The sequence below is a fragment of the Nothoprocta perdicaria genome, unplaced genomic scaffold, assembly GCF_003342845.1.
Source record: "Nothoprocta perdicaria isolate Ctin4 unplaced genomic scaffold, notPer1 scaffold_5, whole genome shotgun sequence".
Taxonomy (NCBI): Eukaryota; Metazoa; Chordata; class Aves; order Tinamiformes; family Tinamidae; genus Nothoprocta; species Nothoprocta perdicaria.
Window position 1 is genome coordinate 10636403 of NW_020455754.1, and position 144179 is coordinate 10780581.

Consider the following 144179-nt stretch of genomic DNA (forward strand, 5'->3'; position numbering starts at 1 on the left):
ATGTGTGAGCCAGGAAAGTGACCAGGACCAAGGCACGTGGGCAGCGGGGCTGGTAGGAAAGTACGATGGGCCATGTCAACCCACCAGCTTTGGCCTCTCATCACCTGCATTAAATAAATGAATAAAAGCAAACCACGTCTTTAAAGCCAGAATTCTATAGGAATATTCATGAAGTTTCTATTTTTACAGGCTCAGGATGGCATCAGTGGCATTTCTGCTTGCAATATTGCCAGATCTGTCAATGTGACACATACACTATTAAAGGAGGTTTTGGAAAAAAAAAAAAAAAAAAAGCTACAGAAAAGCTGAAAAGGGCAAAAAAATGGATTGAATAGGGCATTCACCAAAAATTGCTGACATTTCTTTCTTTGATTTTAATAATCTAAATACAATTATTCACAAATGCCTATGAAAATTAGACTCTTATTTCCTAAATAAAAAAACCTTTGCTGTGCTGCTTCTGGGCCACTGCGGATGGGCTCCTACAAGCTGCAAGGCTGCTAATCCTTGCCATTTCTGTTATATCACTCTTACGAGATGAAGGATGTTCTAGTTACTGGTTCAAACACAGGGGCATCTTCAGGGAACAAATTTGCTCTGACTGGTTGCAGTGTGAGGTTTTCTAAGAATATGTCGTTGTAAAACACTCGTGTTGYTTGTGTTTGAATATCACCAACGTGGCAGCTGGAGTGGCTGTTTGCAGCTCAGGAGCAAACTTCACRCCTCAGCTGCCTCTCACATCAAGATCTCACTGAGCAGGTAATGCGAGGTAATGAGATCTCTGCAAACACTGAGGCAGGCAAAGAAAAGGGGTTGAACCTGCAGCGAGATGAAGTGTCAAACTACAAGAAAAAATAATAAAATACAATTATTATGAAGGCAGAGCAAATTCTGCCTTTGCGAGCTAGGAAGCAGCTTAGGATGGCATGGCAAGAACTGAGTTATGTTCTTGCGAGAGTGAAATTCTGATTGAAATGACCTACACGCATGAGGAGAACACAAAGCAGATGGCAGATTGGGGCATTTTCATTCCGAATTCAATCGTGCTGCAAAGAGGAAAGGAAAGACTCCTAAAGTCAACGCCRCCCTTATACCTCCTGGGTACGGCTGGGTCCTGCTGGAAGAGAAGGAAGAAGATCTCAGGGGGATGTCTCTGCTGTAATTCATCAGGTCCAACTCCCTGCAGCTCTCCTGCTTGGGCAGGTGCTCAGGAGACGCCAGAGGAAGAACTCTTGTTTGATGGGGAGAAATGGTCCCCATTACTCACAATAAAACATGTCCARGTGACAGGTCATGATGTCCTCTTGAAGGACATTTGCAGTGAAGAACATTTCCCACAGATCAATATTTCCAGACSAAAACGTAGAGATTTCCCAGGTAGAATGTGTTTAATGTTATTATTTCCATAATGATGTATGTATGCACGGATGACCAGCTCCAACAAACAGGCTTTAGGAAGGAAAGGTTAAAGAGGTTACAAGCTGAGTGAACAAGGACTGTGCCAGCAATAACAAATACAATTATATGAAATTAGAGGTTTCTTTTTCTTCTTTTTCTGTCTTTTTTTTTTTTTTTTTTTTTTTTTTTTTTTTTTTTTTTTCTGGGGACAAGATCTATCTCATCTGTGTAGTTTTTTAGTTCATAATATGTATTCTGTAGGTGGGATTTTCCAATCTCTGGGCTGTGTACAGCAATTAAGTTTGCCTCTGGAGTGCTTTCATGTCTATTTAAAAATGTTTATCACTCACTATTTTAACCAAATTTTAAAGCATATTTATGTTGCTCAGCAACAGAAAAAAAAAAAAAAAAAAGCCCTCTCCTGTTTCCTGAGCAGAAAATTAGCAGTGTAATCACCTAATGTCATGTTGCTCATTGATAATTGAGCAAATTAGGTACAAGAAAATGCCTCGTGCTAAGGTTACAGCAGGCACATTTGCTTCCAGCTGCAGGGTCAGATCCRGGCAGCCTGCAGTGCTCCACGTTTGACAACAGTCCTAATAGCTCCGGCCATCCTCAGAGCTGGAAGTCAAGGCAGGTCATGAGAGGGACAAATGGCACTCTGGCCTCTTGAGAGCCATCCCAGTGTCCTGATTGTACCGGGAGCCTCACAGAACGGTTTTTCCTAGGTCCTATTTGCACTCTCTGGTTCCAGCAGACAGGATGGACTCCAAAGTCCTTCCCAGCTCAGTGATAGACCACGCTTGGCCTTAATGAGCATGGATTGATTCCTACATGTCTCTGGACACAACATGGACTAGTAAAACATTTGCACTGTCTCAGTGYCTCTGATGATCCCAGTGCAACCTTCTGTTGTGTGAAGGATGATGAGAGCCAGGTCACCAGTACCCATCTCCAACCTGCAAAGAGGAAGCCATGGGCTTTCTACACTGCTCCATCTTCATAAAATAAGAGCAATTAATTTTAATCCCCACTAGATGGTGCAGGAAGTCAATAAATGTCAAGTGTTCTCCACCRCTAGGCTGGTCTTTCAAGCACTACTGTGTTCTACTGCTCGAGTGCCCCTTCAGATGGTTTCTCTGATGAAGCCCTAAACAGAGATCCAAGGTTTTGGGTTAGGTGATTTGGCTTCTCTTGGACTGGAATCTTGGCATAGTACTCTGTGTGTCCAGCACATTACTATCATGAATAATAACAAAACCAACAGCACTAATAACACCAAAATAGAAATAACAGAAGTACAGTTCTACAGAACTACATCCAGAACTTCTCTAGAGATCTAACAGGAAGGTGCATCCTTTTTCCTTAATGAGCTGGTTAAATGTATCAAAAGACAAGATCTGTTGTCTTATAATTAGATTGTAAACGATTTGGAAGTACAGACAGTACAGCTCCTAGTACAAACAATCTAGTTCATGGCTAAAGGTCTCCAAGATGCCGGAATAGTACATAAATATACATCCAGATAATGAAATCCTGATGGTTTTTATAATTATTTCTGTCTTGCAAGATTACAATAGCTTCATACCCCTATTTCAGTTTTCTGAATCTCAGGTCATAAACCAGAGGGGTCTTGCAGGACCAATATGCAAGTTATTTAGAAGAGTGTTTGATGCACATATGACTTTCTGTAACACTGACACATGGCAGCATGTAGATCTAAAACCAACAAGAAAACATGCACACGCTTGGGTAAGGATGAAAGAGAGAATGAACATGGCAGATGTTAGCTGGATCGCATCATGCTTAGCTGGAAGGCACTCTCATACTCTGGTGATGAAGGTGGAATAACATCCTGTATGAATGAGAAGGCAATTTACCCAAGGAACTGGCAAGCAAATGCAAAAACCTCAATGCAGTATCATTGCAAAACAAGCCCTCTATCTTCAACCCTAACTTCGCTGCAATGAGGTAGAGCTACCAAATATCTCCATCTCTATGGGTCAGAGGGGTTTCTCTGAACACAAATCAGATCTGAAGAGATAATGAGCCAAACAGGGACATTAATTATTTTTTATGTTGTCATTTATCCCAAGACATTTAATTAATGTCATAAAAATATATAATATACATTTTCAATAAAGAATTCAAAGTACCACAATCAAAGATCACATGACCTTAGTTTCATTACGAAAAGTACCTGGATTCAATAAAAAGAGGACATAGTTTTATCCTGGACATAAATTTGGTTCAGGCAGTAATATCGAGAGAGGTTAAATGGTAAAGAAAACTAATCTCTTAAAGCAATATGAATCATAGGAAAAGAGGTTGTGGTAAAACGGTAATAAAAATCACAGCTGTAATTTTCTTCTCACGGAACTGATGCCTACTAGCGAATGTACAGCACCGCCGGTGCCTCCATACCACAGCGATGGACTCATAAACATGATTGAACAGCAACCAAATCTGCAGCGTCTGTAGGTCACGCATGGAAAATGAAGGGAAGAGTCCACGCAATCTGCTTCATATTAAGCAATGAACATCTCCTTAAAACGACTGGCTTAAAATCTTCAAAGTGTCACTGGGTAAAAAAGAAACAACCCTACGAGCAAATTGCCTTCTGGTGTCAAATGGTGCAGGATCATCGTTTCAGTGGAGCTGGGCCAGTTTACTCCCAAGGACGTTACAGCTCCAATTAGTGTAGTTGCCTGCTTCTATTTTGGAAGCTAGTCTAGACTAGTCCAAAACAATTTAAAACCTGCCCTTTACTCTTCTCTGTTTATTCTCTTTGGTGTCAGCTTGGAAATGAGACCAGGCCACGGAAAGCAAGATGTCTTGATTTGAGCTAGGATGAATTCTGCAGAGATCCCCACCGTGGGCAACACATCTGGCCAAGCAGTCGCTTGGGCTCTGGAGCAATCATTCACAGATATGTACAGGAAACCTTCTTATTTGCTTTTCAGGTGTTTCCATTCCTTTTCTTAAGCCTAGGCATGTTCAGGGTTTAAGATTTCTAATAGCTTCTTAGAGGGGGCTAAATTTGACCTGAAAAAATGTATCATAAAGTAATTCTTCTAATGCTCAGACTCACAAAGAAGATGATTCTCTATTAGGAAAATGCAGTTTGCTTTCCCTGCTGGCATCCCAGCTACAGGCAGGATTTCTTCTCCCCTGAAAGTACTAAGTCCTAGATGCAATCACAGTCGGTGACCTCCTGGTAGGTAAATTGTCTTCACGTTCAGCGATATTCCCTGCAAGCTTCTATATTAACATTGAGTTTTTGTTTAATTACATTTGATCTGCTTTTACAGCTGTTAACTTATCTGGCAATCAAAATATGATCATGGGGAGTGCATGTTTAAATGTCTTATTAGTGTAACAAGTGTCCTATACGCCTTATAGAGGAGTATATGTTGCCTGCTAATGTTATCGGGATAATGGGAGTCCGGGAGCCAGGGATAATTGTGTAGCCGAGCATGTTTTACACAGTCCAGAGCACTGACAAAGAGCCATATAAAGCAAAACAATAAATACCTCCTGAAACACACTGCAACTGCCTAATGAGAAATTTCCTAYCTCCAAGATGTATATCTGACAAATCTTTATTAGATAAACGCTGCAATCTCTCTTCAGGTGAATCCCCTTGCAGTCTCAATAGCTTTTATCTCCTCAATCCAGCTGCAGAATCGTATTTATTTGCTTCTCACCCTATAATCTGCTCGCCAGCAGCAATCCTTACCCCCTGCTAACTGATCACGGCCTCCTCTTTCTAACACCAGTGGTTAATCCAGTCAGAGATCTCCTCTCCCTGGTCCTTTCTCTTCTCAGAAACAAGAGAATTGTCTCTTCTCAGAAACAAGGTAGGAAACAAGGAACTACTGCAGACAAAGAAACCTTGAAGACACCTCTTGTAACCTACAGAACAACCAAGGGAAGCCTTGTTCTTCTCTCGCTTCCATGCAATTTCTCATTGTTCTGGCACATATATAAAGTTCCATTAGTCCTAYAGAAGGATGTTTATAGAAATTTCAGGGTGCAAGGACACCCAGACTGACTGCGGTGTCCCAGCCCATGGCTGTCCAACCCTCATCACCCTCGGCAGATGTGACACCCCCCCGGTTCGTTCACCCTGCACTGCATTGCACTGTACCCATGTACAGCAGTACGGGAATATGGGAACTGTAAATTCCCCCTTCCCTTCCCACTGCCTGAGGCTGGGACCAGAGCTGGGATATTGGCAATAAAAGACAAGATCACACCGAATATACAGCAAAGCCAAGGAAAATTGGAGCTCATTGGAGAATTGATTGATTCAGGTTCAGATGCAACACAAAAGGTAAAATCATGTTACTTCATCGGCTCTTCTTTCATCTCCCACCACAACCTACCACCCCRGACTTTGAATTCCTTCTCTCTTCTCTCTTCTAATGCCTGCTCGTTTCTTTTGATGTCTGAAATAAAAATCTGTGTGCTGGAAATACTGCAGTTAATAGGTGGGAATCCAACCGTTGCATTCCTATCGGGATCCCATTTGATTTGAGATGCATCCCATTGACCTCACGGTCCACACATGGGCTGCTAGATTTTGTTTAGACTCTGAACAAAATAATAGGAGTTTACTAAAATAAAGAAGGGAAGAGTCTGATCTTGGCAGAACTTCCTACTTAGAGTTTGAGGAGGTTTGCAGCTTGCCAGCAGTTAAAGCCTTCAACCTTTGCACACTTCTCCTCCTTTACATCTGCAAGCCCTTTCTATGCTGGTGTCTTAAATGTAATAATATCTCAGGGCAAGCACTGAAGTACACAAGTATGCTGACATCAGGCATGAAGCATTCCAGGAGCCTGGAAAGGCATTTTACGGGGCATCGTTTCAAGGGTGGAACACCAGATATTTTCTTTGCCTTTTTGCAGCTTTCCTTAAGAAGTTCTCGGGGTGAGAGCTGCTGATTCAGCGGTGCCTCCCGCTCACAGGGATGCTGTGAAACCGAAACCTGAGACAGGCACTGGAAGAGCCCCCGGAGCAGCAACACCAGCCCCAGTGCTAAGAATATCACCCAGGCCTGCAGACTGCTGAGGTTTGTTAAGGTGGCAACCAAAATATTGTGAATTCTCGCCGCCAGCCAGACTGCACAAATAGACTGGGGCCAGAGACCACCCAGCCTGGGGTGGCCGGAGTCCTGAGCGGCTTTGCGCTTCATCCACGGCCACTTTCCTGCTCCAGCTGCTTCTGCCAACTCCGTTTCTTTGGCACCAAGTGTGCAGAAAAATGTGCTTCTTGCCAGGGTATTTGGTAGTAAATTCTTTCGAGGGCTTTATTTAATGTTACTCGGGTCTAGGCAGTTTGTCCATCTGCTCACTAGCAGCTCTGGCCATTGCAAGACCTGAAACTCCAGCAATATTTCAAGTATTTTTCTGCTCATTTTAGGGCCCCTGCTATTTCCTCCCCTCTTCTAAGGCATTCTGCTAAGCRCGTGCCTTGGTGATTTCAGTAAATGAGGGCTTTACAGGCAGGGGCCTGAAGGAGGTCTAAATTCTTCAAAATTCCTGGGCATTTTTCAGCAGTTTTTCTGCTGACACAGCCAGCCTGGGTCACCTGCTCCAAATCTGCTTGTTGTCCTGTTTTGCATCCCTCCTTCGAGCCCTCTGCTCCGGGTTTAGCAGCAGCAGCAGCAGCTCAGGAACATATTTGCCTCGGATTAAAGTCAACCAAAGTCTCCACAACTGAAATTTTGGCCCGTATTAAAAGACGTTTAGGATTCTTCCTGCAACTCACAGGGGCTCTGCAGCGAGGGCTGTGTCTCCGCACGCTCGCCGTGGCTGCCAGGCTCCTTTTGCTCTCYCCCAGCTCCCAGGAAGCCAGGGCAGCCTGGCAGGCCCCGATCTGCCCCTCTTGCTGCCTTTCAACCTTCCCCGTTTGCGTGCTCCTGCCTGCCTGCGTGTCAAGCATTACTTTATATTATATATATATATAAAAAAATTATTTATAATATATAATATACAATATATAAAACACATATATTTTTATATACGTGTACATATATATTACTTTTATAGACTGCATCTCTGTGAGGTCCTACATGCTATTCCTGTCACAGAGGTGACAACTTCACCCTTCAAATCACTAKAGCACAGAGCTACTTTATTTTTCTGCCGCCAACTGTGACATAAGGACACTTCAAGATGCCACATTTCTGTATTTCTGTTAGCCAAGGCATACCCTTGGTTACGACCTTCTCCAGCCCTACACACCCTTCACATTGATTTCTGAAAAAGAGCAGCAACCGCCTCYAGAAGGGAATAACTTAGCAGAGTGGCACTTAGAAATCAGCAGATAAGCTTTGCTTTTGCCCTTAGGCCAATGCTCGCGGAGCGAGATGAGGTAGTGCCAGACCACACAGTTCATCTCCAAGTTAGAGGAATAATCTCTGGAATCTGGCCTCGTTCCCAGGCAGATGCCAGCCATCGACATATCCTGCCTCGAAGGGTCGGCCAACTCCAGTTTCTCTTGCTTTGGCTGTTGTTCAGAACTCTATTCCTAATAAAGSTTAGTGACAGATGTAATAAACCCTTTTCAGATCTATCTCATTGCTACCAATGTAGCTATTTCTTGACCCTTGRGTCTTTTTTCTCTGCTCAATACAACTTTGAGTGGAGCATTAGGCTCCGCTCCTGTCTTTTCTTTATCCTGTTAGGAACCAGAGGAGATGGAAAAGCTGAAGCTAGGAATTCACTTCAACCRAGTGCTTCTTCTTCTCTCTTTTTGTCAATCTGTGCACAAGATTGGCAGCTTTTTTTTCCTTTTTTAATTTGCACATAGAGTCAATTATTTAGCACCCTTCCACATGACTCCCAAACCAATGTGAACAAGTTCATAAATTGCATGTGCTGCCTTTGAAGTCTAGATATAGACGGTCCGACAGCTGACAGACGCGTCAGTGACCCTTAAGCTTTTCCAGGGCTGTCACAGGGAGACTTCAAGCAGCGCAATTCCAGCTAGGTCTTAATCAGAGCCAAAAGCTCTGCTCTTTAAATGCAATTTAAACTCCACCTGCTGGCTGAGCTCTTTAATGGCATCTTGTCCTGCACACATACAGTGGAGGYGTTGAAAAATCCCTTTTCAGTAGTAAGGGGCTTAGGAAAGGTCTCATAACACATTCCATTAAAAAAATATTAAGCAAGGTTGTCTAAAGTGATTAATGATTTTTATAGCACTGTTTCCAGGTGTCTAATAGATACCTGCCTAAAGGAGCTGATTTGCAAAATCCCTAGTCCCTTTGCAATTTCTCGGCACCAAAACAAAGATTTATTTGGACYTGCACATGGGGCTGAGGGGAAGCAAGGTAAGAAGTCACCTCAGTTCCTTCCTGGCTCCCTCCCAAAAAAAAGGAATATATTTTATGAGGAAGGACCGAGATGCTGGTTTGAGTGACCAGATGTTACTTCTATGGCCAAATCCAGTTTCCATGGATGTACTGCAAATAATTGCCTAAGAGTAGACTTAATTAATCGCATATACACATGCGAAACACGAGACATGCAAATGATAAAGAGGGCTGTGGGACTGGGCAGCGTGTTGACATTCGTTTTTGTCATGACTCCGGCACACCTCTGTTCTTAACAAACAATGCACTGAGAGGAAATTAGGATTTTGGTTTCTCTAGTATCTAAAAAGCAAGTTCAGTGGAAAAAAAAATATTTATAGAACAGTTTAAGAATATGAGGTGTACGCAGGAGAAATTCTGTGCACTAATACATTTCCATGCCTGCCAAGAATAATTTAGCATGAAACTACACATCTTGTTTTCCAGAAACTGGCCATACCCTGGAAAATGTTATCGCATTAATGAGATAAAAACCGCTGAGAATTCAGTGCATAGCATGTAGGGAAATCAAAAATTAATTTCAGAGGCATATTCCCAAGCTATGGGAGCTATTCCCAATAATTAGTATACTCAGCAAGTCACCAAATGCTCACTGTTTTCTTTTCAAAAATAGTACATAAAAAGATTTAGGTTTTCATTAATGTGTTTCATATTCATACTTAATATTCTTTTATAATCTAATAAATGGTTTATGCAGCAGTATTTCTATTGCATGAACTGTTTGGAAAGTATTCAGCACAGCTATTCCATGGAGAATGCCTTGCTTTCCATAATTCAGGACGTGGGACAGAGCAACAGCCAAGACGAGCCCAGTTCTGCTCAACTGACCCCGCTTGGAGCCCTGCAGGCCCTTCCAAGCAAGTATCTTGGCACTTCTCTCATCGATATTCACCCCAACGCCTTCCCTAAGCCTTTTTTAATGAACAAATATGTGATCAGATGCATTAGCAAGAAGCAAATAGAAGGGAACAGTGTATATCGAAGTGAATAGGAGGGATTTATACAAATAAAGGAACAATAAGTATTTTTCTGTCTTTTTTTTCCTCTTCTAGTTATTTAATGCTGCAGGCACCTGCTTATTCTTACTATGTCTGGCCATAGAGTCAAAAGATGACTGCAAAAATCTGCCTGACATCCCTGTGTCTTTGCTTGTGTTGAGGATGGTGATATTTTCCTCCCTTTGCAATGGGTAAAACAACATAGTTCCTTCTTCTTCCAGGGCCGTGCAGCACAAGAAAAGGAGGGATCTGCTCCTTGGGGATACGCAGTTGACTGGAGCTGCATGTTGGTTACCCCATCAAAAGGGAAGCCCAACTACATTGCGAAGAGCAAAGCCCATGAGATCAAACCAAAGCCAACAATGACCATTTGGTTCCTCATCAACATCTGTAAGCTCTTAATAAACACAAGTTCTGAACAGTCATCATGACTTCAGTGACAAATATCTGGTTATAGTCCATACTCATAGCATGTTTTTTTGCCAACCCACGCAGTCTGTTTGGAATTGGCAGAGCAGCTGACAAGGCCTCCTGAACAGGTCCTCAGTGCAGCTGGAGGTTTGAGCTGACAAAAAAGTTCTGGGGTGCAACACAGGTGATTCCTGCAGAGGGAGATGTTGCTTTGGGTCCTCATTACTATAACATTCTGTTCTGTCCATGAAGTGGGAAGAAGTTTGTGTGTTTTGGTCTTTGGACAAACATACGTCAACATGGAGATTTCAGGTGAGCAAAACATGCGCTAGATCTGGTCATTCATGTATATTACTGAATTAAATTTCTTCCATTGCTTTCGTATAAAGCTTTTTGACTCCAGAAAGAGCTCAAAATAACTGCTCAAGAGTGATAATAGTGCACTGGCAAACGCTGTCGAGCCAGCAATACTAAATTTACAGTTCAGGACTGTTTGCTTAACCCACTCTCATTGCATTTCGCAAGCAAGGAAGGAGAAAGAACCTTTCCCTCACGAATAGACAGGACAACTACTACCCTTTCAGCGGTACCACGCTCTTTGCATGCCAAAATACTCATGCCACAATTCAGATTTCTGTCTCCATCACAACCAAGCACCCAGTCCCATCACCTCTTCATTCCACGGACCCTTCTCTGCACAGAGAATAGTATGGAAAAAAGCTGGGTCTCCCTGATATGAATGGATTCATGAAGCTCAGCTTAAGTCGGGGATGTTCGCTTCTGATAACTTTTTGTTTCCCTTGATGACTGGTGGGTTTTATATCTACATTTCAAAAAAAAAAAAAAAAAAAAAAAAAAAAAGGTTTAATTCAAAAACCAAGGTTTGATTCATGAGGTGAATATGAAAGCCCTCTGATCTCACTGCTCTCCAGTACCATGGAGGCCTCCAGTTCTCTTGCCTCCCTGATGAGCTCTATTCTCTTCAATGTCTGTTGTCCAGCACAGGACGTTTCTTAATTAAGATGCCCCAGAGAGATGAACTGATTTTCCTTTTGCAGACAAAGAAATGGGACTATTTTATAAATAACCTCTTATCCGAAATGATAGAGCTCTCATGCAGAACAGCAGTTAGGAGAGTATTCCATAGCAACGGCCACATCTGAATGGAAGATCATCTCCTGGACATCTCCCTCTGCATTTCTGCAGCTACCAAATACATCTCCCGCCAGCTGCAATTATATAAAATCCCTGTAGCAACTCTAGCTATTGCTTACACAGAAGAATAAGGTTGGGGAAGCAATGGGATTGAAGAACTGAAAATATAAAATATGAGTTATTACTGCATGAGTGTCCACCAAGCTTTCCAGCAGCTACCAGTAAGCGCTGAGCAGATCATCGTGGGATGCAATTTTGGATCCTGTGACTTAGTAGTATAAATCAGAGCTCTCAGCCTGAGGGCTTTATTTGCACAATAACACACAACTTTCCCCAGCCACTTAACATTAAAAATGCAGTCGGGCAAGGGGTTCTTTCTGAATGCCAGAGGGAAATGCTCTGCTTAATGCACAGCCCAAATGCAGCCCTGCGCAGAGCCGAGTGCTGGCTGTACGTGAGGCAGACAAGTCCCTCTGTGGCCTTCGGCCTCATTTTAGAGCAGGCTTCCTCCCTACTGCTCAGAGACAAGCACTGACGACCTATGTCACTGTGTCATACTGCAATATTGCTACCAATTTGATAACTTAATGACATTTCATTTTGTTTTGAAGAAGTAAGGTTTGAAGCACACTGTGTGGGACTTCAGAGTTATTCCTGCTCTGCAGAGCAGCTTTGATTTTAYAGATCTTAGTTTTTTTTTCAGTCAGAGCTCCATAGTAATTTCACAACCTGGGTCAAAAAGTGCAAGTGCTTCTGTTGTTTTCATTTTCCAGATTCCAAATAGGTGAAGTTTTCATTTCTTTGAAATAATCGCAATTTTTTTAAAAAGACTTTCAAAATAATTACAGACTTCTTTGAAAGAGGGTGTAACCATTCACAAAAAATGTCCAAAGTTCATATTTTCCCAGAAGTAAGGAATTACTAAAATGGTACAAGATATTCAGGAGAGCTGCTTGTTACGAACTCTACTTTTGGTGAAAAAAAATCCAAGGTAGTCTATTTGCCCCAAGTTTTGAACCAACGTCACTTAACTGTTCTAACTTTATCTAGAAATTTGGGGAACGAATCACAGATATCTGTTTCTTGTGCCCTGAAGAATTACTCTAACCATAACATATTAGCACCACTTGGCACTTGTGCTATAGAGTGACACATCTGGAAATAATATAGTCAGCAGGGCCTTGAGAATGTCAAAGCAGGAAAAAAGAATTGTTTTTTTGTGTCCAGAAAAGGGTAAGCAGGCGTATAATGGCCAGGACGTGGAGATCAAAGCAAAGAGTATCCGAAAATGGAATTAGTTCTGTTTGTGTATGGAAGAGAATGGCAGTGGTCATCTTTTAAGCTGAATGCAAGTTGGCAGCTCACTTCAGCAAAAGAGGCAGTTGTCTGTTTTTGAAGTAAGCCGTGAACTGAACTAGTTACTCCACCTAGGTTGTAGAGGTAAAAAGGGAACACTAAGATCAGTGGTTCTGACTCTGCACGACACAGGTATCAAGACTCATGCCAGGATTCCAGCATCAGTCCCAGGCRTCTGTGGCTGGGCTCCCTTGCACTCGAGCACTCAGGAGCTCGATGGGTTAAGTTTAAACACCGGGGATCTGCGGATCTTTATGGTGGCTGGAAACCGGCGTGGAGTGAAGACCTGTTCCACACACAGTCAACTCCTGCAGTGCAGAATTTTGCAAGACAGTGACTACCAGGGGGGATTAGAGCAGTGTATAAAGTGTCGCTCCTATGGAAATCATAGCTAATATCCTGTTAGTATGTCAATACGGGGCAGAAACAACCAGAAAAAAATTTAATAGCTTTAAAAATATTACAAGCCCATATATGTGATTGGTACCTGAATACAAGGAGTTAAAGCACAGATCAATGGTGCAGTCTGCAAAAAGCACTAGCTTCAGACAGCTCCTCCTAAGAAATAGGCTGTGCCTGAGGACTATGTCCTTTCTCCTGACCACGTGAAGATGAAAGGAATCAGCAGGAGCCTTGGGCTCCTTGTGGGCTTTGTGCACCGAATTCTGTACAGATATTTCAGCGAACTGAGGTAACCCAAGACTCGTGTTCTGAATATCCAATATCATAAACACACAAAAAGCCAATGACAAACGAGGTGACACATTCAGAATTTACACAGCTATCCTAAAGTGAAAATGCTTATCTAAATTTAGAGGATTACCACCAGCCCCAACCCTTCCCACACTGCTCTGTCCACTCCCGGTAATATTTCCTTCTCTGCCACCAATGCAGCATAAACAAGTCAGGTGTTTATATTCTCAGTCTCTCAGAACTGCTGTCTTCTGCAAATAGTCCCCTGAGGTTCCTTAAATTGATTATGGAGTCCCGGTGTCAAAATGAAGAAAGAATGCAAGAATGTAACATGAACTGTTTGCATGAATCATAAGGATGTGGAAATTTGGAAAGGTGCTTTTTATTCTATAGCTAAATAAATACAACACAAAACTGGACCTAAGCCAAGGTTTGTTTTGATGAGATAGCTCAGGTCCCTCAGCTTGTCACACAGGGCAAGCAGCGCTGCCTTTCAGGCAGTGGTTCGTGCCGCACTGTGCRCTCGCAAAGCTGATCCAAACCGAGCACTCTGCACAGACCCAGCAGATCCCCCGTGTGACAAATACAGGCTGTGGTGGGAGCTGAGCTACTCACGGGAACACAGAAATGATCAGCACCGATCTGCATGCAGCATCTGCTGGAATAGCTGGACCCAGCTATGCTACAGACAAATTGGTTCAGGCCCTCTGCAAATTCAAGCAGCTGTCACCCCAGAAATCACCCAACAGTTTTGTTTGTCCTCAAAAGCAGGTCCAAAAGCCCAGAGACTTGCTTTGAAAAACAGACAAAATGAAAAATGATAGTAAAACATAGGAAACTACCTGCCCTGGTTTCCCATGTGAGTCTTTCCATCTCACCTGCAGGTCAGCTCCCTTCACCTTGCATCAACTCCATTAGGCAAGCAATGCTATGGGCACTTTAAATTCGGCATGGGCCTTTGCGGCTCCTCCTGCCAGCAGAGATATTTGGTATTTCTTTGTGGGTTTTTTTTAATAAAATTTGTGTGGGTGACAGCAGAACGGGGTGGGAAGAGCCGAGCATTGGTGGCCGCGCTCCGTTCTGCGCACACGCCACTCAGGGAGCGCTGCTGTGTGGGCAGCGCTGCCCGTACGGAGAAACGCAGCGTGTGGCTGCGCAGGAGGAGGTGGGAGGGAGGTGCTGGCGTGTGTGGATGCAGCTCAGGGAAAACCGCAAACCCTCAGCTGTGCTGCGGCAGATGGCCGATGAAGTGTCATATCTATATCCTCAGGTTAAGGGCAAGCGCGGAATATATGGTATTTTACTTAGCGGGGAGTCTTTGTTAGGCGAAATGGAGTGTATGAACAGGATAGGCTTCACAATTAGAGCCCAGGGAGCGCGGGAGGACCAAGGCTGCGTGTGGCTGTGGGCTGCACGGCAGCGTAACGAGAGATATCTTGGGAGACCAAGAGCTCAGCAGCATTAAAAAAAAAGGCATTTATACGGTTGAGAACATCCAAGTCATAATGACTGAGATTCGTTAGTGTGGCAGTGCACGCAGCACTGCATGTTGCTTGGTATGTACAACCACTGCTCTCCCCTAATTTCAGAAACTTTTTTTTTTTTTTTTTGAGTGCTGTTTCCCAAGCCGGAGAAACGCGCAACCCTCCTTTGTCTTACAGAGCCCATCGCCAGCTCCTCGTTCTTCATTCTTCCTCCCTGCCACTCCTTCCCTTTCTGCTTTCAATTTCTGTGACAAAAGAACCATAAATATGTGCCGATACTGGGCAAAACGAGCAGATCTGGAGCACGGAGGAAGGCTGATGTGGAGGAGGATCTCAGGGCTCCACAACCTGCTCTCCTCAGCCCCTCTCACCCCTTGCCCCACAGCGACAGCCCCACTGAAACTGGTCAGTCCCACAGCCATGATCTGTGGTGGGTAGAGTCCTTTTTGGCTGGCAGAGGGACACTGGGAAGGCAGGAGGGTCCCAAGCTCCGTCCGTGCAGGTAGGGGCCGGCGGGCAGCAGGGCAGCGAGCTGGCGCTGCCGCCACAAGGTGCGCTCAGCGGCAGCCGCGTCTCTCGAGCAGAACCCCCTCCCGAAGCTCCATCTGGGCCTTTGGAAAATGGCAGGAAGCTATTTTTGTACAGCATGGAGAGAGCAGAAAGAGCGTGTGTGTTGCAGCAGCAGCAAAAATCCACCTCCCCCCTCACCACGTACCCTACAGCAGAAACTTCATTTAGAGAGAGAAAAAAAAGAGGCACCATTAGCCATCGGCTTTGTCCTCCCCACCCTATTTTTTTTCCTCCTTTCCCTCGAAGATTTAGGAGTGAGCACATTTTTACACAATAGCCTGGCTAGAGGCGGCAGGGGGGAGYGAGCAGCTGTGGGATGAGCGGTGCCAAGGCCCAGGCTCCACGCAGGGCGCCGCTTCCCCGGAGCGCTGGGCGGGCAGGCGGCCGCCGCGGGGCACGCGGTGGCCCTCGGTGAGCGGCGACCCTCTGTGAGGGGAACGTGCGACCGTTTGCCCCAACGGCCGCCGTGAGGGGAACCTGCGCGCGACCGTTACCCTCAACGGCCACCGTGATGGGGAGGGCGCGACCGTTACCCCCAACGGCCGCTGAGGGGAACGTGCGCGCGACCGTTACCCCCAACGGCCGCCCCGAGGGCGCAGGGGGGAGGGGTCTCCCCCGGCGCGCGCGCGGGGGCCGCTCCCCACGCGGGAGGGGGGGAGGCGCGCGCGGGGCGCGTGGGCGGGGTGGGAGGGATGTGACGCGCGGGCGCGCGGGGCATTGTGGGGGTTTCGCCGCCGCCGTTGGCCCCGCGGGCTGAGCTGAGGCAGCGCGAGCGGCAGCGCCAGCGAGCGGGGCTGCCGCCGCCGCACGGGCACGTTTGGCCGCCGGGAGCCGCGCTGTAAGTGAGCGGGGCTGCCCGGAGCCGCCCCCGGCTTGAGGAGGCGACGGGGGGAGGGTTTGGGGGCCCAGCGGGGCGCCCGCGTATTCCCCCCCCCGCCGTTGTGGGGGGGAAAGGGGGCGACCTCGCTGGCTGTGCGGGGGGGACAAGGAGGGAGAAACGGTTCCCTGCCCCCCTCTCCCTCCCCATCCCCACCCCTGCCCCTTTCCTGGAAGGAAATTTGGGGGTGCAAGCTGAGCTGCAAGGTTTGGTCTTTTTAATTTCTCTGGTTTGTTTTTGTTCTTGCTTTCCTGGTTCGTGGCTGCTGAAGGCAGGAAATCCACCCCGCTCCCGGCGTAATGGTGGTGGTGGATTTTTATTTTGTTGAATCTGCATCTGGGTTATGGCTTTGAGGTTGGACTGAGTCCAGTGAGCACCTCGCATAGCACTTGCATCGCGCAGTGATTTCAAAGAATGAGGAGGTGTCTTGAGCCCCAGGTTTTTCTCTTTTCTGAGAGGTTTTCTCTGTCCTTATATACACGTGCAGACTTTTTATTCATCCTTTTCCACCCCAAGTCATCGAACAGGAGAAGTCAGAGAGGCTGCAAAAAGCCCAGCTAAAAAGCAGCACACATTTACAGTGAATCCTACTTTGCCATGAAGAAACTGGCATAAGAGTTATCTGCTAAACGTTAATGACTTAATAGAAAAAGCAAAATGACGTTTTTAAAGCCGTAAGCAAAGCAATCAGAAGCATCTAAGCGTGGTGCATATAAACACTGCTCTAGGAACGAGGCCCCTGATTATTTTAGAGCTGTCACTTCTTGTGGCGCCTGCAATATGTCCGCGGCAGGACCTGAGCAGCCCGGCGGCCCCTGGGTGTGGGAGCTGCTTGGAGGGAACTGCAAGACGCAGGTGAATGCAGGTTCTTTAGGGTAAGCACAAGGTAAATCACATGAGGGCTTAGATTTAGACAGAAAACCAACATGTTTGTGCATGCGGGAGACCGTAAAGGGGAACAAACTGTTTCTGCAACTTTATTTTCCAATAGTCTCTTTGTTCCCTGTGTAATCTTTGGGAGCCAGTTGCAGAAGGCCTGTGGATTTGCATAGATGAGGCAGGCAGGGCTGAGTAACGTGCAAGACAGTGGTGTAAGACTGAGTTTGCTTCATCACCACTGCTGAAGTACRTTGGGATGGGGTTTATTATTATCTCATTGCCGTACAAATGAGCAACTGTTTTTTTTATTGGTTTTGTTTTYTTACCCCCCCAACTATGTGTGGCTGTCACTTAGCAACAGGTCTGTAGAGAACTCTTCAGATCTGCTGCCTCTACCATCCCTAAGAGTAGGTAGAAATAAACGAACAAAGGAGCAAGAGATAATTAAGTCAGCACCTGAGTTCTTCGGCTTATCGACTCAGTACTTCTTGCATGTGGAACTGGGAAGGAAAGATGCTAGATGCAGTGTTTATAGCAGGAATACTGTGTTTGCTCATTTATTAGGGACATGTCACTTTGTTCCTTACCCAGTCCCACCCTACAGATATTATRGCTGGAATTCAGCTCCTGGTCTCTTACATAAGAGAGTACAGACACTAGAATCACATAATTCACAGTCTCTTCAGAGAGCGGAGTCCTTGCACTCTCTTCCCTCAATCCCCCAGCCAAACACAGTACAATTTTGAGTTTCATGCTTCATGTGGACTTTGCCTTGAAAATGTCCACATTCTGTATTTAATTTTTAGCTTCTTGCAAAATTGCCAAGGAACAAAAGTTCTTGACTATTATTTGAGATATATTTTCCTCATAGATTATACTCCGCAATGGTCCGGTCATTTAGGTTCTTTTGCTGAATTTTATTCTTTTTAACATACGAAGTACTGTAATGCACAGAGGAACTTTYTTTTATGTCAGTGCTCCCACCAGTCATCAGTGAAGACAATTGTATTTATATTTTCCCGATTATTGGTGGCAGGAAGCCCAGCTAAAACTCTTCTCACACTCCTGGTACTGTTCATACAGAAGGTTTGCATGTTAAGTGGATATTTGTTTTGGTGTTTCAGAGCCATGGTGGGAAGGAGGGACTTTTGCCAGTTAAATAAAATTGTGTAATCGTATTCAGTTCTGCACACAGATTTGGCCAAGATTTTCTTCTCCCCTCCTCCACTTTATTATCGGAAGGTTTTAGCCTTCAAGTAAATGAAGATCTATGGGGCATTCCTAGATGAAAATTCTCTCCGTTTTCCAAGTGAAAATAAATACATGTGTACTGCCATGTTTTCAGATGAGAAATTAACAGCTAGTTTGTTCTACCAAATATGTTTTTATTTTTACCTTTTCAAACCACAAAGAATTACTGGTTTGACAGAACACTTCATCTAAAATTTGAAATCAGATCAAATAATTTCTTAGTGATCAACTGTTATTACTGTGGTGCCTAGGAACCAGTCACAATTTAAAACGTTGTGCTAGGCTGATGTTAATAGAGAGCAATTTATACAGACTTTATAAGCAATGCATTTTATAAATATGCCAGACTAGCTTCCAATTAGCCAAGAGTAGAGCAAGTTAGTTGTCAAAGCAAATTCAAATGCACCTTTTCAAAGAGTTCCCCAAGCAGTTGCTGTTATAGTACATAAATAGATCTAAGATGGAATGGTAGCCCTTAACATTGTTAATCTCTTGAATCAGAAAGAAAATAGTGTTGCAGTTGATCTCTTGTGATACAAAAATAAACTTTTCAGTTCTTACACTGGAAAGAGAAAAGTCCTTTTAATCTTCCAATTTATCCTCTTGGAGTAAAGGTCTCCTGCATTCCACTACATTTACTGATGGGATCTCAGAGATCTAAATTTAATCTTCTTGTTGAGTGCAATTAATATATCAATAAAAGCCTTGAACAGTCACTATCTGACAGCAATAACAGTCATAGTAATTTAAGTCATCTATGAACCAGTACCRGATAGCTTTTTGATTTTATTTTGTTTTTGATAAAAGGGTCAAATTAACTGAGGTAATGAAGTACTGATATTTGAGCCACTGGAGATCCATTATTTTACCAGGATGTTCAGACTGTACCCATAACTTATATAATGTTAAACCTTTCAGAAAAACAGATGCCTGTAGGAAGATTGTGTTAAAGTTTGCTTTTAGAGGAGTTTCTGTCTTCAGAGAAAAAAATGGCCAGAGTTGTAACAGTGTTGATMTCACTACCTGTGAATGATTTGTTTCTTACACAATTTGTATCTGACTCAAAGAGCAGACCAGAGGAGTCCTGTAGCTTAAATCTTTGATGTGAGACAAGGTAATTTGCTGACAAATTCTCATTTGGGTGAATTTTGAGGCCTCAGAAAGCAGTATGAATCTAAATGCAGTCATTATTTTTCAAAAGGCTATGGATCAGGAACAAAGTTCTGCAACTAAGTTAAATCTATGRCCAAATGCAGCAGGGGCACTGAGGGCCATAGCACCAAGTTTAAAACAAAGGTGAAATAAGTAAGTTTATTTCTCAGTGATCTCTTGATAATCACAGTGATAATTTTGTGAACTATTACATCAGAAAAACTAAACTGTTGTACTTTGGTTGGCACTGCCTCCTCATCTGGTGGCTAGCAATGACTCAGCAGACAGTTCTTGAGTTTTGGCAGCATTCTAGTTTTTGATGTTACAAAGATAACTTTTGAGAACATGTAAAGCAAAGTTTTCTTCACATGTTGTTATTCACATTTGACTTTAGTGAAATTYGTTGTGACTGTTGCAAATGAGCTCTGCTCTTTCCCATCTCCATGACCCTCAACTAGAACTAGAGAAGAGACCTTGAACTCCCTGGGTCCTGCTGCTCAAGGGCAGGACAAGCAGGTTTTATAAAGCAATAATCCTGAATCTGTAATTAAGCCTGAAAAAAACCTCTTCCGTTCTTCTTTGCTAGGCTTACTTCCCCTTYCAAATTAGGTGGCTGACAAAATTAAAACTGGTACTTTGATACTTAACGAGAAATTTATTCTCCGCCCTCAAGATCTAACAATCCAGAAGTTCATTACATGTTGTAAGAATGAGATCCTTGAAGCAGATGTGACCCACAATATGAAATAAGGACGTTAGTCTCTAGAATTTGCAGAAATGGAAAATAAAGTCATTATGAAATTAAAAAAAAAATAGACCCTTTTGTATATGGTTAAGAAGGTCTATGCAGGGTTTAGTAGCCACAGGTGACAGGCGRCTTGCAGGTATTAAGTAGAAAATAGTATTTTAGAAGGAAGAACATCAGAACACTGCATGAAGGGTATTGGAAAACTAACAGCAAAGCTTTTTGCTCAAGCTCGATAAGGGAGGTTTAATAGACTGATGGCAATTAGTAATACATTAACGTAGTAATACATTAACATAACTTTAGATGAAATATACCAAGAGACAGTGATGTAGAGTACCCTTTTTTCCACCTACATGAGAGAACTGCCTCTCTCACTCWTCTCTCTTAGGAGAATCATTTCTAAGGATCTAAAAATGAAAGGGTAATGGTCTTTGATCTTGTTCTAGAACCAGCTTCAGCATGGCCATCCATGTGTATCTTCTATTTAGATTTTTAAATTGGGCAAGTTGCATTTACTGACCTCCTTCAAAGCTGCTTTGGCAATAATGTTGTATTGCTATGTATTTTTTTCATATTTTGCTCTCGATGTTCTAGCAGCTCATAACTGGAATGACACTTCCATCTTCCCTCTCCCTAAAAAAGCACCATTATAATACAGGGACTTTTGTATTATTTTGCAGCTATTCTATCTCATAGATTCAAAATAAATTCCACAGATTAAAACAATAACTGTTTTGTTTTTTTCAGAAAAGTTTTGTGTGATCTCAAATGCACATCACTCCAAAAGGAGGCCAAATCTGATAGGGATTTATTCCATGGTCCTTCTGCCCTCTCTGCCCTTTGACTGGCATTACCAGCTCTGAGGGAATGCAGTGGAGCTTTTGGAAGTTTTCCAGAAAAAAAAGTCAGGGCTGTTATTGGCTTTTCTATACCATTCCCTTGTTGTTTGTACTTGGAACACAAGTTTTGTTTTCTCTTTTTGGGAAAATATACAGGCCAGGTTGAATTCGTTCATTTTAATGAGCAACTCTACTGGATTTAATTTGTTTTGTAGAAGTGCAAGTCTGTTTATTGTTACCCATCTTCATTCATACTTAAACACCGGTTAAAGTAGGACTAGTAGTTGATTTGGGGTGTTCAGTTTCAGCTTTTTCTTCCCCAGACTACCCTGTTCTGCATCAGAGTCCTTAGTTGTAGAAAGTGGATGGATTTTCCTGAGGGAATTATTACCATTTTTAAGGGTTACATAATATAAAATGCATTTTATTGTGCATTGTAGATGTGTAAAATCCAATTTCTTTCTTATGGAAACACTTCATTATTAAATACTCGGTTCACTTGAAAACATTGTTTAGCACAGCTTTATATGAATGAAGCTTTAGTAACATAGCTTAATTGTAACCACTGCTAATATTTCACTGCAGGAAGACTTASGCATGCAGAGCTTCATAAGGTTTCCCCTGTGTCAGTAAAGAACCTGCTGTTTGTTTCTACTAGCTAAGTTTGCAAACTATTTAAGACTCCCATATAGTTACTACCTATCATCTTACTATAAAGTCATTAGAAGTGTGCTATTTTGGTGAAAATGAACTAGGGACTACGTCAATATTTGCAGGCTGAAAGTTCATAGACAACTCAGCCACAGTACTTTTCCTGCTAGCAAAGACAGGGCTAACTGTGTGTGTGTATACATACACACACACATAAATATGTACACATATGTGTACACACATACGTACAATGTGTATATACACACATTTATAAAACACATATATATATTAGATAAGAATAAATTTGCAGTTTGTCATGTAATCTGTTGYGTGCTTCAGTTTAGGCAGTTTCTTGAGACAAGGAAATTCACTTCTGCCGGGAGCAGGAGTTATTAGAGTTATTAGGAGTTTACACTGGAAGAAAGAGGAAGCAGTTTCTGGTGACTTTCCCCTCGTTTCCTGTCTTTTTTTTTTTTACATCAGTTTTATAAATGTAACCTGACCTGTGTCTAAACTAATAAAATGGGACTATTTGTTTTACCCTTAGTAAGCAGTATGCCTGTTGCACTTACTTTATTCAATCTGYTATCCAGTGTGGAGTTGAATGTGGAAGTGAACAGGACAAGAAATAGTCAAAACTCAAATATTTCTCTCGTTATTCTGAGTAGGATTTATTTTGTATTTCTTAAGTGTGGATATTAGTCACTCACTGAGATTTTTAAAGACTGCAGGACATATCAGCACAGATCAGAAGTCAGAACAGAAGTTGCAAAACTCAGAGGTAGGGTTAGGTGAACCTGTTTTGCCTAATTCAGAGTTCTGTATCATTGTGGATTCAGGAGTTTGGCAAATACTGTTAGGTTCATATGGCAAACACAGTTTTCGAGAATTCAGAATAAATATAAGAGACAAGACAGAAAAGGAAAGCAGAGAACTGGTATGATAGAAAAGATGTCTGAAAAAAGTTGCATTGGAAAGATTATAAACACACTAACTTCTCATTTGCATTAAATAGGGTTGGACAGCAAGGAGAGATCTAGGATGTAGAAATATATGCATCACTAGTGCTCACCTCTGTCTCCCCTCTAGTTCTGACATGCTGGAAGGGAGACAATTTTCTTTCCTCAGAGTTAATTTCAAAAATCAGAGCATTGCCTATACCTTCAAAAACACCTTGGCAGCCTGCAGATCTCCAACTCTTCTAATTTGCCAGCTTCTACTTACAACCTGAGTAAAAATGAAAAAAATGCATTTGACAGTTGTATCAGCAGCATGTTTTTTCATTGAAATAAACTGAGATACAGTTATCAGATCTCTGCTGGGTGGTTAGGCCACTGTTATGCTAGGGAATGGTAGCAGGTTGAATTTCACACTCCTGGAAGGCATGTCCTAGTGGTGCAAGCATCAGTGTGCAGACAGCTGGCTTCCTGTAGGTTAACATCTCAAGAGATTCATCTCAGATATTGGTCAAAAATAGCACTTTTAATGGGCAGAGGCTGTAGTTTACCATGCCTAAGTTTTTCTTCCGTAATTTAACACATGCTTGAAAAACTAGTTCTTTAAAGGAGATAAATATGTTTTGTGAAARTCTTAGTGGATGCAGTTACCCACTTTAATAGGCACAGTCATTACTGAGTGACACAATTATACTGCTCCAAATGTCCAGTGAACAGTTTTTCCAGGAAAGCAAAGGTTTGTGTGAGGCCCCTTGGAGAAAGCATTCTGTGCTTTCGTGATGAAGGTCTATTTCAGATGCTAGGTAGTTATCATACTTCACTGCACTTATGCTGCTGCCATTAACCTGTTAGGAATACAGAAGAATGAAGCAGACATATAGAAAATTGTTTCTCTGGTTTGTTTTTTATGTATAAAACTATGGGAAGGTTAAAATGGCAAGTAAATGTTCAGCATAAAATAACATTTTAGATCCTTGTAYGTACTCTAAAGAAGCAGCATGTATATGGTCTTCCAGCAGCAACTCCCAAATTTTTATTCTATACTTACTTGCAGTTTTGTAGGATGAGTGAAATTGCTACTTGAAATCATTCTAGTGTTTTATGCCTTGTTGGTAACCTTTTTTTTGCCCTCTATTTTTAAATATACAGTGCTGTTCCAGACTCAACACAGGCAAGATGTCCAGCAGGGGTGGAAAGAAGAAGTCAACCAAGACTTCCCGCTCTGCAAAGGCTGGGGTCATATTCCCTGTTGGAAGAATGCTCCGTTATATTAAGAAAGGTCACCCAAAGTACAGAATTGGTGTTGGTGCTCCAGTGTACATGGCTGCTGTGCTTGAATATCTGACGGGTAGGTTTGGCAAAACGGTTTGAAATAGGAACATTTAAAGTACAAGCTGAATTTGCACAGTATACTAACAGAAAGAATGCGATCTTTTGGTGTCCAGAGGACTGGAAAAATTAGTTGAAGTAACTGCTGTGCTGGTTGTACACAAACAACGTACCCCCCACCCTGCTTTAGAGCTTCATGGCTTTTGTACATTCCAGTATTGGATGTGGCTTGACCTATTGTACAGGTAAACACTTTTTCTGCACAGGGAGAGGAATTCTTACTGAAAATCAGTAAGTATGGCAGGGCTGCCCACAGTGTGGTCCCTCCTGCTTCTGTTCTCTGCCTGATGGCTTTAAGTTATAGCTGTCTGTTAAAAGTATACATTCCTTTCAAATGGTCTATCCTCTGTGCTTACACAGGGCTGAGGTTGCTTACAGCATTGTTGGTTTTTTTTTTCCCTCAATTTACAGATTATTTGGGTGTGCATGTGCCTTTTACAACTTTATGATAGAGTTTATGTACGCATGTATATTCTGTTCTTCTGGTCCAGATAGGCATATCCTATTTGCTCCCATTTATAGTTTTTGCTATTATTTTTCTTCTACTTTGTGAGAATGAAAGCACCTTGAGTAATCATGTAATCCTCACAGTATTGTCTGGAGGGAGGAAGGACTTTTTGTCTATTCAAGAGAAAGAAGCTTGGAATGAAAACACATTGGTTGAGGGCATAAAGGGCAGCCTCTAGCTGATACACAGCCCAGACATGAAAGTAAAGGTCTTTACAGAGCAGTTCTCTTCTCATACAAGGCTTAAGACACTGCAAGTTTACCAGCTCCTGACCACTGAAAGTAGTCTTCAATGGAAAGCAAAGCCCAATTGTAACAACAGCAAAATAGGAACATTCATCCATATTGGTCTGCAAAAAAGAAACAGCCCAGTTGCATCCACATGGCCAGGTTTGGCTCATAGATATACATCTAGGCTAGAAATTCAGTGAGTATCTGTACTATGTGGACTGGTATTTGGAGACAACTTGAAATGGATCTGATTTCTCATAGCAATATTTGTCTTTTACAGTACATCTGTTTAATTCACTGTTCTTGTTCCAGCAGATACAAGTATTTCAAAGAACAATAACCTTTATGTTATAATGGAAAACTCCAGAGAGAGGAAGAAATGCTACTCAGTCTTTCTTTGATTTGAGTACAAAGTAGAAAAGCAGTGTTTAACTTCATTGGGAGAGAGGTTTTAAAGCTGAAGTGACCTGACTCACAACTATGATCCTGTATACTTAAAACAGTTTTGGTACACTTTATAATAGATACAGGCGATAAAGAACAGAAATACTCTGAAAAATATCCTGTAAAGTTTCTTCCTCCACTAAAATTAAATATCCATGGCATAAGAGAACAGTTAAAAACAAATAATTAAAATGTAAAATCAACATTGCCTTACTAATTTTCTCAGTTATCAGACTTCTTCATGGACTGGTGTTTTGTTTATTTGGGGCCTCTTTTTTGAGAGAATGTTTTTAAACTTTGGAGATTTCTTTAGGGTGAAAAAAGAGGGGAAGTGGGAAGGAAGAAAATACTTCCTCCAGTCTAGGTTCCTGCCATAGCTATAACAACTCAAATAAAATATTTCTTAGGATGAAAGCTGCTTTGAATSAAGTCATTTTAAAGAAACAGAGCAGCACAGGTGAGCTTAAGGTGCTGCTAATGCATGGAAAAAAGAAAGGTGATATGTTAAATAATTAAAATGCGTAACTGTGTAGAGAGGTAAAAACTTATTGCCTTGCTCGCCCTTTTGGAAACAGGGGCCAGGAAAAGAAGGTAGGGGGAGAGGAAGAGCACCAAAGGAAAGAGTGCTTTCCTTGTCCTTTTTTTTTTTTTTTTTTTTTTTTTTTTGGGTTTATGAAGGTGGGCTTTTGTTTACCTAAGTGCCTTTCTTTCTAAAGGTTAGGTAGTGCTGGAATCCTGAGGTTTTCGTTTATTCTTTAACAGGGGCATATCTCAGAAATAAAGCAACTTTTGTTTTCTGCTGGGAAGCACTCCCTTGAAATGGGATGCTGAAAGATTTTTGTGCTCTGTTTACCTATTGGTAATTATTACTTCATAAAACCACAGAAACATTGACTTCTGTCTTGGAGAGTTTTTAAAGATGCTCATGTCAGCCCAGGACCTGATACTAAAGCAGGAAGTTTAAATTGCTTCAAAGTGAAAATGGGAATATGATATGATGGAAATGGGACAAGTACAAAATGGCCTGCTAATAAACTGGCAAAGTCAAAGAAACAGTTCAGTGCATTGATAAAGGAATGGAGAAACCTCAAATACCAAAAGCAATTGTAGAATAGAAAATGTTCAAGAAAGACTGGGAGGGGAAATGAGATGTGAACTAATAGCAAGGAACTTACTAAGGTTTGAAAACTACCTCGTGTGTACAGAATGTGGCAGTGACTTTATTCCTTTAGAAGAGGAAGTGCTAAATTTTGCTGGCTTTTTCTAAAGTTTAAGTCTGAAATGAGCTCATAATGTGCTCAGATCTGGGATTTTGGTTTGGTTCATCTGGGGACTTGAGCTTCCATAATGCTTCCAGCTGTTCAGACTTGTAATTCTGTTATGGATCCATCTGCATTATGACTTTGTGCTTTGAAGGTAACGTACTGTTGCCATATTTGCGCYGCTTCTCATCAAGCAGTAAAAGTACACRCTCCATTTTTAGCACATCTACCTATTTGTGATTTTAGCATTTTTTTCAGTCTGTCCTACAAAGTGCTTTTCAAACTATATTTCTGGGTTTTGCTGTGATGATTATACTCACATGTTTATACACATACAGTGTCACTAACAGGAGCATGCATCGTTTTAGCACACAGGAGTTGCTGTGATTCATCCATTAAAGATTCCTTTGCTGCATAACAGTAATATTACAAAGGAATGCTGTCATGAGCATACCCCTGTATGTAGATATTGGTTTCTGTAAGCAAATCTCCAGCTCACTTTTCCTAGGATGTCTCATCTAAGGAAATAATGTGCAGTATCYGCTGTACGCAGGATGTAAATGACTGTTTATGGTTGGCAGGGAGAAGATAGCTTTGTGACTTAACAAAGCTGAAACAAGTAGCAATACTCCCTTTCTGGCCCCTGAAGGAACAGGGTGGGTGCTGAAGAACTATAATTCAGTATTTTTATTTCCATTCCCTATTTGCAGTGGTACATGTAGTCCTGCCTCTCTAGGAAGAATCCTGTTCTCAAAATGTTTGATCAAGTTCTGTCATGCTGCATATCTAATTTAAGAATCATTAACTAGCTTAATTTGGTGAGAAGATCAACGTTAGTAATTTTTTTTATTATCTTTCCTTATTATGACTTACCATGGTCCATTGCCTAACTATCTCCCCATGCCTGATGTTTCAGAAAACTAAATCCCCTGCTTATTTCCTGTGTAAAATGGTGTGTTGGTGCCAGTGTGTCCCAAATAAAATGCTAGGACAATCAAAAGGATGCCGTGGACTTCACTTGGAGCCCTGCAGACATTCAGATGAGTTTCATGATTGGTATTTTTTCAGAACTGATCCAGCCACATACGTAATCAGATGTCTTCCCTTCAGACTTACAGCTTCCTGAAGCTTTAATATATTACAAGCTTCTTGCTAACTGGGAAAGATGCTCTTTTGCCCTGGAAAAAAAATAGAATTCCCTTGAGCATATKTAAAGGCAGTAATAACCAAGCCTGCAAGTCATTTCTGCCCTCACCCTTCCAATGTTCTTCTCTACATTGTAAATAATTTTCAATTGCCAAAGTGTCATAGCAAATGAGAAGAAGGGGGAAGTTTATAAAACAGCAGGAGAACAGGAATACAGAAGAAATAGGACTTTGATTTATATTTGTTCTCTACTTGCTCAAGTCAAGTAGGAGAAAACATTGTCTGTTTTATCCATTAAATCCTTTTCTCTCTCAGCTGGGTTTTATTGCTCATTGTGTATAGTTGATCAGGTATTTTGTTAAAACATAAAATAAGCACCTTTTGAAWCCCAAACTTAAGAGTTCCCTCTAAGGCATTCTGGTGCTTCCCCGAGCTTTTGTTTTCAGCTTTTCTGACGGCACCAGAACCCCTTTTCCCCACCACCAGAACTGGAGCCCAGTTGTTTGCTTTTTCATCTTGACTAATTTTAGATGTGGAGAACTTTCTTATGTCAGCTGCTGATGGGCTGAAACCTGAAAGTCCTTCTTGAATGCAGAACTTTTCCCAGTTCCCTTTAGATGCTTGTGTTTGATGTGCAAGCTGATCAACTTGAACTGCTGTTCACCCCTTGAGTTCTGTTTGCTGCCGAAAAACCTTACAGCTTTACAGAGGAAGACAATGATTTGCCTTGTTTTTCAAAGCAGATGTACTGATGAACTTCCTCTTCGAGCAGAGGGGTAGCTCGAAAAAAGCATTTAGTTAAAAGCAGATTCAAGTTCCAGGCATTCCCAGACTCCTGAAACTAATAGTCCATAGGGAGTAAATGAATTTAAGAAGTGAATAAATTGACAGTATCTTTTCGGTACAGTTGAAATATGCATTCACTRTCAAAATAGAGTTCTAATTAAAAAGGCAGCTTTGGAAACACTAATCCACAAACAGCCTCCCAAAAGAGCTTTAAAGTAAATTAAGAGGATTCTAGGACCCAGATCTTACTTGACTAAGCGTGAAAATACCTCTTTGCAAAGAAAAATAAACAAACTGACAAGGCAAAAATGTCAAATACCTGATACATAGAATTGAGAAATATCAAAAATTTGAATTTCTAGTTTAGCTTCTGTAAGATTAAGTACTCCCTATGATTGAAAATGTTCAGGCTGAAACAGAATGTTTGAAACTGATAGTGTAGTTATAATTTGTGTTTATATGTYGTACACTTTAGTATAACCAAATTGGAAGATGAAAGAAAATGATCTGTGTTATCACACTACCTGTAGAGTAGCATGCAGTATCTAGCAAGGTAACCAAATTTAGACTTTGAGTTGACCAGCAGAGCCAAACTGTCCTGAATTTCAGCAAAACTTTTGTTGGGTCCTGAAAATATGTCTGTGTCTGTAGTGGGTGATAGCGGAACAATTCAGGATAGAGGGAGGACTATTATCTCCCTTCCAGACCAGCTTAAGAGCTTTCTGTGTTTACAGGACGGAAAATTGATAGCTCTGGGAACARATTTTCAGCAGTGAAAAAGCCGGGTCCCTGGGCAGTTTCTGTGTGCAAACACAGGCGAGCAGCCGTCCTCGTTAGGATTAAGTCATAGGTGTGCTCGTGGGGCTGCCTGCTCTGCTCCAGGATGCAGAGCTGGAAGTTTTGTAGCTAGTGACCTGCATGTGAGCTCCTAATCCTGCTCTTAAACCGAATGGGTTGGTGCAGTCCAAAAACCATAAAAACAGAGACATCCAAGGTGCAAGCAGAGAAGTTGCATTACTTCTGTATTGGTAACTGGTGGGAGCAAAACTGTAGCAGTGTAAGCTGGTCTGGTGTTTTTTCCTCAAGCAGGATGCTAACTCAAGCTTAGCTTCACAATAGGACTAAATCCAATGTCACCTGCTTGAAAGCCGTGCCTTTTTACTGATATTTCAAGAAGCAAAAGCTTGGCTTTAATTTAGTCTCTTCTTATTAGGACAAAGGTATTTGAGCATATTTCTGCTAGACTGAAGACTGCTCTAAGASAATTTTGTGTGAGAGCTGAAGTGCGCTAGATGTGAAATGAAACTAATAATTTGAAGGCTGTGCTTTATCACTGAGAATTTTTTCTGAATTGGACATTTTTAAAATACAGACTGGACTCTTTTCTAAGCAATATATATTATAGTTCGATGCAAATTATATCAGGTAAGTCCCATGATCTTGGCAGAAAAGAGCACAGCATAATCAGTCATCCTTTCAGGCCCATAATTCCTCGTAGAACTTGTTCTGAACCGAATGCTAGCTTTCCCTGAATTATATCAAGTTTTAGGTGTGTGAGCTCATGCTAGGCTGACAGAAAGAAGTCGAGTCTCAATAAAATGCTGGCATTTATGGTAATGGTCCCTCCTCTCACATAATATCGCTATTATCCCTACCTTGTAGAACATGTGAAATAATACAGGATATTGCTAGGATAAATCAGCACTTATACTCTGAAAATACCAAGAGCAGTAAATTATTTTTAACTTTTTAGGTGTCAGAGGCTGTGCATGTAACTGCTTTTCTTATTCCAAATTATCAGATGTTTTCTCCTGTCCCCTGAAACGATGCTGTGTTTTTTTTGTGTTCTTCTATGTCCCTGACCTATAATAACGAGACTCACAAGCCAGGCTGGCTTGCAGGGCTGGAATCAGCATGGGAGTCCCCAGCAGCTTGAAAGGATCCAGGTTCAGGGCTGTGAAAGAGATTTTTCAAAAGCAGATAGCACCAAACTTCTGTAAATTCTGATGTGAATTTGATGTTCTGATGTTGAACGTGCTATATAGTCACCCCTGTAATGCTTTTTTCAAAGCAATAGGGAAAAATATTTGTAAATAGTACTCTTCTAAATAATAACAGCTTTATTTGCCTATAGACATTTGTATTTATTATGATTTCCATTGCCGTCTCAACACAAAAAGATTTAGTATGGATGAAAGGCTTTGAGACAGCAGTTTTATGAGTGGTGATATTTTCAATAACAAATATTGAGCCCAACGTCCTTTAGTTCAGTGCCAGAGGCCGCGTCCAAGACAAGTCCCAGATTGTTTTGCAGTGAGCGCAGTCCAGAAGCAAGAGCCCAGCGTGTGCTGCTTGCTTCATTTTTGGTCGGTGTTTAGTAAAATCCTTGACAGGGACCTGGGCTTGGAGCACAACTCTTTTCTTCCAAGCTRTGCCCTGCATGGACCTGGCTACACACAACACTGAAACACGTAATTTCCTCTTTCTGCTGAAGCAAATTTTTTTGTAGCAAAATACAGACTTTCAGCATGAGGCTGACTCCTTTTTTACTCCAGTAGTGTTATTAGTGTTTATTAGTTTCAGCAGATGACTGGCATCTTCCACCTGACTTTTAATGCTGAAAAACGTAAGTTCAGTCCGTACACCTGCCCRAGTCAAAGACTAAACCAGCTTAAGTCTTCAGGCATTAGAAGTGTCCTGTGCTCTGAAGCAGCCAGACCAAAGCAAACGTGCTGCACCCTGTCAGCAAACTGTAAACTGCTAGGTAGGAGAAGCAGCACTGAAAAGGAAAAAGTTAATTTGAGTTAAATCATAGTTCTTTAAGTCAGTGGAGAAGAAATTGATTTTTTTTTTTTTTTTACTTAGTACTCAAGGTGTGACTGTTAGTTATAAACAGCTTTTGAGATTAATTTTCAGGTTTCCCTGAAAAATGAATTCATATACCTTTTACAGATCAATATTTAATCAAGAAATTTGTAAAACTGGGAAGTTAAATGGCCTTGGATTTACTGTAAAAAATAAAGCGTGGTGTAAAAGTGTGGAAAATAGAAAGGAGCTGAGCAGAAGTGTGAATCGGATCAGAAAGCTCCAAGTGGAAGTGGCTTTTGTGGCCTGACTTTGAGTTTTATGTAAATAACCGTCTGTCATCTGCCTCACAGAAATGCAAAACTTACAATAACTTGGCAAAGTTACCAGTTTCTCCTTTAAGGGGCCCAGTTTTGATAGAGCACAGAGACGAAAGACTGAAGGGTGTTTCATCACATCCTAAGAGGATGATTGCCCTGTTGAGGGTTGAGGTTTCATCAGGACTAGTTCAGAGTAATAAAATTTCTTGAATTAATTTTCACTGCATCAAATTTCCCTGACTTTAAATCAAGCCTGAGAATTGTTTTATTGGAATGTATGCAGGGGAAAGTGATACTAAATGATTCTACCTTTGCTGTTAGGACTGCAGATTCCRGGGGGATTGGGTGGAAGATGGAGAGAAAAGAATGCAGGAAACTCTTAGCAATCTGGACTGATTGGGGTTGATTGGGTTAAAACCTTCCGGCATCATGTAAAATGATTCTGAAGTCAATAAAATGCTGATGGAAAGATGACTAATTTAAAGTACAATAAACAGACGCCTTGTCATGTCGTTGGCATTGCAGCAAACACACGTTTTCTCAATGGGATTATATCAGTGTTCATTTTTCTTTGATTTCTGSTTATTGTTCTCAATTTTCTTTTGGAAGAGAACCTTCAAGTTTTTTCTTTTAGCAAACCCTGACTTGTGCCTCTTGGAAGTTTTGCATTCAGAAATTGGCTTTGTCTCAACACATCACCTGGTAGTTGTTAAAGAGTTTAATTTTCAAAGCTATGATTTCATCTCCCCGAAGAGAAGGTGGACGAAGGGATTCAATAGAACCGGAGTGTACAACAGCTTGAGGGGAAACCAAACAAAGAAAAAGATGTTTGAAGGAGCAATTCAGAGACCAGACTTGAATATTTACATTCAATACGTAGAAAGCAAGGCTGCAGTCCAGAATACATGCTAAGGTAAAGACTTTGGCACTTTGGCTTTAAAGAATTTTATTCAGTCATGACCAATAATACTTAGCTTGATAATTAGTATAAATGGACCAGCACCTTGCTAGTAGTGGGAGAAGAGTTTAGTGGGTCCCATTGGGGTCTGCAGTAACTACTGCCCCTGCTTTTGTGAGATTTATTAGGAATTTGTTGTGTTTTAACTCGCTGGTGAGTCCTGGTTCCAAAATTTCTGTGAGATACCAAAGCTACAGCGTTCAAGGCAAGTGCTACAACCCTAAAATAATGGCAGATGAAAATAAYGAAATCGGGAACTGCTTTGGATGTGTAAGAGGTGACTGGCGATCAGATTAGAGAAGCCCCCACAAGGATGAGGAACTTGCTGTGAAAACTTGCTCCAGGATGAGGTTTCTGTGGAGATTTCTAGCGCCTTTTGGTTGAGTTTGAGTAGGAAATGCCTTGAGAACAGTTTTTCCTGTGGTCTTATCACAGGCTTAAGCATASAGATATTCAGCCTGTTTTCTTTTCTCCCTTAAAAATATTTAACTGAACTTTCAGAAACCTCAGCAGTAAAAAARCAGTTTTGGTTCAACTTTTTAAGAACAAGAGGCTTAGGCAGTTTTTGTTACCCATATCCATTTGCCTAGCTCTAAATACTGCAAAAGATTTTTTTTCAGTTCATATACGTGAGAAATACATTTTAGACATTTTTTAAAGGAAAGCTGCATGACTTGTAAGACTTTTCCTTCCCACTTAGGCCATCTAGTTTAAATATTATTTGTATCTATGTCTTTTAAGGCATTATGATGTGTTCATATTACAGCCTGATTTGTAAGACATCCTGTGCTGTCCACAAATACTATATGACATGCTGACATGACATTACTATTTTATTTCTCTTTCCTAATTATATACCTCTAACAGCTTTTTTACTGGAAGGCTTTTTATTTGCTTGTTTGTTTTACGTCTGCATTAACAGCGGTGCATGTTCTGCCTTTTTTTAACCTGTAAAAAGGCTCAGGAAAAGTAATTTGTTCAAGCATAAAGAGTATATCTTCATCTTAATCTAAGACTTCAAAATGTAAGAATTGCAGAATTGTAACTTCAAAAGCTTATAATATCAAACAACTTACTGTGTTCCTCATTAAAATTTGGGTGTTTATTTTTTTACAAAATGTGCTTCATAGTTGCCCTTTCCTTGAGTGTTGTTATTGTTCCCGGCGGGAAGGCGAAATGCCTCAAGTAAATATCTGAAGAGAAAGGAACAGACGTTCTGCAGCTTGTTCAGCCTTGTTTCAGTCTTCTGCCTGGATAAATATGTGCTGAGTGAATCCCCGTGTCACTGATGGAGCTCCTAAGTGTCAAGGAAAAAGACATCCTTTTAAGAAGGAAACTTTCTGTCTTGACACTGTTCAGTTGCAATTGATTTGTCCRTTTCTTGAATTCTTGATTTTTTACCTTTTTTTAAGATCCATTTATTGTGAACTCTCATAGATGGTTGATATTTATCTTCTTACGTATCCAAGCAGGCCTGAATTAGCTTATGTTTACAAATGCTAAACTTGCATATGATTAAACCTGCCTCATTGTTTAAACATAAATATCTATATTCGTTATATATATATATATTAGGCTTTCCTTTGGCTACCTGTGACGCAGTCTGATGATGCTCCCCAGGTAGGGATGCTGCACATTTTTCTGCAAGGTTTGAAGATGACCTGCAATGAAACAGAGCTTTTGGTGACTCGAACCTTTACACCTGGCACAAGGGCATCTGATGGGATGGGTCTGACCAAAAAGCTGCCATTCAATTTTAATTTTAAATAAGGTTTCCTACCTAGTACTCTTTCCAATACTCAATGCAGAGAGTTTTCTGGAAGTTTTAGTCAGCTCCCTTACAGAGAGAGGTAGATTTTCATCTCATTTAAAAATAATTAAAAACCTGTATAAAGCACCATTTAAATGTTTAGTGTTAAAGGGGCGTAAAACAGATGTGAAAGGAGAGTTAGCAGCACGGCAACCCAGCCGRGCAGTTCAGAGCCCATGGGGATCCGGAACGCCTTTGCTGCCGGCGTTGAGGGGAGCTCGGCCCTGCTGGCTTTGCCGCAGGCTGGGCTTTGTGAGCGCGGACGCAGAGCACGGCGCTGCCTGCGCCGGCCTCAGCCGAGGCCTCCCCATGGCCGGCGCTCGGACTGGAGCCCCGCGGCCCCAGGGGTCTCCACGCGCCCGGCCAAGCTGGAATATTTCCAGAGGAGATGGCCGGAAGAAAAATTCCCCCCCTCCATGCCCTCCTCCTGCTCTCCCCAAGCTCCTCTTTTGTGGTCCTCAGCGCCCGTGCAAAGCTTTCTGTTCCCGAAAAGGAAGCGGGGTACCTCAACTTCCCTAAAGGACCATTAGAAAACTGTAATTTCAAAATGAGTTTCCTGTCCAAGGAAGAGGGCTTAGCACTTGCAAGAACAGTTCTCCACTGTACGAGGCAGACATTTTAGTTTTATGAGGAACAAATAAAACATTCCTCTGTGCTTTACAGGCATAACACTTTCTGAGGCTCCTTAGTTGCAGAGTGACCCGTCTGCATAGTTATGCTGATCAGATGCAGAGAATAACACGGCCCGACTGTTCAGCAGCGCCTGGTGCCGTAAAGGAGAGGTGGAGGTGGGGGAAGCAGAGGCAGAGCAAAAAGTAGGCTGCTGTTTTGGGGAAATTTCCAGGCAGCACTAACCTCGGAGGTGCAGACAGAGCAGTTCCAGGCTGCGGAGGGTGGYGTGGGTGCAGTGACACCGAGTCTGGCCGGCTCGGGGACACACAGAGCGCAGCCCAGAGCCCGGCCTGCCCTTGGCCAAGGGCTCTGCGTTCCCGTCGCCCTGTGTTCCGCACAGAGCCAAACTACACCTGAAGTGTCTGAACAGCGGCTTACGAGCAGCCTATGGAAAGGTTATCCCAGCTTAATTCTGTGCTTTGGTGGTGGGGAGAGCATGTTCAGGCTGACCTTGYCCTGCTAAGCCTGCTTTAAAAATAAAGTCATTGTGAGTGTGAAACTTCACAAGAATTATTTCTTTGAGCTTCCACTTCGTATACCATCTTGCCCTGTACTGAAGTAGATAATGCACTAGGTAGAATATCCAGAAGCAGATAAAAGATTTCCAGTGTCTTAAGTAGTTTATTATAGGATTTATGATGAAAAATAATCAAAGAGTCATGTTAAATTCAATTTAATGAAAAGCCATGGTATGATGGTATACAGGATTGCTTAAGATTTATAGTATGTTAGAGGGCAAACATGTTATCTTGTGAGCTTTGATTTTTGGTCTTTTTAGKTTATAGGTTACTGTTTTAATTCATTTTTCTTTGTCTGTAAAGCAAACTTAGGTGACAGCTTTCATGGTGTTTTCAGCTGTTAAATGTGAAAGAAATCTCATTCAGTAGTTCTAATGTTTGTTTAAAAAAAGATCCAAGTGTTACCAGGTTTACAAAAAGGCAGTATACCAAAAGCAACCAGGAAACAGTAGTACAGAGGGCTCTGTATAATGGAGACAGCAATAGCACTTCATTGCAAAGTCAGGTAAACATGTGCTGTCTTTTGTCRTCGTTATTCCCCAAACTTTCTTGTAATCAGTGAAATTTTTTGCCTAAGGTTTGTTGAGCTGAAGACAGATGTGTTAGTGGGTAACGCTCTGGCTTTCACTTCACAGGCTGTCTTGGGGAGCAGTTAATCTCCYCAAGGTCCAGCAAAAGCCATCTCAAGCACAACCAGTAAATACAGTGTGGAGTGTGGCAGGACTGGCRATTTTTTCTGAGGAGATAATCTGCTAGAGCAAACAAACGTCATACATTAATATCCTTTTCTGGAGAGAAACATCTTCTCAAAGAGATAAAAAAAAAAATCATAAAATCAATGTAGAAGCCTAGTCTTTGTTTACTGTCCTAACTGGGATGTGTGCTGACATCTTTCCATAATATCACCAATAGGAAGTTGAGTTTAATGTGTTTTTCAGGAATTGAAAACGAGAAACAAAGCAAACCAKGGCTCACATTTGTGGCAGGTTTGGGAAAAAAATAACAATTTTGTACAGCTAGTGCTCTGGCATATGATAGGAGGAGAATCCTAGGAGATGAACACAAAGTAAACTTGTGGAGTACCCTAAAAAGTCAGGAGTCCAGGGTAACTGCTTTAGGAGGACAAAAGAAAAAAGTAAACATAGATCATGGGACTTCACGTGTGATTTTGCATTCCTTGGTCACGTAAATGTAAAGAAAATGATAGTTTTAGGCTTAGGTATCTTTAGAGACCAGTCAGAAATAACATGATATAATACATACATAACATGATATCTTTTGCATGGATGCTAACTAAGACCTATTGATTTTTCTTAATGATCACAAAGTAACTAAGAAGATTTTATTTTCTTCCAGCGGAAATTCTTGAATTAGCTGGAAATGCTGCAAGGGACAACAAGAAGGGTCGCGTCACACCTAGGCACATCCTGTTGGCTGTAGCAAATGATGAAGAATTGAATCAGGTAAGAAAGAATTCAGTCGTGTGAGGRCCAGAATTTCCTTTAGGGCTTTTAAAATTGTCTTTCCATATAGCCAAATTGGAATTCAAGACCTGTGCTTTTAAAACAGCCCACCAGGAAACAGCTCATTCACTCACTAACACACTGGCTATGTAMCTAGCAAGAGCACTCACTGTAATTTTGTTTCTGAGTACACATTTTAAACATGTAAAAATGTAAGAGAGATGTGCAATGTGGCGTTTGCTTACACGGTTACAACTGTATGTGTTAAAGAAGGGGGCATTGTCATAAACTTCAGAGATATGGAGAAAATCTTGTAGATACTTTTTCTTCCCCCTTAACTGGGGACCTAGGGCGTCCTGGCCTGTTCCCACTCAAGTCTGTYGTTGTGACCGCAGAAGGAAGAAGTCTGGAACCCTTGAGAGTCTGCAACCGTTGCAGGTTTCAGGATGTCTTTAACTTAGCCAGAACAGCTTGGGTGTAATTTTTACAACGTTGTGGTGTCAACCAGAGGCACCAGCCAGGATTAGCATCCTTTGGTGTGAGGCGCAGTAAAAACACATCTGAAAAGATGTTTTCCACCCTGTGTATCATGATGGAGGAGAAAAAAATGCTCAAGCTAACCTCCTTTTGCTTCTGTCTTTGGCCTGAAACTTTCCATTCATCATCTCAGAGCCTCACTGAGTTGTGCCTGGGGAGCATCCAGCATGAGTCATTAGGTGGGAGTACCTGAGGGGCTTTGATGTCATCATTTGTGTCCTCCCGCATACTGAAATAGTCCCCGATTTAGTGGTTTAAATATAGACCATGATATATTTCACTTCTGCTTTTTGAAGGTTTAAAAGAACAGCACATTTTCAAATATTGATCTACTTTTCTCCAACTGCATAACAGATCTTTTTTTTAGATTTCCAGATATAGCGATTTTTATAAATATTACCTGTTTGAAGATTCTTAAAAAATCAAATCAATTWAAAAAAATACCCTGTCAAGAAAACTCAGCATTTGAGCATAACGTTGTGTTTGTCACAATTTGGTCCCCTGTGCAGAGCTGTACCTTGGACTTTGGGGTGCATCCCTCTTGCATAGACTGCCTTGCAGAGCTCCCAAGTGTGCAGCTCTCCTGTGTTCTCCTCATAGCTGGTTAACAGCCCTCCTTGCATCGCTTCACAACTTCATTAATGARCTTAACAAATCTTGTGCAAGTCATCCAAATGATTTTCACAATAACAAGCACATTTGCAAGAAGGACACATATTCCCTGTGCAGTTACAATTCACTACATGATCAACCTCATTTCAAGCACTTCATGTGAAGTGAAATACATTCCATTTCACTTTTCCTCAGAGGTAATATGTATTGAGAAACATAAAAGAATGGCTTAAAAATCAAGGCAATGTATGAAGTTTGCAGTAAATGCCATTTTCTCTTTATTGATGAGTAAATTTGGAATTTGTTGTCTGGTTCCCCTCCTCTTTTTTTTATATTAGCTATTGAAAGGAGTCACCATAGCCAGTGGTGGAGTGTTACCCAATATTCACCCAGAACTGTTGGCAAAGAAGCGAGGATCAAAAGGAAAACTGGAAGCCATCATCACTCCACCTCCAGCAAAGAAGGCAAAGTCTCCGTCACAGAAAAAGACTGTAACAAAGAAACCAGGCGGCAAGAAAGGGGCAAGGAAATCCAAGGTAGAACAATCTGCTTATTTTAAACCTGAACAAACCTGACAGAAGTAGCTACAGGAAGGGTAGATTATTTTGAACTGGTAGATTCAGTTTGTAGGAACAGGGAATATTTCTGCTGTGCATCTGCTCAGCCAGGAGATTTTTCTTGTAAGGCAAATACTGTCAAGCAATAGAATACAAATGTAGAAAGAAGGGGACATAGATTTCACCAGAAATTCACAGTGCCTTTGAAAATGCTGCTTTCTAAGTCAGACAAAGCTTTTGTATTTATCCTTTATGTTATCGATTACTTGGTCATTCTTCTGATTGTTTCACTTTTTTTTTTGAAGTGTTTTTTWAAATTTTTAGAACATCTAGTAGCTGGCATTTCAAGTGCAATGCTTCTAATAACCATGCACTAATAATTTCCCTAAATCTGGATTTTTCCCCTACTGGATTACAAAAGCAGGAAGTCTGTTGTGGGGTTCTGTTTTTCTTCCACACAATAAACTGTATTGTCTGCTTACTCTGTTGGTATTTGGCTAACAGTAAACTCCTGGGAAATTGAAATAAGGCCCATGAAAATCTAATTTTCAAAACATTTGTGTAAAGCAAAGCAAGGTTGCAGCTCCTAGAAACACAAATACACCTTTGCATCAAAGTTAGTCTCAGTTACTCRATCACAGGTTTAGTTTTTCTATTTTGGAAAGGGAGGATAGGAGAACAGTAGCTTGKTTAGTATTCCGAATGCTTTGAGCATCAGCAAAGGTATTGTTGAGGCACCAGATATTTCTACAAAAGTACAAGTGATGCACTATTGAAAATTGAACATGATTTCTGGCACCAATTGAGTTGATAACCACAATAGTCAATTCACAATCTTCATAAAGCAGCCTTTTCAAAATGTTTGGAATTCTCATTTTTATCCAATAAGCTGATTCAGCCCTGAAACCTTTTTTTTTTACTTCAGTAATTTAATTGCACTAAGAGAATGGTAGTTGAAGGGAAAAAAAGAAGGTACAGTTATCTTGGAGATGAAGGGAAGTGATCGAGGTAACCGAGAGAGAAAATTGTTCAGCCCATTTCTAAATACTAGGCAGGGAGATTGTAGAATTTATTCTTCTGACACTGKCTTTGAGGACAGCCAGATTTCACAACAATATTTCTGAAAATATTTCTGTCAAAACGGTGAGCACCTCATTTCACAGAAACAAAATTTGCATTTTTTTTTATTTTAGAATGAATGTCTACCCATGTGTATAAATAGGTACCTATCTTGTTTCCAAAGAGACCGTTAAAAACTGTTAAATGTTTTGGCATTGTTCATAATTTTCCCTACAACATTTAACACATCTGTCATCCAAAYTGTGCGGTTTTGTAGATAGGAAAGGTTTATATGGATATAAACTCTTACGGTCATTTTTCCTGTTGATCAGCATAGCTCCCTTCAGATTCTGTCCTTCAGTCTAACAAGTGAGTGATTACTGCAGACTACCAGTGTTTTTTCTCTGGCATTTTATTCCCTGGTAAAGATATATGGCATGTCATCAGTGTTATTAAATGATGCTTTTTCTCTCAGCCTTGAGTTAACTAATTAACTATATTTTTGGAAGAAGAAGCAGGGAGAAGTGAGCAAATCAGCGAGTGCTGACAGCACAACAGAGGGAACTCCTGCAGATGGATTCACAATCCTCTCCACCAAAAGCCTCTTTCTTGGCCAGAAGGTATGTTCCTGCAGTTTTATAAATGAATACCTGGTTTTCAGTGCTGCTTAGGGAATACCCCCGCCCACTATCCCCATTTCCCCCCAAGTCTATGTACAATTGACATTTCCATACTGAGCAGGTGTGGAGGTGTGTCCTTAAACAAAGAAATTCCCTGAAGCAGCTTCTAGAACATTATAAATGTGCAGAAATGGGTCTTTATGTGCCTACATATTGAGATACGCAGATATAAGGAAAGCCTGTGTGCTTGTAAGCTCTCTCACCTTGTTTRTAGAGAGCATAAGTGTTGCAGCTAAGCTGCTCAGAAATTATTCTGAGGATGAAATGGCTTTTCCAAAGGGCAGCCCACTTCATTGCTGATATCAGTGATTTGCAGGCTTTTATCAAATTCCATTTTAGACATTTGTTTGTACTAGTGGTTTTGTGCTTGATTCTGCTTTGTTTTTTACTGAAGTTAATGCTGTGTAATAACAAGTGATGCTTATATGAAAAGCTAGAAGTCAGTGATTCTTTTTTTATTTTTTCCCTGTGAGTGTGTTTTGAGATTTGGAGTGAGTTGATACAACTACATATCCATTTAAAGAGACAATTCAGTAAGTTAATCCAGTCTCTTATCTTGAAACTTGAAACCTTTAGTTTGTGATAGAAATTTTTTTAAGTAAAACAGCATCTTCTGTCATCCAATAGTCAGATCATTGTGTTCTAAGTCATAAAAGATGAGCCATTTTTTGTTCATCATGGAATGCATCTCCTCTGACTCATTTTTCTTTATATTGAGGTCCTTCTCCACATACCCTTGGCACACTTTGTCTGCTAAGTTTAATGTGCATGATAGTAGAACTATTTTTTGCAAGACTTCTGGTTTTCTACATGTAGTTTAATAGCCAGAACCAGATTGTCAGCTTGGTGTGTTTTGCTATTTGGCTATTTCGAGGGCGATGATCTTGAACATATATTCAGGGGTTAGAACATTTTGAAGGCTTGATTAGAAACTGAAATTTTTGAACTAAACTACTGTTTCAAGAAAGCAAGTCTTGTAGACTTTTGGAACTGATTTTGAGCTCCTTTTAGTTACCATGGGAAAACTGTAATAAGAACTGTACTAAGTCCAAAGTTGGGCTTTTAACAAGCCTGATCCAACAACTCAGTTGAGCTTAACTGTTAGTTGTGTGGAAGAGAAAGGCGAGCTCCAAGGCCCCTCAAGCTGTGGGGAACAGACAGGTTAGTGTAAGAATCTAAGGGTTATGTCTAATAAATACTTTATGAGTTTAAAACAAAAGTCTTGCCTTGTTTGAGCTGATGAACAGTATATTAATGTACATGATCTGATTTACCCCCCAAATAACACATTGATACCAACTTGAATTCTTTCAAATGTTCATGGCAAGACTAAAAGTGTGGAAAGCTTTTTAAGCTTTAAGCCAAGAAAATTTGCACTACATTCATCAGAGAGGTTTTATTTAGCATAGAGGCAAAAAGAAACATCCTACCTCATTTTTAAATATTTTCAGAGCATTCCCCAGAAATTATTTTTCAAAACATGCATTTTCCAAGTTACCAAAATATGTTTGGTTTTTTTTTAATGATTAAAAAGGCAAAGATAAAACTTTCAGTAAATGTGATGGTGAAAGCAGTGGGATTTTAGTGCTTCCTGTGTCCTAAACTCTAGGTGCATTTTTGCATGGGTTTGCCTAGCAGGACAGGATGCCACTTGCTAAGTGTAGCAGCTGGGGACCTTGTTGGTCGTGGAAGTTGTTAACTATTAAAGCGACACAGGGACATTTCAAATAATTGCTTTATTTTGAAAATTTACAAATGATATATAAGAATTACCTTAAAAAATATATAGTGACTGTGAATCAATTAAATCCTTATGCTTAGCCCTTTCTACATGCAATTGCTGTTTAAAAAGGTAATATTGATTTTTTAAATACTTATCTAAATCTCTCAAGTCAGACTGTTTTTCCAGGGGGGAAAAAAAMCATAAACAAAGAAACAAGTGTTTTGTTGTAGTTTTCAAATTATTGCCACATGGAATTTGTAAACATAACAAGCTAGTAATTTCCCTAAAAGCGTAGGTAGTTATTTTAAGCCATAATTTTGCCACTTGACTTTCTGATAGGCAAAAGTTGCTCGTGACTTGCATGTCACTCGTTCTCAGAGAGCATGAGGACAGGAGGTGCTTGCCTGTCCTGGAGAATTCCCGCTATTCAACATAGCCTTGCTCTCCTAAAATGGGAATCTGGAGGGAGACAAGWCTCCTGAATTCATGGACAGGGAGGACAGTGTGCTTAGGTGGTTCAGGTAGAGGTCTGGACCTTGTCCTCTAGTTGTGTTGGATGTGGAGGAGCTGTGAATCACCTCATCTTTCTCTGTCGCCTGCCCCATCAGTGACATGGAGATCCTGTAGTATATGTATGCTCTACACACGGGTGGCAGCAAAGCCCAAAGTTTAAGACATTCTGAGCTGCTCCATTTAAATAGCAAAGGGATTCTTGTTAATCACAGTGATTTAAATGGTTCCTGAATTTTAGCACATTGAGTTCTCAGGGTATTTTAATGCTCTCTATGCTCTGAATAGAAATATAAACTGTAGTGCAGACACAGGAACTGARAACCAAAAAGCCCAGCCAAAGAATCGTCAGCATCTTTCACACCTCCTGTGACCTCCTTGAACATCATAACAGCCTGTCTAGTAGATCTGCCAAACGGGTATCTGCTAGATCAGGAAATTATTAGATGTGGAGAAGCCAGAAAATAATCCTGTTCTTCCTGCCATGTCACTCATAAGGTTTTAATGGGAAAAATCTTTCTTTTTGACTCCACGTTTGGAAAAGAGAAAGGTTTTACTTGTAAGAATAGGCTCTCCATCTTTAATGTCCTCAGATTTAATTGCAGAAAGTAAAATTGAGAACACTGCAAACTCGGGTATAGTTCAGATTTTAAAACGTACTGTTATTGCATAAAATCTTGAGATAACTTTGCTGGCATTCATGCAAATTGAGAGAGATGGAGSGATCAAGATATGTCAGAGAACCATTCATTTATACTGTAAAAGTGCATTAATACTGTACAATCAAGTATTAGAAATGGGTTGATTTTTAGATGATTGTGCATTCTGCAGATGCCATCCCAAAGGAATTTTCTAACATTTCCTATTGTAACAGACACTGTGTCAGACCTCAGGCCTGAGCACTGGGGTTTGCCCTCCAATAAAGCTCTCAGCCTGTTGACTTGCATCAGGCATCTCCAGTTTTCTGTATGAAGCTGTTCTTAAATAATATAAGATCAAGTCCTCCCCCGAGCAAAATTTCCATGACTTTAAAGGTGATTTTGTCTGAAACGCAAGACTTTTCTGCAGAAATACTTAGGGATGTGCTAAGTGCCATCTGAGTTTTATTTAATACATTTAATTTAACRATTTAAATGTTACGTAAATTATGTCTATTCTTTGTTGCACATGTACATGGAAGTTATGGCTATCTTTAAAAAAAAGTCTSTTAGGGAGGTTGCTTCTTTCCTCTAAAATACATATGCCATGCTATGATGTAATAGCATCATGCAAGAACTTAATCAAGGATTTTATGCTATAAGAAAGCTTTTGTTTTATGCCACAGTATTTGGCAATTAGCTAATAAAGTGTTGAACAAGAAGTGSAAAACTTAGCCAAATAACTCTTAGCTGCCAGCACAGGCCTGTCTGTGTTGGTCAGCTTTTTAAGTATTTCTTCTTGTTAAATAAGACTTAAATTACCAGAAATAGTGTAAAGGTGTAAAGCTAAAATGGCCTGCAGCTGATACAGCTCTGGCAAAACCTTGCAGAACACAGGGAATTAGGGATCAAAAAGAGTCAACTATAAAATTAACAAAATACACATAGGTACATATTACTACGAAAATCTCCACAGAACAGTCTTTTGGTGTGTGCATGTGTTTTGTTGTTGGTTTTTTTATTTCAAAATTCATAAAGTTTCTTTAACATTTTGGTTTGGTTTGATTTGACCATTTATTTATTTATTTTAAACAGCAGTTGCTTGTAGTCAAACTCAAGACTCAAACTCAACTATAAATAACTTGCCACGTGTGAAATATTAAAGAATTCTGGAAAGTAATATTAAAGGATTCTTACTTGGAAAGTAAGCTGTCTTAGATCTTTTTACACATTCCCCCACAGACCCATACAGGGCTGAAGCACACTCATTTGTAGCCAAAAACACCCTGTTTTGAGGGAACATAGTTTACTCAAGCAAGTTGCATAAAATTAGAGGCCTTTGAAAAGAAAAAGACGGTCAATTCATATAATCACATGAATGAAATGGAAGTGCTTTTTTCATATAATATATGGATGTTGGCCACCTTAAATGATCCATTCACTCGTATTGGTTTCATGAATTGACGCATATATTCCCGTAAATTAGTAAATTCACATACAAGTGCAGCGTATTTCAATCAGTTAAGCTTACAAAAATGGAACAGAAAGCAACAGAGGAAACTCAGCTGTTCATGAGAATAATTCTTATCTAAATGTATTTTGTTACACTGAAAGGTTATATTTCATAGGTTGAATTAGAAGGGCCTTAATTTAGAGGGAAACTTGCACTTAATTTGAGCTGATTTCAGGACTTACATAAATGAACAAGAGCATTGTCTTTAATTTGCACATTGCCTAATCAGCTATCAAAATAGTCCTTTAAAATGCATATACATACTGGTTGTGGATATAATTTATAATAGATAATGTATTTCCATATATGAAAGAGTCAGAAAGATTTTATGCACATTAGTGTTTTAATTTAGGGGCCAGTAAACCTGGTGCATCTGAAATTAGACATCCCAGCACTGGATGCAAAGCAGTGTTAACCAACCTCTGCTTTTAAGCTTCCCCACGTGCCTGCGTGTGCTGCAGCTGCTGCTTTTGCTGAATCTGGCCTTTACATCAAATTGCCTCAGATGACAGAATTGATTCTGCACTGTGGATCACAGAACCCCAAATTACCAGTAATGACCAAATTGTGCTGTCATGTTACACCTCTGAGCACTTGCAAAAAGTATCCTTGGTAGCAGGGGCTGGCAGTGTCAGTCCCTTACCACAGATAATCTGTTTTTCTCCTTTGAATTTAATTTCAGACTTTATATAATAGTTTGGAATCTTGCTCRAAATGTGTTTTGAGAAAAATCTGCACAGCCTCATATTTCATTAATTTTTTATGTTTTCCTGAGAACATGAAGTGCAGATATGAGGTTAATCTCTAGGTATTTGTGCTAACCTCCTTGCCCTGCTATATGCCCATTATAATCTTTCTAATTTTGTAGCGATTAAGATAGCAATTTGGAGACTTGTTTAAAATACATGGGTGTTAATGGGTAGGGTTCAAGGGCAACAGTGGGTGGTGTTAAAAATGCTATTTTCATAAATGCCTAAAGGAAGTAAAGCAAATAAAAGCTCTCCKCTAGACTGCAGAGTACCTGCACTATAATTACTGAACATGTAACATTACCTATTTAAGGTACTTTATCAGCCATTCCACAAAAGTCAGCAGCAGAGCTGTGCAAGTGAAAACCCAGGAGCCTGCAGTGCAGCCCATGGTGACCAAAAATATGGAGCAAAAGGTCCTGCCCCCTTGTAGGAGGAGGTGTCCCTGGAGGCAAGTGCCTGTTTCTCAGACGTGCTCACACTGATGGGGTAAATAAGGAGGACTATCTTTAATCCCAGCTCAGTTCTGAATACTCATGACACATTCCTAGAGGTGATGCAGAAGAAAGGGTTGGAGTGCCATTCATCTACACTGTGAGACCAAACAATCCCCTTTTATAATGGGAAAATAAGAGTCCCACRTAGCAGTCATTGTAAAGCCCAAACAGAGCCTGGTAACAGGGACATCACTTTCTTCCAGACTGAACAATGTTTGAGTCTTGCGTTTGAAAGTTTTTTGGTAATAACCCTCCTTTATGACCTGCCTTTTATTTTGCATATTTGTTTGCAGTGATGCTATCTCCATCTGTGTTGCAAAGCTCACTTTTCTGCAGCTTCTCTGTGATTTCCCAGCTGTCCTGTTATTTCCCACCTCATGCTTTTCTTTTCAGCTGAACCTTATTCACAGTGAAATCAGTAATTTAGCCGGCTTCGAGGTGGAGGCCATTATCAATCCTACCAATGCTGACATTGACCTTAAAGATGACCTAGGTAAATGGGGCATGGGTTGACACAACTAACGGTCACATGGATATTATGGAACCCAGAATTTACTCGCTAGGACTTCATACATTAAACTAAAAGCAGAAATTCAGATCTTCCAASATCTCTTCTTTTGGAAGAGCTACATTCAAAAGACATTTCATCAATCTGAATACTTGCATGTACTGCTAGCCATCAAGTTGGTTTTGCTTACAATCATTTAAATTCTTTTCCATAATGATCATATGTGACTGTTAGCTATTTTGGGGGGGTTCTTACGTGGATTCTTTGAGGACTAAAATACTTTTTTGTCAGGTTGTTGTCAAAATAAGCAGTTTCTCCATTCTAACTGCAACCTCCTTTTCTTCTGATATTCAGAGTAGGATAGAAATTTGCAAAGTGGGATGATTAAGTAATTATCCCCATTTTTTTTTTCTACCTTGATTTTGTGTTCAGTTCAGTCACATAATTTGTTTTTGTTGTGCTTAAATTACTCCCTCTGTGTAACTCTCACATTCAGCTGAAAACGAATATTGATGTTAGAGCAACACTGACCTTGAACATGGAGGGTGTATCGCTTTTAAAGCTTCTCGCTTSTTTCAGATTTAAAAAATCCTTCTTTGAGAAAAGCCTGTTCTTCATCAAAAGTAAAAAAGAATTAACTTTCTTGCATTATGTTCAGTTTTCCGTATTTATTTGAGTATACCTGCTGCTGTCATTGTGTTTAAGCCTGCCTTAATAGAACGCAGCACTTAATTCTTCAAATACTGCATTTCCTAAAAAAAAGGAATGCATAAAGGTATGTGTAATTGAACAAGAAATAAGAAGACAAATTATAAATTGGCCATCTTCAGATACATTTACATTTTTACATCTGTCTCAACTGATGATGTCTGCTTAGAGAGAAAAATTAAAAAGCGGTCTGCTGTTGGAAAAACTATTTGCCCACCACATCATTAAAAAATAAGCCCTAGCTCTAACATGTGAGATGAATCRTTTGTAGTTGTTAAAGTGAATACGATACAACCCTGCCTGCAAATAAATGTTTTGCTCCATGTGAAGGAGACTGTCATTTTTATGAAACATGGTAATTTTTAAAATTAGTGCCTGTCAGTTTATGGATGCTGACAAAATGGAGAAACTAATTATTTTGTTTGGTTTTGATGATCCTGAATTTCTTTCTTAAACAGATTCCATATCTTAGTGTCATGCTCTATGGGATAYTGGTTTGTCCTAGGTTTCTACAAAGTGAAATGGGGTATTAGCTGATTTAAAAACTTTGCAAATGATCTCATGTGATTGCTCTGACTTGTCCTTTTAACACTGATTTGAACGTGTCATGCTCAGTATTCCTCCTCCTGTTCCCTACACCCCTTTCTCTACACACACCTGCACACACCACCCAGCATACTCCTCTGGCGCAAGGTTTGGAGGTGTAAAGGTAGGAGAACACGGACGTTGGTACATGTGTAAATGTAGAGCCTGTGCTGGGTCTCTGTCCAACGTGGTTGATATACATCTGTTTACCTGTTGTAGTTGCAAGTTGTACAGGCTGACATTGCCACGATCGACAGTGATGCTGTCGTTCACCCGACAAACTCTGACTTCTACACCGGTGGTGAAGTAGGTAATGGCAAGTTCAGTGCTGCCGAGTTTGTATGTGTGTGCATGGTAAATCAGCAGCCACAAGCTTGTTGTAGCTATGCAGATCTGCATTCGTTTCTCGCTTCCAGCAGTCCTGAGCAATGAGAAAGGGAAACGAGCAAGTGCAAACCCAGTAGGCAGTTCTGATTTTTACCATCAAATCAGACTTTCAACAGAATGCACCACCAAAATTTAAAGTGCAGCATGTTCAACGCAGGCCCGTGACCAAGGAAAATGACTTACCCTATTATTTGTCTGACACGTTAAACGTGTTCATTTGGGTAAAGTTTGAGTCTTGGTCTGTAGATTTCTGCCTGGTTCCAATGCACTCTCTTCATGCCAAGTTTCAGATGTTCACGTCTGACAAGCTGCATCTCACCCATCTGCAGTTTCTGAACTCTTAAGATCAGTTCGTTTTTTCACGTTTTTGTTTGTGGGCCAGTTAACACAGTCCTGCTGAGCTGCCCTTAGAATCCCAGGCACTCATGTCTGGTGTTGGCTGCATATGTTTTTCAGATGGGCATTTAAGCTACACTGGTGAGAGAAACCATAACAGACAATACAGTATSTAATAGTTGCCCTGAGTAACTCTTCCCTTAGTAGCATGCTTCTATATGCAGCTTTCAGTGCAGTATTTCAAAGGTTGTCCTACCTGGATAACAGGATTTATTGGACTGCCATGGTAATTTAAGAAGCCAAATCAGAATTTGGGCTGAAAACAGAGGTTGCTGGTAAGGGCACTGACCTACCATAATTTACGAAAAAAGTCACACGACCCCAGCCGGTTGTATCTTAACCTCCTGCTCCTCTGCGACCAGGGCCCTCGTGCCCTTGGCCCTGCTGCAGTAGTGGCTGCAAGGGACACATGTCCTGCAGGATGGCAGCTCCTGCCGTGGCCCCTTCTCCCGAAGGGGCTGCTCTTCTGGCAACATCTGCACCAACGCAGCCCTCTGTATCCCATTGAAACAGGAACAGTTTTGTCTTGGCTGGCTAAACACCTCACGCAAAGACATTAAAAGAAGCATCAGAGTAACCCTGTGTCTCGGGAATGTGCTTCTAAGGCCCGTCAGGTTCATTAAGCTACTTATCTCTTGACAAAGAAATGCTTTCGAACCCACCCTGCAAGGCAAATTCTCCAAGCTGCACTGCTCGGACTTTAATGTAGGTTCCTGTTACCTCTGACTGCTGTAAGAAAGAATAGAAGTGCACAAATGCTTAGCTTCCAGTAATTAACTTTTACCCATCTAAATTTTATTTTTAATTTTTATTTATTTTTTACCCTAACAAGATAAATGTATTGGGGGCTTATCCTGAGAGTTTTAGAGCCTAAATTTCTGCTAACGCTGTTTTCAACACTGATACCAATGCCTGCTTGGAAAGCATGAGATAATGACCTGATTCTCATGGGAGTGACACATACTTATGCCAAGCTACTAACCTTGAAGCCAGGAAGCAAGACTTCCATCAAGAAACTTGCCTATGTTGTGGAAAATGGTTAAATACAGTATAGCCTTTCCAGGATGAGGCTAATTTACAATATTGTTCTGAATGTAAATGTTTCAGTCTAAACCTTCAGCATTAATTATAAAAGAACATCATTGTAGAGGAAAAGCAGAAAACGTCACTGTTTCATAACAAATACTTCTGCTYGTTGCACCACATCTGCAAGGAGAGTTCAGTTTATGTGAAATAAGCTGTTTAGGTTCTTTGTTGCTTTTAATTATAAATTAATTCCCAGTAGAAGGAAAAACACCAATGCTTCTAAACTGAGTTAAACCAAACTAGGCTAAGTTGCATTAAATGTACAACTTTGCAATGGCAGAGGAACAGCCTAGTTAACAGATATTTTCTGTTTGTAGGTCCTACACAAGGCTTATGTTTCTCCTTGAAACAGGAGATATTAAAGATTGAGTAATTAGGTCTGATCTGAGTTCATGAACTCAAGGGAAATACTATGGAACCATACATACATATATATTTTTATATATRTGAACTAGATTAATATGGAGTGTATTCAACAAGAATATAACTAGCGTGGTGGACAGYCCCTATGTGTCCCCATCCATTCCCTGTCAGAGTGATTTTACAAAACCCTGCTATTAAACCTGGTCTATTAAATGGCTTCAGCAAAAGGTGTACAATAGCATTATGCTTTGGAAAGGCCATTTATTTCCTCTCAGTTCTCCCAGCACGTGCTCCTAAGACACTTGCTGCTACAAATACAACCATTAATGTCTTTGTTAATGTCTTAGTAATGAAGTGTCTTCCTCTTGGTCACACAAGGATAGATAATTTGGATCAAAGTGTTGAAGTGTTTATATAAAAAGGTTAAAATGATTACGAGGGGGCAGATTAAAGTCTGATCAATACAGTCTGACCTTGCAATCCAGCTTTCAGCAAACACCCTTTGTGAACTCCTTATGAATAAAGCAATAAAAGCTTGGGTTCATTTTAATTACCCACAGCTTTTTTACCCCAAAGACAATAGACTACCCACAGTAAAGATACAAGGAGAGCCATAGAGGTAGTTTTTGAATGAAAAAACAAGTACATTCCTTTATTGTCTGTCAACAAGCTTTTAATATTCATTTTGAAAAAAAAAAATTAATGATGTCAAAGCAAACCATCTCACAGCTCTCTTAGGGTTAACCCTAGTTAATAGACTGAATCTTGGAGGAGAGTCTCTGCTTCCCTGGGCATACAGTATGTGCACTTCCATCAGAAAATGCAGTTTTTCTTTCTTCATCAGTGAAAGTAAGGGGTTTCACGAAATAAATGTCTGGACATTTAGAGGTCTTAGTTCTGAATTTTTGAAAACCACTTTTCAAAGTAAGAAATCAGAGCCTTTATGATTCCATTGCTTCTTACTTAGCTACCTTTATAATTAATATGCACAGTGAAAATTTATTTGGGATGCTTATGTAGTCAGGAAAATGCTTTATTGGGTTTGGTTTTTTTTCCTTTTTTTTAATATATATAATAATAATATCTAAAACTAGAGCTGCAAAATAAGATCTAAACCATTTAGTGATGGACTGCCTTTGTAAACTGCATACCTTTTGGTTGCCCTGAAACATTGCACAGCTCTTCTCTTCCCAGATTGACTTTGTCCAGCTCCTTAGCTGTAGTTAGAGAAGTTCATTGGAGGAATATGTTCCTTAGAGACTCTCCTTATTTCTGAGGCTCTTCCTCTTGGTTAAAGGTGGCTCAACAAGCTGGGCAGTTACCAAGTAAAGCAGCCCGCTGCACTCACGAGACTGTTTCATTCCTGGTGCCACCTGTTGGGGTCAGGGACCAAGATCAGGTGAGTTTCAAATTCTTATTGTGGCAAATGGCTCTTTAAAACAATTTATAAGAGAGAGGGGAAATGAATCTTAGGGGAAGGAATTATGAACCTTCGACACCCTTGAGCTAGCACATTCTCCTGGAACATTTCACCCTGGCAGATGCTCGTGATAAGAAAGGAGATAAGGATGTCATGCCCGATGTATTGGCATTAAAGTCAGAGTCTGAGCATGTTAGCAAGGGATACAGGCGTGAGGTTTTTGGGTTGTTAGGGTTGTCGTCTTTGGTTTTTTCTTTTTGTTGTTGTTGTTGTTGTTTTTAATGACTAGCTAATTCTGAAGTCCCAAAAGGTTTAGATCTTACTTTGCAGTCCCCAAAACATGTTTGGGCAGAAAAACCCAGAACGTACAGAATGGCAAGTAATGACGAGTCACACGTGTGCTGTGCAAACCTGGGAGCCGAGGAGTAAAATAACCCTTCTCTGTTCAAGGGAGCACTTTGGAAAAGAAAGGCGGCAAGGAGTTTGTGGAGGCTGTCATTGAGCTCCGCAAAAAGAACGGGCCCTTGGACATAGCGGCAGGTGAGGCTGCGCTCCGGGAAGCCACCRCGGCTTGTTTTCAAGGACAGAAGTTCAGCTCTGTTAAACGTCTCCTTTTCTGTCTTTCCCCGGACTTAAGCACTTGCTTAAAATTAAGCATCTACTAGGTATGTTCACAGAGTCACAGAATGGTTGAGGTTGGAAGGACCTCTAGAAATGATCTAGTCCAACCCCCCTGCTCCAGCAGAGCATGTGGCACAGGGCGGCATCCAGGTGGGTTTGGAAGACCTCCAGAGAAGGAGACTCCACAACCCCCCTGGGCAGCCTGTGCCAGGGCTCTGTCACCCTCACAGTGAAGAAGTTCCTCCTCACCTGGAGATGGAACTGCCTGTGTTTCAACTTGTACCCGTTACCCCTTGTCCTGTCACTGGCCACCACTGAAATGAGCTTGGCCCTTTCCTCCCTGCATCCCCTCTTCATGTACTTATACATATTAATCGGACATTATTTAATCGGTGCCCAAGTCACCACTGTAAAAGCTTCTGATTTTTCAATCACTATTTAGCAAAATTTCTGTAACGTCTGGGAACAACCTCATCTTGTAAAGCAGAGCAGTAAAGTTTGATGCATCGTGGTATGTAATTTTACGCCATCTGTGAAATTGCTGATACATGTTRTTCATATAGAACTCCGATTCTGCCATCTGTGTTTATGCTATGAAAATAAATATAGTGCGTGCAGTTTTGTAAACAAATTCTGACTGAAGCTGAGGAGAAGGAGATCTAAGGCTTCAGCTATGACAGGAGAAATTATGAGTGTTTACTTCAGTGCTTAATGCAGCTTTTTTTTTCTTCCTGGTTTGCTTTTCATTTACATTTTTAATAGTGTTTTCTTGGCATTCTGTTTTTTTTTTTCTTTTTTTTGCAAAGAAAATGTAGAATGAATTACTCGCCTATTCTTTGCTCACTTCTGTACAGTACTCCTTATCAAGATGCCGGTTAGCAAGGCCAAAGTGAGCTCAGAACCGGATTTCATTGATTTGGGAGAAAGATTTATTTTCTGAGCCACCACTTGATTCCTTAGATCCGAGAGCTGCACCAACAGAAATGGAGCCCAGTTAGTCTGGAACTACTGGTAGAGACTTCAGAGTAGAATTGTCCCACGTCCTTTCCCCAAGTTTATTGATTATATGGATATTTCCTTAGGCTACCGACAACCAGGATCCTACTGTGCATATAGGAGTAACTAGCACAGAATTTGTCCATGCTTCTTTTTTTAATAGAAAAAGTCTAATGTACTTTCTCTTCCGGTGTGTTTTGATGTGGAATAAGTGGCCATTGCTCTTGGTACTCAGACACTGAGAGCCAAGAGTAGAGAAATATCTGCTGTTTTTATTGGTCCTTTCTTGAATTTATGACGTATTCTGAATTTGCCAACATTTTAGGTGCACATTATGACAAATTACAATCACCTAACACTGAGGATCTTCAATATGTAAAGAACCTACCTACAAATCTATAAAACTATAAATGCTTGTGCTTCCATTGTCCCTAAAAATTTACACTACTTATTAAGCTCCTTTCAGAATAGCACATGACAATGTTTTTTTCTGCAGCAGCTACAGAATACTGTCCAGATATGATGATAATGCTCCAGAAGTTCTTTCTATGATATTTAAATAACAAAAAGCCTCACAAACATTCTGTAATGGAGCAGAGAATTTTTGGCCTTTAAGCACCTTTACAGACCTGTGAGAGTTTTTTGTTGTTGTTTTGATTACTTTATTATTATTTTTGTAGAAGCAAGCTCTCATTATTTGCCTTTGCTTTTGTGGGCATAAATAATTACATCCCAAAGGCTCTCAGAGGGCTGACGCTTTGTGAAGTTTCCATGAGACTTGTGGGCTCTTGTGGGCCTTTGACTAGGAATCKTCTGTTACATGAGCTAGTGAATAGAGTATTTTTCTTCCACCTTTTCTTTCCTTTTTTTATTCCTTTTTCTTTATTAAGCAAATCAAGGCTTTAATTGCAACACTGGGCCTGCGGGTTCAGAGTGGCACCAATCCTGCTCTCCCGTTTTCTGGCAGCCAGAGCACAATCTGCTGCCCTGCCCTGGGAAGCGGTGAGCAGGGAATATGTTGTCCTGTTGGGAGAAGGCCACAATTCCGKAGCCCGGCTGACTGCCAGTAGTTTGTCTACAGGCTCTCCCACAACCACTAAATCCCCACACATCCCTAACAGTATCATGGTGATAATATTCAATTAGGGTGGTGAAAAATCTTTTCCATTTCTTTGTACGTATATAAACACAGCAAATCAAGCAGTATAAATCTGGAAATGCATCCTGTCCAACAGTCTGTCAAATATGTGATGAAAAAGGTAAACTAACAAACAGCTTTTGTTTAGGCAATCAAGGGTGAGCTGTACACAAAAAGCTTGAATAAAAACAGTCGCCTTTACACTTAGAAATGAAACTGGAAATAAAGGAAAAATCTTAAATGAATTCACCTCTTTTCTAGCCTTCCTTACCAGTTTGCAGAATAGCAAGAGTTTTGAACTGGTCCCAGTTTGGGCCACAGTATGATCAGGAGCTGGCTAAACAAACTCTGTATTTAGCAAGAATAGCTCAAGTTCCCAGAGGTCACAGCTCTCGCAGTGCATTATCCTGACATTTACTGTAGCTCTGCAATAAGGTCTGAACCAAAGCAAGATCATCCCTTGAATGGGTTTACATTCTACCAGATTACTGCCTTTCTACTTAGACATGACACAAGTTTGCCCAATCCCCAGTATAAATGTGTTTCCTTTGATGTCACTCATGAATTCTTGCTCTCTCTAAAATAAGCTCTATTATAGCTATGATTTATAAATTACCACAGTGAAATACAGCTGGAAATGGAAAATGCAAAGTCTCTGTAATCATGTTGTATTTTAAGCCTGTGCGGTTTGTAATCTAAAACATTCAGAGGGGCTAAAGGAAGGTCCGACAATTGTTTGCTATTTTAATCACATATGCACTCTCTTAATGCTAATGAGAGGAAAGCAATTATGTTTCACTTTCATTTCTGACTAGCTGTTGTCAGTGCTGGCCATGGATTGCCCGCAAAGTTTGTGATCCACTGTAATAGCCCGGGTTGGGGCTCAGACAAATGCGAGGAGCTGCTGGAAAAGACAGTGAAGAACTGCTTGGCGCTGGCTGATGAAAAGAAGCTGAAATCAATTGCATTTCCTTCAATTGGCAGTGGCAGGTAAGGCTGTTATGCAAACCTTGTACTTGATGCCAAATTGGTCACATTTTCTATGCCATCACATATGTTCCGGTTCTTTCTTCCTACAATAATAACTCTGTTCTTGTTCATTTAGATCAATTCTCTGCATAAAATATTTCTTGTAGATTCGTTCAAGCTGCACATGGGCCCTACAATATTCTCCTGAATCCTAGTTTAACTTTGGCAGGTCTAGCAATGATCCTGCAGAAATTTTTAAAGCATAAAAACAGGTTAATATACCCTTTAAGAGTATATTGGAAGACCTTTTTCACTCTATCAATTTGTTCATATAAATTGCAGGTATGGAGGAGAACATGAAGAAAAGGGAACTGTTTTACCTAGTTTCACTGCATAATTAAACCTATTATACATATATCTTACACAGGATAGCCAGAAGACATGTCTTAGTGTTAGTTTAAGCGTCAGACTTGAAAAGCCTTGATTCTAAGGATTTGCAGAGTTACTTCAAGCTTTCTCCCGAAATCCATAAGCTGAATTCCACGCAGTTTACATCATGGAACTCTTCCAGAGAGAAAAAAAAAAAGGCCTTAAAGTCTTTGCCAAGACTGTTGAAAGTCAAAGTCTAAAGTTAAGGTCCTTTAGCTGCGATAGGACGCTTAATGCCTTTGAAAATTGAATCACATTCTTAAAAGTCTAAATATGGACTAGAATTTTAATTTGAGGCTCCTGGGGATGTTGGAGGGGCYGATGCAGCTGGAGCTTTTTGTCCTTAATGATGGCTCAATAGGAAGACCAAGGACCAAATCCATGCTGAATTACAGTTGTGTATTTAACCCTGAACAACTGCTGCTTTGAACTTGCCAAAGAAGTTGCCCAATCTTCTTCAGCGATAATAATCTTACCATTGTGCCATGTTGCAACATGAGATTAATTCCTGCATCTTCTATGTGAGGCAGAGAGAATTATGTGAGCTTTATGGGGTAAATGGCAATAAAGATATAGAAGTTTCACTGGGATAATAAATTTAAGTAACTCGCATCAGACTGAGCTTCAGAAGAAGGCTGGTAGATGTGAATGACATTTTAAGGAGGTAACATAAGCCAGTTCTGAAGAACCATACAGAAAACACAGCAGAGGATTCACAGTGACCGTTTGAATKGGCTGTCGAGCTACTTGGGTAGTCAGTAAAAAGAGAAGCTCTTCTGGACAACGATCCAGCAGAACTAAACCAGGCTGTTCTGTGAATTGCCTTTCAGGAGAAACTCTTATTCCTCCAGTGATTACAGAGTGTCTATGGAGCTGTTTATTTAGGGCTCTAAAGGGAGGCTGTGTGAGGTATCTTACCTGGAGTCCATTTTTACTGGATAGCTCCCAGTAAGAACCATTTGCAAATGTTGCTGTGAAGCAGTTGATTGGTGTTGGAGCAGGGTGAAACCCTGAATAATCACAGGATTCACATTCTGTTATCAAATCTGGTTACTGACAGACAAGATTTGTGGCTGTGTTGTCAGCTTGGCGCATGCACATAATTCTCACTCAAGCCAGTTGAAGTAATGGAGAGGAATCAACAGGCCTTGGGAAGTATATAAGTTGTATATTTTCCCTTTCTTTCTTTAGAGATACTCAAACATAAATTAATTTTGAGGAAAAAAAGAATATATTCTGACAATACTTGTTTTTATAAAGTCAAAAGCATTAAAAAGTAAAGCTTTTAAGGACAGCAAATGCCAAAGACAGCACATGTATGCAGCTGTTCTGGTACAGACATCTGTCAAGCAGACATCACCCAATAAACCCACATAAACAGTTTCATTCTCTTTTATGGTTGAGGAATGGGATTACACGAGGGCAGTTCAAATAAATCATGGGGGGAAATAAAATAGCATTCAGTGGGCCAGATGCTCAGCCGCAGCCAACTTGTGGGAAGCACAAGTTGGGTGCTGCACAGGGGTAGCTTGGAGTTCACACTGGTAGGGCCAGCAGGAGAACAGGGAAAGAAGAGTTTGGGATTGAGCATAAAATCACTCTCTGAGTGGGGATTTCATTCCGAGGCTCTGGCTTTGATCTGGGTTGACGCTAGCTTGGCTGAAGTCTCAAGCTGCCTTTTTACAAGAGTTTAATTCAGAGCAGTAGATCCAAGGCAAGAGGCTTCTGTTGCTCCTTGCAGCCCACACATGGCCACTGGTCAGCATCCTGCTTGGGATTTTTCACCTCTGCCTCTTCCCCTTTTTTGAGGCACTGGTGCTAAATAATTCAGCTTAATCAGCTTCCATGTGTACCTACCTCCTTCAAACGGGAGGCAGCTTTGTTGTCGCTGACTCCCTGCCCTTGCTTTCCTCTGTGTAAGCCCGCAGTAGGAAGTGGCTTCTATGTCCAAAATATATCTCAGTGAGTTATCTCCTTACGTAGCTGATTCTCCCTGGACCAGCTAAATTGCCCTTGGAAGAGTATGTGTTTTTTTCACAGTGCTTCTTGTTTTTCTTTATTTAAGCAAAAATAATTCTAGCAAAAGGAAAAATAAAGCATTTTCAGAACAGAGGGAAAGAGCATGTACTTTCATGTCATGTCATCAGTTTTGAAATATTGCTCTTTGAAAGAATTGCTCTTAAAAGTGTGTTTCATGGTAAGGGCAGTAAGTGATCCGTGACACAGGTAGYTGCCTTTCTCATTTTGCTTCTCGTAGCCCATAGTGAGCAGGTGAGCACAACAGTGTTTTATTATCAGAGTTCGGTGCTCCAGGGAGCAAATGCCAAGCTGTATCACACCTGCTTAATCCAAAGGTGAATTGATCCTGGTTCTTTGAAGAGCAAACATTCAGTAACTCATCAATGTGTGTGATCTGTAAACTGTTAACACCATTCCTCCATGTTATAGGCCAATGTTTCACACGCTGTATTCTTAGGCGTGTTAATTGACACCTCTCTTTTCCCCATTGCTCTTTACTTTGTAAAACTTCCTTGAATAATGTAATTGTTTGCTGTACTTTCTTGGAGGCATTGCGTACTTGAAGTCAGTGGCAGAACTTCGTGAAATCTCCTGCATTCTGGAAACTTCTTACAGTGTTTCCATCACTGCAGGATTCCAGCAGCCTAGCAAGCTATTAAACATCCAGCTGTCAAGTACTGCCCATCTTTGAGTGTTAAAAACTCATTTGAAAATAGTTCCAGTATCTCCTTTTTATATGTCAGCTAGGAAAGATTCAAGCAGATCCATACTTTTTTATCAGGGAACATTGACAATATGTATGTGCACATGTGCATGTGTCAAGCAACCAGATGATGGCCAGCAGGTTCCTTACCATTTCACTGGGGATCTCATCACCYTCAGACTGACAACTCCAATACTCTTTACTGGGGCCAACTTTGCTTGGGGCCACCCTGGCTCCATAGGGAGCAGCATTTCATCAAGGGTATAAATGTGAAAGAGCCTGTAGGAACCRCCCCTCGGTTGCATATCCACCGTTGAAATTCCACCATGCACAAATTTGTCACGTGAGAAAGCCCCGTAACCAGCAAGTTTTGACTTTCCTTTTTCTTTTTCCCTCTCTCCTACTAGAAATGGCTTTCCAAAGCAAACGGCTGCTCAGCTCATCCTGAAAGCCATCTCCAGCTATTTTGTGTCAACCATGTCCTCTTCAATCAAGACCGTGTATTTTGTGCTCTTTGACAGTGAGAGTATAGGGATATACGTGCAGGAAATGGCCAAACTAGATGCCAACTAAGCCTAGAAAGCTTCAGTACCAGCCTCCTTACCCGTCATCCTCCTCCTCCTCCCCAAATCCSTAACTCATCGTGAAGCAGAGCATCCCTTATTTTCAATTTTGCTCATCTAGGGGAATAAAAGTGGGGTTTATTTTTGGTTTTGTTTTTTTGTTTTGTTTTGTTTTCTTATTTTTTCTTTCTAAAATGTTGGCACTGATAGTTGGCATTACTGCTGTTAATGCACTGTATACCAGGCATTGTCTGAATCTAGTGTAATCTAGGAGATTTTATAGTTTTATTTTAATGAAGTATGGATTGAAGCAGAAAGCTGGTAGGAGTACGTAGTCTTTTACTCGTGAAAGAATCAGGCAAACCCTATTTTGTAACTGTGTTGTGGTGCTTTTATCAATACATCGAGTGGCGTTCCTTTCATTTTTTTAAAGAACAGATGCTATAAACCTAATTTGTGTTTGTTTATTGTCTTAATGATAAATCTGGAAGAAAACAAAAAATACAGAAACCCTGTTGTCCTTAATTATATTTACAATTTTGAAATCGTGTGAATTGATTTAGTAAAATGTTTGAACTGTTGCTTTTGGTGTATTTGAATTAATGTTTCTCTTAAGCCTTCATTATGTAAATTCTGAAGTTAGCTCTGAAAAGCAGGACAGAAATACCAAATCCAAAGCAGAGCAATGCTGGTTGATGCAGGGCGTCTTACAGGTACTGCCTGGATTTCTGTGTGCTCCACGACTTCTGAGATCAGATCTTCTTCCAACTGAGACTTCCCAATCGGTGCTTCAGACCTTCCTGTTCAGAATCTGACCTAATTGGCAGTTAAGTTGGGAGGCCTTTTAACCAATGTTTTTTTTGCTGCCTGCGAACACTGCCTAGATTCTTTCGAACCCTTCCACTATTCCTTTGGGCTTTGTAGGTAGTTTAGTTTCTTTTTTTTTATTATTATTATTCCTTTTCGGTCATTCTTATTTGCACAAGATGCAGGATTCAAGTAAAGGCTGGGGCTTTTTTGAACTACTTCCAGCAATTTAATATTAGTCTGTTTGAAGGCATTTTGTATTTTCTCCAAATATTTATGAGCCCAGTTTGCACTGTTTGCCATATAGTTTGCACAGCTGAAATCCATACCAGCATAAACCTTTACAGAAGCCACTTGTTTTTGTACTTTAGGCAAGAAGASGCTACATGTTGGAAAGCTATTTCATATGAATGCTGTTGCTGAATAGGAAGTTCTTCCTTTGAAGTCTTCATCCTACTTTCTAGATAGAGGCATACGTTTCTGATTCTTGCTGAAAATTTCATTTGCTCATGAAAGAGTATTAAACATTCATTCTAGATTGATCCAGAGCAACGAGGAGACTGAATCTGACTCCTTGGTTTCGGTAAGCTCAAAATTCACTGAGATAYGTATCCTGAATAGCAAGTATCACAAATGTGTAGCTTAAGCAAGAATTTGATGGGTTTGCATCAAATTCTGGATCCTTGCGACTTTGGAGTGGACTGCTGTTGGTTTTGTTATTTTAAATACTGACTTTTAAGTGTTTTAAATAACAAAGTTATTTTAAACAAYTACACAAAGCTAAGAAGAGCTAAGAGTTAATTCATTTTGTGCTTCAGTTGCATAAAATGTTTGGCCGTACTATGAGCTCAAACTTAAGACTTTGAAAGAATAAATAAAATGCACCTGATATTACAAACCTTAGAAGGCAGYGGTTCAAGTGGAAGTAAATGAAATCAGTGAAATAATGTGACAATTAGTAATTAATTGTGACATCCCTGTTACTGCAGTTCCRCTGATTTTCATAAAGAAAACAAACTGCACTTTCCACAAATTTCACTAGATGTCACTAAAAGGATTGAAAAATAGGCAAGAACATGARCAAGGGGGTCCTGAGTAAGCCCTGGCGCGAGGAGGGCACTCACTGCTTCAGCAGAGAAGGTTTTTAACACAGAGGAGCACACACATCAGAGCGAGCGTGTGCCCCACAGCCTCTGCGCTCTGAAGTGGACTGTGCTCCAATGTGCTAAGTCTCCAATGCAAAATGGCAATTGCAAGAGCTGAAAACCCCAAACGTGTTCACCCACAAGTATTTTAAAAGCAGTTAGAAGTACAGGCTCCAAAAAGGGCTGTAAAATCCATCCTTACGGCAAGGGTCCTGAAGGGCCCTGAAGAGCTCCTGCCAGAGCAGACTGCAGGCTGCCCTGTTGGACTTCACACGACGAGAGCAGAAGTGGTTTTCTCAGGGAGTTTTTACATCACCTTGAGCATTAGGCTGACCTGCTTCCCACGCAGGCGCGTCCGCAGCCTGGGAGCTCGTAGCGGGTTTTGCTCCTGTTTAAAGTCATTTGCAATTTTGAAGCCAATCTCACAGGGAGTATTGCTGTGGTCTCCTTTTGTGCAAATCCCAGAGCATCCTTCTCCTTCCCAGAGTTTATTCCACAGCCTGCAAACCCGCAGTGTTTGCAGTGAAAACAAAGATCCTGTTGTTCTGACCCAGCGTGTTCCCAGGGTGACCCTGAAGCTGCTGCACAGCCGGTCTCCCCTGCACTTGCAGAAAGGGGAATCTGCCTAGACGGGGAGTTAGCGGCRCTCTGACTTGCCCCTTGCCTCTCAATATTCACCCGTATTTCCCACAGTCTGCAGAAGGAGATCCCGAAATCCAGTGGGCTCTGTCAGAGTGGAGAGCGGAAGACGATGACTGAGGAATAGGCTCAAACCCAGCCGCAGGGCGCAGCATGAGCAGAGCATGGCACGGGCTCAGGAACCTACAAAGTAAGAGATCAGGTTTACAGGCATAACAGAGGAGCAGAAGAAATATCTGCTAATGTACACAGCAGCCAAGACAGCGGTGCTTCTGAAACCTTCTTAGCATTTTGTTTCTTGTATTGAATTGTACCAGCTCAGTTTGCAAAAAAWGTCTCATCAGAGTTAGGACCATGACTGGCAATCTCAATCAAAATGCCTTCATGAGTTGTTCTTATTGATAATAGCTGCATTATGGATTGAAACTGCAAAAATAGGTTAAAATGGACCTCCCATTTTTAAGGAATTAAGTGCTTTGAAATGTTAAAAGCATTTTATAGCCTGTAGCATTTTCTATCTACTGTGTTTCAAACCCTGCTCACCATTACTCTGCGTTTAGCCCATGACTTTTTCCACTGAATAGGGGAAAATTTATTATAATACTGTCCTTAGGGTGCAGCAAATCATGTAGCCTTAGAAGTTCCCTCTGCTTTTACAGCCTCCCACCTTTCCAACAGGTTTCTTCTTCTCAGGTGTCAGCCCRTGGGAGCTGTTGATCTGGTACAATTATCCTACTGCCTTCATGGTCACGTTGACAGGCAAGGTGACAGCCACAATTAGCTGTTGACAGAAGCATGACTTTGTCCCGGAGAATGTAAGCAAAAATGCAAATTTGGGTTCTTTTTGTGCTTTTTTGTTTTCTTTTTCTCAATACGAAGTTTTCATAACTCTCATGTAGATCATCTGCCTCCTTGAATCCTTGTTTCCTGAAGTCCATTTTTTCCCACCTGAGAAATGGAAGCAATGAATGACATTTGTGTGACTTCTCTTTTTCTCTCAAAAAATGGGAATTTGGAAGCAGTAATGCAGTGTGCCTCCTGGACGATTAGTGCCATGATGGACAKGTTAGACTCTGAGTCTCATGTTTCGTTCCATTGAAATCACCTTCCATATGTCGTGACGAATTCAAGATTCGGGCTTCCTCCAGTCGCTTCAGCTCCTCCATGGATCTCAGCTTTTAGGAAGTTTGGATTTAGCGTTTTGGCAAATTTGGATGAACGGGCCCCTAGCACTCACATGTGGCCTGCCGTCCAGACTGAAATTTCCCTTTGGGAATGGTACGAACCAGCTGTTCTGCCTCCTCCAGCTTTGGACACCTTGCCTCGCAGTAAAGATGGGGATACTGGCAAAATTCCCTGCAATTCAACCCACCTAGAGAGCCCAAGAGCCTCTGGGGCTGCCCCGCGTTCCTCCCTTGAAGGTTGTGTCCATCCTTGGCCTGTTACAGCCGCGGCCGGACCTTGCTCGTGCCCGAACTCTGCTGACAAGGTTACATTTTGGGGCCTTGGGGACACGCCAGCGCTCACAGGGCTTTACAAGGAGAGCCCTGACGTCCGGTGAGAATGGTGCATTTGCTTGTAGGGCTCCTTTCTGGCTGTAATCTGCCTGGTTATTGCCAGAATAGGTTGGATTTTCATTTGTTATGTGCATGTTTCCAAGAAACGCCTGCAGCTAGCATCTTTTTAAGTGGCATTGTAACCTCAAATGTCAGCTACAAAACATACAAGATGTTGTTTTCCAAGATGGTGTTTCTACACCATTTCTCCCCAGGTATTGATCGCTCTCCTCACAGATCAGATTAATTAGCACCGTGATGATCCATTGAATGATATTTCTTGCCTGATACAAACTGAGGGTGCATCACRTCGGCCCCCTGCTCACCATTGCAGTGAACAAGAGCGATGTTCAGCACAGGAACGAGTGCGCGGGTGGGACGACGTGAGAACATCTGCTCTCCAGAGATTTCTCTCAAGCTTCCATGTGCAAGATTTCATCGTAATTATCAAATACCACTCAAGGAGCTCGTCAGAAACAGCAGCAGCAGCATTACAAACACTGTATGAAAATATAARAAGATAGGTGTTAATAGGAGAGTTTGTAATCGTGCAGTGTTCAAACATACGAAGGAAAAGTCACTGAGATTGCCTTGTATTTGTGCAAACGTAAAGGAGACTGGAATCCGGCTTATGGGATGTGAGCAGCGCACTTTCAGGAATGCTTTTTTGCCAGACAAAAAGGGAGGCTGGAAGATTTTTGTTGGCAAAATCCCCCAAATGCAGAGAAAGAACCGGGAAAGGCAGCGCAGGCAGAACACGGGTGCTGCGTGCGGCCTGCAACACGGGGGAGATGCTTTCCTAGCTCAATAGGCAAAAGTTTTGCAGAAAAAAAAGTTTCCCATTTCCCCATGTTTGTTAATACTGAGTTCTTGCAAGCTCTCCCTTGATCCTAGCTAAAATTGTTCTTTTTTTCTAGCCTGACAAACAGCATTGGCGGGAGCTGCAGGTGCCCAGGCCCTGGCACATCAGCTCTGTAGCCTGCAGTAACTAGTCACCTACTCTGTCCTGCCACCGATTTGCAGAGGACARTAATACCCGAAGTTGTAATGGCAACTCAGAGCAAGCAGCATAATTGATAGGCCTGAAGAGTGCAGGTAAGTAGAAGGATTGCACTTATATCCCTGGCGTGAAACCCAGTGGGAACCAGGCTATTGCACACTGGCTAAAACGCTTGAAAATTGCCACCAATTCCTTCTTGTGCTCAGCTCTTCAGAGATTTACTTCATTCCTCCATAGAATCCCACTTAATGCCTCCACAACTCATGCTGAACCATTATCACTAGCAACCAACTCATAACTGCCTCTTCCCTCGGTTGGATCCACACACGGGAATCAAGGGCAGCCGCCGCTGCTGCTCCCTAATACAAAGCGCAGAGCGACAAGAGTCCACAACGGAGCCTGCGAAATCCCGACTCTTCCACACTTTTTCACCAGCCTGGTTAACGGAAGAAATTTGATATTTTTGCACCTTGAAATGACTAGCCTTCTTAGGCTTAGGAGAATAAATTAAAGTTGAGCCCAAGTATGCCTCAGCTGCAGCGGATGGGCAGATTGATTTGCTTTCCATCTGGGAGATTAAATTCCACCGCCAAAAAAATGGCACCAGCATAATTAGCTGTCAGTCAAGTTGCAGGGAGACAGACTCTGTGGGATAATTGAAAGCCCTGCAGCTCCTCATTACATACTACAGTAGCCCTATTTGCAAATTTGCACCTCGAGGAGGTTCCCCAAACGCCGGCAGAATTGAGCGTGCTCTTCCCGGCACATTCTTCTGGAGAGCAGCGGGAGCAGCGCGCGGCGTTGGATTAATTTTAAGTAACATTCACTTAACCGGCCTTGCTTATAATATATTTGTCAACAGCCCCTGACAGCTCCGCCAGGCTTTAATTGCAAGCAAATCCAAACAACTCGAAGGCAATGGTGAGTGTTGAACGCTGCTTATGCCCAGGAGACACCTTCACAGGCACAGAAATCACCTCCCTCCTCTTCCTCCGTGCAATATCCCTCCCTTGCGGTTTCTCATATTCAGCAAGTTGCAATTCATCATGGRCCTATCAGTATGCGATATTATAAACGTGTATGTTTCGTATAAAATAATCAACTCCTCTCTTTTTTCCCCCGTTTGATGAGGCTGGAGCTTCAGGGCTGCTGAAYGTGCAGGGAGATTTAGGAGAGGCCAGGAGCTCAGCCCCGAGCTGCGCTCAGGGATCACCGGCGGCTTCTTGTCGGCACCAGAAGAGGCAAAAAGGGCCCTAAAAGAACAAAATATTTTACAGTCCTCATCCTACATCCTAGGGAGCGCGTAAACCAGATGGTACCTGTGTATGAAGCAGTGCCAACAAGTGCGGTGTCCCCGCAGGGTGGGCAGCGGCGCTTTCTGCCGCCCTTCCCTAGCCTCTTCCTAACTCACCACTAAAACCCGAAGGATTCAGTCCGTCCTGCTCGCCCAATTCCCATTTTTCCCCAGGAAACTACTGCTGCCAATGGGGATCGAGCACTGCAGTTCCCGCCACGTTTCCCATGACAGGAGCAGCGCTCTGGGATGCTCTTGTGGAACATCCCGGGCTCCGGACCCCGCGTGGGCTTTGGATGAAGGAGATTGTGCCACCTCTGCCGGTTCTCGGCTCATCCAAGTTTTCCAGCCTGGAAAACTCACTGCTTCCCACAGAAGAGGGAGCCAGCGTCACACCTCCCCGTGCAGCTCCCAAGCCTCTTCCAGCTAATAAAGCCTGGCCTAATACACTAATAAGTCTCACTAACCCAAAGCTTTCAGTATAAAACATAATTTGTAGTTGTCTCCAAGAGCACCACCACCCTGAGCCCCCGTGGGGGCCCCGCTGTTGCCCCACTGGCCTGGTGGGGGTCACTGGTAGAACTGGGAGCCCAACGGGGAGCCCCAGAGGTGGAACACGAAACACCCAGAGCTGGAGGAAACCGCTTGTTGCAGAGGACGAGTTGGCACAAAGGATGGAGGCAGAGCCTGCAGAGACCCCAATTTCTGGTTATTTGGGCTTATATATCAATTTATATCAAAGATATAACCCATCCCTGAGCCTCCCGGGTGCGGAGCAGGACCAGGCACTGTGCGGGGTCCCGGGCTACCTTATCCTGGGGCACATCAGGAAAGGAAAAATCGCCCGTTCTGGGGGCGTACAATGCCCCTCTATGATTTATTGGACAGTCCTCCTTTTTCTTGCCCCAATTACTCACTTCAAAAAGGGGTGGAAATGGGACATTCCTAGCCCTAATACTAAATGCATGTAGTTAATAAAAAAGAAAAAACGCTGAAAAAATGTTTAAAGGGAGGGTGCTTAAGTTATTGCAGCCCTTGGGAGCACTAACGTATGTGCCAACAAGTTACTGTATGTGGCTTTAACATGCTTATTTATTCTGCTGTGCAATAAAACACGGACTTAAACAGCGCCAAAACCTGTTTGCCATGGCAACTCCTCATCCCACATGTGCTCCAGGACTGCTTCCAAGCACCTTCTTAAAGAGAAATACCCAGCAGCATGACTGGCTTGCGACCTTCAGGGCATTTCACGGAGTTTTAAGCACCCAAGTAAATATTACTTTGGGCTGGGATATTTTTCCTAGGGATTGTTTTCCTCTTTGGGCAGCTCCTGAAGCGGGGAAGCAGAGCCCTCTCCCTGCTCCTGCCTCRTTCCTCTCCAAGGAGGTTGTAATGACTTGGACGAAGGACAGAGCTGGGTTTTTACCTGGCAGGTCTCAGTTGGCTGGAGAAACACGGGGAGAATCTGGCTCCTGGTGCCTGCGCAGGGCATCCAGGATGCAAATGGTGCTAAATGGGCAACCAGCTCCTCCGTCTTCCTAGCTGCAGGCTCCCACTCTGCTAAAATGCAGCCTGGGGGAAAATGGGGCAAGTTTAGTCTCTGCCATCAGCTCACAGATCTTTTTCACAAGTTTCTCCCACATCCAGGGAAAAAGACATCTCCAGCACCCGGAGGGAAATCCTAGAAAGCAGAGAAAAAAAAATACAAGTTGTTTTAAAATAAATAGAGGTACATTAAGCTAGAAAAGAAAACAGTGTATTCCTAATGCTCCATTATTAACGGTGCTCAGGGAGGGATTTTCTGCTTTGCCAGAACATGTAACCGGCTTACAGAAGAATCCCCATCAGAGCATAACTTTGTAATTATGCAGATAACGTTCTGCCGCTGCAGTGACAGCACAACCGCTCACACGCTGCGTTGGTTGCACTTTTCCATGGATTATAGAGCTGCATCCGGGCTCGYGCTCCAGCCCTGCACCTGTCACCTCGACTGAGTTCCAGGTGTTGGGAGCGCTGGGCAGGTTACGTTGCTCCGTTTCTCTTAGTGGGAAGTTCGGCTGCCGGTCCCTGGCACGAGACCCGATGCTGTTGTGCTGGGGATGGAGGTTTCCTGGCCTCGTGCTCTCGCTTTGCCTTTTCCAGCCCCCGTGGACAGCAAATTGCAGTGTGTCTATTGGAGGTGCATCCTCTGGGTGAGCCAGGATGTGGGAGCCCCGGAGCCCTAGGCACAAACAGGGGAGTTTTGTGCAAATGAAATATCCAGCACCTTCCTGCCTAGCTCAGTAACTGATCCYGTCTGTGACCGGCACGAAACACATCCGCACCTCCACGTACCTGCAAGCGTGCCTTGGTCTAACCCCGAGCCGCTCAATGCGCTGATTCAAACCTAGGAGCTCTGGGCAGTAAATGAATCCTTCTGGGAAAGTGCRACCCGCTTCTGTGCAGGGAATTCTGCAGGGAAATGTGTTTTATAGCTCTGGCAATGGGATCGATGCCTTCTGCAGCAAGTCTTGTAAACAGATACGCTCCCCGAGCCGATCGCTGATCAGCTCCGTGGGAGTTCCAATTTGTGCTGAAATGCCCTCATTACCGACGCTCCTGTCATGGCTCGCGGCTTCCTAAAGTCCGACTGGAAAGCATTGAAATATTGTAGTGGTGTCATCAGTTTAGAGGARCACATAAAATAAGTTTATTGAGCTGCAACCTTGCAGCGCATTTGCAAAATTCAGAAAATATGTTAATGTGTTACTTCTCCTAAGAGCAGGCGCTGGAAACGCACACTGATCCACTTGTGCATGTGTTTACAATTATTTCTGTACATTACTGTGTCCAAATAGCTGTTAGAAWAATATCCAGCCTAGTGTGTATATGTTTAGTTTTACTCATAAATTCCCATAAATGCAAAAGAAATCTCTGCTGCCTAGAGACTTTTGAAAACTGTAGCTTTAACTGGGATCAAATATCATGAGTGATACCTATTCCTGCATCCTACCCGCCCTCTCCGTTATAGCTTGGAGGCATCACAATATTTAGTGTCATTACCTAGTGCTGGAGGCACGAAAACCCTCCAGGCTGAATTAACATCTTAAAATTTCTCACAGTAAAGCACCTAATCCATCGGAAAGGACTGCGAGGTCTCGGCTGATCACTCATTTGTCTCATTGAAACCCTATGACTCCATTTTAAGAGCTTTTTTATAGACTCGTATAAAGGAGAAAGTGAACTTTTTAACATGTTTGCACTCCACTAAGTCAATACACATAAAAAGAAGTACAACTGGGGTTCCTCTATGAATATATGGCCCAGAAGTGCTAAGCTGGTAAAGAGACACAGCTACCAGTCAGGCAAGAGATTAAATTTTTGATTGCCTTTACTTCACTTAACTTCTCCTTAGAAGTAAGAGGCTTCCAGAAACACAACAGTAGAATTGGGGATTTTTTTTCCCCAAAATTGCTCTCTTGGAATTGTCCGTCTTGCTCCGGTATTGCTCTGTCATTGCTTACATGTCCTTCGAATGCCAGTGCAAAAGCACCAGGACTGAGCTCTTGGTAGACGCAGAATATGAAGGCAGATGTTGCTGTTATTTGTCACTTTAGATCCTGCCTCTATAGGACTTTATTGGTCAGGGGAAAATGCAAGTATCTAAATAACAGGTAGCCTCATAATATCCCTAAGGGTTTGTGCTGTAAGTCTCATCAGAGGAAGGAAGGAAGCAATGGGAACTGTCAGGACCTTAACAACTGTCAACTGTGCTTTGCCCCAAATTTGAATTTTTATTAAGCTTCTTAAAAAGYTTCTAAATCTGGAGTTTCTAAAAGCATTTCTTTATTGTTGTTTAAAATGAAAGTTTAAAATAGTGGAGCTTTATTGAAAGCCAATGTTAGAAAAAGAGTTTGGCCAGGAGAATACTTGAGTTAGATACTGTTATTAATTATTTATACATCTACATCTTCATCCGTCTTCCAGAGACTGCTATGGAAGCGTAGTCAGTGTCTCCCAGCCAGATGGCTACAGAAACCCCATCAGCTTCCCCACAGATGCTGCTCTTCTCCATAGTCAACTACCCTCCAAACTGTCCTTGTCACCRCCAAGTTTAAGAAGGTTGAATCCAGAATTATTGATTCATAACGATTCATTGATTGATAATTGACTTATTGATTGATAACAGCATTATCGAGCTGCTGACTGTTCATTCTGTAGGAGTTTGGGTGGGATTGGGGATGCCATGGGAGAAAGAGGGGAATGCTCAGATGAAGTTGYCCTTCATGGGCCAGCTTCTCAGGTCTTCTAGCTCTGTCTTTAGGTCTGAAGAGCATTTGGCTTCCTAAATCCAGGGGAAATGGGTCTGAAATAAGGTGGGAACCTGCGGCTTTCCATGGCACTCGCCTCCCAGCTCTCCTTCCAGTGCCTCTCCTCCGACCTCCCTATAACGTTGTCACTTTGCACTTGGCGTGCTTGGGATCAGCTGGGATCCAGCACTGGATCACGAGATGACCAGCCCTTGACAAGCACCTGGTTTTTGCCAGGAGCAGCTCAAGTTAAGATGGTTCCCAACTGCAGAACTGCGGAGCATAGGGAAGAAGCAAAATGGGAAAAATAACGGGAGCACACGGACATAAAGAATAAATGAGCAAAGTGGAGAGAAGCAATTAAAAAAAAAAAGAAAAAAGAAAATATGAAAAATAAACAAGGCCAGAAAAAACAGGGAGCAGTAAACAGCCCACGAAAGCGCAATTACATTCACAAATAAAGAAAAAAAAAACCTTCATGTCACACAATCAAAGGAAGAGTAAGTTGTGAGATGCCTGCGATGGSGTTTCAATTAAAACCTGCGTGTGAGTTGCTCGTTTTGCATTTGCTTGCACYGTGCATGTGTTAGTCAGAGCCCTCTGACGGGTGCTGAAAGCCACAATCCCCAGCCGTCGCTGCACATGCCAAGTCGCTTGTTCTATTTCCAAGCATCGTCTTTTCCTCAAAATATTGTTCTAGGCTGTTATTTATTTAACCAAAACGTTGAGATGACATTTAAACCAGTGGGAACCACAGGCTAGAGAAGACGCTTATTAAAACTGCCTCAAATTATATGCATGGTTTACTATCGTGTTTGTCAAGCTGTGTAACAATAATTCAGCTCTTTCAATAGACTCGGCCTAARCTGCCTGGCAAAGCAGCCAGGATGGACATGCCGTGCTCTTGGGGAGGATTCCTGAGCTTGTTCTCCTACAGTTCGAGCAGCAGGCAGCATTTCTGCCCTATCAAGGGAACTTTGCTTTGACAAGACAATAATCTGTGTCTGCCTGCTGACTGCTACCACCATGGACTTATTTAAAAGACTTGTTTTCAAAGTAGAAGTGCAGCTCCACTGGTTTTCCTGAARGCAGGATCTGTGCTGTTGTCTTCTCTCTGAATCTGCAATGAGAAATGTCCCAGCAGCGCCTGTTTTCTTACCATGAAATGAGAGTTTTGAAGTTAAAGAGGAGATATAACACGGCAGACAGACTCCCAGGCAAGTGGATCAAGAAAAACAGGCACACAGCAAGAGAAAACTATTAGTGGATTGTCCTGAAATTTGGAAGAACCAGATCCATCACCCTGCTCCACCAAAGGCTCTGTGCAATTTATTTTCATATCCATAACTGCATAAAGAGCGTAAGTGCCGAGGAAAATAAAACAGAGAATGAGATACTTAGAAACTTTTACATATTAAACATTAAGTATGAATTATTGACCTTTCTGGTGTCACCATTTCCACAGTAAAGCCCTCCAGTCCTTGCTGGGCTCTATCAATCGATAGGTAAAGTTTCCTGTCACCAATAAATTTGTTCTGRAAGCTTTGAGGTGGACAGTGCCCAGCCTCAGAAACCAAAGGACAGACCTAGCGAGGGCAAACTCCTACGGTCTACTGCATCATATTCAAACCTATGGAAATCAGCTGTCAGATATAAATAGGTTTTCAAAGCATTGGCCATGCAGAATATGTTCTCTAGAGACTCTGCCAACCTCAGTTTTAACGGGGAGGCCTTGATTTATGGATCCAGAAAGTGCTGAATTGACCAGATCAGCCAGGGATTACGGGAACCTTGCAATAACTACAAGCTTGTTAAAACTGAGGATCATTTTTTTGCATCAAAACTTTCGCTTTGACAGGGTGTGCAGACACTTCTAACTGCAGGCTAATTAGCTTTTGATTCCCAAAGTCTTCAGAGGATGTCAAGAATAAGAGGATGTCAAGGTCTTTGGATGCATGCAGGAGGGCAGGCTATGTATAAGGAAAGTATTTCAATATTTCTACTGTTACCCTAATTCCTAGTGTGATTTAGGTGGAAGACCTAATGGAGCTTTAGTTGTAATGGTCAATTTGACAACAATCTGAAATATGATATGTCCAAAAAAGAAATCTGAAATATAATGAATGGTCAAGACAGCAAATACAATGTTTGTCCATATATTAATTATAAGATGAGCTTGAACATAGAGAACAGTGTGAAGTAAGAATTTGAAATGCTTACGAGATGAACTTTATTACCTCATCTAATGCCTTCCTAATTAGGCCTAATTTTAATCAACCAACTGTCCTAGTTCACAGACAGATGATCTTCTAAAGGAGTGTGGGGACTCCATGTCACTGCTGCATTGGGCTTGTGCAGGGAGCAACATTCCCCGAGTGCTTCTCATTCTAGATGACTTTGTTTCAGAAACAACAGGATAATTTTATCTCACCCGGACGACAGCCTTGGGATCAGCTTTGCCATATTTCTAGGAATGACGGAATCCCGAGAGCTCCAGGTTTCCAAACTGCTCATTGCAGTAAGGTCACCACAACTCTGCTCCCATCTTGCAGAAAGGCCGGCAAAGACACACCAGCCTGGAGACAACTACCAGGCCAAAACACCTGAACCGCTGCATCCTGAACAGCTCATCCAAAGAACTTCCCTAAAGTCAACAGGACAGTGTTTTCAAGCAGCTCTTTTCCTTTTCCCCTTAGTTAAGACAACCTATTCCTTTTTAATTAAAAAAGCCAGTGCCCTCCTGTGAGATAAACAAAAGGGAAGGGGAACCACAGTCAAGTGAACAGGATCTATTCTCTGATACGCAGTTTGTGCATGGTTAATGGATGTTGGGCATTAATATTTCTTACCCTTTTGTCTGTGTTCACTGTAATAGAAACCCCTGTCTAGACTGAGTGGCTACTACAAGTAATCCCAGTAATATCCAGTAAAATCACTCTGAAATGTGATAGCTATAGTTATCAAGGAGCACCAGGATTAACTTGATTGATTGAACAATGGACTTCTGGTTTTTAACATGATCTATATGTGTCCCGAAATCAAAAAATATACATATGGTTGTAAACCCTTCAATGTAGGCAACTTATCGTAGTCTGTAAATGTACTGACACACCCTAAAAGGAGAGAGATTAGTGCTGCCCTGAAATGAAAGGATAAATGGCAATGGCCATAAAGAAATACTTTCACCTATGCAGCCACTGTGTCTGCGAGGACAGCACCCATCAACATCCCTGTTGGCAGCCAGGGAGCAACTCACRTGTGTTTGGATGCGTGTCCCTGTGAAGTCCTCTCCTGGAAGCACATCACGCATGGTGCTTGCAGCAGAGCCAACCAGCACAGACAGCTCCTCTTCCTAGCGGAACTCAACAAATTGCTCAACAAATGGCAATTTCGATGAGTGAGGAAAGAGATTTTTACCAAAGGGGATGAGGTTGCATTGAATGCGCTTGCTGAATCTATGCAGCTGGTGAAACATCTAGCCCAGGTGTAGCATGTCATCCACCTACAGAACTGAGTGTATGGGGGGTCCCTTACTGGCCCAGCCTCCAAGCAGGGGGCTCAGAGCCCAGGTATCCTGGGACCCACTCTGTGGCGCTTTTGATTCGCTTCAAGGGATTACTAACCCAAGAATCATGACCTGGAAGTTGGATTCCTCCTTTCATTTCTAGCTCTACCCTCAGCTCTTCCTGTGAATTTGGTCAAACCTCCAAGTTCTCTGCATATGCAAGTACCAGTTTGGAAATGAGAAAAAAATACTTCTATTTGGCACAGTAGGGGTAACGTTCAGCAATTGATGATATATAACTGACAGTTAGATAGGAAAATGGACCRTTCCTTATTTTAGGAAAGCTTTAGAAAAAAACAAGATTTAGAAAAATTACTTATTAAATCAGTTTCTTTGAAGAAAGGACTAAAGGCTGCATTTTATCTCAAGGTTTTTTTTTCTCTGATGGAAATATTTTCATTTCTGTAAGCTGGAGCATACCCAGAGCCCAACCTTCCTCAAATGCTGACCGGAATCTAACACTTAAAGTGAACAAGAGATAAGTGATTTAAATCACTTGCTTTCTGTCAGCCCCTATGGAGCTGTGATAACTTTTCCTCAGGTGAAGATGAGGTCCACGGGGTTATCATGACTATCAAAATTCAGTGAAAGAATTCTCCTGCATTGACCTGGCACTGAACCTTTTCCTGAGCCATTCATAGTTCAGGAAAAATATTTATTTTATTACAGCCCTGCAGAATTCATCCCAACCTAGTTATTCAGATTAAGACCAAATGCGTTGAGCTTGCATTAGGTGAAGGTTTGTGAGATCAATATTTGGGATTTTMTCTGTCTCCTTTCATAGGTGCTAGTGAAGCTCAACTGGCACAACAGAAAAGAGCTGCAATGTTAATGGAGCTCGTGGCATCTTGCAGGCTTCGCTGGGGAGAAGTAAAGGGGTTAGCCCTATCCTGTGCCAAATACTGCTTGAAAAGCATCAAGTAACACAAGTCCCTCAGTATCCTGAGAAATTCCTTTTACAAGAAAATTCCTGAGGACCTCCTGGCAGACTGAGCGACTTTGAGTCCTCTGCTCTCAGCCTCCATTTGTTCCTTTCACTTCACGGGCTGTGGTCATCCCAAAGCCACACACGGGAAGAGCATCAGCCCTCCTGAAGGGAGACGTGGGATGGAGAAGGGGACGTCTTCCAACCTCACCTGGGAAGACATCAGGCTGTGGAGAGCTCATAGTGGACAAGCAACTCTAGGCATAACCCAGAGCTGATCTGGGACCCTGATCTGATGGAAGGGACCCTTTGATCTGCACCGAGAGCCAGCTCTGAGATGTGCAGGGAGACACCCCTCAAACAAGCTCATACGTTTCTGATTTTCACTGCATTAATGGTTTCTCCGATAGCAGGGAAAGAACTGGAGTCTCCTGGGTTTAGATACTGATGAAACCATTAAAGAGTTTTCTCACCAAAATTTCGAAGTAATCCACGTTCTCATGGTAACAGCAAAATCCCTGCTAAAATATAGTTGCAAATATCCTGTTTCTTTTTATTGCAGAGCTGATATATCAGACTTGGGATATAAGATATACGATATTTCCATTACAACCATAATGTCTCCTTGGGACCTATATGGTGTCACTGTGTATTACCAGGCTTCAAGAACGGTTCTGAATACAAGGAGTTTATTTACTAAAAATATCACATATACAGTTCCTGATTCATCAATTGTATTATAAAAATAATAAAAATCATGTCAAACTAAAAGCTAATTCCAACATTTTAAAGCCCAAATGTACCTTTTGAACTCAGAGAACACGGTTGGGAAAAACACAAGAAAACAATGTGAAATATTTCACAACATTTATCTGAACATGATCATGAGAGAAACTAACACCCAAATGAATAACATGAGACTTTATTAGTGTCTCGAGGCTTATTCCTGCATGGGTGTGAAAGAAACCCTTACAAAGGAGGCATTATTTGAAGACGCCCCCCCAATTTCTGCATGGTTTCCCGAAAGTGTAATGATATATCGTTAATGCAGGACCGGGGATCTGCCACCGAATTATCAATCCAATCTCCTCGGGAGCAGCTTGAGAGGCGAGGAAGGGTGCTGGGATGCAGATGTTATCAATTAGCCGAAGAAGTTAACAAAACAATTTCAAACCACAACAGTTGTTCCAGCTGAAAAGGCTGGGGCTTGAAGTGGGTATTTAGCTCRCGCCGGGTCCTCGCTCCTTCCCTTTGTGCTGATAGGAAGCCAGTCAGACCACAGCTGTGAAATCCCAGCTTTGGGAACTAGATCCACCCCGGCAAATCCGAAGGGCAAGAGTCAAGACTGCGTTGGGGGGGATGTCCAGCCCCGAGGCATGAACGGCAGCTAAAACACAACGGGGCTTGTGAAGTAGCTATTGATAGAAAAAGTGAGGGGTGACGATGAGTAAACCGGCCCCTGCCCGTGGCAAAGTCAACAGTGATACAAAGGTTACGTAAATGGCCATTTAGGAGAATTACCCGGAATCATGGCAAACAAGGAAAATATGTGGGAAAAGGTGATCGAGTCTAGAAACGGCAAGGAAATGTATGTGTTCCATGCCCTGAAGCACCATTACCTGACCCAGAATTGCACGAGAGTCTATGTGGTTTTATAAATCCTGCTGCCTCTTCAGCCGCTGCTGGCACCATGCCTTGGTCAGCAGCCAGAACGAGTGCACTAAGGTAAGGGAAAAGCGGGGATTTGCATTTGCTGCTGACATAAAGCAGCAGATGTCCCGAGCCCAGGAGAGAGCAGAGAGCTTCCCTCCCGCTCCAGCTGCCAGGCTCAGCCTCAAAGGACACCGACGCTCCCAGCGGGACTAAGGCGGTTCGGCCGCTGAGGGCACTGCAGGTTTCAGGAGGATCCGGCAGGTCTGAGGGCTGCGGGTGCAAGCGATGCAGAGCAGAGGTGCTTCCAGCGGGAGCCTGGAGGAGCAGAAGTCATCCAAGCCACGCAGCTTGACCAACTTCTGCAAAAGTCCAAGCAGAATCTACAGAATGAGATAGTTCAAGATAAACAGAGCTACCCCGCAAAGTGTGATGCCCTGGCCTTGTGGTGATGGGACTCCTGGTGAAGTCCACGGTCCAAGCTCTAGTGCAAGGAGGCAGGAAGGAGGTGCTGTGTTCAGCCCTCATGGCTCTTTGGAGCAAACCACAGAGACATTGTGGGGTCCAGGACTGCCAGTACTAGGAATAAGTGAGGACAGCTAGGCTTGAGCAAAAAMCCAGGTACTATGGAAAGAGGGCAGCCAGAAGCTCACCAGCCAGACACGGTTGGTGTGGCTTGCAAGAAATAACAACAATTTCTGCGTTCTCTGATGCTGAAGTGACAAGAGACATAAAATAAGAAGGTGCAATTTCTCAGCACGCTCTACAGTACACCAAGAGGAGCGCARGAGCTCACTGCACTCCCTTGGGACAAGGAGACATCCCTTTTGCACCGGGAATCCGGCACGACACGGCCACCAGCCCGGAGCTGCTGTGACCTGCGCCGTGTCACTTGGATTGCACCCATCACAGATTGCTCCTCCAAGGGGAACCCACCTCCTGGAGGCCATTCCAAGCGGTGCAAGCCGCTCGTTGACTCCTGCAGTTGGTCCTTGCACCTGGTGCATCGGTCCTTGCATAAAACAGGAGCGAGAGAGGCCCCCGGGTTCCGGAGCCTCGTCTCCTGCTATCCCAGGCACCGGGTTGGATAATCCCCTTCCTAAGCAGAGCAGCAGCTGTGGGAGCCGAGGCCGGCGTGGCGGAGGATGCTGAAGGCGTTGGGAGGTGTTAGAGGTTCCCGAGTCGGGCGGATTTGGGCTATGCCAGGAATGCAGCTTTGCGTTGTTTAGAGGAACAAAATTATACTTTATTAATGAAGCTGGAAACTTGTATATCCTGGGAAATACCCGAGGCCTTAATTATGCCGGAGAGGCATCAGGGTAATGCAGTATTTGCTTTCTGCTGCTGGCCTCGAGCTCAGAGAAGGCTTTTTTTTCTGTTTTAACATTTGCTTGAGCACAACACGCCAGCAGAAGGAAAAAAAATTGCACTGGTTTCCATTCCTGCAAGGACTGTGTCTGTTTTAAATCATGAGAAAGAGAGACTTCTAATGAGGCTGATTCATATAATGATGTATTTTACAAGCTATTCTCAGCAGATTCACTGCAATATGTCATTCTTTATGTACCACGAGAGAAATATGAGCGCACAAGCTTAYGAAGGGTGGGGAAGTATGTGAGTATCTGACTCGTTTTGCACCTCGTGTGTTGGAGAAGGGGGAAAGAATTGGAAGATCGCTTGGAATATCCCTTCCAAAACACCCAGACCTCAGGTCAGCCGTGAACTCCACTCCAGTAAATACRAACATTACAAGACTTCAGTGTCTTAAAACTTATTTCCAAGGAAATGTCTCATTTTATTACAACACGAATAAGAGACTCTAAGGTAATATTTATYTTGTTTTACATTTCATTTAAAAAAAAGGAAAATTAAAAAAAAAAAAGACTGTAATTTCATGGCGGCTCTAACAGGAATTCCTCTTTGCATCCAAGCGGAAGAACTCGTGTGGAGGAGCTTTCCCCGAGGGCTGGAGGGAAGCACATTAACATGGAAACTCCCACTCCGCTTTAGTTGTGAGCTGCCCTTGCAGGAGGATGAGGCTGGAATTGCGAGAAGCTGCAACRGGACCGAGCGGTCCAAGCCCGGGACACAAAGGGGTCGGCGAGGGCYGAGAGGATCATCCCAAAGGCACCACTCTCCAGCTGAGGACAATCGGGAGAGAGAGATTCCCGCATGGAGAGAAGGTGGTTGCAGGAGCATAGAGGAAGATGGAGCAGCAGATGCTGCTGCTCTGCTTGCAATTCCAGCACGGACCTTTTAGGATGCTGGAGGAGGAACTAGTAATGAAGTTTAGGATGCTGGAGGAGGAACTCTTGATGAAGTGAAAGGATGAGGCCTGCGAAGAGCCGCACTGGGGATTAAAAATCCACGTGCAAAGAGCCGCATGCGCGGGGAACGCAGGGCCGCAGCCTGCTCCAGACCAGGCGTCCCTGGAGTCTCCCGGAATGCACCTCACAGCTCCCCAAGGAGCCCTGCACGGGGGAAGAGGGAACCACTTCCCCACAGAGCCGGAGGGTTGGGAGCATGAACCGGCCTTGGACGGCTGGTGCCGTGTGGGGCTCCGGAGCAGGGTGCCCCGGCCCGCGTCCCCCGGCACCGGTGAGTCCCGCCGGGCGTCGCGCCGGCGCTGGCAGCATCCGCAGCTCTGGCCCCATCCCCTCGCCCGGCCGCCAACGCTCCTCCTCTTCCCGGGGCCACCAGGGAGCCCCGGCAGCGCCGTCTGCTCGGGAGCAGCTCGGAGCCCGGCCCGGAGCGCCCGCACCAGCCTCGCTCCGGCCCTCTGCATTTCTGCGAGGCACGCGGATTCTATGGACTAATTTTCCTTTTTTTTCAGTGGCCTCAGCAATGATACAGCCGTAACACCGGGGTCAGCCCCCAGCTGCTGCCCATTCCCACGGTATAACCTGCCCGGTTTACTGTCTTTCCTTAAACGTAATACGTGGTGCATTTGTGGCTGGGACTTTCTCTTGTTTCTGCAGCTGAAATTTTATCCGCTCGTGGAGTGCCCGCAGTTCTGCAGAGACACTTGGCCTGAACGCTCGTTTCGCTGCTGAAAGCCAATACTGCTTTAACAGATGCAGTAAAATGGTGAGAATCTGAAGCTGACTTTTCTGCTGTAACTAGCCCAGACCAAGAAGTCTACTCGGCATGGCCGGATACTCCCGTCACTTACTGGCACTGGGGATTTAAAGGTGCTCTGGCAGCTTTCAGCCCTCTGCGCTGCTTAAGTACTTTTGGCCAGATGCTCGCCTGCAGTAGATGGATGTAGCTGCGCTGCAGGCAGCAGAGCGATGCTGATTTAAACCACCAGGCATTTTTTTTTTACATGTAGTTATCCTCAGAAAGCAATCGCCAGGCTCCCTCAAGCTGATTTCACATGACTTGCAATTGCACTTTCCAAAGAAASGCTCTCCTGGAAGCTCCACTCGCTCCCACACCGGGCAGGCACCGTTCAGGGCATGGAGGGATCCGGACTGACACCGGTGACAAATTCCCAGCCTCCCCTCAAGCATCCTGCATCCTTAGACACGCTTAGCTGTGTAATTATTGCATTGAGTTGGACAATTTTAAACGACRTTTCGTGACGGAGTAGATCTCGCTAGACCAACCTGTCAGACAGTTTTCCTTGCAATCATTGGAAATATGGCAAGCCTGTCATTTCCTCCTCTCGGGGAAGCAGGAGCAGAACGAGTCAATGGCAGCGTGTGCAGCCGCCTCCAAACCCTCCGTCTCTGGGCTCACCTTCAATATCGTTTCTGCCCGGTGAGACAGAGCAGCGCGGAGCAGCTCCCCGCTCGCCTGCCGCAGCCAAAACCCTGGCGAGATGCTGGGCTCTGCTTAGTGTCCCCAGACCCATCCYGCGCTGCTGGGCTATCCCCGTGCAGCAACACGGGGTGCTCCGCTCCCTGCCACRCAGGTTCGGCACCATTTGAAAACAACTATTTTCCTCTAACCTGGCATTTTTGGCTGCTCCCCAACTGCTTGTGGGCACTTTGGGATTTGCAGGTAGAGCCCCTCAAAGGAATAGTTGTCATGAAAGTTGAAACTGGTTCCAAAAGGCTGAGAAGTAACGTTCAGCCGAGAGCRGTTCCTCCCCTGGAATTGCTTCCTAGGGATCTAGATCATTCATTTTCCGGCAGCAAAGTCATTGCAGGCATAGTTAAGGACTGGAGCAGAGGGAAGGGGTTGCTTCTTTCTTATACCGTTTTATCTGGTGTACAGAGACTTTAAACTAGCTGGATAATTTACTTCCCTTTGGAGACCTTTTATATCCTTGGAAAATGTGAATTGAATCTTCTAACTGGAATAACCCCTTACGGAAAGGAAAGTAATTTGTTTAGTAGATGAGGCTAATAAAGGTTTTTAACATTCATGAGAGAAAGAGAGAGGAAGATCCAGGGATTATGGCCAGACCTGGCTCCCACTGAGTGCAGAGCTCCAGAAAAGTCCCCACACCCCAAGCACAAAGGTCCTGACCCAGCCAGCCTGTCTTCCACCACGCTGTGATCTGCAAATGCATCGCAAGGGGCAACGCTGGGCATGGGGCGTAGGGTGAAACGACAGTATTTGGCCTCCAAACTGCAAACTGGGATCTGGACRTCCCGGGATGATGTATGGTCATGACAGGGATCGCAGAGTCCAAAGCAGCATCAGGATCCCGACTTTTCTGGCTAACATTATGCTCTAGGGAAGCCCAAGCAAGTCCTTAGCTCTGGGCAGGGAAACTATGTGTTGAGTAGAAATGAGATTCCTGACCTGGAAGCAGCGCCTTTCCCTAGCTGAACATTTGCAGGCTAACGGAGTGCTCACAACAAAGTGCACGGGAGCCCCAGCCCAAGCTGTGTCTTGGTTTCAAAAGTGACTGACACAGGAAAATGGAAATGAAAAGAATAATCTCAATAATCTCATCTTCCACATCTGATTTCTATAGACGGAATAGACATTCTAGAGTGGAAACTTTTACCTGCTCATTAGTAAAACACACAAATGGCTGCAGTAAAAAGAAACGAAGCTAAATAAAATACCTCATATGGTCCAGAAGAAAGTCAGTGGCTTTGGTACCAAAAGGGGGCATGGACATGATGGGAGCTGTTGCCTCGTGCCGATGGGCTGATGAACCCTCCTGCCTGGACTCTGCCCATGCTACCTGCATCCACGGATCCATTGGGAGCGTCTTCCCTGGGATTCTTTTCCCATATGAGAGACTACCATTAAAAACCATTAACAAGTTCTGCTTTCAAGAGGTTAAACAAGTTCCTTCAATGACAAGTGAAACCAAGATAACAGATTCAAGGGGAAAATTCTCAACCCCTGGAGTCAAACGTGATTTAGAATAAAACACGATCGATGTGCCCAGTGAGTGACAGCAGCACTTGGTAGGAATGCAATCGTGCAGCATGTCATTCATCAAAGCTGTGCTTTCCCCCAGCTTTATCGGGCAGATTTCTTTGCAGAGCTTGACCACATCACCCTCAGCAAAGCTCCTATTAAAACGCAGAGTTAGATCCTACCTGCTCCCATGCAGTGCCCAGCCCCTTGCCTCTCCCTGCGTTTCTGACACCTTCGCCCTTGCAGACAAGCGCTCCGTTCAGCACAGCTTTGAGGTGATATTCAGATTGCTTTCGACACTCGCCCTGCTTAATTCTTCAGGCTCTCTGGAATATATTGGCATCAGGGGTGAATAATCCCTCCCAAGTCATCACATCAGGGCCTGTTTTACTAAATCTTTCCACTTATTAAGGACAAATTTAAACAGCTCAAATATGCTTATTTTTGTAAGGAGCCCTTTAAAAATAGTTCATAAATTTATGAGCCAGCGTGTGCTGCAAAAATACAATAAAAAAGGGAAAAGCCAGCGACATATTTTAGCCCAGTTTAAACTATCTGTCAGCCATATCCTCCCATCTCATACAACTCAAACAAGGGCTTTTGCATAAAAGCAGCCGGCGAGGTCCTGCTAGGGTTAAGATGCTCTTTCTGCAGCAAAGGGCAGCACTGGATCTGCTTCGTYACCCTGTGTCGGCAATTCCTAATTCCTAAAGAAGCAGACAGGGTTTAGAGACATATACGTGACCGCCAGTTGCTCAGCACCTCGGGAGGAGGGAAGGGGCATCCAAGGATTCTGCTGAAGGCTCCGACCTTCTGCACAAACTCCCTGTGTCCCTGTTATTCGTCCCCATGCCCAGGAGGAGCCGGCCGGATCCAGAGCAGGAGTTGTGGAAAGGCATCCCTGCAACTCGGGGGGAAATTGTCTGAAATRGTCTGAAAATGTCTGAAATATTGCTGGATGCTCAAGGGATCCATAGGGGAAATAAGGCAGGGAAAGCCTTTTCCTGGAGCAGCGGGACCAGACTATCACCACAGTGCCTAGGAGCACCCAAGGGTGTTATTGTAAAATCCTAGTGACCTAGAGCCCTATACAAGCAGAAGACAGATGTTTTCCAGGTGAAAACACTTGTGCAAAAACAGCCACCACCGCCTGGCAAAGGGATTTGTGCTCCCTCCTTGTGCACTTTTGCAACGGGGTTTGTAAAAACCTGCTTGGTTTCAGCAAGGGGTCTGCCCTGGCTCCCAGGCATGCAAGGGAGTAGGTGCAGGGCCAAAGCTGGCTGTTCCCATGCTCTGCTCCCAATAAGCTCTGGGAATATTGCAGTGGTTTGGCCAGCGTGCTCTGAAATCTCTGGCCCTTTTAAAGAAGCAGACTGCAAGCGTTCGGGAGGTTCATTGGTATTGCAGGAGTGTCTTCTAAACACGGTCCCCTGGGGGCATCTTGAGGCTTCTGCTTGACAGGTGTATGTAGCATCCCCAGATCCAGGGAGAAATCCTGCCCTGCCAATTGAACTGAAATGAGTCAATGAACAGAAATGACAGAGCGGGGCTTTCACATGTGGGTTAATTTACAGCATCTCTTAGTGTTTGGCAGGTCGGTATTTGGAAATCCTGTCACATTCTTTGTGGAAATCTGAATTAGAAATTCTGTACTATATGCCAATCTGGCTCCCACTAAAAGCCTTGCACATACCAGTGTTTCAGGACTTAGTAGTTTGCTCGTTTTTCCTTCTCTGTATAACCAAAAAGATGAAGAAGGATGCAGTATATTGTAGGTCAATCTATTGCCCTATAGAAGCAGTCCTTTCCTATGCAGGTTAGCATCTTGTTTACCATTCAGGCTGATATCTTTCTATACTTYTAACTCAATGTAAAGGTCTGTTTTTCATTCAAGCACATTTCTCTCGTGAAAAAAAAAAAAAAAAAACCACGTCTCCAGGTATAGCCCATATTAGACAGGTCAAAGTCTGATGTTAAGTCCGATGTTAAGAATATATAGTTTGCAGAATTAGAAGATTTTGGGGAGGATTTTGTCTTTTTTGCTCCCCAAAACACTGGCCATGTGCTTTGCAATATTCCCACTGAGAGCTTGTATGTGATTGCATTGCACGAGGTGCAATCGAAGCGGGAAGGTGTGTTTAAACACAGAAATACACGGAGGTTTCCAGAGAAAATTCCCATATCTGGCCTTCCCACTGGCCTCGGGGTTTAAAAGAGCAGCTCTGCTGCAGGGCACTGAACCTCGTCTCAGATTTTCACTTGGAATCTTTAGATAGGAAGAAAAGCAGAACAAACCTCTGCCTTAAGCCACAGATTTCAGCACAGGTTGATTCAAGGCCAGCACCTCAAAGACCTGCRGACTTGAAATAAGGGTGGCTAAAATTTCTATCAAAGAGGGTTTTGAAAGGAGCAAGTCTCTGAATTTCCAAAAAGTGCATCATCAGCAGAGATTCAGATCCTCCAAAGACCTCTACCAGCAAAATGTCACATACTTCCAGTATTCTCCACTGCATCTTAAATTATTCTCCAACTTTTCTACATACAGATAATCCTATACGCTCTGCATTTATTTGGTACTAATTGCCGTCCAAAAACCTAACTACACAAATGTCTCTGATAGTGCAGCTGGTCTGGAAGCGCTTTATTTCCCTTCCTTTCCTTTCTTTTCCTGCCTCTGTGGAGATCCATGGTCACAGCACCGCGTYCAGCCGTGCGCAGGGCCTGAACCTGCTCCTGCACGAGCAGCTGCCACCGAAGCAAAGCCTGGAGCTCATCCCATAGAGCCACTGCCTGTTAAGAAAGCACTGCCTAAATCCACAGGTTCAGGCCTTTTGCCGTGGCGGAGCAGCTCCCAGGTTGGCACTCCAATGTTTCAGGCGAGCGGACTGAAAGAAGGAGCTCCCCTTCCTCCCACCCAATGTCATAGCGTTGCTTCTACAGCCCGGGCCACTAGCAAGTTCTCTAGCTCCTTTTCTCCACCTCACACTGGTGGGTGCCCAGTTCTGATGGGGCGTGGGACACCAGGGCAACCCGTCTGCTTGCTCCCTGCTCGCCTCGGTGGCTTCCCTGGAGAAGATGGCTTGGTGGGGCCTCAGTTTGCTCCAGATGGACAATCCAAGCACCAGTCTCCTGCACCAGTGTGGTTTAGCTTAGCAGACCCCGAGTGTCCTTTTCTCCACAGCTGAGATGTTCATTCCATTCTTGAGCCATGAATAACCAGAGAGGTGTTGAGGGGGCAGGACTGCCCAGCTGCTTCACAGCCTCCTCTTTGCCACAGCCCCAACCGAGCACATTCAAGCTCAACACATTTATATATGTGAATACAACGTGCTGCTATTGTAGAACATGCAGCAGAGCTGACATGGCTGCAGAATAAAGCCAGCTTCTAATCTCCTTTCTGGAAGAACTTTCCAAATACTCTTTCAATGCGGTTTCCTCATGCAAGTCCCAGCCTCTGCTGGGCTCCGACAAGGGCGAGCAGCAGTTTGGGAAGACATCTGATGCTGGACTATCCATCTTATTCCTCACGTTTTGGTTAACAGTTGCTCTTGCTGGGACTACATCAGTAAGCAGTGATAACAGCTCTTTTCTCCAGGGCCACATCAAGCTGCTTCAAGGCAGACTTTTTTATGTCCTCTTTCTCAGGCCATAATGCACAGGCTTCACCTCCCCAAAAATCTTCTGTCACATCCAGTTCCTGCAGCATTATTCTGACAAAAATCAGTCACTAACAAAAGTCCTTGATGTCAGAGGCTTCATCAAAGCAAAGTAATAAATACTGCAGCAGTCAGCTAGTCTTTGGAGTCCTGTTGGTGTTGCCAGGAATCTCACTTACTCCTTCAACACTGTTGTCAAAAGAACTGCATTTGTCAGAGTTTCTCTTTTCTTCCACTGCTTTTTTTTTTTTCCCCCTCCTCCCCTTTTCCTTTCTCTTCTCTTCCGAAGGAAACAAGGGCACATGCAAGTGAGACACTGTCCCATCTTTATCACCCTGCCATCTGCAAATGGTTTCATTCTGCTGACAATTTCACATGCAACCTTATAAAAAGAGCTGGCGCACTTATGCTGCTGACTTCAAAGATGAGCACAGCCCCGTTGGACCAGCCGGGGCTGAGGGGGCAGACAGCAAGAGGCTGCGAGTGAGTTTTTTYGGTGAGAATCTATCTGTGTGTCAAAGAGCTAATGGGCGAGAAAACGATTCTTCCAGTCGTACAACTCAATCCTTTAAAACGAARTCAGAAAAGTTATTAGTGGTCAAGAGAGACTAAGAAACTCTGGGAGAAAGAAATGACCCTCGGCATTTTCCCATTCCTCCTGTAGGGAAGGCCAAGAAAGCTCCTGGCAGCCTGTAGATATTCCAGTGGTATCTAACACGGTTCTTTCCTATTTTTAATGCTTTGTGTCCATGCATTAATGGAGGGCAAGCACAGGAGCAGCAGGAAGGTAACCACATTGTAAGACCAGATGTTTCATGGTGAACGGAGGCAAATCCTCTCCTGGGAGCAGGCTGCCAAGCTCAAGCCAAYGGTATTGGGTCCATCTTTCCCTAAACGGTCCTTTCCTTGGAATGCTGCTTTCCTGGGGATGCTGCTTTGGGGTGGCAATGCCTGGGCCTCCTCCTTCTTCCATGGACCTCACTGTGTTTGGAGCCAAATCCTTCTGCACCCCCAGYTCCTGCTAAAAGCAGTCTGGATGTTTCAGGGCCTGTTTCCTTCAAAATAACCTTTTTTTTTTCTATTATCTGTCTGCCCGAGAAGGTCAGGACTTTGCATTTTGCCATGTGGAAAATATAACCAAAAGAAAAGCTATTTTTGTTTTCATTTTTATTTCCAGTTCTTCRTAATGTCAGGGGAATGGCAGGTACRTTAGCCCCTTTTGCTTCAAAATGACTTTTTAATGAAAACTCATTTTTCCCATGGTGAAGACCTGGCTTTCTGTTCTCTTGAACAGTGTTATTTTTATTTTAAGAAGCTCTGAGGAAAACGACTTTGGCTCTCATTAACTAATGAGTTCCCATGTAGCAAATTAGAATATTGCCTTGGAATTTAGAAAAGAAAAAAGACATAAAGGGGAAAGAAAGTACAATTTTAGACTTTTGATAAAAATATCTACTTTTCCTTCCAGTTCTTTTATGTCAAAAATAATTATCAAATTGAAGGAAAGAAAATCTTGAATATTCCTCCTCGGCTCTGTGCTCAAATTCAAGGTTTTTTTATTTCTCATTGGCTGCTCACAAGCCTGGAGGATTTCTTTTTTATTTTTAAGCCTCTCTAGAAAGTGCAGCCTTCTCTCTGGGGACCAGTTCTAAAAGAAACAAATCAAAGATGAGGAATTTTAGCAGTCAGTCCACTCCGGTTCATTCCTTTGCCTCTCTGCTGTCGTGACGCTTTGATTCCGCATCCCCCCACGTATCTCAGCCTTTCGAGGCATTTATAAATTTTAGAAGTATTTATTATTGTGGAGAAAATATGATCATTCACTGACCTCATGGTGAACTTTGCACGCATGCTCACTCCTTTGGGCCGGAGAATTTTTTCAGAGCGAGGAACTCGCTTAAGTCTGAACACTGACTTTTGGGGCTGAGGTCTTGGCAGGTGGCTTCAGGCATGTTCTGGAGAACCTGGATGAGAGCAAAATGCAAGAGCCTCGTTGTATCTTACTCTTTTTTAGCTGAGTCTGAAATGTTCCTTCATTTTCGTAGAGTTTAGCATATAGACACTGCAAGTGCAAAGTAAAATCTCTGGAAAAAACCTACCATCATCATTGTTAAAAATATATGTTTTAACCACTGTTAAAATACATGTTTGAGAGAATGGGGTGTGAAAAAATGTTTAATGCTTTTAAAATCTAAGTGTCATTTTCTCTGGTGAAGACTAGAGTCAGCTTTAAATAGACACTTAAGAGGTATTGCCCCCATCTTGCAAGACTTTCTACTAGGAAGGAGAATTCACTGCAGAAGGGGCTTTCTGACATCCAGGTGTGGAAGAGGCTGGTCACTCCTAACCTGTGGGATCTGGTCCACCACCAGTTCTGGACATACATGATAATGCCACGTTTCCCTTCATACCCCTCCTTGAAAGAGAAAAGAACAAAGTTCCTCTCAATGAAGGCTACTCCGTGGAGGCAGAGATACTCCTTGGATAGAGACACCTTGGATTTGACCTCCAGCCTCCAGAGGCCACGTAATCCTCAGAAACACCTACAGTAGCTCCCTTAAAGACTCCTCCTTGCACAATAGCTCCCATTAAGGCTACCAGGGACCCACGCTCTGCCTGATCACTAAATGATCTGCTCTCCGCGGGGCCAGAAAGCGAATGCGTTTAATAAGGATTAACCCCTGCTGGCACGAGGGAGCAATAAATATCAGAGCGCCAGCATTCGTAACGCTGTAGTTATCATCGTGTCAGCATTTCTGGTATAAACCAGGGGTTGGGGGGGATTAGAACTCAGCCATAAAATTTGCTCCAGGCTGAAACTTGGCATAAAAAAAAAAATCTCAGTCTAAGGTTGTCTTTTTTTTTTTTTTCTTTTTTTTTTTCTTTTTTTTGACCTTAGGGGAAGAAAAGTTTCTTTGGTCTATTTTAGGTTGAAAAAGAGCAAAATATGAGACCCAGATTCTTTAAATTGGCATCTGGGCTTTGGGGCATGAAGAAAGGCTCTGGTCACAATTGCACTTAGGGGGAGTTTTCACTGAGGTACCCGCAGTCCAGGGATTAAAGAGGACTTTTGGCTTCTCTTGAAAGCCAGAAAAGCTTTGTCATGTTACACGAAAGAGCTCAGTCCTTTAGCAACGGGGCTTTTAAATGCACCTCGCTCCCCTTTTTGTAGCAGGGAAGGGGATAGTTTCCACCCAGCAGGAGCTCCCGACCACCCTCAGTACCTTGGCCAAGCCAGGGGTAGGTCGTGTCAGGCTGGGCACTGAAATAAGGCTTGTTTGGGGTTAATTTTGTACCTCCCATCCTTGCATAAACTCAGAGTATCGAGGGCATCACCGCTGCTCTGTGGAACCCCAAGGAGCAGACCACGAATTAATTTGTTTCCCCTAAATAAGCTTTTCRCCCAGGAACGGGAGTGCTGTTGTGCTTCCCGTGCGGCCGAGGTATAATATGGAGCTCCAGTTTCCCTTAAGAGCTGAGCTTCATCCTCCTGCTAGGATGGTTTTATTTTAGTTACCAAATATTTGAGGTTAAAGTGAATAGTTCATCTTTAATGGGATTATCTCTTTCAATGTTTGCTTTCATTACAGTTCGAATTGCTCTGAGCATGAGAATCTAACCTCACCAAAAGCATATTTTTGTAATTCGATACAAACTAAATTTAACCTTTGACTCCCATCTATAAAGACATTACTTTTTTTTCCACCAAAAAGCAGAATGTTAGATTAAAGATCTGCCAGTTTCAATTTCCAGGTTGCTAACCTTCCTGTGATTGGGTCCTGAAACATGGAAAGCCGGGTATTTAGTAAAGGTATTTAATATTAATAGTAACAGTCACGACAGCCTTCTACCTCCTACTTTTAATAACTACATGGAGGTTCTCTACTGGTATTTAAAAAGGAAAATAATTTCCTGGACCTGTGCTGTGCAATATAGCGGACCTCTCTGGACAGAGATAAATAAAATAAAATCTTGTTTTTAAGATATTTTGCTGGTTCATCCCAATTCATTCATTAGACAAATATTTTTTACTCAAAATGCTTTGCAATATTCAGCCTGTACTTTGAAAACCAACAGCTTTGTGTTCTCTCATSTGAGGTTGGCTCTTAATGTGATACAGGAAGAGAAACAAATTCCGTGTAGTATTCTATATTTTTCTCCAGTAAAATATCCGGGAATCTGGAGATGAGGGGTTGCTTTTTAGACAAACTAAATTCTTGTTGTTTTGCAGAGAGTCTGCATAATACAGGGAGGTTTCACTTCTGCACTGGTGAGGTGAAGCGCTGAAACTTTCAGCGAAAAAAAAAAGCTTTTCAGGTATTTGTCAGGAATTTAGTTGTTTTTAAAAAACAATTAAGCAGGAGTGAAAATTTATTATGTCTCCAGGCACAAGTGGATCAACCGCCAGAGCTCTGGGGAAGTCACTGATCCCTCCTTGCTGAGCTCTGCAGCTCCGTGGGCAGGATGATGCAGAGGGCAGCGTGGGCACTTCTATTTATCTACTTAACCCAGAAAGTTCACCGTGAATTATACAAAATTCTTCCATTGGTTGCGCTTTATACAATGCTATTTTTGCGCAGTTCCTAGGATCGTCTCTGGGTTCGTACCCATACTCAGGCTCTGTAAGGAAAGCTGATTTTGGTACAAAAATTAGACGGTGAAATCCATCTATTCATACAGAGAAGCAGGCAAGGAGAAAAAAAAAAGAGAAAGACAGAAACCCGCCTTACATTTCAGCTCAGCACTCCTCGGAAAAGGATCCTGCAAATAAAATTCAAATTGTAACACATACTGCGCTAATAAATGGTCAGCTTGGAAGCATTTCCTGTTTATACACTGTGTTAATAAGCATCCATCACCCGTGTCACATATACGGGATACCAAATTCAAATGTCAAACAAAATGTAAGAGGTCACACATTTTCCTTTGCTAACTAAAAGTGTAATTCATAAATATTATTGCTACCAAACTCTCCATCTACAGCACTTGTTTAGAAATATGCACATGTAATATAAATTGTGATTAAGTTAAATGGGTATATTATTTCCTGTTTTAAGGGCGAACAGCAGCATGAATTATGTTTTACTCAATAGGCATTTCAATAAAAAYGTATAGACTAACAAGCTGCTATCATATACTTCAGCTGCACGAGCTAACTTGAGAAGGGGCTTATGATCCCCCACTGATATTTAAGCTGTTTCTCTGTCTGTTATTTCTGCTGATGCACAGAAAAAATATTTCCCTAACTCGGAGCCTCTTTCCTTCTTTTCGTTTATTTGTTATAAAAATAAAGCCTATTTGACTGTGCTGCATTTATCCACGCAGCATAAATAAGACAAATGTATCTGCTAAACTCTTTTTTTTTTAAAAGATGTAAGTGATGTAGGGCTTGAGGAAGCCTCTCTGTGAAAATAATCAACAGCTCCTGTCTTTTGAAATGACTCGTTTCAGCTTGCAGAAATCAAACACTTGAAGAACATAATAAAACATAAGAATGGCTTAAATATGGAGATTTTCTTTAAATGGGGACTGTACGTACAGTTGATATATTTTGTAGAATTTTCTGGCTCCCTTCTGCAATAACTCCTTTGATACTGTATTTCTTATTTATTTCAAGAATTTTGGGGCCTGATCAGAATTTTCAGAGCTCTGCTGGTAGCTTAGATTTAAACGGATTTAAAATTTAAATATTCAATTTAAAATTGAAAGTCTGATATTAAAGTAATAAAGCTGTACTGACCCAATGTTCTCCTTCCCGGCTGAATTAAAGAGCTTTCTCGCAGACAAACAAAATGAAAACATTAGAATGCAATTAAAAATAGACCCTTTCCTACATTGTTATATAAAAAAAGGCCAGAGTCACGTAGTTTTGCTATTAAACCGCAGGCAGGCCACATTTTGCTAAAGAAATGTCTTAGATATTGTACATGGAGAGGGTTATTCCTACCGAGGAGCTGCTCACGCCGAGATAAGCAAGCTCAGTTACTGCTTGTCTTGAACAACTGCCTACAAAACTGTGTCGCAAATACTGTCAAATCAAAGGCTTTCAGGGCAAATTAGAATGCCACACATTCCCAAGTTATCTCCTCTTTCTTTTYTTTTTTTTTTTTTTCTTTTTTGAGCTTTGGGAGAAAAGAGATTTTACCAAGTTGCTGGAGTCTGGTGTTCTTTTAAAAGCTTGTAAAATGGCAGTCTGAATATTTTGTTTTATTAGCAGGAACACAGTCCATAGCAAATGTATAGAAGATTACTAAAAGGGAAGGGGTGCTAAATCCTTTAAGATACTCAGAAATGAAAATAAGTTCCATATTCCAAAAAATCATAGGAAATCAGTTATATAGGAACGCTGTGCATTAATATAATTCAGACTATTTTATGGCAATACAAATTCTTTGATGTGTTCTATTTATGAAGTGAAGGAGGCACCAAAGCACACCCAATGAAAAAGAGAAAATACAATTCCACTTAAGGATTCCAGTGAGGAAAGAGCATCTTATTAAATTTCATTAAAATTTAAAATTCCAACACTGGTAAATAACTAATTGTGATAATCTTGCTCTGCATGGTCTGGTAACTGAATTTCGGTAGCTGAAAACATAATAAATTGARGTAATATATTGTCATTGATATGTAKTGCTGTGTGATTTCCTTAAGAGCAGCCAAAAAAAATACAAACGAATTCCCACATCTATTTTTGGAGTTGAGTTTGTTTTGCTGTGGGGTTATTTGCTCATTTTTCACAACTACTTGGATAGCTCTTTGGTATTCCCAAAACTTTCCCAGATCTTGGAGACATTGTAGGTATTTATCACAAATATACTAGTCATCAGAGAAGATTAAACATCCCTAGGCAAGGATTCGGGAAGGTGTCAGTATCTCAGACACTACCAATGGGTTCAGATACAGCACAGTGGTCTCCAAGCTACCAGTTTTCCAGATAAATGTGACCACCTTCCCAAGAGAAGACAGGTAGAAACCCCCCAATAAAAGTCTGATTCATGCACTGAAGACCCATGTGTGGAATTTAAGATGCAAATGGATGCAGAGCTGAGGTCCAGGGGATTTGGTTTATGCAACAGACTATGACTTTCTGGAAGGACCRTCCTCTTTGTGCTCCAATACTGCTTTTGACCAAACAAAGCCTACATCAATCTTCTTTCAGGACCTAAAGCATACAAAGGTGTAAATAGGTGACATGGCATGGTGGTCATTGGCTGTCTGAAATAAATGTTCCTAAAGATCACCTTAGAAGAAGAGGAGCAGAGCAAGACAGTAATGCARAACAGTGGAAGTGACTGTATGTCCCAGGACTTAAGTTGGTCTCTGGGACACCACAGACATCTGCAGCACAAGGGACACCCCAGGGAGCTGCTTGCAGAYGGTCACTTGCCTACTCCTAACTTAAAGAGAATTCAGATGATCAACCAGCTAGAAACCCGGCTTTCCTAGTTCCAGCTAGCTTGGCATTCAATCAGCTGCTGCAGCAAGGCACACCAGCTCAACTGGAGAGCAGCCATCTCCAAGAAGGAACACTTCTTGTCCTTCCTCCAGCACTCTTGCAGCTCCCCTTCTGCGTCAGAGGCAAATGATGGATTCTGCCGGGAGGAAGGCTGTGGGACAGAAACTTTGCAGCAAAAGCCAAATGAAATTTCTTCCTGTTTACAACCACAGAGGTCTGGCTGTCCCCCTCAGTAACACACTGACTTCTCCCAGGCACCGAGCGTGTGTAGAACAGAGGCTAAATCTGCATTAAGCCCTTAGATGGCAAAAGTAGCACAACTGCAAGATCACCCGAGAAATTTTATCTGCTCATGTTCAATTAAGCTAATTTAATTCCCCATCAACTCCGTGTACAATGCTTAGCTCTTGCCACCACTTGTTTTGTTCCACTGACACTCAATCACTTATTTATCTCTGTTGCCAAAGAGCCACACCTGAGTGCTGATTTATGGAGCGCAGTTGCACGGGAAGAGCAGCCTGTTGCACTGTTGATCATTACTTTTCTGTTTAGCGAGTAACAGGTTCACCTGCACCAGCAACTTGGAGGGGAAACTGGCTACTGAAGCATCATCCTTCAGCCTGTCCAAAAGCATTCCCTATTTTTCGGCAAAATAACAAGTTAAATAACCACAATTTTCAGTTGCAAAATAATCTTTTTATTTTGTCCTTCCCCTCTGCCCCCAGCATTTATTGGCCTTGTGCATATGCCATTYGTGCAGGTGCAAAAAGCACCATTAAGCTTCCCTGTTTGCCTCTGAGGAGCTTTCATGCACCACTGAGGGATGTTGAAGCATTTCTTTCCGGCTCTTTCCAGACACCAATTGAGTGTTTTTACCGTTGGGCATATATAAAGAGCTGACATTTCTGGGAAGCGTCAGACCTTCTGCACAGGCAGAACTCCAGGAAGCCCTGGGCATTCTGAACATGTCCTGGTTATCACTAGCACAGACCTTCCCTGCAGCTCCTAAGCAGCAAGCCAAGCCCGGTAGGACGATCCTCCAGAGCACTTTTCTTACTGAAAATAAGCTTTGATCTATTCCCAAGCAATGGGCAGAGCTGAGATTTCAGGATGGCCACTGGCTTAACTGGCACAGTAACACGGCTGSGTTGCCAAACATCTGGATATCCACCCCTAAGAGTAAAAAAGAAAAGCTAATTCCACTCCAACAGAATTTCCAGGAGAAAAAGGAGAATGTGTCCAGGGAAACCCAAATGCAGGAGCACTTCTAGAGTGAGTAGAATGGGTTTAGATTGCAGGGAGAAGGGTTAGGGTTTTCTTTAAGAGGAAAATGAAGTTGTAAAAAAGCAGAAACTAGCAATGGGCTTCAAGGATAAATGTAGGCTTCTGGTTTCTGGCCCTCTTTGCAGAGGTTCTGAGCACTTATAATTCATATTTAAGGCAAACAGCTTCAGATGTTYGGCTGTGTTTAAGTCACTGGAGTCTATTGTGTCCCGTGAACCCCGAGACATTGCAACCTTTTAACTGTAACTTCCTGTGGCTCATTTCCAGGACAGAAACATAAACATGTGAGGGCTGCCGCCTCTCTATCTCCGTTTAGGCTCTGGGAACTTGATAAATGCAAAACATTTGCTTACCTTATAAGAAGAGGAAGTCGTGCTCTCTATTGCAAAATTTGGATGGCAGAAGAAGGACTTGCTGCTGCAAACCAAGGGAAATAATGCCAGAAAAGTGCATTTTCAGACAGATTGTGTGGATTATTTTTTATGATTTCTGACTGTTTTGACTTGGCAAAGCAGGAGTCTAACAAAACAAGTGATGAAGGCTCCTGGCATGTGACTTCTCAAATATTTAGCAAGTATTTGTAAGCTTTATTAAGTCAATATGACTCATTCATCTTGACTTGCTTACATGTATGTTTCATGTACAGTTCTACGTAGACCAATAGAAAGTGTTAGTCATTTGTTTTATTACTTCAGGGTTATATTTCAGCAAAACTATCTAGTTCTGATACTGTTTATTTTCAAAATAGCTCAGGGTGGATTTTGTAGGTCTGCAAAGCCACTGGCCTTTCTCATTTTTTTCTTGGCAGGGGAGACCTAGAAATGTGAATTAATATCTTGGTTTTCAGCTTAAAATTGAAAAAATAAATTKCTTTCCCTTCTCTTTGGGGACCATGTTCTTGGAAATATAACCCTGGTAAAGGCAATTACTTTTGCCGAAATCCTTTCGCTGCTCTTTGTTCAAGGCCTGGTCTTTTGTAGCCAGGAACTATATATATATGTGTATAAATATATGTGTGAGTGTGTGTGTGTATGTGTATATATATAAAATAAGCATTTTATTTTTGGGAAAGCTTCCACATCAGGTCAGATCTAGAGAAGATGGTGACACAGACCATCTGTACATGTAGCCATGGGTTTACTGCAGGGACTGGGAGATTTGCAACCTTTTCTCTTCAACAGCACATCCATACATTTATATAGTCTCTTCAGAGGTGCAGCTGCCCAGAAGACCTGCACCAGCATCTGCTGGGTTTGCACAGATCATCCCGCAACATTTGCTGGGGAAAAATATGTCCTGGATTGAAATATGGGATCTCTCAGTCTAAAGTCAGACCATAACTGAGCCACTGGAGCAGTGGTTCTGGCCATCCTTTTTCAACAATTTATCCATGATGGGAGTCCTCTGCTTATTGCCAGTGGGACTTCTGAGCAGAAGAGAGATCAACCAGCTACGTAGATTGTGACATGATCTAATGAGCTGCCTAATAGCTTGACCAAAGGATCTGATTGTGCTACCCAAACATTCCTAAATCACAGAGGCTGAAAAGTATTGGAGACATGAGCATTCAACATATGACCTAGATCTAATGGAGTTTTGTTCATCTGGCCAGATATTAGTTTAAGCCAGTTCTAGAATTACTGTCTGAAGCCAAAAAACCACACAGCTAGGTCTTATTAAAAGAAAAAGAATAAGAAAGAGAAAAGAAAAAAAGCCTATTTTTCTGTGGAAAATTGTCGTTCCAACTAAAAGATATTCATGCACAGTGTTTGACTTCTGCTGAAAACTTTGTCTTTTCACTGGAAAAAAGAAAACCTAGGCACTGAAATATATCTGCTGAAAAGTGCAAATTTTATGTACTAAATCCCTGCCAACAAGTTGTTCTTAATGGAAATTTTGTTTTCATCACATTTTCTGCAGAAAAATCTTGCCCAAAATTTTATCAGTTCCATACTCCACTGATTTCCATTTGAAAGCCTATGCTACATTTCTTCATTCATGTCTCCATTGTATGAGCAGTCATTTTTATGACACTCTTATTTTTGTAGACCAACAGCACATCTTCCAGGAAAGAGAGTGAGGGAAAAGAACCGCTTTCAGTAGGCATGTCTTTTCAATCAGGAAATATCAGGAATAGAAGAGATTACACATGCTGAGARGTCCTTGAACTGAAAATATTACAGCACTAGTATAAAAATACGCATATAAAAACACATATATATAATCTCCATATATTTACAAATAGACATACATCTATGTATAGATACACACATGAATAACACATACATGCTTCAAGGTAAAAAAATGCAGATGGAAATAGATTTATGTTTCCTAGCCAAACTCACTTAATGGTATCCAAATGAACCCTGAGTACTACATAATATTGTATCTGTAATAGCAATCTACCTAATCTATTCTGGAACCCATAAGTTTCTGGCTGACGTCTCCGGGTATTCTAACGTAGCCAATTGTGCAGTAAATCTGCTGGGTCATATTACCAGACATATCATACCATTCACGGTACAAATGAGCCATCCGTTAACAGCAAACACCAATACATACGATTTGTAAAAAAAAAAAAAAAAAAAAAAGACAATAATAAGCAGGACTGCCCTATCTTCTTACAGCCTTATGAGTCGAAAAAATGAGTTATAATGCAGAACACCTGGACAACATAATGAAAGTCCTGGAAAGCAGTAATGGCTCAGAAAAGCTGGCTCACTAGCATTACATAACGCTGCATCCCCTATACTGGAAGCAGTCATGCCCAAAACAGCTCAAAGAGGACAATATTCTTGCCTAGGTGTTTTTTTCAGATGACAAATGAGCACTAATACAGTTCAGTGCTTAAACTGCTCTGGAGAAAACCTTGCTAGAATGAYCTTCCATATTCAGCCTGGCACAGGGTAAAGAATCACACCTTTTTGAGACCATAGCAAATGTTGCATTAATGAGGGCTGATCTTCAAGTCTTAGCTGAGACTGAAGAACCCCTGCTTATAATTCCTGCACCAAGCTGAACAACATGTGACTCAACCAGAGCATGTAGGTCTCAACAGTGTTAAAAAGTGCTTAGAAAACATACAYGGAAGATCTAGAGAGCTCCTAAGGAAAACTGTAACGTTCTCCAGGGCAGACAAAAGAGAACCTCCTTCTTGGAGGCTTCGAACAGAAAACTGCTGTGTATTAGAAAGTAATATTGTACATCTGAATCTCAGTTTGAGTGGTAACTCTTATAAATACCTTCAAATAAGTGTTTGTCGCCTCAAAAGGGACAAGGAAATCASATCCCTGGGGCCAAATTCTGCTTTTTCAACCTACAAATTACATGGGGGTTACGCTATGGTAAATAATAGTAGGATTCTGTCCCTTATCTATATAGCACCTTGCTCAATTCTTGGTCTTCGCAAGGCCTTTACATAACATTACTGGTTGTCCTGGAAAAACTGGGGTTAACATGGAAGACACACATTGCAAATTGGATTAGACTTCAAAGTGTTGACGCCAAAGAGACTTTTAAAAGGCTTTAAATAGAAATGAAATTCACTGATATCGGGAAATCCCCTTGATTTCCCCATGATTCCCCTTTGTATGCTGGGGAAATTTTCAGCTTTCCCATGTTTTCTGCGCTGTGTGGGCAGCCCCTCCTCAGTAACCACCAGGAAGGCCTCTCCTTCAAAAGACAAATATTAAATGCAGGAACAACACAGAAAACCAGCCCGCAGGGAGTAAAAATGTCCAGCCTTTGCAGAAATTAGCCCCGGGGTGCCCCAATGGTGTGGGAKGCCCCAATGGCGCCCTGCATCAAGCAGACATTTTCCCTCAGCCCATCTCTGCCACTATGCAGCAGCTTGTTTTCACATGGGGAGAAGATGAGCTGCCCGCAGGAGGCAGAGAGGGACCGGGGCCATGGTGGCCAGGCAAGGCCAGGACATGGCAGCCACTGGTTACCGCAGTGACAGGGCCAGGGCCTGGTCAGCCAGACAAGGCCAGGTCATGGTAGCCTCAAAGCCTCCATTTTCCTGCACTGAGCGATACATGAGGGCAAAGGGAGCCCATCTGACCCACACAAGCAAAGGGTAGTTCCCCAGGCACTGCAGAATGGCTTCCTGGGACCAGCACATGTGGCAATGTGAGGATCTGTAGCTCCAACCACCATGTTGGGCCAAAACTGAGGAAAAAGGAATGAGTTCCACGCTGGCCAGTGCCCAGTGTTTAGCACCAGCTCCACATGGCTATGTTAGCTGGATGACACCATGCTCTTTATCAAGCCACTACATGAGAGGGAAGGCCCACCTTGGCTTCATCATCGCCAGAAACCGCCTTCATCACTGGTGTTTTCCCCATGAAAATCAGCAAGGGGTTCCTGAGCTTTCAAAGCTGCCAACCAGACTCTGCCCTGCTACACAGTCCAGCTTTGAAGGACTATATACAAGCCAGAAAGATGTCTGGACCATACCCGCCATTTTGGTGCCAAATGGTACCAAACTGAATGAGATGTGGCTGTAGCAGCTTTAAACTCCTGGGTTTAGTCTTGGGGTCTTTGAATGTTTGGGGTTTTTTGTCCCTTTTCATCTATTTTTACCCCTTCTTTCTTTAGAGATATCTGAAGAATCCTCTATTGAGATGATTTTTATTGCTGTAGGAGAGGTTGGAGGAGCAGCTGGTTATGAAGTATTGGGTTGTACCTCAGGCCCTGTGAAATGCATGGTKGAAGCACCAAGTATCATGGTGATACCGACCTTATCCTACTGTGGATTTTCCATTGGAAAGAGTAAATACAGAGGGTAAAATGTCATTGTTTTTGTAGAACATAATAGCCCTATTTCTACTCCTCCTGAGAAGCTTGGGAACTCCAAACAAATTGAGGGGTGAGGAGTAATTTTATTAAATGAAAATATTCTCATGTTAGGAGCTGATTTATCTCTCTATAGACCAGCCTTACAGAASATCAGTTTAACAAATCACCCTCCCAGGAGCTGGGCATTAGAGGAGCTCACGGTAATCTTCCTAATCACACTCAAACTCAGTATCCCATTTTGTTAATCACTGTCCAACAAATCCCGGCTTTCCAAATTCATTATCAGCCTTCTCTTACTACTGTCCCTGAGGTGTCCTTGTGGTTTCACATGCCACACATCCCTCTGGCCTCCATACCCTAGAGGTTGTTCAGCTTTAGTGCTCAAGCTCTCCCAACTTTTGTATATAGGTCAACTATATCTATGAATATAGGTCAACTATATATATAACTGGGGTGCTGCTGCACATAAGGATTAGTGCCGATGAAGAAGCAGAACAGAATGAGCGATGGTGGCCAGCTTCGCTCCTGCGGGGAGCTTTAAAATCCAGTCTGGGCTCCAGTGGAGCTCCATCTCTGCCAGTGGAAACTGCCCAGGCGCAACACTTCATCATTTCATCATTGTATCTCCTGGCTGAGCTTGCCCCACCCGACTTTATTATTAGACAAAATTTTCAAATTGGAAGCTCAGATCAATTTTTCACAATCTGCAAATTWAAAAAAAAAAAMCACAATTTGAATTTTCTCCAAAATTCTGCTGAACCTTCTCCCTTCCCTTCAGAGAAGATCTGGCAATTTTCAGGCCTAATGAGTTTTCCAAGTCCTAATAAAAGGAGAAGCTGCCTGCAAACCTGCTTACAAGCTTCCAAGCCTGCTGGCTGCTCWAAGCTCAGCTAGGCCTTCCACCCTGGTGCCTCTTTGTGGTATGTGCAGGAGAGACCTCAGCTTCTCCTGGACTTCCGTCTCCCTCTTCTCTTCTGATTACACAAAAAATGAAGGAGGATTAGAAGCAGAGTTTGGCTGAAGAGCAATGACATCTGTTTCAGTGCCAGGTGACTGCCATTTTTTGAGAGTTTTGTGACAAGAACATTACTGAAGAGCACAAGCAGATGAGAAACATGTCCCATCTCCATCCTCTGGAATCCTGCTCTAAGACCATGGAAGCTGTGAAAAATCCATTTTCTGCGGCTTCTTCAGAAGGCAGGATTTATTTTATAAGAACTCTCAACTATTTTATCAGCTGTTTCAGATGAAGTATCTGTTCTTATCGAGAGGAGTAGTGGCTATTTCTCGGTTTCCTCCCCAAACCTCTGGAATTATATTCTTAAGAAACAAAATAGCAGCAGTCATTCTTAACTAACCTTAGCCCATACATCTAAGTTTTTCCTACAAAAGCCATGAAATAGCAACCTTTGCTATTCTTTTGGTGTCTGGACATTACAGTGCGTTAGGCTCAAGCAGCATATACGAGCATTAACCTAGAAAGAGGTCAAAACACCATGACAGCCAAGATTCAGGRGGATTTTCTGCCTTGAAATACAAAGTGGCTTGTGGCACAGTCATACTCAAGTACAGAGACTGGTGGTGATTGTATATCTTACCTGAGGATCTAGGTTTTCTTAACTAACCAGTATGATTTGGCTTCCTGTTGAGTTTGCTCTGCAAGAAGCCTATGGCACCTCAGGCATTAGTAGTAGTAGATAACCTTCAGTTCATCCTTCGAATTAAGGTAATGGGATTTGCCACAGGGCTGAGCACCCTGAAACTCATGCAGACACAATGCCAAGAGGAAAATGGAACAGAGTCTTGAAGAGACAATTTCCCCTCCCCACTCCAAAAGAGTCAGACACTGTGCAGAGTCATACCAACTCCTTTGCTATGTATAATTTGCACAGAATCTCTTAATAACAGCCAGTACAACAACCAGTAACAGCCCGGATCTCTTCACCAGACTTGGCTTCTTCCTRGAACTCCGCAAAGGAGGTTCTACTTACTGCCTAGAAATCACRATGTTTATGGTTTTATTTTTCCAAAAGCATCTGCATACCTTCTTCTGYAACTGATCCAGGCTCATCTTCTCTGCACCCAGACACCTACCTGTCTTTTGAAAGTCTTGTTCTTTGTCTGTCTTCTGTTGAGGACTTGCCACTATGAGAAAACTGCCCTTGGCCATCACTTCTTTTGGGAGGCTGAAGTACGTGGAGCTGGTGTCACTTGTTCCTTTGTTTCTTCACTACCATCTGTTGCACCCACAGCCCCCACCATATCACATGAACTGCAGACTCTGCACCAGAGGAATTACGTGGAGCTTGAGGCAGCCATGATTTATATTGCAATACAAATTGTATTGTAAGTTATGCTCCCTTCAAAGGCGAGGGATGCTGACAAGACCACCTGTCATTCAGATTCCTCCCTTCTCCCAGACCAGTTTCTGTCAAGGTTGAATTGGGGCCATCATGGTTTAGGATTGAGGTCACGGGACTCTGCAAGCAGAAAACATTGGGCACGGTTGCTTGAACAAGTTTTCAAGATAGTATTTTAATGGTGCTTAGTACACAGGAATGGAGGAATTTAAACCAAAATTTGTCGAGACAAAGTAAATAATAATGGTTAGGGCTATCTTGGTTCTCAAGTCTGAATGACCTTGGTAAGAACAAAAAAAGTAATATCAAATACCACTCTAACAAAAGCTGAGATAGATTACCTCTTCACTGAAAGGAAAGCTTTCCTTTCTTGAACTCTTGTTTTCTTCTATGCTAATATGGACATATTAACAAAGACCAGCTTAACAAAGATCTTTCCAGAATTTGGGTCATCCGTCCTCACACTTAGTTTTTCAATGTCCAAGATTTGCAAGTTTTGATGTTTTGTTCATGCCACTACCAGTGACCAGTTCAAATTAGACAGACAGAGAGCCAACCATACAGCCACGTGTTGTTTTTCAGTGAAGTATCTTCTCTCCTTTTCCCCATTACATCATGGGAATGTTTAGTTCCCATGAAGTTGTTGATGACAAAATTTTTGGTTGCTTTTTTTCCCCTGGAAACTTTTTGACTGGGCAGAATCTGAGAATCTTTTTTTTTTTTTCCTTCATTTCCCTGTCATGACCAGTCATTTGAAGTGACTCTGCTTCCAAAATTCTCCAACATGGTTATTGCCTGTACCCAAAGTGGCTCTTCAGTGTTGGTCTCTGTGGCACCTCATCTCTGGGCATGACAATGTAGCTGAAGTGAGACATGCTGTTAACAACTGCACTCAGACAGGCTTSGACTTCGATACCTGCCAATGTCCTTTGGACTCCCCCCTTCATAACCTACCTGTTGTTGCGATGCACAAAGACTCATATCTTTGAGAGGAACCATAGGAAAAGGTGTGCCGTATTTGTTCTAAAATTAATTATTGATGTCATTCAAACTCCTCAGCCTTGAAGGTGTGAAGGGGAAACATTAAACCTGTGCAAAGGTCAGCTTTRCCAGGCCTGCCTATTCAACGAAAGACCTAAGGCAGAATGATGAATTGCCAACGAGTTCCTGTGTGTTCAAGCAAACGACAAACTATTAACCTGTAAAACTGAACAGTGCAGAAGGAATTCAGTTTTGGGACAGAGAAATACCTACATGGGAGGTTTTATGAGTTGCAGGTCAAATCTGTTAATTCCTTCCTCTATATTTTAATCTTAGCCTCTTTAGCGTAGCACACAACACCCATGCCCTCAGGAGATAAACAAGATCATGCAAAAGAAGGTGGAAAACACTGAGAGAAAAAGCATGGCCCATCAGTTATACACAGCAGTGAAAAACAGCAGACGTTTTTGCCCGACTGAGTTTTCTTTTAGTTAAAACAGATATCCAAATTCCTGTGTGCAGAACAAGTAAACAAGTAAGAACAAGTAAATGCTGCCAGTATATGGGTAAAAGAAAACACAAATGGGCCTTCTATCATTGGAAATTGGCATCTATCAATGTGGAACCATTTGTTTTAGCAGGGCAGTAAAATTTGTTTATTATCTCCTTGTTTTAGAAACAGGCCACTTATGAAACAGGAAATCGCCTGTAGTCAAATCTTTCATTGAGCTATGCTTAAAGATCAAGTGCAGCTAAGCCCAGTAAGTTACACAACCACTTGATGATATGGACAGAATAGCAAATAAATAAAAATGGAAGTTTTGGAAATCATGTATTTCAAAAGACTTGACATTAGCAGTCTCTCTYCCCTGGCCCATGAGGGTTCACAGTCACAGCCAGTTATAGGGATGAAGATTATTTCATCAATCTGTTTTCTCAGCTTCAGAATTGGAGTGCTGAAAAATTTGTGCTTGTTATCAGAAGACTCAGAGCTGGAGTGATACTCAGCCAGCTGCCACACTTCCTTGTGATYTATGGTCCCAGCTAACAGGGAGTTTTTAATTTAAGATTTTATAGCCTCRGGGCTTCCACACTTTTTTGGATATGAGCAGGCCCTCTCTCGCTTAGCAAGTTCAGAACCTAAACCAGACCAGACATTTTTTTTTGTTTAGGTCCTTAAACGTTGTTCCCTCTTTTTGCTTTCTTTAGTAATCCACAAGTGTTGAACATCTGGGACTCATCACCAGTTTTCAGATGACTATGAAGGTCTCATTTTTTGAGCAAGACCAGCAAAACCTAGTATTCTGTGCAATGTTCAGTTAGCAGACTGTAGAAAAATAGCTCAACAGATGCTCTCCTGAGTCTCTGGACATCCAGCTTCATACGGTCAATGTCCACTTGATCTAGACAGCAAGTTATATCAATCACTACAAGGTTTTGGTGTGCAACTACCTACACTAATTTGACCTAGGACACTCTAAATATAGGCACTCTAAAAAGCTAGGAAGTGTTTAATTTCCAAGCTAAAAATAAATTTCCAAGATACTTCTTGGAAATATGCATATATTTTAAAAATAAACCACACCAAAGAAAGCAAACAAAGCAAAAGCCTTGGCTAGTGTAATATGCCAATTCCAGTTCAAAGTGAATTCAGACCTATGACTTTGGTTATGCCTCTTCTGAATCTGGAGGTCTGCCAAGAGGCCAATGTTGGGCAAATGCTCTGTGTGTCCAAAGAGGGAATCTGCAAGCACAGCTTCACAGAGAAATTCTCTTCATCCTTCCCCAGGTTAGGCAAATTCTCCTATTTTTTCCCCAGATTATGCAGAGACCTCAGGCCTCCAGCAGTCTTAGTTGTGCCTGGTCCAGCTGTGTGAACATGTCACCTCAGCACAGCCCTTGAAGATGCTCTCTGTGCACAGGACCTCTAGGAGGCAAGGATGATAATGAAAAAAAAAAAATGAAGCCTGTGGGATTTTTAACATAGTCCAAAGCTATAAAGAGCAAGAAAGAAATCTCTTTTTCTATTATCAATAGGGTCTGCAGACTTGGCCTGCCTGAGGACTGAAATAACTTACTATATTGCAGCTAGTTGGATACAGACATGGCTTTGCAACATAGACCCATGCTTGTATTTCCCATGTTTAGCTGGTTCTGAGGACTATGCCAATCAGCTTTGTATTGCTGTAGCAGTAGACAGCAGACCTGTTTCTGCAGATGCCAGCATACCTGGATAATGCAACTTCACTTTAACATGAGTAAGTCACTTGGGTTATTCACATGTGGTTTTGCAGACGTAGTTCTTTGCTGGAGCAGCTAAGTCTCAGGAGTGAAGTGCTGACACCCTTACTAGAAAGATAATTCAGCTGGCTACAAACATCACTGCCTCTATTTGCATCTGTCATCACAAATATATTTCGGTTTTAGATGGAGGAGAAAAGAAAACAAACACAACATTTTCTGGTTAAACAGAAACAGAGTACGGTATCACTGAGACTTTCTAATGGAGAGTTTATTTAATTTATTCTTCTGTACACACAGCTAGTTTGCTAGGATATTATAACTCAACTCATTTCTCTGGTGACCCGTGGCAACCTCTGGATCAAAAGGATTACTCGTGACTCATAACTTACCTTGGCTAAATATAAATATAGGGCTTTAGGTTAAGTAATCTAGGCCTTAATCAATAAAACATTTAAAGTGACAGTACAAGGAGGGATTTCAAAAGTTGTACTATTATAGTGTTAACTCCTAATGCCTGAGTTTCTGGGGCTGTCCTTTCCTGGTTTTAACACGAATTGCCCACACCTCGGATTTGCTGTGCGTTTTGTGCATGCAAGTGCAGCTGCATACATTTTGAATGTTCTCCTGTTCCATAGCAGATATATGTGCAGTTTTCCCCACAGGAAATCCAAGCAATTGCCCCTGTGTGGAGTACCACAATTAGGTGACCGTAATTGCATACTTAATGAGCTTGTATATGTTTGGAGTGCCAGTTTCTCAGATGTGGCCACCTAAATGGATATCCAAATCTYGCTTTTGGGTGGTGAGGTTGAGGAAAAATGAATGAAAGTCTTATTTCATGTATTTAAATGGACCACGTAAATGCCCAGTACTTACTTAAGTGCCTGTATTTTAATATCAGATCTTATGTGCAAATCAGCCAGCCCTGTCAGCTAGAGTTGGCAACAGAAGGTTGGGAAAACACAAGTGAAATAAAATATGACTCATTTAATAGAAGTCAGGAAGCTTTCCAAGTAACTACAAGGATGTAAATATCATGAAGTCGTTTCTCCTCGATTTGGGGGTCCTACAGGGTCATTCCTGCTTGTAGCCACAAGCGCTGGTTGACAGAAGTAGATGAACCTGTCCMTGATACTGAGCCAAACTGCGCATCCAGCTTAGCAGGAGACCACACAGGACAGGGCTCCACATTCCCTCGGTAATGGGATTTCTACAAGCCCCATCCCTTCTCTTACAGGGGTGGTTTTCTGGGTGAATTTACTGGTGCTTCTTGCAGCCTTCTGGAAGGAAAGCAGCGACCACTCGGCACAGCTCCCGAGGGCAGCGGAGCTGCACACCGYGACAACTAGCCCTAGATTTCCCGTGTTGTCCTGTGTACAGAGCACTGGTTCACTAGCCAGAGGCAAGGAATGAAATGGAGCCTGGTGCAGCTCCACTAATATCCATTTCAACAGACAGGCCCTTGACAGATGGGACAAGGTTCCCATCAACCAGTCCAAGAGCGATTCCCAAGAGCATAGGCACTGATAGAGGACACTAGATGTGGGGTGAAATTATCTTCTGACTGGGTAAGAGGTTACAAAATTGATAAGAAGCTGGATCTATCTGTAATTATTTTAATATTATTGACTAGCTGACAGTTTACAGGCAAATATAGACTATGCTGGCCAATGATTTTAGAAAAGAGAGCCTGGAGTAACACAACTTTCCCAGAGATTATACSATTCATTTTATGAATAAGCACAACTCCTAGTTTTGGATATTAAATAGCTAGAATTTTTCCTTTCTTAGGGAAAGAGCTAAATTTATATCTGGCTTTTATACTTGCCCAGGGTAATGGAAAAGGGCAGATTAATTGCAGCCTTAAAAACCCTTCCATGAGTTCTTCAATTTGAATTATTTTATATAATTCATAGAGAAGGTGACATGATTTACATCAATATATACAGTTAAATTGTTCTATATTGTAAACCATTAGCAAAGAGGGATGAAGAGCTTATGAAGAGGAGTGGAGRGACTACAATGTTATGACAGAATGAAAAATTTCTGGACATGAAAGAAGACATCACATTTTGTTTCCATTGGAAGATAGCTGTGAATGTTTCCTACAGCAACTATTAGATCTTTGCCCTGTGCACTGGAGACTATTCTTTGTTTATTTTTAATGTATACCAGAAACTTTTGTACAGAAGAAGAGGGCAGATTGTACTTCGACAGCTAAAGCACGGAAGGGTTCCCTTACRGAGGCATGCAACAGAAGGATATAATTGCAGGTAATCAAAATTATCCCCTTTTTTCACTCATCTGAATGCTCAGCAGTGCAAGATGGCCTGTGGAAGCAAGCATGGGCTGTGGAAAATCTGGGGATCTGAGGCACAATCACCCTTGGTGCATCCATGGCAAGTAAAGAAGCTTGTCCTCAATGTCCACACGTTGGATCTCAAAGCCAGACCTGCTGGGCTATGAATCCCCTCAGTTCAAGGAGCAAGTGAGAGCAAAGCCCTCTTCCTCCCTCCAGGCAGGAGCTTGGGAGCATGACGCTGCACACACTGGGCTATAAAGGCCAGAAGCTACAGGCAGGCTCCCCAGCTCCCAGTGGGAGACTTTGATGCTAGAGGCTCCCATAGGACAGTGTGGGTGRAGGAAGGACACAATAAACACAGTGACTGGTCTATTTTGAGAAACAGAATTCTGTCCTGAAGGAAAAGGATGGGAACCCAGATAACATAGCGAAGGGATTTGGACAGTGGCTCGTTGCTGACACAAACAACTTTGTCCTCAGCATCTAGTTTCGTGCTCTGCTMCAACCTCTAGGGAAAGGAACAATTTCTAACCTGATAAAGGGCTCCGATAACTTATCTTGCTAGTGGCTTCCATCTTGCATTTTTGTTCATATATAATCCCACRAACAGGACTTCTCAGATGAATGGAGGCTGCAGAATTGAGATGTTAGGAGAGAATCTGGTTTACATGGAATTAAGCCAGTGTTAAAGACTCACCAGAAGTTACAAATCTATACTCTTACTGAAAGATCCTCAGCAAAACTGCCAAGCAAACGGTAAAATATCCTCCAAGCAAGGTTTAGAAACTGTTTTTGCCTTCTCATAGATCCTGAATTCTGGGAACTCTTCTCAGATAGTGGGAAAATAAAAAGCCTGCTCGCAAACAGTGGAAGGACATGTAGTGGAAATGGAAATTAAGATAGGAATCTACCGTAGTTCTTCACAGCAGCAGACCAGAAACAATCTGTCCATATGCATGTGCTGCATGAGGGCTTTTTGTTCTGGTTTTCTTCCTAATGTTGAAGGAACCTGAAGAAAAACAGTCAACTTATTTTTTAATAATTCTTGAAACTGAGTTTCTTGAAATACTTCCTTGTTTTATAAAACTTGCTTATTTTTTCCCCTGGAGAACCAGGTAACTTTCCTTCCTAATCTCTTAGCAATCTGAACTAAGGTCTTTAGTAGTTCTGCTTGTTGTGAAACAGCTTTTGGGAGATAATTCCTAGTCCACCTTAACCACACTTCAAATAATCTTTGTATGACTGCGATGCAAACCCATAATCTCTCAAAGCAAGTTTATAACCATTTTAACAACCAAGACTTATGGAGGTTATTGCAGGATGGGCAGGGAGAGAGGGGTAAAGAACTCGCCAAGGAAGCACAGTTCAGTTTGTCTTCCAAACATCTCCATATCTCTTATAGCTTTACAAGGATGAAGTGACTGGTGAACAAACAAGGAGGCCTAATCTCAAATAAAGAAAGGTGGTCCCGTTCTGACCAGCAGCCTTCTCCAGGAAGGTCAGTTAAGAACATACTTATTTCTTCACAGCAGACAGATGCTTGAGTTTTACAGGACGCAAAACCTTCAAACAGAAATGAAACTTGGCCCTGGGGTAATGAATTTTCCAAGCTGTGAGGTCTAAATGCACACGCTTAGCAGCTRCATGGTGTCCTTGGGGACATCAATGGTGAGTTAAGAGAGAGGTAAAACTCCTGTTTGAACACTAGAGAAAAGATTGCGTGAGACAGTGCCTTAGACAAAGTTTGCCTCTGTTTACCCTCTCCAGCACAGCCTTTTAGTGAAAGAACACGGATCAGGGACAGGGCGCAGACCGGGACTTGAAACTAAGATGGCTTCARCTGCTCCTCAAAGGAGCCTCCCAAGAACACAACAAAACACACAGGGACAGAACTGCTTCTAGAAGAAGATARAAGCCTCCAAATATTATTTCTGACTGTTTTCTGTTTACTCAATTGCTTTTAATTAAGCCTCACTTGGCTGGGGAGTCAGCCAAATGCGCAGAACAAAAAAAGAGAGAAACCCAACCCCTGCAAACTTCTGCTCGCTTGTTGAGTTTTCACAGCTCTAAAATACAATATTCCTCCATGGGGGCACAATGCTTCTGTCTAAACCTGCTTGGGGGGATTTATTATCCCTGTGTGCAAGTCTTTGAAACCATGATTTTAACGGTAATAATTTCTAAGTAGCGAAATTCATGAGAGTCTGAAATATAATGCCAAGTCTATCCTATTAGGGTTTTAATTGGAATATACACTTTATGTGTTATTAGAGAAATGTTATTGTCCTTCTTATGCTTAATACTATGTGAATAGCTAAAGCCCTTTAATGACCGTGTAATTTATTGTCCCTATAGTTATGGCATTAAGCTACAAGTCATCTAATACTTGCAAACATTGTAAACTCCAATTACAGCTACGCCAGTGATCCTTCTGTCAACTGAGCTAAAAATGACTGAATGATAAGGTTAAGCACTGAGRCACGTAACGCGGTTATCTGGAGCTCAGCACCTGTACTACAGAGAAATGTCCAATAAACTATAGTTAAATAGTTTTACTTTGTTATCAGATGTAAGTATAGCAAATACAACCGGCTTCCAGAATGTTGTTGATCACTGTGATTCCATCAATCTTTTATGGATTTATCAGCTTTATCCTGATTTACTGCTAACAGTCAATCACTGATTCTCAAGGAACCGAGAGATTTCACAGGCACCAAGGTAAATTCTGTCTACCCTTATAGAAATCTTGTAGCTTCATGAAAATAAATGTCTGTAACTTCTTTGCAAAGTGAGGTTTTTCCAAATATCCACAACTATTTGAGAACGTATCAAATTAGATGACTGAAAAATTCAGGCAATTTGGGAACAGAATAGACAAAGTTTTGGCTTGTAAGTAACTAATTTAACATTTGGTGATATCTACAAAGCAAGACAACCTTCAACAAGCACTGAAAARTGCCACAGAATATGCCTGTATAATGAATATCTTTTCTGGCCATCTCAGCCAAGGAATCAAATATTCAGTCAACACAGTGACTTGCATCCCTTTCTGTTCCATTGATAAATAAGAGCGAAGTCAGTGAAGACCTTCCTGGTAGGTAATCCCAGAACTATCAAACCTGGTCAAAGGGACTAGGGCAGTACTCCGTGCTGGACCATCCAGGTACGTGGGCTGCAGTCTTTTCTAATGAAACTGTAAATGAAGCATAAACACRCAGTCTATCCTGGCGACTTTCTGTTTCTATGTCGTAAGACCTTTTCAGAATGTTTTATTTTAAATATGCCTGAGATGAGCCATTATGTTGAGGGGGACTCTAGCCATAGTATCAAGTTTCATTTCCTTTTTCAAGATGGGACATATGTGAGAACAGTCAGAGTTCATTTAAAATACCRTATTTATCTCCGAAGTTACCCGTACTGTCTGATTTGCTATTTATCAAGTGTTTTTACAATACCATAGTGTACAAAATGTGCCATAAAAGAACCATGCTGTTCTGTTTCATTTTATATACCATAAAGTGATAGACACTATATATGCTGTATGTTACATATATTTTTCTTTCTTTTCCCCTGCAAATTGTAATTTATATTTTCTGGAGAGTTTTAAGCTGTTAATMGCTACAGAGAAACTCAGCACTGGTTTGACTGAGAATATTACAGTGTTGGCAGAAATTCTCTTCTGGATGATCTGTGGTGCCTGTGTAGATCCTCTGGCCAACTGTTCCTTTCAAAAGAATACTTGGAGAAAATTAAATGCCTAAAATAGATAAACCACCTTTCCTCACTCATTTTTTGTGATTACTCACTTAAACCACCAAATGCTTCTGCTGCCCAAAGAGGTGGACTAAAACTTTATTAAAGAGCAGGACGGCAAATTATGCATTTCAGCTACACATTTTTAAAAGGAATAATCACTCAAGTTACGTTTCATGACACGTGTGAGATTTGTGTGGATTCATACATTTCCCATGACCGTCCAAATCTTCATGAAGAATTAATAACATGGTTCTGCCTTTAGCAAGTTCCGTTCATTCTTATTTGTATCTGGCTATAATCAGCACCAAATATTGGACGACTGCATCTGATTCTTGAGTTCTTTTCTTTTTGTTTATGTCAAAGCAAATTAGCTGGAAGGAGCCTGACGAGGAAATTGAGCAAACTGTGGAAGGTCAGGGGGGCATTTCGCTGAAATGTAATATAATAAGTACAATTTAAACAACGACAAATCCCATTCACCTCTTTTGTTTTCTTGAAATGTTTAGAATTATTTCTAACCTTCTTTTTAATAAATAAAATTGTTCTATTAGTTTGTCGTACATTTGGATTTCATTAATTTCAGAACATTTTCCAGGCGTCTAAAATTAAACAGATGTCATCAGGCTCATTTAGACCTCAAATAACCCTTGCAATAGAACCAATTATTCAAGGGTCAGCTGGAAGTTGGAATTTTATAATAAAGAAAAGTTTAAAAGTTAAAGAAAAAGAAGAAGAAGAAACAATGCCAATTCTTTGTCTGTACAAGTGTTAGCTCAAGAACTGGAGATCTGTCTTATTGATAGGGAAAGGGTGGAGCTGAAGAGTGAAAGTTTGGGAAAGCTCCTCCRTTGCCTGAACACACTGATTGTTCCCTTTCCAGTGGGGATTAGACAAGAAATTTTTCTTCCAGCTTTCTAGCTCTGTCAAGGGGATGGATTAGAGGAGCAGAGGGACAGAGGTTTGGTGTTCTTCTGCAAGCTGGTCGCATTGCTCAAAAGAGTTCTCCAAACATCATGATTAAGCTGGGAAAGTCCAAGGAAATACAGAGGAATAAGGGAGATTCTGAAATCTGGGAGTCCTGACTGTAATCCCATATTCTAAACAACACTTCCACCTACTGTAAGAACGAAGGGGTTTAATTTTAACTTGTAAGCACAAATGCTCGCTTGTTGGGGAAGTTTTAAGCAGTGAAAGAGAGGTTTCTTCACTACCAGCCTCTCTGAAATCTCCAGCCCTTCAGCGAGGACCCAGTTCCATGATCTCCTGCTTGGCACAAAGGAGGAAGCTAAAACACGACGCAGGGAAGTGGGGGGAGAAGGAAGAAGCTAAGATGTCCCCATCAAGGACAGGTTGGAGGCTGGCTGGAGAACGTGGTCCCGCAGTGCTCCCGAGCAGCACAGTGACAAGCTAGGCCAAGTTTCTTGGCAAGAATAAATGGCTTCTGTGAAAATTACGCTTAAAAACATGGTAAAAAAACAGCTGCTCTCCCCTTTTCCTCACCTTGCCAAAGACGGAACCAAGTTCCCAGCTGTGTAAGCCTCTCCAGATTTACAGGGGTGTGTCTGAGATCAGACACTAAAAATCCAACCATTGTGATTCTTTGCTGAAAATTAGGAGCTGGGCTTTACTTTGCTGAGCAGGAGGGAAAATGAAAATTGCTTTTCCTTTGTAACCTGAGAGGCTTAGCTGAGTTCTCCTGCTAGACTACAGAGATCTGCAGTGGCCCCTGCCCTAAACTATACCATCCTACTTAGCTGCCAGGATTGCTAAATGGAGCCCTAGGAAAATGAATAATGTATTGTATGAAAACTATATTACCAGGACTTTAAAATCACGCCGTTAGAACATGAGGATCTCTCTGAAATACCATCAAGCACAATGAAAAGGGAATAAAGGGCTAACATCTGAAAAGAAATTTAATAATTGCCCTCCAAAAATCACTGCTTTGCTCTTTTCTTTCTTTTCTCTCCTTTTCTTTTCTCTTCTGTCTTTTTTTTTTTTTTTTTTTTTTTTTTTTTTGCTGGCACTATAACTGCCACCTTCAATGTGTCTCACCATCAACTCTCTACAAATTGTAATAGATGGTTTATGAAAACACCTCTTATCTCCTTGACCTAGCTTAGGTCTGCTCTAGCCTCCTCAACAGCTGTACCCAATGTGCTCTAGTGGTCTTGCTTTGTTAACTAGACATGCTGACTTGTTGCTTTGGGACTGTTGATAGTTCGTGTCATTATAGAGAAGTATGTGACAGACTTGGTGTAATAGTGATTAGCACTGAGCAGGAGAAGGCCATTGAATAGCACCATCTGTTTAAAGCACAGCTGAGGAAGGCAAAAGTGCTGCAGTYTGAAGGTCCTTGCAGAGAAGTCTGAGGGCTGAGCTATTGAGGGGATGAAATCCCTCAATTATGAGGAGTGACTTAATGTGTTGAGGAATGCAGTTAGCAAGGAGCTCTCCAAGCAGCCACATCACTGCAGAAACCTTCAACCAAGGTGAGGGCCAGGAGCATCTTGCCACGTGAGACCTCTCCCCAGCAGCTGATTAAGATCTATCTTGATGGCTGGGTCAGCCTATGTTGGTGTTAGCATCTGAGCAGAGGTTTATAAAGGCAAAGGACCTAAACTGATGATACCTGATGGTCCTGCTAGAACTTCTCAGCCAGGCAAGTCAAGGGATTTGCTCCAGGGAGCCACAAGGAGTCAAGTCATGGACTGCAAAGGGACTGAGCTAACAAGAAAGCAATGCAGGTAGGAGAGCAAATGTTATTGTCTGACCAGCAGTGTCTTTTTCCCTGGAGTTTTCCTGCTACTAAGCCCTAGGGAATAAGGGACAAGTCAGGGCAGGCACCTATCAGCCAAGGACTATTCCCCTACACAGGCTACTGTCTGCAGCATTATGAAGTGTGGGTTACTTTAGATCTATTCAGCTATGTGGAATCACAATGAAAAGTCAAGATGCTATAATAATATTAGCTGCTGCTTTGGGACTTTTTTTTTTTTTTTTTTTTTTTTTTTTTTTTTTTTTTGCCTTTTCAAGCACAGAGAAACTCTAATTTGGGAACTTCTTTCCTTTCTGAAGGGCCAAAGAGCAGAGGGGCTAAAAGGAGACCATGTATTGGGCTCTCTGGTGCCTTTTGTGAGGTATGAAGGCAGCTGGATCCTCACAGCAGCTTCTCCCACCAGCCACAACCCACAAGTGCTGCACRCTGTGAGTCTTTATTTAGCACAATTCTAGTCAAGTTATCAACCCCCTGCTTGTAAATAACCTCAAATAACAGACAGCAGCAAGCCAACAAATGCAGTGAATTTGTATGAAGTTTCCCTAACATCAAGATTCCCAGACCTGCCAACAGTTTGTTTCTTTAAATGCCCATAGAGAGAAATGGGCTGCAATAACTTCACAGAAAACAAACATACGTCTTCAGTTTTCAGTTTTTGTGGTACTTTTTGTTTTCACATTTTCCTCTCTTTTTCCTAGTGCTTTCCAGGTTTGAAAAACAAAGGCAGTTCATGGTGGAGCAATAGTGGCTTTCATATTTAATAACTCTTAAATCTTGTTCAACATGTGGCAATTGTTAGGTAGATTTGAGCCGCAATTAAAGAGGCACCCTTCCTTCTCTTCAGCAACAATATAGGCTCTTAATCCTCCTAAAACCATCATATTTTAAGAGCTGAGATCATCCTGAGGCAAATRGTATCAAACTTAACATGGATCTGTTTTTCATAGGGGAGTTTAAATGTTAAAGTTCACTTTCCTAAAAGTCTTCTATTAATGAGACGGCAGCTCTGCGTGGTCTTTTCAAGTACCTGCAGGTACCTCTATCCCAGAAAAMAACATCTGGGGACGCAGGGGAGCGGGTAATTACTCTCATGTCTCTGTGAAGTCCCCTTTTCTTCAAAAGCCTGAGCTGGGACTCCAAATAGAAGCGAGATGAAGGGTTTTGTTGCCTGATTATAGTTTTGAGGGGAAATAAAAGTGCCGCTCAAGTGACTCATCCCTTGCAGTTCTCTCGGGTCTGATTTGGTAACTGATGGAGATTGTGAAGGACAGGAGTAAATAGTGATAAAGCAACCGAGTGCAGGCTGGATTCCAACCAAAACGTGTGTTTAATAAAATTGGAAAAATTTATCCAAATCCACCCAAATTGGGAACTAAAAAGAAAAAGCATCTAGAACCCCACAATTTCTTTTTGGGGGGGAATTTCACTTTTAATCTGCTGTTCCAATGGGATCAGCCTAATGAGGCAGGAACATCAGCCAGGACAGAACTAGTAGCCCCTCTTTTGTTCATCTTCTCCCATTGCAGACCTCACCTCCCAGAGCAACTTCTGCAAGAGGCAGGAGCCCGTGGCCTCATTTGCAGCCTGTATCTGTGCAAAGGGAGAAAACCCTCATGACTATAACAGCGTCTTTTGGGAGATTTGTACCAACATGTACAGATATTAATATCTGCTAGTGGTGCTGCTAGCCCTCCATATTCCCCTCGCAAAGGCAAACCTGTGCGGCAAAGGCTCAGCAAATGAGAACACCAAGGGACGCTCCTCATTTGTAATACCTGCAAATGGCTTGAATGGAAAATACCTGCACAAACTACCAAAGTTTGTGGAGGGCACAAAATTGGAAAGGGAACAAATAACGAGGAACGAGGGATTTGAATCTACGGGTTGCCTCGGCTGGTGAATGGAAAATACAGTTTAATGTAGAGAAACATAAAATAATAAGTCTGGGGCGCATGAACCAGACAGAAGGATATTATACTGAATGGTGATGCCTCGTATTGACCAGTGAAGGGATTTAGAGGTCAGTGCAGAAAAATCCTCCAAGCCTTAAGCTCGGCATAGAGCTAAAATGGAAATAACCGGAGGGAAGGAGCAGTGTGGTGGAGGCAGGAAGGGGCACAGCCTTCTCCGCGCTCTGGTAGGAAAACAGCACCTGACCTTCCCTCTAATTGGGGCGATCCCTAGGGAAGCATCACATTTGGCAGCTGCCCCTATGCCTTCCTCTCCAAAGGAGATGAGGGGAGAAAGGCAAGCCCTGGGTGTACTCATCACCCGTAAGGTACCAAGGAACCCTGCAAGTTTTAGCAAAGACGGTTTGCTGGCTCAATTGCTCATGGGCTTGTTTTTTTGCTTTTGGCTTTGATGAGCAAGGAAAGCCAAAGCAGGTCTGTGGATCCAAAAGCAGAGGAGCTGTTGGCTRTGTCCTTGTGTCCTTATTGGTGCATTTGCCATGACCTGTCCAGGATAAAGTGTAGTAACRAAGTGTGGGGAGCAAAGAGGACTGGGCAACTCATTTTCTTCCTGATCTCTCTAACAAGTGGATGCATTTTGCTTTTTWCTCCTCGCTCCTCTGCCAGAGCATTTCACCCACTTCCCCTCACTGGTTTTGCTGCAAAAACATGGGCCAAAACTTGTAGCACCTGCCACCATCCAAGCAGCTTCCCCGTGCAAACCAGCTCCTTCCCCCAGTTCCCTCCTCCATGGCTGGAAATATGGGCAAAACAGCCATAATCTCAGTGGGGGAAGGACTCCCTTAGCACCTCAGCAGCATCCTGGGAGGATACTATTCCCTCTGGGTGATAACTCAGGACAAATGGGTGAATATGTAGTTACCTAGGGTGTAAAAAGGGGAGTAAAGGAGACCTCAATCCATGGCTCACCTGCATGCGTAGGGGCAAAAGGAGCTGGCACCCAGCTGTGCTGTGCCTCTGCTGTTCGCTCCTGAGCTAATTCTGGTCTTTCCCACCTGGCGGAGCAGCCACAATCCCAAGCTGGGCTGCCGGTTAATAGTCACCTTTCATGCCAGACCAAGGTACGGGAAAAGCTGGAAGGTGACAGTGAGGACCCAGAGGTGTCCTCTGCGGTATCTGTTCCTCTGCCCCTGCTCCTGTCYCCTGTGATTTCAGACTATCTTCTCCATCCCTTTCCATCACAGTTTCTGTGCTGCAACCCCTCAAAGCCCCCAGGAAATCCAGGGCCCTGGAAGACGGCGGGATGGTCCCCCGGGAGTGTTGGCTCTTAGGGGACATCTGGCCGTCGCCAGCGCGGCCTGCTCCGCCTCTGRCTGTGTTCCCATATAAACGTGGAGATAACCTGGCCGCGTTCCAGCCGAATCAGTGTGCCTGCGATGCTCACGATGAACCTGGGGGTAGAAACACATTACGGGCCTATTATGGTGCCTAAAATACAGGACCTGGAATTGCTTCCAAGTTCCCGCTCCAGATGTGTGGCCTGGCTCCCTACCAGCTCCATGGCAGGTGAGACAGACATAAGAGCAGCTTTCTGCACTGCTCCCCTTTTCCCATGGGACAAAACCTGGGCGCAGAGGCTGGAGAAGCCACCACAAAGTCCCCCGTCTAGACACGAATGTGACCCTGGGTCCCACGGGGCAGACCTGAGCACAACCGAGGGGGAGCCCCCATGTGCAGCCCCTGAGGCCTGGCTTTCCCCATCCACRTTGCAAGCAGGTTTTATTTTTTATTTTTATATATATATATTATTATATTCCAGTTAATAACCCACTTGCTTGAGCCATAACAATTTCTTATTGAATGAGCAAGATTTTCGTGCTGGCAGTTGATTTCCTTTCCTAGTTATGCACAAACAGCCGGGAATATAAAGGGTTGCCTCAGGCAATAGCCTCTTTCTCCTACTTGCAGTATTTGAAAAATATATACCAGCTAAATTCAGATTTCCTGCTTTTTTTTTCCCCCCCCCTTTTCCTGTGTTCCCTGTTTATCAAAGGCTTGAATCGCTAATCCATTGCCCCAGATTTCTGTTTTCCAAAGCAAGTATTAAAAAGGAAAAAGCAGAGTAGAAAGCTGTGGCTTAATGTCTGTACTTTCCTGTTAGAGATTTTTCCAAAGGGACAGACAGAAAAAACTTAGGTGGGTGCAGATATTTTCTGCTGTTACCACTGATCCCATAAGGAGCTTAAAAACTACCCCTTAAGGGATTTTATTGTCTTAGCAAAGTCACTGCGAGAGTAGAGCAAGGATGAGCAGCGTTAGCTCCCCCCCTTCCATTAGTGTACAAACTGTTAAAAGACAAGAAAAACTGCAATAATAAACAAGAGCGAGCTTGCTGCAGCTGTGCTTGTCAGCTCCAGACATTAGTGTGGCTAATTCCAATTGGGAACAGTTCCTGGGCCTGGTGATAAATTAATCCCRACTCTGATAGCGCGTAAAGATTTCTCTGTGCATTAGCCGAAGCAGAACTTCCCAAAGTGCTTGCAAATTCCCCTCTTCAGATATTTTGGTGACTAAACTCCAAAATATTTAGTCTGCCTATTTTTATTTTTGGGGGGGGGGGGGGGGGGGGGATGCTGCACAATCTACTTTCTTATTATTACTCTATGAGAATAGGAGATCTTTCATCCAAAAAATGAAATTGCACATGGTCTCACGTAGAAATCGCAAAAGTATGAGGCACATCCAGTTGGCTTTGTGTCCCTTCTCCAGGAGATAAACCACAACTGTTTCATAGGCAAAATAAAAATACAAATAAATAAAAGTACCATTGAACTTCGCCCAGAGAATGGCCTGAATTTTATTTTAAAATGCTGTATTTTTGGAGTATTTTGCAGGCCTGCAAAAGGCCTGCTGAAAGGTGGAAGCTTAATGGAATTTAATGATTTGGGAGTGTTTTTGGTTTTTTGCTTAATAGAATTTAATGATTTGGGGGATTTTTTTTTCTTAATAGAATTTAATGATCTGGGTGTTTTTTAATTTTCTTCCTAGGTGCCTGCGATGATGTTCCTCGTGTCCCGTAGGACAGGAGATGCTGRATGGAGAGGCCCCCGGAGGCTGGGAGCGTCCTGGCTCCCACACGGCGCTCGCTGTGCGGCCCCTCGCGCTCCCGGAGCAGCTCCGGCCTTCAGGCYGCCGTTCCCTGGCCTCCTTCCCCGCGGATCCCATGAATAGCTCCATTCTGGAATAACGAGGCCAGGCCCCGGGACGGCCGCTGGCCACAAGGACCCCTTTATGCGGCGCCGCGAGCGCTTGGCCGGCGGCCACGCGGCACGGAAAGCAGGAGCCACCTGCGTCAGGTGTGTGTAAAGTTCATGTTGACTCGTGCCCGCCGGTGTTTGCACCATGGGCAGCGTCAGAGCGTGGCCTTATTCACTGTTTTTTGTTGTTTGGGTTTTTTTTTTTTGCCCACCACGGTGGGAAGAGGAATAAAAAGCAGCTCTTTTTGCCCGGGCTTTTGTTTTGCAGCCCTGTTGGTCATCTCACCAGCTTGGTGGCCTTGGGGACAAGCCATCCCCAAGCACCGGGGATGGGGCTATTCTCCTGTGGGTCACTCTGGGCTCGCAGCATCCGCTCCCGCCACACACCAGGATGCCAAATCCCAGGAACAAGTGAGTTGTGCAATATTTTTGCTATGACTGCAGCAAAAGTTGCAACTTCTCGCACTTTTCCAAACTCTGCAGGCCCAAGCTGGGCTGTTCCTGGCCACTTTATGAATTTTTACATCTTTGGCTCCACTCAGGACCAGGATGKTGGGAAACAGAGCTTTCAAATGAGTTCATTAGCTGCATATTACCAAACACTGTAACATACTTCACATTGTAAAACCAGGTCCATTTGTCTTTTCTCCTCTAAATGCAGCACTGTTGGGTTTTCTTGCTTGCCTCATGATGCATCAAGCCCTGCCTACACTTAGGGCAGGACTTGCTCCTGGATCACAGATTCCAAGTGCTTGTGTGGCTCGGAGCAGCGCAGCGTTTTTGGAAAAAAATCCCTTTTTGCTTACACAAGGCCTAGCAGCATAGCCAAAATCTGCAGCACGTATCAGCTTTGCCCAAACAATTCTTGATTGGGTGCCAATATTTGCTACTTTTCCCCAGGAAAATGAGTAAACTGCAGCCCGAAAGGCAACACGTCGCTCTGGACACTAATATCAGGCAAAGGGGAAAAAAACCCTGTGCTCTGTTTAAATGGCCTAAACAACTTGTCTCCGGTTAAAAAATAGGGACAGGTAAGAAAGGACCCTTTAAAACATGTTTAAAGCCATTCAGAATATGTTTTGATTTTTGCGGTTCCCTGGGGAGMGGAGGTAAAGCCAGGCCCATGTGCACTGTAGGTTTCTTTTATTGTTGATACAATGTCAAGATTTTTATAACTATTGATTTTTGTATTTTTGTCTAAAGTAAGAAGTTCTTCTTCTAATAGCACTAATTCAGCAGTTGTCCAAAAAACTTTATTCCTGTGCTCAAGAGTCATGGGAAAGACCCTTCCAGCCTTCCCATGGTTTCTTACCAGGTATCTCAAAGACAAATTTGGGATTTGAAGGAAAAGCAGGAGACTGTCGGATGGTTGTCTGCCTGGAACAGATGGATGTAAACCCACATGCAGCAGAATGAGGATGCGATATTTGAAAAAAAATCTTTATTTTTCTTTGAAGAGTCCAAGGATTGAGTTGTTTGTTTATTATAGAGTTGGTCCAATGTCTCAAAATCACTCTTGCTTCATCTTCAGTTGGGTTTTATAGCCAGTTGTTTTGTGGACTCCCCTCCTCTTGTGCCTCTGTCCCTTCACTGAGTGGCACATTTGTGGAAACAGTGGATATTGCAAATGCTATGAGGGAAAAAATGTGAAGAGTAAATTTATGAAATATTTGCACATGGAAACCAAAGCAYTTTGAATCTCCAAAAGTAAATGTTAGGAACAAATCTGGGAGGGGAGATTGGTTGAAAAAGGTATATACAATAAATTGATTTGAGAAAATTGTTTTTTTCTATGTGCACCTAAGAAGACAAAGGCCATGTCACCTTCARTCGCGAGGTGGAAACAACTTCATCATTTGGAGGTATGGGCATAAACAAATCCTTCCTTTTAAATAGGCACTTGTAGATCTTGTTTATATGTAARATTTCATGCTTTTATGAAAGTAAAAGTTATTTCATGCTTTTATTTACTTTTATGAAAGTAAATGCACATCTTCAGGGCCATCATTACTAGGGAGTTTATTGCCACCCTTGCTGACTTCCCTGGGAAACACCAGATTGGCTGCTCTGTGCAGTCCAGGCTCCTCTCTGGAGGCTGCTGAGATTTATTTTCCAAATCTTCCCACCATGCAGCTCATTTACTTCTTCTGTCCACTCAAAGAGCCCCATCAGATGCTGCAGCATCTCTCTTGTTCCTTGAATTGCTGCAAGAGGCTGAAAAATGCCCCATGCCCAGCAAAAAGGGCACCCAGGGCCAGCAGGCTTGAGGCCTGGAGGTGGATGTTGAATTCCGAGACTTATGTGCAGTGAAATAAAGTGTATAGAGACATTTATCACAAAGCAGCAGCACCAGGGTCTCTGCTGGAAGACTGCACAAATTAAATTGATGGATTCCTGTAAAGTGCAAAGAGAAAGAGGTAGAAAGCCAAGCAATGAAATAATTCATTGGAAAGGGAGTTTTTTTATTAGCCCTATGGAGTTTCCCAGCTTGTTGGTAAATTTGTTTTAGTGGCATCAGCTGTGCTGCTGCCCAGGCCAAACAGCTTGGACTGGGAGTTGTTTTGTTTGCAAATGAGTTATTCAAAGGAAATGCTAATTCTGCACCCAGTCCTGCATCCACAGAGAGCACGGGCTGCTCTCCTCTGTGGGTTTTCCACCTGAATCGAAGACACTGACTCTTACCTGCACAATATTCCATGAGAAAAAATTAGTGTTTGGCTCTGATTCCTGCACATGCAGCATCCTGCTCCCCCAGGTGAGCACGAGTGTGGTGCAGAATGACTGCGTTTATCTAGCATGCAGGAATGGCAGAGAGAGAGAGCACTGCATTGGATCAGCTCCCTTTTTCCTGTAGATGGCTGCAGTCCTCGGAAATGCAGAATTCTGCCCCACTAAATCACTCACTACAGAGCTAACCTCATGGCCACGTGAACGCCGGAGCAGGGGAGCAGCTCCAAGCAGGGCAAAGCTGCAGGTTCCAGCCAGGATGTCACGCTGAAATTTCTTTAAACTCCAGCAGCTCTTGTGGGAGCAAAGGACACAAGTTAAAGCAATATTTTCTTCCTCTCAATGTTTGTGAAAACAGCCCTGCATTCTCTCCTTGCCAGTGCAGACGTGCAGGACGGGTGTGCGTGTTTATTTATTACTTAAAATTTAAGGCTCCTCTAGGAGCTGCTCTGTAAAATGGAAGAGAGGAACAGTTAACCTGGAAATACAAAATGAAACTTTCTTTTAGGAGAAGAAGAAAAAAAAAGATTATTTTCCTAAAGGCAAACAAGGCTTGTTAATGGACACTGTTTGCTTTTCGGGCACGTGTGTTGCTAAGTGAGATCTCCTGGAGATTGCATGCAATAAAACTGTGCATGTGAGATCAAAATCATGGTTTTATATCTGAGACAACCTTTTTTAATTTACCCGGACAAGSAGACGTGATGATTTCATCAAATCTACCCGTGCAAGCGGAAGGCGCAGCCGGGGCTCACTGCAAAGGCACATGGAATTCGCTGCAAGTACCTGGTGCTATTTGGGAAAAAGCATCTTATATTTATCCTGTTTTACCCACACGCTTGCACGCTCATGCCAGCACACAGCCAGCTAGTGTGACATGACCACAACACATAAAAACCGCCGAGAAATACAAGGAAAACAATTACTTTAATTTCTTCTGTCCTATCCTCGTTGGAAAGAGCTTGCTCCTGCTCCGAGCGGGATTCATGTTCCCCGCAGCAGCAGCAATGGGCAAAAGTACAAAAATATTTGCCTCGACTTCAGGAGCCATCAGGAAAGGTTGCCCGTGCTACTCTATTATTATTTTACAAAAGAGCTGCTGCTTGCTCGGCAGGAAAAATAAGTCCGTAATTAAAACCAACAAACGTGTGCGCTGACTCTAGCTAATATCTTCCAGGACCAGAAATATGTAAAAAATAAATAAATGAGAACTTGGTGGAGACGTTTAATTAAACAAGCAATTAAAGATGCCCTCGCTGCAAAGCCCCTTTGTGCTGCTAATATTTATTTTCCTCTGGGAAAATCCCTTATTTTCCAACGCTTCATGGTGCAGAAAATTGCTRCCTTAAATTAATTTTCCTTTCATCAGACGTTGCTTAAACCACCGAAGATGCTGCTATAAAACCACAGCCCGTGGGTTGATTCAGCTCCTGTTAGCTCTGGGTTTTGGGGAGCTCTTGGTGGCCTGATCCCCTCCACACGTTCCCAAGTAAGTGGCTGCCTCGGCGCAATTGCTTACCTGGCCCRATCCAAGATCAGCTCCAGCCCTTTGGAGGGAGTGGAATATTGAACTGAGCTTTGCAYGGATCCAGGATTTGGGCTTTAGGAATGGTGGGAGAGCGAAGAGCTAATGGAGGTGGATGGGGCAAAGCCGGCAGAGYGAGTGCTGATCAGATCAGGAACCCATGAAACTTCCCCGGGAGTGGTGTCTTTTCTGCAAGAGTTTAAGCTATTCCCTTCATTTCCCTGCCATGCAATTTTTAAATTAATTTAGRTTGCATTTAAGAATAGAGAGGTAGAGAATTTTATAGCCACCCAAGTTGCTTAAAACCTATTGGGGCACTTCAGAGGTTGCATTTGGAAGGACCTTCCACATTAAGCACCCTCACTGGAGATGATTTTGTTTTCTGGGCCTTACAAACCCTCAGCTCCCTGTGTGCCGCTTTCTCAGACAATTCCCATCAAGCTGCTTTGTGAAGGATCAGGCCTGCACAGAACCCCAGGCTGGCCAGGAGCTCCCATGCATAATGCTCCGTATCACATATGCACAATGTATAAGATGGGACCTCTTCTGGAAGCTGAGTTTTCAGAGTTAAAGAAAACAAACAAATGAAAAAAAAAGGTACATAAAATTGAGTAAAACTATCTAAGGAACCAACTTTCTTCCTTTGGAGCCAGGAACCTGGCTCTGGCCATGGAACCTGGGCACACAGAAGCGAGGTCAATGCGGCATCTCCGGCGCCACAAAGCCCCTTTCCACCCGATGCCCATGCCACAAATACAATAGCACATTGATTGGACCTTAAACTCGCCAGCTTTCAATAAATTCTAAAAGTGCATGAAATTAAAATTGAAGCGAGGGACACGTAGAGTGTTAGTCCTTCTCCAAATACTAATTTAATAACTCTCCAAGAAGTACAGTGGTTTAGGAAAGGCAACCCAGATGGGAACATATAAAATAAAGCTATAAAGTTTCCTTCAAATGTATTTTAATCATTGTTAAATATTTACATTTAATAAGCACTAGTTTTTATTGCAAGGGAGATGTAATTACACTTATCATTCATGGAAAAATGGAGTTTTAATAGCCTGTACATTGATTTGCTAAGATGAAATAGTGTCCTAAAAATATGTCGCTCTCTTTCCCYGAGGAATATATACCACATGTGAATGTAAAACAGATGAGGTTTTTTTTTTTTTTATCAGTGCACAAACTGTCTCAATTTCATTTCTCATTGTCCCTGCTATATTTAAGATAAATCTTTATGGCCGGTGTTTTGCTAATTAGAAGGACCTTATCAGGCTTTTACAGCCCTTGCTTAATAAAGATATTTATTTAGTGAACCCTAACGAAGAGAGCAGCAGCAGCACCTTGATGGTGACTCTACAGAAGCTGTGGGTGGAGATTCCAGCTTCCCATGGGGAGCAGAGGTGCCAGGTATCCGGAACCATGTGGGGCRAATCTTTCTGTTATATATAGATAGTATGTATATGTATATGTATATATAATATATACACACACACACATTTTATTTATTTATGTATATATATAAATCATGGCTCTTAGGTGGAAAGAGAAAGAACTGACTACGCTATTTGGGCAGGATTGATTTGGTTGTTTCACTCACAAGCTCTGTGTTTTCCCAACAGCAGGATGCTGCTGTAGAAATGCTGGCAAGAAATGCAGAGGGAGCACCTAAAGTCTTGGAAAAGTGTAAGTCTTGGAAAAATATCCATATAAAATGGTCCTTAGGATTTCGCCCTCCCCAGTATAAACCCAGTGGTGGATAAGCAAGGTGGAATATGGATCCCCTTGGATGAGCTGGGGGTTTATTCCTGTCCTCTTGCACAGGTGGCCGTTGCTCAGTGCAAGCTCCATCCTTTACCCTAAGCCTGCTAGGAACCAATCTGGCAGCAGAATTCCAGTGCTAACGAACCTGCTAATGATGCTGGCCCAGCCAGTGCGGGGCTGGGCATGCACACACACCATCATGTGGGAATAAACAGAATGCACTCGTGTTCACTCGCTAACTAAGGTCAATGGTCCTCACTGCAGCCGTCCACACGTGCTAGTGATTACGGCCGTGTTTTGCCCATCCTGCAAGAGTGGAAATGTCCTTTGCTAAATGACATAATTAGGGTATTGGGGAATCCAGCGGAGGCAGATTAGGGGCATCGCTGCTGTCCTTGATGCAAGCAACAATTCAAAGCACATAAGCAAACACTTAGGCTCTGTGGACAATTTAATATTGATGAAACTCTGATATCTGAGACAGGTACAGCRTGCTGGAAGGAAAACAAAGCTCATATTTTGCCTTTGCATTTTGCATGAGCTAAGAAAAAAAGTGTTTTTATTGACTTTACCAACCAGAAATCAAGAAAGTAAGYCATTATCCAAATGAAAGCGTTTGGCCTGGCTAATTAAAATTATTGGACTGCCCAATAAAAATCAAATGACCGATGGTTAAATAAATTCAACTCCACACTTTCTGTTTTGTTTAGGTGACACTGAGAAGGATGGCGAAGCTAAGGATGGGGTTTAGGTGCTGTAAATCACTGCTCTGCCAAAACCAATAGGCCCTACAAGTATCAGCCCTGCATTAACTCTGCTGCACCCCGTAGACCCATGACTGCAAGGGACCTGGCCCTACGACCAAGGCCACTTGCTTAAGGACTTGAGCATCTTTGCTCTGTGTCCGAGCCAATAATCCCTTCAGCTGCAATCCATGAGCTATTTGCAGACCCTGATTCAGGCTTCTCATTTCAATGTCTTTTTTCTTTTTATTTTCTTGTGTTTCTTTTTTTCTTTTTAACCTAAAGGCACCAGAGACATTTGTGACAGTGTGGAGAACAGGCATGTGCAGGCCCAGCCCCATCTGCTGTAGTTTCAATCCGCTTCCAGCAGATAGTGTGGAAACTCTGGCTCGTGCTGAGCGTTCTTGGATGCCGTGGCCATATAAAAGCCTTGTAAAATACGATTCGCTCTTGTTTTAAGTGAGCGTAAGTGCACAGTGAGCGATCAATCTAAATAAAAGCAGTTTGGGGTGTTAGGAAGTCTCTGGCAGCACAGAAGACATGGGATGCTTTTCTCATGAGCTTGGAGAGATGTGACAGACTCTCGATAGCTTCTCGGATCAAAGGGCCCCGGGAAGCAGCAGCAGGTTTCCCTTGCTGAGCTCCAATGTCTCTGGCATGGGAAGAGCATCTCCAGCAGCAGGAAGAGCATCTCCAGCAGCGGCAAGAGCATCACTGGCAGCAGAAAGATCCACCGAGGTTAATCCCCGCTGCGATGCGCTGCTTCGCCTCGCATCTTTATCACATTCCTGGACCCCAGCCACGTTCCTGCAGCTTCTTCACCCTTAATTTTACAAGGGGAGGGAAATGGAAAAGCAGCTGTAATAGCCTTGGCAGGCAGCACTTTACAGTAGCTGGGTAATTGCAGTATCTCGGCAGCGCGAGGGCTGAAGCCCTTCGCTTTCGCTGCGGGAGAAGCCAAGCGCAGCTCTCCGAGGACGTATCCCGCGTTTCCTCCCGCCGAGCGGCTCCAGAGGCGGCGGGAGCATCCGCACGGCAGCGGTGGGAGCATCCGCACGGCAGCGCCGGGCTTTGCACCCATCCCTCGGCTCAGGCACGGAGGGGAGAAGGGGAGGCCCTGCCGGCATCACAGCACCTCCCTTTGCTTTCTGTGAGTGCAGTGAAACAGGATCTAATCAGCAAGGTCAAAAAAAATAAATAAAAAGCACCAAAAAAAATGCAATAAGACATAAGTGACAGCCAGTACACTCCCCGAGTTCCCTGCCTTTGTTGCACTCCTCTCATGGTACAACCCCTTCTTCCACTGCGCTCCTGGGGTTTATCTCCAGATACAAAGCACTGATATATTTGGCCCCTTTCCACCTATGCCATATGCCATCCATCTTAATTGAAGACAGYGGCATATCGATGGCTTATCTGACAGGCAGCTCTTTAACACTTCAAGCCCTGGGACAGATTTGTTATAAATAATCTRTCTGTGAACTCATCACCTGGCTTGGGAAGCTGCAAGGGGAGCACGCTGCAAATGAAGGAGACCTGTTGAGAGAATAAAATGAAGAAGAATTCTCCTGAGAGGGAAAAAACTGCATTAGCAACATGCAGGGATTAATCATCAAGCACAATATTGACCACCTCAACTAATGCAACCCTAAGCACAGAAACCTCCAAATCTCAGATCTTCTCAAGTTTCTCAGAGGAGCTGGCAGGAGGCACAAACCACTTCTTTTGGTGACATCTAGGCTCTTTTGGAGCTTACAAGWTACTATTCAAGGCTTCATTTTGGAGGATCTGTGTGATTTTTTCACACTCCGTGTGATTTTTTGTCCCCTGTGTGTGATTACATAACATTAAGGGATGCTTGGTGAGGAGGCAACAGCATCTGCAGATTTACCCTGGCCTGGTTGCTCAATGAGAGCTGGCATACACAGACCCCAGCAGGATCTATACAAAATAAATGTTCTGAAAAATATAGCCTCATTTTAATGGCTATATTTCCATGTTTTTGATGGCTGAATTATTTAGTGAAACCTTTGCAACATCAGGGAACTGATGGATCTGCTCGCAGAAGGAGCTCCGCTGTGGCTGCTCTCCTTCGCCTCTGCAATTTTTGCTGGACTTTTTTTATTTTTAATTTCTCCCCTATTTATTATTCTTACGAGACGTGTTCAAAAGCAGCAAATCAAAATATCCTTTTCTGGGGAAGTAAATCTCCCGCAKCTTAATTTATCATTTCGAAGTAATACAAAGCTTAAATTTGTCTTTGCTGGAGCTGCATACAAAGTATTCGAGCATAAATAAAGAAAACATAAATAAAGTGGCCTGACTCTCTTTCACCGTGTTATTAAAATTCCATTGTTTGTTCTGCGGGAAAAGACCTCCCAAAATGACAGTGGTAATCTGGGCAAAAAGAAGATTGTTGCCAAAGGCTTCAGCTCTTAAAGGGGGGAAGCATTTTAAAAACTGCCAAGGAAAATATTTTCATTCATGAGTTCACCCAGCCTAAACATGCATCTAATCCTCCAAAACTGACAGTTCAAAAAGGCAACCACAGCGGAGACAGGCGAAGTGCTCAGTTCAAAGGCAAAAAAAAAGAAAAAAAAAGAGAGAGAAAAAAGAAAAGGGAAAAAAAGGGACGGGGGATTATCAGCATTATCACTTTATCACCAAATGACCACGAGCTTTGGAAGGCGAGAGTTGCACCTCCCCTTCGCAACGCAAGAGCCTTCCTCCTCCTCCTCCTCCTCTTCCTCCTCCTCTTCCTCATATCGTCCACAAATCCAGCCACGGCAGCTCCCCRTGGTGAGGAGGGCTGAGCACTCGCTGCTTCTCCAAAATGCAGATATTAATGCATGGAGTGAAGGGAACTGCCCTGGACCTGCGGAGGACCAAAGGAAGTCGGAGGTGCCAAGTGGAGTCTCTTGCGGAGGAACGTGCCCTGCTGTGGAAATGCCCACAGGCTGAAGGACAAAAAACCCACACTAATGAAATATTCACTCATTTAACAACAACAAAAAAAATCTATCTCCATTTTACAGCAGCGGGGATTAAGAAATATGAAAAGTTTTGCCYGTGGCTCTGGGAGAGGGCAGAAGAGCTGGGCACAGAGGAGTCAGACCTCAAAAAATACGCAGAAAGTTGAAGGAAGTCCCTGGGAATCATYGCTTCTCCCAGAAAAACAGGGAGATGTCACTGTCCTTTTTGTGRGTCTTCCCACAGATATCAAGGGGGCTTCCCAGGGTGCTGTGGAAGCCACCAGCCCTCCCAAGGGCCAACAAGCTTCTCAGACCTTCATGCAACATGGTCAAAGTCCAGCAGACCTGACAAAGTTGAGGGCTCTGAAAATCTCAGTTCTTAGAAGTTCTGCAAAAACGTGCATGTAGATCTAGGAGAGCTTCGAGGGGAGGCTGAAGTGGGAGTTCAGCTGTTAGAAGACCCCAGAATATCTGCACGAGCTATTTAAGGACATCCCAGCTGGTGAACAAACCTCATGTCAAGCCGAGTACAGAGCAATCCAARCAAGAGCGATTCCCAGTGGTTTTGCTGGGAGAACATTCACCAAGAGCRTGCAGCTCTGCTCAGCTCCACAGCCCTTTCCTCGTCCCTTGGGGCTTCACCAAGGCTTCTCCAGGGCTTTGGTCCTCAGGCCTCTCACGCTCAGCAGCCAGTAGAGGGGGCTTAAGAGCCGGTCCATTATCCATGAAATCTCTCCATTTCTTAGATCATAGCAACCAAAACCAGCTCCCCATTGAGATTAGAAAGCAAAGGAATTTGCTCAGGGTGGCTGTGTCTCCAAAATGTGCTTTTCAAGCGGCATAGGGTGCAAGAGTTCCACAATGCCAGGTTGCTCTGCCCTTCTCCGGAGAAAGAACCAYGGGAGTTTGAAAACTTCTAGGGCCATCATGCATTATTCACCAAATATTTATGGTTTTGAAACCATAAATGAAATATCCTGCTTATTGCTATCRGACAGCTCCACTCTACAATGACACYGTGTGTGCAGGACYGCTGTGCATGTTCCCTTTGGGAAGCAACAAGAAAGCAAGAAAATCATCTACTCCACATGGGGCAACAAGCTCTTACACCAGCTAGACACTGGGCTGCTGCTCAGCAGGCAAGCACAAAACACACACATTCCTCGAGACCTTAAGCCTCTCCTGCAACCATTGCTTTTTTTTTTCCTTGCTATCTGAAAGTTAATTCAGATGACAACAGGATTAGCCACCACAGAGCTCTTCAGTCAGTCTCGTGATGGGCAGGTCCTGCAAGCAGCAGCCCAGCTCTCAGCTGTCACGTTCGATGCCGATGAGCGACGTTCCAACCGCCCCGGTGCTGTGCCCTGTATTACGAGAGTGTCGGGTTATCTGCTGCCTAAGAGGAGTTGTAACCAGGGTCTATTTAGATGAGCAAGCCACAGAACAGCACAGAAGTGTTGCACGGTTTGGTAAACTCCAGGGTGTGCTTCTAGTGAAGGATAACAGAAGATAAACAGATAGGAGCAGGCCATCATCTGCTCCATGGTCTGAGTCACTTCAGAACAGGCCTTGTAAACGGAGGTCAGTATTATCACTTCTGTACTAATTTCATACCTCTGCATGTAGGCTTGTGATTATCAATGTTTTGCAGATCAAATGATACCAGCTGATTTCTTCATCCAATATGAGCACATAGATTTTCTGCCATTTAGGAGAAAATGATGTAGTAAATGAGATATTTTGCTTCTTTCATGCTCCTTGACTAACCATTTCTATAGCACTGCACATAAAATCAGAGCTGTCTATTCACAGCTTTGGAAAGACACATAGAGAATAAGTGAGCAGCATGTGTACAAAGTGGACAACCCTAGCCCTAGCTTGGATTCATAGGCTTTCCCAAGACTTCCTATCCATTTGAGTGAATTGCTTGATTTGTCTAAGCCTCAGATTCCCTTTATAAAAGACCTTTCCCCCAGCTTTTTTTTCAGTTACCACAATACAAATCATAATGATGTAGTATGATGTCATTAGGTTGCAAATATATTCTCTGTCAAACCYGATTTTATCACCTATTATACTCCACCAGACACTAGGGTGGCCCCACAAGTGTTGCCCCATGTGGCATGTCTCTCCTTCCCATATGTGCACCCCTCTTGAAACAACCTTATGGGATGTACATCATTTCAGTGGTCGTATGACAAAGCCAGGGCTGTGCAATAGCACCACAGGGCTTCTGAGGATCCCAGTTTCGAGCAAAAGTGCAAAGTCAGTCCCAGACCCTTTGCAAACCTTGCCCTGGCTCCTATGCACAAGAATCCATTTTGTGCAGGAGAAACTGGCACAAGAATCCATTTTGTCCAGGAGAAACTGCCATCACTGTTTCCTTTTCCTGGTCCTCCTGTTCCATTTCCCTGACCCAATGTCATGTTTTGGTGAGAACAGAGATAACTAGAGAAAGCTCAGGTACAAGATATCTCGAGATGGGCACAGCTACAGCCCCTGGACCACCATTTCCTCCAGCRCCTCCAAACTACCACAGTCCCAAAAAGGGATTGTGGCTTTCCAAAGTGAAATGGGAACTTTTGGCATCTGATTATTCTTAGCATGTGTTTCTAGCTCTTATGGAATAACCACTTACTTGAAGAACTTGTTACTTGCTCAGCCTCTCCAGCAGTCGTTCGCATTTAGGGCTGAAACGGGAATTGAGCACTGGCAATGCAGGAGAAGATGACTGTGAGAATGGCTGCTGAAAGCACGTCCAACGTCATGGCTGGCCACCGGCCTTACCTCATCCCAACACTGTGCTGAAATCGAGCAAGCCCAAAAAAACAGCACGTTTTGTGGAGCTTGGAACATTCTTCCCCGTGTGACCAGTGAGRTCATTTATTGCCTGGGCCTACAAGGCCCTTCTGCAGTGACTCAGGGATTAGTCATGAGGACCATCAGCCAGACATCTCTGGAACTGCTGGATATGGGCGTTTTGCTTCTAAAATCCAACCCATGGCTATGCACATGCCAGAGTTCTTCTCCTGGGRCTTTAATAGCTGAGCCATGCCATCGTTTTCAGTCACTGTTTTGATGGAAAAGTCCTAGGCCTGAAGAAGACCTTTACATCATCAATTGAGGTATCTACAGCACATCACATGTGATAATTGTCCAATTGTCTGCAATGGATGGCCAGCATTTGGGACTGCCAAGAGGACAGACAAATTTCAGACAAATTAAAAACTACCTAATTTTAAAGTGCCTCCATGGGCTTCCACCATGGCAAGCATCAAGGTGCTGATGGTGAAGGCAAAGCACTCTAACTTTTATTTTTCTCCTTTGGTGATGATTTATTTTAACATATGGACAGAAACTGCTCCCATAACTTAAAAGGAATTGCAAGGTGAGGCATGTTTCTTAATGCCCACAAAATGGAAAGACATGAAATATGCTCCATACTTCTGGAGATGCATTCCAGAAAAATGAGCTAAATATTTTCAAGGTTTTATGGGGTTTGGACTGTTTTCACTACCAGTATACAAATACTTCTGAGAATGACATTTTTTTCCATGGAAAAAAAAAATCTAGATTAAAAATGCAGAGAAGTTGCAGATGTCAGACACAGCAGAGTAGGAGATGACAGCAGGAAGATGCCAGCCAAGCTCCTTTCCCTTCTCCATCCAGGCCATCCCCTCCTGTCCCGATCAGTCCCGCCGCATGAGGTAGATGGATTCCTCCCCAAAACTGCCTTCCTCCTTGCYTGTACCACCCAGAAAGCACAGGTATGGCCACGAAGGCTTGTGAGGACACCCAGGTTGCAGCTGGGAGCAAAGGACCGAGCCTAATCCGGACAGCTTCCCACAAACCTCTTTAGCTCTTCTGCAAAGCAGAAATCCCCAGGTTATTAAGCTAAATGAGGAATCACCATCAGTGTGAGCACGAGCAGGTTTTGCCCTGGTCTGAATGTGATGAGGATGGAGATAAGGTGCTGTCATCTATATGAAAGTGAGGTTGCTAAAACAGTGATTTTCCTGGTAGTGCCCATTCATTTCTCTACTTTCTAACACACGTTTTTTCTTTTTTCACGGGATAAGTACAGATCCAGGCAATTTACATCAAACTCCTTCCCCAAACCTGACACTGGTAATTATTCCAAATTACAAGACTTGACAGGAGTCTGAAGAAGTGGCACTTAACTCCACTATAGCATTATGTCTTCTTCTTCCTTAATCCTCTTCTTAAAAGCAGAAAAACGATATAGCACTCTAGGTCAAAATGAGTGACTAAAAATACAACACTAAAAAATAAAAACATAGCCATCAATATTGCTTTATTTTCCTGGCAAACAGGATCACAACTATGCATACTGTGGATTTTCTGATGGTCCCATCTCTCTGCAGGCAGGTGCCAGGTTCCCATGTCCGCATCCCAGAAGTAGAGCCCATGGAGGCAGGAGATGCCAAGACTTGCAGGCAGCCCATGCCACCCAGCAAAGCACAGAGCTGAAGATGGGGCTGAATCATCTTAACTGATGCAAGACCAGGTTTCCACCTGAGGTGCTTCCTGTGCCACTTTCTCCTCATCATGTTCATCATAGCATGGAAAACAGGAAGCGATGCAACAGCAAGCAAAGCTGTAGCCACAACAGACATTGGCCATCCTGGTGAGTTCAGTGTCTTATTCCTTAAATATTCCATAAAAATTTCTATCCATGTTCCTTAAAATTCCTCCAGTCCTTCAGCAGAGCGTGCAGTGGGAGCTGGGTGACACCAGGACCATCCCGGGTGGCTGGGGGCTCATCGCCCATGGCTTTTGTGCCGGAGCACCACAATACTGGGGTACTATTACAGCAGCAAATTGGCCCATTAAGCCTTGGGAATAATGACTGCTGTTGGAAATTACCTCTAATCCACTAATGAGCCATTGTTTGCTGTGAGCATTAAGTGGAAGCTTAATGACGTGAAAAAGGCAAAAGAGACTTGCCCCCAAACTGCTAAACCGACTTAATTGAGCAGATTCTTGCTTAGCACCTGAATTGTGATGCGGCTTCGTGGAGAATTGTTTTAATTGCCAGGCGATCTTCAGTGGATCATGTTTCCTTCACCCTGGGGTAGGTTCAGAAGTCACAAATAGGAATTGATTAATTTGGTGGCATTAGTGCCTAGGTTTATCACACACAGCGTGGCTTTTCCTCCAAGCTGAACAACACATGGACACCATGGAGCAACAGCAGTGGAAAAACGCTGCGGCAATAATAGCAGAGCATTAAAATCCCCTAATAGGAACAGCAAAATTGAAACCAAGTGTTGTACAATTTAATTTCTGTCCTGTATGAATTATATTCTTATTAAGCAAAAGAAATGTTAAATGAAATGTATAAATTATTATAACAGCAGTTGTGTAAAACAGAGTTTTGCTTTGTAAACTTTTGACTGCCAAGATTGATGGCTTTCATGACTTTCCCAAGATCTTGCAAATTTGGCTGAGGTTACTATTTTTGAAAATTTTAGTTGGTGAATTTATTACTTACACAGCAAAATCAGTGCAGTCCATTACCAACAGAAAAAAAATTGCAAATATGTTATGAATTAGGTGAAAACAGCTTTTCCGCRAAAAAATGGTGCATTTATGCTGTTTAAACATGACCTTTTCTTGTGGAAAACCACAACAAATTCAAGGTCAAAATGTTATATTCCTTACTCTGCACAAAACCACTAAAATTTACTCTATCAGCAGAGGACAGAGGATGATTGCTCCCCCTCCTCAAATATAGATGTCCAAATTAAACGCTGCAAGAAAACAACAAAACGCTGCAACAACAAAAGGGAACTCTGCAATTTTCCTTCAAATACCGTGTCACTGAAGATACTGCTTTTGAGTAAAGCTTTCAGAATTTTACCTGTAGCAATTTCTTAGCTAGTTTGTAGTTTTGGACCCCCAGCAGCAGTGAAAGATGGTGAATTGTAAAGAAAAAAAGAAAATGAATAAGAAAATATGTTTATACTGCTAAGAAGAGCTGTCCCCTATAGAGGCTGCATCAGTCCTTGCATGGACAGCCCCACATCAGAACAACTTCCACACTGGAGCTCACATGCTCTAGCATGTTGTATACATATAAGATATATATATATATATTTTTTTTTTTAATAGCTGAAATGTATTCTTTTGTTCTTAACATATACAATTTAGCAAGTGTTTTTATGTGAAAAGCGATTCATATGGTGGTTCATCTTAAAATATTTTTGGGAATGTTGCATGCTCATTTCTCCAGACTGATATAACACTGAGCAAGTTTCTCAGCAAGCATCGATGCACTTTATGTGCATGCTTGCCTTGTCACCACAGGCTGAGGATCACCAAATGATTGCTAAAATCTTACCAAGTACAGAAACTACTTAAATTACTCGCTCAAATCAATCAATCTCAGAGAAGCACCTGAAAAAAAGGACTTTATGGTGGCAGAGAGCGAAGGAGGGACGAATCTTTCCAAAGCTGTGCTTGTGGCATCTGGTTTATCCCTGGGACCCGGTGAGGAGCGGACCTGGTGTGAGTGCCTTTACGAGTGCATTTCCATGCACCTTTCAGCCCTCCGGCTCCCTCCTCTCCCTCGCCTGCCCCTCGGCCAAGCTCCCGTGCRTAAACCTGACGTCAGACCTCGGAGAGCCCCGAGCCGAGCTGAAAAACCAATTTACACATCCTCTCTTCCTTAAATTCCTTCCAAATCCCCAGCTAAGTGCTAAATATCCCAGGCTAAAAAATTCCACCCAACATGTTATTTATCCGACAAATATTTTGATGCAAAAGGTATCCTACGGTCGCGGAACTCTCTCTCCTCATTAGAACATTCCACGTGGTCATAAATCTGCCTGCTAGGGGCTAATTTATGTCTGAGCAAAGATTTCCTTTATATACATATATATWTTTTTTCCAAAAATGTTTAGATTGCAGCGTTTTCCCCTCTCTGGAGATGCTGTATCTACAGCCATGGGAGCGGCAACCTCGCTAACACATTTTCTTGTATACTGCTCATACTGTGCCTTGCTCCAGGATCCTAGGAGCAAACTAACATGGACACAGCAACTACATTCAGCCGCCACAGCTSGGGGGAGATGTTTCTTCTTGGTTGATGTGAAACCACTCAATAAGGCTGTGCATGTACCTAAAGATAGCTTTTCTCAAGCATTTTTGCTGCCACGCTCAGCCTTGCTCCAGCCACATGTGCCCCAAGTGAAAGGTCTAGACCCTGTTTTAGGTGGTTAATCCTGRTTTAGATCTTGTTCTCCTGGTCTACAACACGGAGACGGCAAAGGGACTTCTCCATACGCCATCCAGCCCTTCCAGCACGGCAGTTTTGGTACTAACAAAGAGGCTATTTTCTCAGACAACAGATCACAACCTCCTTTTCCYTTTCCGAGGAGATTTCCCAGCTAATAATACTTAACTACGAACAGAAAATTGTGTGGGATTATCAAGGATTTTTAATTCATTAATTTGGATACATTTTATGTGCAGAATCACCATGTGTTCAAGCCGCGACTGAGCTAGAACCACACAAATATTACACACTGCCTTGTTAATGCCAGCAAAGCCCTTTTTATTGCATAATTCTGCAGCCTGTCTGTAGTTTTTATTTCATTAATTTTCATCCTGATAATTGGAAGCAGCTTCTCCCCATGCTTTTTTAAGGTTTAATGAGCTACATAACTTCATGCCTCCCACTGCGGGGCTGGAGGTCGCTTTGCACTSGAGAGAACCACAACACCTTTCCCCACTTCGCTTTCTCTCTCCAGAATCGTAGGACAACGCTWATTGTCTTTCAGTGGAGGGACGTATTTATGGGTCAGACATGTAGGTATGATCTTGGAAAAATGTGTTGTTCAAATGTCAGAGATGCAAATGACTCCTCACCATAGGGATGACAGCAAGCACAGACTTGGGGCAAATCTAGAAGACCTAGAAGACTATTCTAGAAGACTCTTGCTTCCCTTGCCAGAGAGGGAAGAAGAAGTGGAAGACAAGTTGGTCTGGAAAATTCAGGGAATGGGAACATCACTTGATAGGTAAGGACAATTTTAAGAATATTTCAGGCGGTTTCCTTTGTGGACTGACCATTTTTCCGCCATCCTTGATGAACCAGTCTGTATGAGAAGAGACAAGGGGTCATGGGGAGCCRTAGGTTTATTCTCATTTGCACATGCAGACCTTGTCACTGTGGAATTCAAGGCTACTCTTGTCTCTTTATGGCCAAACCACGGCAAACCAGCTGATGAGTTGCATGTCCTCCAGCAGCAAAGCAGGAGGTGACTTCAGCAAGAAGAGGGRTGAGCAACCTTGCAGCAGCCTTGAKGCAACCCAGAACAACAGAAGCATGTTTCTCCTCAAACATGACCCAAAACCAGAGCTTTTTAGACAGTCAGGGGACAAGTTGTGGCAGTGTCTGCTGTGCCATTGGGCTGGACTGTCACAGGCTCTGAAATCCAAAGCCCTCAAGAGCCTTCCTCGGGGCGTTATTTTCAACATCAGTTGGAAATAAGTTCCAAAAAAAAAAACAAGATAAATGGAGACCCCAGCAAAATAAAACCTCCCGGCTGCCAATATTGAGGCATGTCAAATGGCAGGCCGAGTTCCCTGAGTTTGTTCAGCTCGTCTTTAATGTGTTTGCCATGCAAATTAAAAAGCAATCACAGCCTTGCTGGCTTTTAAGGGTGAATAGCTCTGCACAAGGGAAAGACCATTCACACCAGCAGTTTCCCCTCGAAAAGCACGTTTGGGAAGCAAAGGGCTAAGTGACCTAGAAAAGCACACAATAAACAGGAATCCTGTCTATACAGGAGCTCGCCGTTGCACCACGGCCCGTAGCTGGATATGGACCACGTTGAATAGGAAGCTATTTACTTATTTCTGCACATAATTCCACCTCAGATGAGTCAACAGCCAGGGTAAATAAGCGCTTTATTACCATTTGTCACCCGAAAGAGCTGCCTCAAAAGCTGTCAGCTGGAGCTGGAAAGCAAACGGGGCCGTGCACGGGAAAAAGGGAGCACGGGCGCTTTGTGCACGCTCGGCTCATGTGCAGTTGTCGTCTCTCTGCGTGCAGCGCGCTCGGCTCCGCCGCAGCGGGGGGTCTCGCCAGTTTTCCAAGTGCCGCCAGTTTTCCAGCGCCACCAGTTTTCCAAGGGTTTCTTCCCAGCCTTGCCCAGCACGAGGATGTGTGGTTGCAGTTTTATTGCACTTACTTTATTATTTGCCTTAAAATTCTRTTTCTGGCGTGATAATGAGCATCGGCACAGGACCCGCCATGGAGATTCGGGGGTCTTCCTGCAGGGGAGATAAGAGAAGCAATTTAAAAATCCCCTGGGACCAGAGCGGTTGGATATTTGCACCCGCGGCGTGGAAGGAACAGTAGCTCCTTCTGAGCACTCTCCACACCCTTGTTTAATTTAGATTTTATATTTCTTAAAAAAAAAATAATAACAATAATAATAAAATAAGATCCCAGTCCACAAGCTCAGCGCTTTTGGATTAGTAACAAATACTTGTCAGCAAACAGTACATTAGCTGGCTCTTGGCAGTGAATCAAAACACATCGCGGAACGGAGCTGCTCGTGTTTACAGAGAAAGGGAAGGGCAGGACATGCGGTATAACGGGTAGCAACTCATTCTTTGGCCCATAGAAATGGGCTAAAAGCCTCCGAGAAACTGCTCCATGAATAGCAGAGAGGAAATATTTCTCCAGTTAGTCAAGACAGTTTATGGGCTGTGATTAATGAGACGTCCACCCGCTTTTTTTTTCCCTTAACAATAGCAGCACCCACCCAAGCAGGTTCCCCATTCGAGATGCAGTGTCACAAGAAAGCCACTTCCCTCCCCAAATAGGGAGGTTTTTACCCAGAAAGCACCCAGCTTTGGGCAAAGTCTCTGGCCTCCGCGCAGCTGCCCTACAAGAATGGCAAGTGTCACTATTGTTTCACGCACACTTGGTATTCGATATTGAACGAGGGCCTGAGTGCATGTAAATTGAATGCATATTAGAGGATTTTAATCTAAAACATTAGCCAGTTATTGTAGCCCGAAACATCTTGCTTAACTTAAGATAACTATATACTTAAAGAGGAAAAGTCTGCTAAAAGCCAGTCGAAAGAGGTTAGAATAACATCACGCAATGCAAAGGTGAGGAGGCAAGTGGAGGTAGCTTTGAGGATCAGGACTATAATGGGGTGGAAACACTTCCTTGCTGGGAGCCGAATTTTGCATGAGCTTCATGAAGCAGTAACAGCCCAGCCCATGGCTGCCAGCCTGGTCCCTGGGGCCATCAGCCCCTCTGTTTTGCCTAACTGGCTTTTCTTCAGCAAGTGCCGGGGCTGCTTGCCTTAAAAACATGAGATCGTTCCCATGCATGTGTGGTGGGAAAGAGAAGTGCAGCAGGAGTATGGGATGAGGCTGTGATTGTGATACAGAAACTTGCCAAAAGGGACTGGTCCCAAAAAATGGGAGATACACATGTTGTCCAGACCAGAGGAGCATCCTGAGGACTGAAACCATCAAGAAGATGGGAAGGCCGAGAAGCTGCCAGTTATGAGGGAAGCAAGGGATAGATGTTGACATCTACTGTGGCCCTCTCGCTGAGCAGTTTGTGTGGCAGGGACAAGCGTTTGCAGAATGACTGTATTTCATGAGAGAAATTGGGTCTTGATCTTCAGCTCTGTTCCAGAARGAAGCCAAGTGTTGGAACGCTTCTCAAGATTAAAAATGACGCAGAGGAACATGCTGAAATCTAAGACCCATTATCTCTAGGGAAGGAGCCTGCCCAGTGGCTTGGATGGGTTGATATGCAGGAGCAATACATCCCTTGYTTCTCCTGGTCTTCATAGGAAATTACATGCTGGATTGGAAAAGTCTTCCTACCTTCTTTTTCYAGATACAAACTATGYRTTTTATTTATTTCTACATGTACATCTGGGACATTTAGCACACAACTCTGCCAATGAGATTGTGATAAATGTTTCCAAGTTATCTGCAGAGCAAATCTTTTCTAAAARATACAGAAATGAGGATCAGGCAGGTAAAATTCTTCGTCTCAACCTGATCAGCGGAAAAGCCAGTTTTGTCATTGGGCCAGAATGAAGAAGTTCAATCCTTTGAAGTCAGCAGTGCTGAGCAGGAAGCTAGATGCAAATACCTGATCAAAGTGGGAAATATGCTATCTTCTGTTTGCAGAAGGACCATAACAGGTCTACAGCAAAGCACAGTTTTGCCAAGAACAGAAACATGGAGAAACAAGCACTTGACTGAGCTTTTGAATAACGGCAGATTGCACAACCATGCAATGGGATAATCCTTAGCCAGACCACTTGAAAAGTAATATTCCCTAATACTCTCTCTCCTGCTGATGTAAATTAGTGCTAACATAAGTTCTGTATCAATTTCTGTATGTTTTTCACCCAAGTATTCTTTAAATCATGCAACTCTTCACATCTCTTCAAAGATAGCAATGAAAAGGGATGGCTGAATCCAACACTCCAGGCATTTGTTATATAAACAGAACATTCATATTCACTTGTTTTCATAAAAATATGAATTGACCATTTTCCTGGTGCTATGCATTTAAGGAAGTATTTTCAATTATAGAAGTTGGCTGTTAGCCTCTTTCTGTATAAAAGACAAATATGTTTTTATCACCGTTGAAGTGCTAAGTTGTTAAGTTCCTAATATTTCCCCTGAAAAGTAGATTTGCTCTATATGATTTCACCTTAAACGTCACAGTATTTGCAGCTCATAACACAGGGCACATCTCATGAGTGATCTTTAAGCATGATTACCAAAGCTAAGGGTGGTCAAGGTCCAGAGCTTGGGCATAGGAATATCATTTCTGGGTTTTCCTGAGCTTTGGCACCAGATCTAACCAACCTCAACCAAGTGTTGGAAAGACCAAATAAAGCAAAAAACAAAAAGTTAAAAATACCTTAAATATTTTATGGAAACTGCAATCACTGAAAAGGAGACATTATAAATTTCTAGTGGTGAATGAGCCCAGTGAAAGCCATATGCAGCCTTCCAATTTGGGTCACAATACATGTGGAAATGGGAACACAATCCATGGTTCATCACACCACGTCACGACGCACCTTTGCACTTGGGCTTCTACAGCCTGGGAAATGCAGTTGGATGTTGATCCGTTGCATCTCCCACTGGGAGTGATTTTAGCTCACAGAAGCATAAATACACATTCTTCTGTGTTTCCACTAGAAAATCTCAGCACCATATGTTGCCAAAAACATTCCCAGGTCATGGATTGAAGAAATCACAGTGCCAAAACACGAAGCGGTGGTCACTGAACTGGGCACATAGCTGGGACAAGAATCCAGCCAGGATAGGGCCAAGAGCATCCCTCTTGGTCCAAAATATCCTGTCTCATGAAATCAGGCACACTAGAGTATCAATTCCACCTAACACTTGGAAATTCAGGTAGTTAGATGTTCCCGGTGATAAAAGTGATAAATACTCCCCAAAACACTTTAGTGTGCAATCCTACATGGAAGTTGGGAATTTTCCAAGAATCCTGGTCTATGACACATCACTAGGTAGATATAAGATCTCTGACAGCGGTCGTAAAATGACGAATAACTTCCAAATTGATGATTACTTAGGAAGAAGAGCTCTTTGCTCCTCATATTGCCTGTGACCATCATTTCCATCAGCCTGCCCCATTTCCCTGGAGACTCTCCATTCCCTGGACCTCTCTTTTGTCTTCCCGCTAACGCAGCCTGGTTCAGCACCATAATAAAATTGCATCTTTCATTTCACATAGCTGGGATGTTTTGTGGGAGGGGAAGATTTAGGCCCGGCGGTTTGTTATCATTTTAGCAGAACATGGCAATGGCAACAAAGCAGGACAGCTGATACAAATCATCCATTTTATAAGTTCTAATACAGATAATGCAAGGAAAAGAAACGAGTAACAGAAACCAGACCTTTCCGTGCGCCGGCTACATGCCATCCGCCGCCGAGCCATTTCGGTTCCTTCCAACATTTCACATATTTTTCATTAGATTTTTAGGGAGCCTTTGCACAAAAGAGAGGCTCCATATCCGGCATTGTGTAGTTAAAGGCAAGCTGATTGCAAACTGTTGGATCTGGTGAGATATCGCTACCAGACTCGTTTCCAGGAAAGAGAGAGGCATCTTCTGGCTCCAAGTCATTGGGAACTGGGCTTTAACAGCTTGCTCTGGGCTAAAGTCAGTCCTGGGGCAGCAAACATCCTGTTCAAAGTGGGAAAGATTGGGGAGCTGTTGCTCCCCAGCATTTGTTCATTTTGCACCATGCTGGGTTATCTCATGAGACTTTGATTTCCTCAAGAGAAGACAATTGGAGTTCACCAAGGACTACATGGCTTCACCAAGAAAAATCAATGGGAAGTCAACCCTAGCTTGGACTCAGTGGGGATTTCAATGTCCTCGTCAGCTGCCTCTAAGCCTTGACCAACATTATGGGCTATCKGCTACTGGTGACTTAATTCTGGGAWAAGATAGCACCCGTTATCTATAAATGATAGCACCCTTTATCTTATAAAGGAAACCCTTAGAGTTGCTTCCTTCGTAAAGATGTTCCTTGCACTGTCTTGGGCCAAGGTGAAGTAGTTCCATTCAGCTCGGCCACCAAGCTGCTTGGTCCAGAGGAGGAGGAGGAGGAGGAAAACCATCCGGAGCGAGCGGATCCGCCTGCCCAGCTCCTTGGCTTTGCACGCGCAGGCGGGGCGCTCGCTGCTGGTCGAGGGCCGCGGTCACCTCATGTCCCCGCAAGCCCCGGGCGCTCCGAGCGCTCCCACACACRCAGGAAGAACGTCCTCACACACCCTCAGCTCAGCGGGGCTCTTTGAAACACCCCGCTGGAGCATTTGTTTTCCTTCAAACTTGTTTTTCTTCCTTCCAAAGGTCACACCAAACGCGGGTCCGGGGTTCCCTGTTGCCGGCTGCTTTCGGGACAGGATTGACTGATTTAAGCCAAATCTCAGCCTCACGGATTGTTTTTTTTTTTAATAGCATGTCTTTTTTTATAGCAGCTGCACCATGCCCAAAATCTCTGTGCTGCATTCTGCCCATATCTCCTTTGTCTCCAGCTCCAGGGCAGCTAAGCCCAAGCACGGAAATGAGGGCAAAAAAGGAAAAAAAAAAAAAAAAAGCAGAAAAAGAAACCTACTGCCCTCCAACAGGTTTGGGTTTTTTTGAGGAATCATTTCATCAAATAAAAAAAAATCCCCCAGGAAAAAAATGAGTTAATGAAGGTGGGAAAAGCCGAAAATTTGTTTCTGCATTTTGTAGATGAAATGTGTTCACTTTTTTTTTCAATTTTTATTCTTTTTTTTTCCTTCTCTGATTAGTCAATCTATTGAAAACAGTTTCAAAAACCCAAGACAAATGAAATTGCTTCATGGAATCTCAGACCGAACAAGAGAACAAGGTTGTTTCACTCAAAAATTAAAAACGTTGCAATTCTGGAGAATTCTAAGCTATACACTGAAGAAAATAAAAGTAATCTTTTTTTTYATATAAAACTTAAAATCTCCATTGCTCCAAAACAAAAAGACTTTTTTTTTTTCAATTTATGCTCGTTTTCCATTCTTTTTAGAAAAATAAAGCCAGGAGATGAGATTGTTGAACAGACTGCCGTGAGGCAGTTTTACAGTTTCGGTGTCTGAAAGAGAAAATAGGAGATTACGGAAACATCCTTTTTTAAGTGATTCTTTTTCTAGCAATCAGTTAAGAGGGATGTTGCCAAATTTCAGCTTAATTCTGCCATAGAGGCTGGACAAAGAAATTCTCCTTTCCGGCAGTGTTGCTCCCGATTGCCTTGCAGGATCCCCTGCCCAGCAAACATCGGCTCACGGACGTAGAATTTGTGCTTGCTTTTATTTTGGAGCAACTTTGTGGAGTTTACGAGAAGATTTGGGGCAAAATCTTTTGTGAAAAAATAATCCTGGCCCGATACAATACACTGTAAAAATCCCATGGACTGCAGCCGAGGTGGGATTTCTCCCAGAGGATTAGAGCAGGGGGATATGAGATTGTTAAAAAGAGGGTGAAAACGTTTCCCTTTAGCATAGAATTCCCTTCCCAGGCACCGACATTGTATTTTTCTCCTGCTACGAAATGCCCCATGAGAAGCCTGCAAGGTTTGGGAATTTCGTTGTTATTTTGAAGCAATTCCACGAACCAGTTTGGGCACTTCTCGGTGTGAGGGTTTGCGAGCAAAAGCCATTTTGCTTCATTTCATTAAGCGCCTCAATTCGGGGATTTACTTCTAATCCTGCCCCAAAAATATCTCACAGAAAAGAATCCCTCATGCAACATCCGTGTTTGCAAACTGAAAAAGAAGAAACCGTGCTGGCCACCAAGGTCTGCTATTTTTGCTTCAATTTACTTCAGTTTTCCTATTTCCCTRCGCTTTTTTGCCATCGTTTCTTTCCCTTGCAGCCTGGCCGTGACTGACCACAGGAGGGATTCGAGCTGCACCGAGGCAAATTGGTTTAAAAGAAGAATTTGCTCAAGCACAAATAAAAATAAGGACAGAAATTTGTCCTGAGATCAGCCATGCAAATCTCAGGGCTCAAGTTTGGTGGCTTTTAGCCGGGATTAAGAACTCGATGCTCTGTGTTAATGGCAGCAGACGATAAGAAATTGGTATTTTCACAGCCTGAGAATTTGGTGGAGTCCCTGCAGGATGCACAGGAGCTGCCACAATGTCCCTGTGGGCTGCCACACTCCTGTGGGTTTTTCCCACCGAAAACACCGTTTCCCAGCCCTTTCCCATCCGCTCCTTCTTTCTGCATGGAGCAAAAAAACAGGGAAATGAGCCGTTCGTCCACCAGGTGGCACGAAGGGAATCGCCGCTGCGGACACTGGCTGGGATACTCGGACGGGAATGGGAATCGTAGTGGACAGAGGCGCTGGTGGCCTGGAGGACACGGGAACCAGAGGGGTGATGGTGAATAGGAATTCACCAACAGGCATCCTCTGGGATGAGGATGGAGTGGGTAGGCATTGATCGAGCAGGCGTGCAAGAATTGGGAATCTGGGTGTCCCATGGGATCCCCACGGGCAACCTGGTGCTCCCCATGGAAAAGGTTTCGAGGAGCCTTGGGTCACCTCGGCCATGAAAACAGAGCAGCAAACTGCAATGGGCCTGGATGCACATCCATGCACAGAGCAAAAAAAAAAAGAGGAGAAAACACAAGAAAATAAATAGAGAAAAACCCTCATCTTAGTCCTGCCCCGTAACYCAGGTAGGTGGTCAGGACACACCAACCCAACCAGGTCCAACACTCTCAGGATCTTCCTTAACCCCCACGGCCCTCACTTAGCTTATAGAACAACAGGAATTATCTCTATATATATATAAAGG

The 144179-nt window shown here is 42.8% G+C and overlaps 1 protein-coding gene across 5 annotated transcripts; it reads left to right on the forward strand.

The window, feature by feature from the left end:
* Positions 1-23948: 23948 nt before the first annotated feature.
* LOC112954278 (core histone macro-H2A.1) lies at positions 23949-59657 on the forward strand. Of its 5 annotated transcripts, none has more exons than XM_026047417.1 (8): positions 23949-24147; positions 37004-37110; positions 38598-38795; positions 40385-40495; positions 46579-46678; positions 52089-52178; positions 55209-55383; positions 58921-59657. In XM_026047417.1, the coding sequence occupies exons 1-8, from the start codon at positions 23976-23978 to the stop codon at positions 59084-59086; spliced, it is 1119 nt and encodes a 372-aa protein (XP_025903202.1). In that variant the 5' UTR covers positions 23949-23975; the 3' UTR covers positions 59087-59657. The 5 variants fall into 5 exon arrangements, with proteins under 5 accessions (XP_025903202.1, XP_025903204.1, XP_025903203.1 ...); XM_026047419.1 differs by lacking the exon at positions 46579-46678 and adding an exon at positions 48206-48296; XM_026047418.1 differs by having other exon boundaries at positions 40388-40495.
* Positions 59658-144179: the final 84522 nt, after the last annotated feature.

Excerpts from the sequence above, each read along its gene's own strand:
- LOC112954278 (XM_026047417.1), top strand. The coding sequence starts at position 23,976 with ATGTCCAGCAGGGGTGGAAAGAAGAAGTCAACCAAGACTTCCCGCTCT. Across the intron at positions 40,496-46,578 it reads GCCTCTTTCTTGGCCAGAAG|CTGAACCTTATTCACAGTGA; the intron begins GTATGTTCCTGC and ends TTTTCTTTTCAG. Across the intron at positions 55,384-58,920 it reads CCTTCAATTGGCAGTGGCAG|AAATGGCTTTCCAAAGCAAA; the intron begins GTAAGGCTGTTA and ends CTCTCCTACTAG.